Raw genomic sequence first — 142,400 nt, forward strand, 5'->3', positions numbered from 1 at the left:
AAGACAATTCTTCTTCTTCCAATGTGGCCCAGGGAAGTCAGTCGAAAGATTGGACACCCCTGTAAACAGAAGTGTGAACACAGCACAATCGGTAAGAATCATTTCTTTTATCTGTGATTATAAACACTTATTTAACTAAACCTACTACAAAAGACTGTATTATCTAAACTAATACGTGTTGGCATGCTATCTTCTTATATGCCTCTGTGCTGGATTCAGCCAATGTTTTGTTTTATAGTGAATATAATCAATTCATTAAAGAAGTCAGCACTATAATCATTAATACGAATAACAAGTCTTTTATAATGAAGGACGATGTTCACATATTCATAGCAGTTCACCTTTGAGTTTTGCAACCTGAATAATTTTTTAATCCCACAAGGAAGGGCTCGCTTCATGATAGTCTTTTGAGTCCCTGGATTGGGACTCAGTGTTTGAGTTGACTCTCAGATGTTTGAGAAGTGGATAGCAATATAGGGAGAAAACTTATGAAGCAATGAGAAAAAGCCATAGATAGCTAAGAACTTTTTTAAAAGTAAAAATAAAAGAAGCAAGAGACAAAATGGAAAGGAAGTGTGCAGTACCCAAGCTGTCTTCCAATAAAATGCACTTCTGTGATTACCCATAATCCTTATTGAGTATTTGATTTAATTTAATGTAATTTTTTTTTTTTTTTTTTTTGAGATGAAATCTCACTCTGTCGCCAGGCTTGAGGGCAGTGGCTCAATCTCGGCTCACCGCAGTTTAAGTGATTCTCCTGCCTCAGCCTCCCGAGTAGCTGGGATTACAGGCACACACCACCATGCCCAGCTAATTTTTGTATTTTTAGTAGAGACAGAGTTTCACCGTGTTGGCCAGGATGGTCTCAATCCCTTGACCTCGTGATCTGCCTGCCTCAGCCTCCTGAAGTGCTGGGATTACAGGTGTGAGTCACCTCACCCGGCGAATATTTAATTTTTTTAAAAAAAGTTACGTCCAAATGCTGCAGTGCACAGGAATCTTTTCATTTCTTCCACTCACTTTGGGGACAGACATTCCCTTTGAAGGCTCCTGGTTACCAGGACCATGGGAGCACTGGGGTTTCCTCCCTCATTGCCACTTGTGCAGTTGATGTGCTCTTAGTTACAAAGCACCAGACTGCTGCTGCCTCAGTCAATCTGTTTAGCCAAAGGCCTCTGATTTGTTCACATTTACTACAACACATACAGAGGGCTGGAGAATTTTTTTTTTTTTTTTTTACTATTGATCTGGTGCTTTAAGAGGGGAAAAAATCTCCTTGGCTGTCTAAACACTATCGATCCCTGCTTGGGAGTCGCAGCAGAAGTGTAGAAAGGGCGTGGATGAATTGAAATTTCATTTCCGACAACTTGTTCCTGTTATTTTTACCCTTTTGGACGGGGAGAAACACGTTGCTGCAGCTTCAGTCAATGTGGTCGATAGCTCCACTGAGAAACTCAACACGGCTTCTGCCAGAGGTTTGGCAATGAGACATGATGTTGGATTTAGAGCGTATGAAACTGAAGGATGCTTGTGAAAAGTATGAGGTCTTAACACCAGTGGAGGCAGAACAAGTAGCTCTGGGCTCACTACAATCTACAAGGGCTATGGCTTTGCAGAAAAGCAGGATTGTGGAGACTAACACCAGTCCCATGTAGGGAGGGCCCAGAGTATGCACCAGAAGCTTCCCTGGCCTCTAAGTCCATGCTTCTTAGCTGGCTTTCTGCAGCAACCATGGGAGAGGTACCCTCTAGCAAAGCTACATTTCAGCCCTCAGAGAAGACCATGATGTTGAGCCCTTACAGGAGGTTGCTCATGTACTGTGCAGGAAAGGACCCATGTAGAAACTGGAGCTGCAGGCCTGCGGGGAACTAGTGGACAGACTGGGCATGCAAGGGTAGGTATCTGCAGCCAATGGCTTTGGGAAGCTCCCTCACCCCTTGAACACACCAAGTAGGAGATGTGGTTTGGTGCCAGCAACACCAGCTTTGTTCTTTTATTAGATGTTCAAAGAATACAGGAGAGAAGCAGGCTCCTTCTTCCTAATGGCAACATCTGGCATTTATGTAGCCAGGCACCTTTGATCCTTAAGGATCCCAAAGCACTTTACAAACTGCTGTAGTGCTAATGGCCATAGCAACGATAGTACAGTAAACATGGCCAGATATTCCCCGTAATGGTTTCCTTCTCTCGATTCCGCAGTGTACACACAGTTTTTCCTTCTGGAAGGAAAGATTCCAATTTGGATCTGAAATATCTCTTTTGTTTGTCATTTTTTGCTAAGTTTGTTCAGGACTGCCTCTTTTTTTTTTTTTTTTAACAAAAATACTTCACAATCATTTCTTAATAAACAGTACTTCATTTACATTTTCAATTATCTTATAAGCCCATTTCTGCCCCTCATCCTCATCCCTCCCACTCTAGAGAAAGATGGAAATGTTCTTCTCTCTTGGGAGTCAAGAATCTGCATTGCGGATGAGGTTGCAAATTCAGACACAATAAACAGAATTAAGAAAAACCGAGCTGGCGTTTGACAGAAATTGTAAAATGACACTCAGAAATGTTGCTCTTGTGGAAATTACTGATATTAAAATATAAATCAGTGTCTTGTGTTTCCCATAGCACCAGGGGCTCTATTAGGTTATGCAGTTTGATTGCTGAGCTGAACCTAAGAGACTTGGCAGTTCAGAGCTGAAGTTACCACCAAGCATTTAACCCTTCTCCTGCTGGAGAGCAGGCACCTCTGAGAATGCCAGTTGATAATATCGCCCCCAAAAGGCCTTGACTTTTTTGTTGAGCCCTTTGAAACCTGGGAGAAGATGGAGGAGGGCTGGGTTGGTGAGAGCAGATAAAGGAATTTGGAAAATCTTTTCTTAAGCGTCTTGTTTCATAGTACCAGCCCAGAGTAACTCGAGAAGCAGAGTCTATGTTGGAGTTTATGTTGGAGAGGGCAAAGAAAAAATGCCCATTAAAAACGTCTAAATATTACCCCATTACATTATTTATTTAATCCCCATATCAACCCTGTAAGGTAGGTATTATTGTTCCAGTTGTTTCCGAATGAGGAAACTGAGACTCAGAGAAGTTAACTTGAGTCAAAATGTGAGCCCTGACTCCATGAAGAAGTGGCTGAGGCAGGGAAAGTATGAGATGAACCTGGAGCATCTTGTACCCAAAAGGAAGGATGCGCTTAAGAATGGGTATTTTTGAAAGGGCCCAGGAACCAACCTGAAAGAGCTCCCATTGGCCAAAGCTGGAATGTTTGAGCAAAAAAATAAATAACAGTATTAGATTATAGCCCATATAATAGATATCCATGAGTTCATAGTGATGTAAACAAAACATTATTTAAATGGGTGAAAAAGAGCAGCTCTTTCTTACAGAAGAATTCCAGTGAATAAATGTAAAAGAAATAAAGTAAAAAGAAGACCCCCATTAAAATACTACTGTAATAATTATTGCAAGTGAGATCCACCTTACTAAAGATAGCAGGTGACAGTTTAAAGAACAACAGGATACTTGTATACTCTCAAAGTATCTCCCTCAAGATATTTATTAATTATAATGGGGAAAAATAGTAACTTTATAGTAGATAAACCCAGTAGACACCAAGGCCAACGTCATCAGGGATAAGGCCAAGTGACCAAGGCCAACGTCATCAGGGATAAGATGGATATCATGTATCCCCCGACATGATACACTAAGAAGGTGTGTGATACACTTGCCCAAAATGCATAGCCTCAATCTCAGCACAGAGAAACACTGGGTGCTTTGGGAAGCCGAAGCAGCCAGATCACTTGAGCTCAGGAGTTTGAGACCAGCCTTGGCAAAACCCTGTCTCTACAAAAAATTACAAAAATTAGCCAGGCATGGTGGTGAGTGCCTGTAGCCCCAGCTACTTAGGAGGCTGAAGTGGGAGTATTGCTTGAGCCTGGGAAGTCCAGGTTGTGGTGAGCTGTGATTACACCACTGCACTCCAGCCTGGGCAACAAAGTAAGACCCTATCTCAAAAAGAAAAAGAAAAAAAATCAGGCAAATTCAATTAAGGGGCATTCTATGAAATAACTTTCCAGTACTCTCAAGTGTCCAAGTCATGGAGGACAAGGAAAGACTGAGGAACTATCATAGATTAGTGGAGTCTAAAGACCTAAGGCAACTAAATGCAATATGGAATACTGGATCAGATCCTAGAACAGAAAAAGGACATTAGTGAAAAAACTAGTGACATACTAACAAAGTACATAGTTTTGTTCATAGTTTTGGACCCATGTTAATTTCTTAGTTTTGATCATTGTGTCATCACGTAAGATGTTAATACTGGGGAAACTAGGGAAAGGGTATACAGGAACTCTCTGTACTATTTTTGCAACTTTTCTGGAAATCTAAAATTATTTCAAAAAGGTCTGTGTGTTCCTGTTCTTTCACCAGAATACATCACTGCTACCTTTGGGGAGAGACAAGGCAAATCACAAACAACCATAATAAAGGCAGATCATTGTGTTAAAAGAGGTATAGCAAAAGGGCTGTAAGAGGGGAAGAGTACACACCTGGCAAGGCTGCTCTGAGAATTACCTCTGTTATTTTATGTTCGGAACACTGCCTGGCATATAGTAGCTGCCATACAAGAGTTAATATGACATGTAGTTTAGGGAAGGTGAAAGAAATGGCAATTGGGTTGGGTCTTGAAGATGTGTGACTTTTGACAGGCAGAAAGAATATATCTCATAAAGAAAGAAAGAGCAACCAAATGAGAGAATTTGCTCCATGTCAGTCAATGATAATGGCAACAAAGATTAGGTGACTGTGTACTTCAAAATGGTAAATTTTCCAAAATGGCATGGGAGTAATGGTAGTGGCAGTGGGAGGGCTGAGATGTTCCTCTCTCCCTGACTCTGGCTCTTTCTACTCCATATAGCAAGTGGAGAAGGAGAAAGTGAAAAGAAAGAACTGATGTCTCGAGAGAAAACCAAGGCAAGTCAAGGAAGGAAAGGGGCATTTGAGAAACCTATCTGTGGAATCACCGAAGAGCTGGTCCACGACGAAAAAAGGGTTCCAAAATGTAGAGTAAAAGCAACTAGTGGAGGTGCTAGAAATGGTGAGTGAGTTGTAGAGAGACATCTCTGAGAGTAACTTCAATAAGGGTGTTTTGTCAGTGTCAGCTTGCATTAGATTCAGGTGTATGAAACAGAAAAATTAAAAACAAAATCATGACTTAAGCAAGATAGATATTCCTCTTTCTATCCAGGGCTGACAATGGTGGTTTCATAGCATTAGGGCATCATGTTCCAGATGGCTTCTGGAACACCAGGCACTAAATCAGCATTGCAAGCCATTAAAAAGGCGGGAAGAACAAAGAGCTGTGCACTACTTCTCTTTAAGAAGATTTCATGGACGTCCCCACAATACTTCCTTGTATGTCTCATTGACCAAAACTTAGACACATAATCATACCTAGCTGCAAGAGAGGCTAGGAGATAGAGTCTTTTAGATGAGTGCCTGTGCATCCCAATAAAATGAGCATCTGTTACTAAGGAAAATAAAGAGTATAGATGAATATGGATGTTGGGACAGACAACAAACAGCCTCTGTGAAAGGTAGTAAAGGAGAGAGCCGGGGGAGAGGTTTTCATCTAGGACAGTGCGTCTCATAAATCCTGGATTCCTTCTCCTGCTCCTCCTGGCCCCTCATTTCTTCTGTCATCCAAAAGCCTCTTTCTGGGGGGACCCAATTAGCCCTACTTTCTCTCCAGAAGAACTTCAGTCCTGGAATTGGACTATGGCTCAGTCAGTGACATTGGTGTCAGGTTCCTATTCACTATTACTCTGCAGAACCCCAAACCCTGGCAAAACCATCTCCAACATCATCTCCTCATACCTTCTCCCACTACCGGTTATGCCCTACACTACCAGGGATTTTCTCCTTTAGAACCGGGTTTGGATTCAAAAGGCAAACTCTCTTCATGCCAAAAAGCCTCTGCACATTGGCTCCAATCATACATTCTGGATAGAAATAATTTAGTATCCAATAAGCATCCCTGTCTGTTCATGGGGCTCACATATTTTTTAAAATACAGAAAATGTTGAGCACCCTCTCATCATTTCAATAATGAAGAGCTCTAAGATTCATCACACTTTTTTCATTGGTAAGACGTAGAACATTGGAGAAAAATCTAAAGCCCAACATAAGTAAAGGAAAGACTTATGGCTTAGTATAGGTAAGCCTAAGTTAGTTTGTATTATCCCACAAAGATAGCTTTAATTTTAAACCAAAAAAGCATCTTTCCTTGAAAACCCAGAAACATGTTTTAGATTAGGAAAAACAGACCCTTGATATTCTTCCATCCCGGCCATGAAGGAAAAGGAATAGTCGGTGTTCCTTAGAGCAACAATGTCGCCGTAAGGCCAGGAGTCAACCATATACCCAGGCAGTTACCAGTTCCTTGGGGAGGGAGTCAAAATTAGCAATCTGTGATTATGGCATTTGTGTAACCTAATGTGGACAGGTGGTATGTGAAGCACTAACTGATGTGTTTCACATCCTGGCCTGCTCAGACTGCACTTCAAAGAACTTGTTCACCTGTACCCCTTTTCGATCCTCTCTCCAAAACTAAACAAACACCCTCTGAGTTAGGAAAGAGGAGGAATAGGATTATTAGAATGTAAGCAGAATTAGACCCTGGTGAGATCTATGAAATGGGGCAGAAGGGAGGGAAAACAATAGATTCCCAGATAGGTTTAGCAATTCAAGGGCAGAGGGACTTTTGATCAAAACCAGGAAAGTGAATATCATGTCCCCTTTCTCTCAATACCTTTCAAGGTATAATATAGAATGCTGATAGGACAGATCTAAAAGACAGTCTGAAACCACTCACATGGGGGGTGTGTGTGTATGTATGTGTGGTGTGTGTGTGCATGTGTTTGTGTCTTCATGGGGAACAGGGAGGAACATCTTCAAAGGATGAGGAAGGGCCAGGCGACCCAAAAGCCCTTAGGATGAGGAAGACACAGGATATAAGGTGATATGGTTTGGCTTTGTCATCTTGAATTATAATCCCACAATCCCCTTGTGTTGTGACAGGGAGCTGGTGGGAGGTGACTGAATCATGGGGTGTTTTCCCCCATGCTGTTCTTGTGATAGTGAATGAGTTCTCATGAGATCTGATGGTTTTATAAGTGTCTGGCATTTCCCCTGCTGGCACTCATTCTCTCTCCTGCTGCGCCTTGTGAAGAAGTGCTGTCTGCCATGATTGTAAGTTTCCTGAGGCCTCCCCAGCCATGCAGAACTGTGAGTCAATTAAACTTCTTTCCAGTTTTGGGTATTTCCATATAGCAATGTGAGAACAGACTAATATTAATACATGTGGCCTACTGACCAGGACAATGACACCTCAGCATACTCTAGCTGGGAGAGATGCCCATGACCATGGACCAGAAGCTTCCCCTGGTGCCAGGATCCAAACTGGGACCTCAAAATCTTAGGCGGACTCTGGAGAGGCCTTAAAGAGGTTGAGGGAATCATGAACTGTGAGGGAATCATGAACTGATTCATTTTTAACCTGAAAGTCATGGTGCTTTCTCAGAAATAACTAAGATTATGTTTTCTGCCATTTGGTGAAAATGGGGCTTAACAAAAACACTGAGTAATAGAAATATGTATTTTCTCTTTTTGCACACCTAACTTGATGCTTGCTGCCTTAGTCACCCATTTGAGGTGTGGTGTTAGGTATTTCTTTGGAATCTGCAAGGTGCTCTGAGAGTGGACTGAGGGGAGGCACAAAACATCACTAGAAGCTCTGACCAAGTTTTTGTTTTCACTACAATCACTTTTTTTAGGCACAGCTGTCACCAAGAGAAGGCCTACTTTGAAAAGCAGATGGCAGGAGTTTTGAATACAAGAAAGGAGTTCCCGGGGCAGATGGCAGCAGACAAGGCATGAAGAAATGAAGGTCTCAACAGAGAGGCAAGAGGCGTCTTTGTAAGAACAAAGGTTTGAGAGGAGAGAGACATGAGCAAAGTCCTGGCTTCAGAGAGTCAGTAGCTAGGGATCTGGTAGAGAGTCCCTCCTTCTGGGATGAGCCCTTCCTCCACAAAGTATCTGTCCAGCCACACTCCTCAGTCAGACAGTACTGTGAAGGTTCCCATGAGCATTTCGTAAAGCCTGTGGGGCTCCCCAAAAGCACTCTTCCCTATCCATCTGGCAAACATTACTGTCAAATGCATCAAAAACTTATCATATAACACTTCCAGTTTTTTCATCATAAGCCTTCCAAACTGCCCGCTGCTATTGTTAATGACTCAAGATTCTGACGTCTCCGTCATGCAACAAACTCCAGCTCTCTTTTTTTCTTCTTACCTTACTTAGTAAATTCAGTATATTTTCATGCAAATATTAGAACCTATGCCTTCTACTTTTTCTTCAAAATGCTCTTGGGTCTTGCAACTACAGCTGTGTAACTCCATAGTGGATGAAACCATCACAATCTAGAAAATAAGTTTTCTGTCTTTTGGACAAGATTTCATTTGATTTCAGAATCATCTCCTGACTATCCAGTGGGCTTGCCTGCAAAGAAGTATGATTCTCAAGGATACATTTGTTCCGTTACAACTTTTTGTATGATCCTTGGGCTGAGTTCATAGTTCCTCCTACAGAAAGATGTTCATCATGGTAGAGCACTGAATCAGTGAACTTGAAAGCTAGGAAAGACTTCTAAAGGCCATTTATTACAGCTTCCTAGTTTACAGAAGCAGAAATGAAGGTGCAGAGATATGAAGGCCTTTCCAAAGGCCACTCCTCCAGTGAGGTGCTGAACCAGGTTTAGAAGCTTGGTGGCCTAGAACCCTGTTTAGTGTTCTTTTATGCCATGCTATTTTTAATCTTCTTGCTTGACTAGTGTGAAAGTCATTTGTGATGTTTGCCAATACAGGCATACCTTGTTTTTTGTTTTTTGTTTTTTGTTTGTTTTTTGTTTTTCGTTTTTTTAATTTATTTATTATTATTATACTTTAAGTTGTAGGGTACATGTGCATAACGTGCAGGTTTGTTACATATGTATACTTGTGCCATGTTGGTCTGCTGCACCCATCAACTCGTCATTTACATCGGGTATAACTCCCAGTGCAATCCCTCCCCCCTCCCCCCTCCCCATGATAGGCCCCGGTGTGTGATGTTCCCCTTCCTGAGTCCAAGTGATCTCATTGTTCAGTTCCCACCTATGAGTGAGAACATGCGGTGTTTGGTTTTCTGTTCTTGTGATAGTTTGCTAAGAATGATGGTTTCCAGCTGCATCCATGTCCCTACAAAGGACGCAAACTCATCCTTTTTTATGGCTGCATAGTATTCCATGGTGTATATGTGCCACATTTTCTTAATCCAATCTGTCACTGATGGACATTTGGGTTGATTCCAAGTCTTTGCTATTGTGAATAGTGCTGCAATAAACATACGTGTGCATGTGTCTTTATAGCAGCATAATTTATAATCCTTTGGGTATATCCCCAGTAATGGGATGGCTGGGTCATATGGTACATCTAGTTCTAGATCCTTGAGGAATCACCATACTGTTTTCCATAATGGTTGAACTAGTTTACAATCCCACCAACAGTGTAAAAGTGTTCCTATTTCTCCACATCCTCTCCAGCACCTGTTGTTTCCTGACTTTTTAATGATCGCCATTCTAACTGGTGTGAGATGGTATCTCATTGTGGTTTTGATTTGCATTTCTCTGATGGCCAGTGATGATGAGCATTTTTTCATATGTCTGTTGGCTGTATGAATGTCTTCTTTTGAGAAATGTCTGTTCATATCCTTTGCCCACTCTTTGATGGGGTTGTTTGTTTTTTTCTTGTAAATTTGTTTGAGTTCTTTGTAGGTTCTGGATATTAGCCGTTTGTCAGATGAGTAGATTGCAAAAATTTTCTCCCATTCTGTAGGTTGCCTGTTCACTCTGATGGTAGTTTCTTTTGCTGTGCAGAAGCTCTTTAGTTTAATGAGATCCCATTTGTCAATTTTAGCTTTTGCTGCCGTTGCTTTTGGTGTTTTAGACATGAAGTCTTTGCCCATGCCTATGTCCTGAATGGTACTACCTAGGTTTTCCTCTAGGATTTTTATGGTATTAGGTCTAACATTTAAGTCTCTAATCCATCTTGAATTAATTTTCGTATAAGGAGTAAGGAAAGGATCCAGTTTCAGCTTTCTACTTATGGCTAGCCAATTTTCCCAGCACCATTTATTAAATAGGGAATCCTTTCCCCATTTCTTGTTTTTCTCAGGTTTGTCAAAGATCAGATGGCTGTAGATGTGTGGTATTATTTCTGAGGACTCTGTTCTGTTCCATTGGTCTATATCTCTGTTTTGGTACCAGTACCATGCTGTTTTGGTTACTGTAGCCTTGTAGTATAGTTTGAAGTCAGGTAGCGTGATGCCTCCAGCTTTGTTCTTTTGACTTAGGATTGTCTTGGAGATGCGGGCTCTTTTTTGGTTCCATATGAACTTTAAAGCAGTTTTTTCCAATTCTGTGAAGAAACTCATTGGTAGCTTGATGGGGATGGCATTGAATCTATAAATTACCTTGGGCAGTATGGCCATTTTCACGATATTGATTCTTCCTATCCATGAGCATGGAATGTTCTTCCATTTGTTTGTGTCCTCTTTTATTTCATTGAGCAGTGGTTTGTAGTTCTCCTTGAAGAGGTCCTTTACATCCCTTGTAAGTTGGATTCCTAGGTATTTTATTCTCTTTGAAGCAATTGTGAATGGAAGTTCATTCATGATTTGGCTCTCTGTTTGTCTGTTATTGGTGTATAAGAATGCTTGTGATTTTTGCACATTAATTTTGTATCCTGAGACTTTGCTGAAGTTGCTTATCAGCTTAAGGAGATTTTGGGCTGAGACAATGGGGTTTTCTAAATATACAATCATGTCATCTGCAAACAGGGACAATTTGACTTCTTCTTTTCCTAACTGAATACCCTTGATTTCTTTCTCTTGCCTAATTGCCCTAGCCAGAACTTCCAACACTATGTTGAATAGGAGTGGTGAGAGAGGGCATCCCTGTCTTGTGCCAGTTTTCAAAGGGAATTTTTCCAGTTTTTGCCCATTCAGTATGATATTGGCTGTGGGTTTGTCATAAATAGCTCTTATTATTTTGAGGTACATTCCATCAATACCGAATTTATTGAGCGTTTTTAGCATGAAGGGCTGTTGAATTTTGTCAAAAGCCTTTTCTGCATCTATTGAGATAATCATGTGGTTCTTGTCTTTGGTTCTGTTTATATGCTGGATTATGTTTATTGATTTGCGAATGTTGAACCAGCCTTGCATCCCAGGGATGAAGCCCACTTGATCATGGTGGATAAGCTTTTTGATGTGTTGTTGAATCCGGTTTGCCAGTATTTTATTGAGGATTTTTGCATCGATGTTCATCAGGGATATTGGTCTAAAATTCTCTTTTTTTGTTGTGTCTCTGCCAGGCTTTGGTATCAGGATGATGTTGGCCTCATAAAATGAGTTAGGGAGGATTCCCTCTTTTTCTATTGATTGGAATAGTTTCAGAAGGAATGGTACCAACTCCTCCTTATACCTCTGGTAGAATTCAGCTGTGAATCCATCTGGTCCTGGACTTTTTTTGGTTGGTAGGCTATTAATTATTGCCTCAATTTCAGAGCCTACTATTGGTCTATTCAGGGATTCAACTTCTTCCTGGTTTAGTCTTGGAAGAGTGTAAGTGTCCAGGAAATTATCCATTTCTTCTAGGTTTTCCAGTTTATTTGCGTAGAGGTGTTTATAGTATTCTCTGATGGTAGTTTGTATTTCTGTGGGGTCGGTGGTGATATCCCCTTTATCATTTTTAATTGCGTCGATTTGATTCTTCTCTCTTTTCTTCTTTATTAGTCTTGCTAGTGGTCTGTCAATTTTGTTGATCTTTTCAAAAAACCAACTCCTGGATTCATTGATTTTTTGGAGGGTTTTTTGTGTCTCTATCTCCTTCAGTTCTGCTCTGATCTTAGTTATTTCTTGCCTTCTGCTAGCTTTGGAATGTGTTTGCTCTTGCTTCTCTAGTTCTTTTAATTGCGATGTTAGAGTGTCAATTTTTGATCTTTCCTGCTTTCTCTTGTGGGCATTTAGTGCTATAAATTTCCCTCTACACACTGCTTTAAATGTGTCCCAGAGATTCTGGTATGTTGTATCTTTGTTCTCATTGGTTTCAAAGAACATCTTTATTTCTGCCTTCATTTCGTTATGTACCCAGTAGTCATTCAGGAGCAGGTTGTTCAGTTTCCATGTAGTTGAGCGGTTTTGATTGAGTTTCTTAGTCCTGAGTTCTAGTTTGATTGCACTGTGGTCTGAGAGACAGTTTGTTATAATTTCTGTTCTTGTACATTTGCTGAGGAGTGCTTTACTTCCAATTATATGGTCAATTTTGGAGTAAGTACGATGTGGTGCTGAGAAGAATGTATAATCTGTTGATTTGGGGTGGAGAGTTCTATAGATGTCTATTAGGTCTGCTTGCTGCAGAGATGAGTTCAATTCCTGGATATCCTTGTTAACTTTCTGTCTTGTTGATCTGTCTAATGTTGACAGTGGAGTGTTGAAGTCTCCCATTATTATTGTATGGGAGTCTAAGTCTCTTTGTAAGTCTCTAAGGACTTGCTTTATGAATCTGGGTGCTCCTGTATTGGGTGCATATATATTTAGGATAGTTAGCTCTTCCTGTTGAATTGATCCCTTTACCATTATGTAATGGCCTTCTTTGTCTCTTTTGATCTTTGATGGTTTAAAGTCTGTTTTATCAGAGACTAGGATTGCAACCCCTGCTTTTTTTTGTTCTCCATTTGCTTGGTAAATCTTCCTCCATCCCTTTATTTTGAGCCTATGTATGTCTCTGCGTGTGAGATGGGTCTCCTGAATACAGCAGACTGATGGGTCTTGACTCTTTATCCAGTTTGCCAGTCTGTGTCTTTTCATTGGAGCATTTAGTCCATTTACATTTAAGGTTAATATTGTTATGTGTGAACTTGATCCTGCCATTATGATATTAACTGGTTATTTTGCTCGTTAGTTGATGCAGTTTCTTCCTAGCCTCGATGGTCTTTACATTTTGGCATGTTTTTGCAATGGCTGGTACCGGTTGTTCCTTTCCATGTTGAGTGCTTCCTTCAGGGTCTCTTGTAAGGCAGGCCTAGTGGTGACAAAATCTCTAAGCATTTGCTTATCTGTAAAGGATTTTATTTCTCCTTCACTTATGAAACTTAGTTTGGCTGGATATGAAATTCTGGGTTTAAAATTCTTTTCTTTAAGAATGTTGAATATTGGCCCCCACTCTCTTCTGGCTTGTAGAATTTCTGCCGAGAGATCTGCTGTGAGTCTGATGGGCTTCCCTTTGTGGGTAACCCGACCTTTCTCTCTGGCTGCCCTTAAGATTTTTTCCTTCATTTCAACTTTGGTGAATCTGGCAATTATGTGTCTTGGAGTTGCTCTTCTCGAGGAGTATCTTTGTGGCGTTCTCTGTATTTCCTGGATTTGAATGTTGGCCTGCCCTACTAGGTTGGGGAAGTTCTCCTGGATGATATCCTGAAGAGTGTTTTCCAACTTGGTTCCATTTTCCCCCTCACTTTCAGGCACCCCAATCAGACGTAGATTTGGTCTTTTTACATAATCCCATACTTCTTGCAGGCTTTGTTCATTTCTTTTTCTTCTTTTTTCTTTTGGTTTCTCTTCTCGCTTCATTTCATTCATTTGATCCTCAATCGCTGATACTCTTTCTTCCAGTTGATCGAGTCGGTTACTGAAGCTTGTGCATTTGTCACGTATTTCTCGTGTCATGGTTTTCATCTCTTTCATTTCGTTTATGACCTTCTCTGCATTAATTACTCTAGCCATCAATTCTTCCACTTTTTTTCCAAGATTTTTAGTTTCTTTGCGCTGGGTACGTAATTCCTCCTTTAGCTCTGAGAAATTTGATGGACTGAAGCCTTCTTCTCTCATCTCGTCAAAGTCATTCTCCGTCCAGCTTTGATCCGTTGCTGGCGATGAGCTGCGCTCCTTTGCCGGGGGAGATGCACTCTTATTTTTTGAATTTCCAGCTTTTCTGCCCTGCTTTTTCCCCATCTTTGTGGTTTTATCTGCCTCTGGTCTTTGATGATGGTGATGTACTGATGGGGTTTTGGTGTAGGTGTCCTTCCTGTTTGATAGTTTTCCTTCTAACAGTCAGGACCCTCAGCTGTAGGTCTGTTGGAGATTGCTTGAGGTCCACTCCAGACCCTGTTTGCCTGGGTATCAGCAGCAGAGGCTGCAGAAGATAGAATATTTCTGAACAGCGAGTGTACCTGTCTGATTCTTGCTTTGGAAGCTTCCTCTCAGGGGTGTACTCCACCCTGTGAGGTGTGGGGTGTCAGACTGCCCCTAGTGGGGGATGTCTCCCAGTTAGGCTACTCAGGGGTCAGGGACCCACTTGAGCAGGCAGTCTGTCCCTTCTCAGATCTCAACCTCCGTGTTGGGAGATCCACTGCTCTCTTCAAAGCTGTCAGACAGAGTCGTTTGCGTCTGCAGAGGTTTCTGCTGCTTTTTTGTTGTTGTTGTTGTTGTGTAGCTGTGCCCTGTCCCCAGAGGTGGAGTCTACAGAGACAGGCAGGTTTCCTTGAGCTGCTGTGAGCTCCACCCAGTTGGAGCTTCCCAGCAGCTTTGTTTACCTACTTAAGCCTCAGCAATGGCGGGCGCCCCTCCCCCAGCCTCGCTGCTGCCTTGCCAGTAGATCACAGACTGCTGTGCTAGCAATGAGGGAGGCTCCGTGGGCGTGGGACCCTCCCGGCCAGGTGTGGGATATGATCTCCTGGTGTGCCTGTGTGCTTAAAGCGCAATATTGGGGTGGGAGTTACCCGATTTTCCAGGTGTTGTGTGTCTCAGTTCCCCTGGCTAGGAAAAGGGATTCCCTTCCCCCTTGCGCTTCCCAGGTGAGGCGATGCCTCGCCCTGCTTCAGCTCTCGCTGGTCGGGCTGCAGCAGCTGACCAGCACCGATCGTCTGGCACTCCCCAGTGAGATGAACCCAGTACCTCAGTTGAAAATGCAGAAATCACCGGTCTTCTGCGTCGCTCGCGCTGGGAGTTGGAGACTGGAGCTGTTCCTATTCGGCCATCTTGCTCCGCCCCCCCCCCCCCCCCCGCATACCTTGTATTATTGCTCTTCACTTTACCGTGCTTCACAAATACTGCATTTTTAACGAATAGAAAGTTTGTAGCAATCCTGCATCAAGCAAGTCTATTGGCGCCATGTTTCCAACAGCATGTGCTCCCTTGTGTCCACATCAGCATTTTTTAGCAATGAAGTATTTTTAATTAAGTTATGCACCTTGTTTTCTTAGACATAATACTATTGCACACTTAGTAGACCACAATATAGTGTAAACATAAGTTTTCTATGTGCCGAGAAACCAAGACGTTTGTGTGTCTTGCCTCATTGTGATATTTGCTTCATTTTGGTGGTCAGAAACCGAACCCACAATGTCTCTGACATATGCCTATATTTCTTTGGGGAAATACAGGAAGAAGTTAGGCATGGCCATGTGACTTGTTTTGGCTAATGAAATGTGAGCAGAAGCAAAGTGTTTCACTTCCACTTTAAGAACCAGCAGGTGATTCACCAAGTTCCCTTTCTGCTACCATGGCAACAGGCAACATACTGGATAATAGAAGTTCCACCAGCTGAGGACTACGAGGAGACTGAGGACGATGTGGAGCAGAGCCCCAGCTGACTCGTAAAGGACATGTAGCAAGAGTAAAAAATAAACCTTCACGGTTGTAAGCCACTGAGACTTGGGGGTTGTTTGTTGCTACACCATCACCTAGCCTGTCCCCACCAGGTGAGCCTGAGCCACACCTCCATTCCCACGACACACCTCTGTGCATGAAGACTTCAGAGGGTACACAATGCAGGAAATCAGAATTCAGCTCCATAAAACATTCCACATTCCACATATCACCAACATTCTTTCTTCCTCTTGGCTTATATTAGGGATAGGGGATGTGGTTTATTACAAAGGATGAGTATTTTAATAGCTTCTTATTCCTTGAGCTATTCTGCAGGTAAGTTCCTGGTGGAAATTCCTCTATTCTTAGGGTTAAAAACAGAATGAATGAGATAATTTTAATAAGCTCAGTGCATTATGACCTCAAATGCATCATCCTGTACTTACACACACATACATGTGCAAAGACCTTTGGTTTCCTTGGAGGCTTTCTAGCTAGATAAGTCTCAGCACTTCACACGTTTCCTAACTTTATGAGCATCAACATTATAACAAGCTGATGCTTAAAAAACATCACATCATCAGATATTTCATATGAATAGTTACAAAATTAATGGAAGCTCCTCATAGAGTAGTAAGAGAGCCTCTGTGACCTTGGGTAAGTCACTTAGCCTCTCTGGGCCTCAGTTTCCTTGTCTATAAATGAGGATAGTAGTAGTCCCTGCCTCCCAGGGTTCATGTGAGAATGAAGTTGGGTCATGCACATCATGTCTGGTTCATAGTAAGTACATAATGTTAACTATATCTGAGCCATAGAGTACATAGAAATCCAAAAAGTAAACTCGATTCAGACTTTTTGCTTTCCAAGAAGGGTGAATTCAGAAACCGTTTGGTTCACCAAGTAGTGGTTTTCTGGAAAAGATGTAAAACCATGGTCCTACCATCTGGAGGTTTTAACACACTTTTGAAAACACAAACAGATGGGTAGGCAAGTGGGTATTGCTAACAGTTCGAGAAAATTTTCCAAACCTCTTGCTGAGGGCCTAGATCCAGCTGGGAAAATCTTTAAAGGGCAGGCTCATTTATACTTTTTCCATCTTAAATACTTGGACTTTTTCAGGTTTATAACAAAGCTCAGAAAATACTAAAGGTTAAAGGAGAACTGAGAGCTGCCAAGGAAATGAAAGATGAGGTAAGGCTCCTAACTCCTCTTCATACGTGGAGTTGAATATTCATTACAAGGGACTTTTTTTCATGTTTTATTATTCAAAATTCCAGTAATAAGCATCGCAAAATATCATGGACAGAGGTGGGCAGCAGAGCATCGTGTTTAAGAGCCCAGACTCGAGCTTGGTGGGTCTGGGTCCATATCTATCAGCAGTATGATACTGAGTTTTTTGCCTACTTTAAGTTTCCTTTGCTTTATCTAGAAAATATGAATGATGATCACCTATTCCAAAGACTTGGTATGAGGATTAGCAAAGTTAGTGCATGTAGAAAGCACTTAATTGATATTAACTATTGTTGCTAACATTCTATCTTTATCTGGAATGATATGAAAATGGAGTGTCTGATTAGTTTAATCTTTTGGTCAAACTGTGTTTATGGGGTCAGGCGCAGTGACTCAAACCTGTAATCCCAGCACTTTGGGAAGCCAAGGCAGGAGGATCACTTGAGCCCCAGAGTTTAAGACCAGCCTGGGCAACACGGTAAAACCCCTGTCTCTACAAAAAAAAAAGATTAGCCAGGTGTGGTGGCATGCCCTTTTGGTCCCAGCCACTCAGGAGGCTGAGGCAAGTGGATCACTTGAGCCTGGGAGGTTGAAGCTGCAGTGAGCCGTGATCACACCAGTGCATTCCAGCTGGGGCGACAAAGACCCTGTCTCAAAAACAACAACAACAGCAACAAACTATGTTTATGTATGCCCTACCTTGTTTCAGAAAGGACTTAAGGGGACTGTTTTGATGAGTAAAGGATTGTCCCACGTACCATATGCTTTTTAACAGACCTCCTACCAGGTGAGCAGATTCTGAAACAGGCAGTCCACTCCTTTCCTGCCGCATTACTGGAGCCATACAGAACTTGATACCAGTTCTGTGGGGAACAAGGATCTGTATGGATTTTCTAGAAGGCTGTTTCTTCATTTAACTTATATCTTTGGATCTCCTTCAATGTGCCAGGCATTCATTGTTCTAGGAGCTGGGAATAAAGCAGTGAACAAAATAGACAAAGATCCCTACTCTCATGGAGCTTACCTTCTTGGTAGAATAATTTCTCAAATGATATGATAGTGAAAAGTCTGTGAAAATTGCCCGGGTGCCAATAAAAATAAGCCCACGTTCCATAGGTGGCTGATCTCCACCATATGTCATGTGTATCCTACACTGTATACTTACGGGGTGTGCCAATTTTTGTTTTTATGGCAAACACTAATCTAGCCTTCCATGATATGTGTCAGACAGTGTTCTAAGTACATTGTATTTACCAATGCATTTAATCATCACAACAACCTTAAGGAAACTATAATTATCTCTATTTTATACATAGGGAAATGTAGCCACAGAAGTTAAATAACTTGTTAATGAATACACAGCTGATAAGGGAATCTCTAAGATATCTTTTTTAATTTGTTAATCTAAGTGTGTGTGTGTGTGTGTGTGTGTGTATGTGTGTTTAGCCTTCTTACATTTCATAATGTTTTCTTTTTTTAATCTTTTTTATTATACTTTAAGTTCTGGGATACATGTGCAGAATGTGCAGATTTGTTACATAGGTATACACCAATTTTTAAAGAATTTAGAACACCATAAAATACAGTCACTCTTCAGTATATGAACATAATTGGTTCTAAATGTTTGTTCACAGGCAAAACCTTGTATAAGTACCCATTCATTTCCATCATAAGTAATGCAAAAACTGTAATATTTCTATAAATGGAAAAGTCAACTGGTAATCAAGTCAGTAATATCAGTAATAGTGTTTAAAATTACTGCAGATAACTGTAAACTCTACTATTATAGAAGTAAAATGTAAAAATTCCTGAATCAATGTTATTTTTTAAGGTTTCGTGATTCTTAAGGCATGACTCTCACCATAAATTGAATGGTTGTGATATTAGTGGTGGTTAAAAGTGGTTTCCCATTGATTATTGAAGATTTGTCCTTATCCTCAGACAAATAAGATAATATCCCAAAGATGATGACCTTTATCGTGTTATTGGTTGAATCCTAAATTACTGTGGATTTTCATGTTGAAATGCCAAATCCCTGGGAATGCTGCCATTTTGAATCTTTGCAATGCTCTTGGCCTCTGAAAATGCTACTGAATCACGAGCTTCAATTTAACATTAGCTTCACCCAAGAAAAAGCTTGAGACTGTCAATACTTGGAAACCTAGAGCAAAATGTCTTCACCTGTTTTGAAATATGTGTTTGAGATACCATGCTTTTTGACAAAAGACCTATTTAATCAATACAGAAAATTTGCTTCAGTAAATAACCTATTTTCCAATAGTTATCATGAATATGGTAGCCACTGCAGTATCAGCACTCATCATTTTGCCTGTGGGTTGATAGCTGCTGCTGCTGTCATATGTTTCAAAGCAGAGTGACCAGGTTCCAACCTTATATAAGAGAAACCAGGTAACTAAGTACATGACTTATGTAAATGAAAACTCACCTGGCAGCGGAGACTGGCAGTGGAGACTTGTGATTTCAGCCATTGTTAATGACTTCAGATCCAGGACAGGATCAGATGGTGCCTGAGGGTCAACATTATGACTCTCGGTTCATCTCATGCCCCAGTAATGGTTACAGAGCTATGATTGATGAAATGTCAGATTAAATCTATCCCTATTGCATGTTGATACTCAAAAGGCATCTGCCTGGGATTTAGCCTTCATAAAGTAGATAGGATTATAAATAGTTTACAGCTAATATCTGTGTGAGATACTAGCAAGAAATTAGGTTCACTGAGACCCAAGAAACATTGGCTTTTCTGGGGTTCTGAGGTGAGCACAGCCTTTTCTAATAGCTCCCTATAATTAAAAATTGAACATGGTTCTGGAAATCACCTGATCACTCTCCCAGCATTTTTACTCCTTTTCTGATGCATCAAAACCTCTTTATAATTTGGTTTCCAGGAGTGAATGGTTAAGTTTTGTTTTCGAAAGTAAATTTCGCTTGACATCCATCAAAACATATTTGTTATTCAACTGGTTTAAGGAATGTTCAAAGAAAGATGATTTATTCCAAACCTTGTTTCATGAATGAAGACATTTTCTCAGAGACTCTGAGCCAATGCTAAATGTACAAATTAGATGAGATCATCTACATTGAAGATCCAATTCTGAACTTCTGGTGGTGCAAAAGAATTGGGCTATCAGGCCTTCTACTCAGAGGACATCCAAAACTGGAGGGAGAAAGGATATTTTTATTGGCCTGAGAGAGAGCACTTAACTTTTAATTTAGAGAAACTCAAGTGTGTATCATTGGTATTTTGTTAGTGAGCCTTCAGTGTGCTAATCTCCATGGGGAACAGTATGCTGTCAGGGTTCCTGCCTTAAGACACATATATTCAACACCAAGGCAAGAATATAGGGTATTTGGCTCTCCTGTGGAGCAGGCATCTTGTTGTCACCTAAACTGCTCATAGATGCCAAAGAAAGACAGTCCTGTGGCCAGAGTGAAGAGGTTCCTTAGGGTCCCACTTCCTGGAGAGGCTCCATACTCTATTCCCAGTGTGGTAACCACAGGAAAGGGATCCAAAGCACCAGAATCAAACTACCACTCTTTATCGAGTTAAGCATTTTGTTTCCAAGTTAGAAAACAGTGTCTGTACACCATTTTTTAAGGCCACTCTACACATATTCTCTTAAGAGAGTCGCTGGTAATTGTCTTAATGGTAATTACATGCTTGGGGCAGTTGACATCCACTGTTATTTTTCTGGAAGTGAGGAACGAAGGATGGGAGCAAGAGAGGAGGAGGGGGAGTTTTGAGATAATGAAATCCTTTTAATGACAGAGCCATGCCGTTAACCTAATTAAACTGTAAAGTGGTTAAAAAAAAATCCAGGTACTAAATGGAAATGAAGAAATAAATCAACGGAGACAGCAGCAGTTCTGGGAAACCTTCTGAATTCCGAATACTCTGACATTGCAATGTCCGATTCTTGCCGTTGTCCTCCGGCCCCCCTCGGCTTTGTGTAGGGGTCCTTTAAACTGACCTGTCCAGTAAGGCTTGATTTACGATGCCCATATCAGGTCTCCAGTTCCTCTGGGAATGTGTGTTATGCAGCTCATATATTTCAAAAGACAAACCAGTCAGTCGGATGTGATGGCAGAGCACCAGCTACAGGGTCAGGAAGAACGTGCTCTCCTGGCCCTACTGCTAACCAGATGTGAGACCTTGGGCACTGTGGCTTAGTTCCCTTCACTATTTCCATGCACCTATCCCCTGCCTACTGCGCACTTTTGCAGCTATAACTCTCTTAGAAGAATTGTCTTTAGACTACTGAAGTCACTGCCTACAGGGGCAGAGAGCTGGAAGTTCTTAGTTGCTTGTAACCCATGGGATGGCCATTGGCCATTGACTGACTGATGCTGTTTGACAGCCCAGCTTTCACTGACACCAATCGGGACAGACTCTAAGGTGTAGCTCATATTCCAGAGTTTCCTGTATGAGCAGGCTAAAATTACTGCCCACAGGATTCTCTGAAAATGTACCTGTACTTGGTTTTTACCCCTTCCCTATCCTGCTTCCCCTTCTTCCATGCTGGTTTTTCTTGGGAGTGTTTCTTTAATAGATGCCATGAATCCTCACTTAAGAACCCTCTCGGTAATCTAACCTAAGAGATAGGTACTGTATTAGTCCATTTGCACACTGCTATAAAGAACTACTGGAGGCTGAGTAATTTATCAGGAAAAGAGGTTTAACTGATTCACAGTTCCACATAGCTGGGGAGGCCTCAGGAAACTTACAATCATAGCGGAAGGCAAAAGGCAAGCAAGGCACATCTTACATGGCAGCAGGAGAGAGACAGTGAGGGGAAGCGCCACACTTTTAAACTATCAGATCTTGTAAGAACTCACTCACTATTATAAGAACAGCATGGGAGAAACCACCCCCATGACCCAATCACCTCCCACCAGGTCGCTCCCTCAACACGTGAGGATTACAGTTTGAGATGAGATGTGGGTGGGGACACAGAGCCAAACCATGTACTTACCATGAAGGAACCAGCCTCAGTTCCTAGATTTAAAACTCAGCAGCAGTAACACCTGTGCTCATGAGCGTTGTAGAAAACCAGCACAGTGACAGACTGAAGCACTACACAGGTTCACACAGGACTTCTTCCTCATTCCTTTTCACACCATTACCACCCACAACTCTGGGAGTGGAGGTGGCATCCTGGTGTGATAAAGCCCCACCCTCCTACAACAGCTCTGCACCTGCACCCCCACCCAAGTTACTATGCCCCACACACTCTATTTATATCTCAATCACTACTTTCCATCCCCATCTAGCAACAATTAGCTAATTCTTTTCACTCATAATCAAAGACAGAACTTACGCCACCAGCCCAGGGATCTCACTTTGTTCCCATTGTGAATGCCTCTAAAGAAAAGCACTTTTGGGAGGCCGAGGTGGGCAGATCACGAGGTCAGGAGATCGTGACCATCCTGGCTAACACGGTGAAACCCCATCTCTACTGAAAATATTAAAAAAATTAGCCGGGAGTGGTGGCAGGTGCCTATAGTCCCAGATACTCGGGAGGCTGAGGCAGGAGAATGGCGTGAACCCGGGAGGCAGAGCTTCCAGTGAGCAAAGACTGTGCCACTGCACTCCAGCCTGGGTGACAAAGCGAGACTCTGTCTCAAAAAAAAAGAAAAGCACTGGGTTTATAGGTGAAGGAGATCTTTTGGTAGTCTAGTGGGTAGAAGAGAAAGGTAAGAGACTTCAGAATCCTGTATCAAGCCCATCATGGATTCACTATACTTGTCTTGACAAGTTCATTTGACATCTCAATATGTTCATCAGTGGCAGAGCCATTAATATTTATAGACAGTCCACTAGGTGCCTAGAATTATTCTAGGCACTGACTTCCTCTTGAAAAACAGGGGAATTGTCTGTGGTGCACCCTCAGCAGTGTGGTGAAGATTAATTAATATAAATCAGTAATTGTCTGAATAATGCAGAGCGCTCAGACACCTGGCAATTGCAAACTGTGTAAACGTTACACAGAATGAGTAATAACAGCTAACGGTTGATGGACAAATTTCCAGCAAATTTCAAGTCTCTGTCAACCTGTTAAGTGAACGAAAGCAAGCACTTTCTTGATAGCTTATAATTGATGCTTTTGTTTTTCTGGCTGCCTAGGCGGGGGAGAGAGACAGAGAAGTGAGCAGCCTGAACAGCAAGCTGTTAAGCCTGCAAGTTGACATCAAGAATCTGCACGATGTCTGCAAGAGACAGAGGAAGACCTTGCAGGACAATCAGCTCTGCATGGAGGAGGCAATGAACAGCAGCCACGTAAGGGACTTGGCAGCGGCCGCTCACCCCTGCTCCCTCAACTTCTGCCTCTCTTCCCTTGGGCGGGGATAATAGAAAGTTCTAGCCGGGCGCGGTGGCTCAAGCCTGTAATCCCAGCACTTTGGGAGGCCGAGACGGGCGGATCACGAGGTCAGGAGATCGAGACCATCCTGGCTGACATGGTGAAACCCCGTCTCTACTAAAAAATACAAAAACCTAGCCGGGCGAGGTGGCGGGCGCCTGTAGTCCCAGCTACTCCGGAGGCTGAGGCAGGAGAATGGCGTAAACCCGGGAGGTGGAGCTTGCAGTGAGCTGAGATCCGGCCACTGCACTCCAGCCTGGGCGACAGAGCGAGACTCCGTCTCAAAAAAAAAAAAAAAAAAAAATAGAAAGTTCTTCCACTGCTCATTCAAGAGTACTTATTGAGCAAGCAATGAGAGAGAATTAAGAGAATTAAACACGCACACCCCAACACACATACGCACGGAAAATGCCATTCCTGCATTTTTCCATCTATCTCCAAGGTCATGTACATCCTAGGCACAATGTTTTCCTTATCGGGCCTTTCACACCTGTATTTACAACCCGTTGCCCTGAAAATATCAGATCATAGTGATACATGGGGAGCAGCATCTGCTATGGATCTCAGACAAACTTCTAAGTCAACCATGAAAATAAAAACCATCGCACCTGCTCCAAGGTATCAGTGTGCATCGGGGTAGCAGGGGATCTTTATTGCTGCACCTGTGTCTTACTGCCTGTAAGCTTTTCTTCTGGATGCAGGAACCTGATAATAGGACAAGCTCAGTTTCTCAAGAGTTAATGCCTCTAGAAGCAACCTTCAAGCAATGTCAGATGAGGAGGTGGTAGATTCCATCTCCCACCTTCCTTTCTCCCTCGTCAGAGGTAACCCAAGGCATGCTGTCTCACAGCCTTCCTCAATGCACCTGAGCCCAGTTGCTCACAGTGATACCTGACTTGATGACACACCTTTTTTTTTTTAACCCAATGTTGTTGTTGTTGTTGTTGTTACATTAGTAAGTTCTTTAGCGGTGATTTGTGAGATTTTGGTGCACCCATCACCCAAGCAGTATACACTGAATCCAATTTGTAGTCTTTTATCCCTCACCACCCCCAACCTTTCCCCAGAGTCCCCAAAGTTCATTGTTTCACTCTTATGCTTTTGCATCCTCATAGCTTAGCTCCCACTTACAAGTGAGAACATATGATGTTTGGTTTCCCATTCCTGAGTTACTTCACTTAGAATAATAGTCTCCAATTCCATCCAGGTCGCTGCAAATGCCATTAATTCATTCCTTTTTATGGCTGAGTCGTATTCCATTGTATATATATACCACATGCAAAAATATGGAACCAGCCAAATGCCCATCAATCAATGAGTGGACACACCTTTTATCTGCTTCCTTCCCTTCCTTCAGTCTCCCACTCCCCAGCCAGAGTTTACTAAGACCACCTCCCACATCAACTACTACTTGACCCTCAGTTCCTTGTCACAGAGCCTGCTTTCAGGGGTGCCCAAGCCAAGACACTCAGTAGCGCTGATCCTACGCATGTGTGAACATGCAGACCTCCTGGCATGAGCATCTTTCTTGAGACTGTGATTTTGGACTAATACTTATCTAGAGTCTAGGCTGTTCATCAGCTGAGGTAATTTCATTTCAGCCTGAGGTTTGCATTCTTTGGAAGCTCTAAATCTAAGGTCTTTAAGTCAGTCTCTAAATTTATCCACACAAGCTGGGGAGCCAGCTGGGAGATATTTTCCCACAGCTCTCTAAACACTGGGTTTCCAAGAATTCTTTACTTGTGGTCTTCATTTCCATTTAGTGACTTGAGTTCTTGGTAAACAGAAAGCAGGTCCTGGCTGCACAGACCTGTTGCTGGACACCCAAAGTTAGCCTCTGGGAGGCTGTGAAGCCGCCACCGTGTTTTTCACTGTTGGTGGTCAAGGATCTGGCCTCTTTTCATTGCGTCTGTAAGAGTTCTCCCAGGACTTACCGCCTCACTATTGAAACCACAAACTGTTCCTCTGCAATGCCCTAGAAATACTACCAACAAAGCATTTCTACTTCATCTTCTAAGCATTGCTTTCCTCAGGAAGCCACAAATAGAGAAAAATCCACTGGTTTCCTAAATGGATCTCAGGAAGAAGATTATCATAATTTACTTCTTTCTAAATATTAACATTTTAGGATATTTTCACCATTGCTGTCATGAGTTTACTTATTCCCCCAGTCAGGAAAAGCCATGTGGCTTATAAATGTACCTGGCAACTTGGAAGGAGAAAGGTATTAAATTGCATTTTATTATTCTAATTGCCCAGAAGAAGGTCTAACAGCTTGAAACAAGCTTTAAAGCGGGCTCTTTTTTCCCCTAGCACTTAGTGCAGAATTTAAATAGCAGACTACGCATACAGATACACAATTAGATGTAGACTTACACTCATCCGCCCAGAAAATCCCTTTAAGATCTGCCTTCCACATGGAAATGTAATATGGGAACAAAAGGGAAACCAGGACTTTCTGAAATTCTGACTACCCTCTAACAAGGAGCTGGGGAAATAAGCAGGAGGTCAGAGTTTACGACCACAATTATGCAAAAAGATTAAAATATTACATTAGATGTTATGTATAACAAAAGGAGTGGCAGGGAAGGGGTGAGTGATATGACCTTGCAAATCAAAACTACGTTATGCTCCCAATCCCAGGAACAGAGCAGGAAATAGGGCGAAGCAAATGGGATGGCTAAGGTGCAAAATTCATGGGCACAAGTTCTTCAGGTGCCAACCTGCATGTGCTCCACCCTGAGACTGAGTGCCTCCTTAAAATTTGCAACTCACTTGCCTCACCGTAGTCCTGGGCCTGCCCAGGAATCAAAAGAGAATCTCAATTAATGTGAAAGGAGAAAAGAACAACAGAGATATCATAATAAAATGATCAAACCAGAAAAGAAAGGGCCTTTTGAGCAATTTTCCCAGGCTCCATTCTCTGATGGTGGCATAGGGTGCATGCCCTGATATTCAGTAGAGCTCAGATTGCCAAACTCGTCTTTGAAGTGTACAGAGGACACTATTTTTAGCATAAAACTATATAAGGCGAGTTTGATTCCTGCGGATAAAAGTAATTTGTTGAAGATGTAAAGTTAGTAGAATCTTGATGGGCATTATTACACAGTATCATTTTGAATCATTGGGAATGGAAAAAAAATATTTCACTGAATCTTCTAAATGCAATGTGAAATCCTGGATTGGATATTGGAACAGAGAAAACACATTAGTGGAAAAACTGGTGAAATCCAATAAAGTATAGTTCACAGTAATCTTCCAACATTAATTTCTTAGTTTAGACAAATGTACCCAGTTATTTAAGAAGTTTGCCTTAGGGAAAGCTGTATGAAGAATATATGGGAACTCTCTGGGCTACTTTTGCAATTTTTCTGTAAATCAAAAATTATTCTAAAATACTTTTTTTCAAGTGAATCTCAGGCAAGCAGAAGTCACTAGTGAGAAGAATGTCTACATCAGAAAGATGCATCTAAAATTCATGTCACTTAAACATACAGTTCTCTGCTCTACTAGTACAAGGAAGTACAAGAAATGCAATTTGTAGAAGACATTAAAAGTAACAGATAAGTCCGGGCGCGGTGGCTCACGCCTGTAATCCCAGCACTTTGGGAGGCTGAGGCGGGTGGATCACCTAAGGTCAGGAGCTCGAGACCAGCCTGGCCAACATGACGAAACCCCATCTCTACTAAAAATGCAAAACTTAGCCAGGAATGGTAGCAGGCGCCTATAGTCCCAGCCACTTGGGAGGCTGAGGCAGGAGAATCGCTTGAATCCGGGGCACAGAGGTTGCAGTGAGCTGACAGCATGCCACTTCACTCCAGCCTCAGCAACAGAGTGAGACTCCATCTCAAAAAAAAAAAAAAAAAAAAAGCAGATAAACCTCTCCAGTGATATAAGGCTAAACCAGAGTTCAAAGGAAATATCTCACTTACCTCAAAGTTAGGAAAAGAAGTTCATGACAATGACTGAAAAAGTAAGTTAGTCCTCATCTGTGCTAATGGTTGCTGCTGCTACGTCGTGAACAAGGAGAAACTGATTCAAAAGCCAAATAATTCCTCATGCAATTCAGCTGAAAGTTTGCAGACTTCCTATATTGTTCTATGGACCTCAACACCAAGAATACCTATCACAAATTTAGTAGATCATGCTGTATCAAAAGGTCAAATATGAAGCACTTAGAATTTTTCAGCTATACAAATGTATTCTCTGGTTCTGCTGTGGCCCAGACAGTGTTAACTTCTTTTTTCTATTGTGGATTTTAGTCCCCTCCCCAGGAAATTAATTCAGTTTGATGTGCAAGTCTTAAGTTTCTCAATAAAGAAAAAAATCTCCATTAAAAAAAGATAGTGAGACTTTTTGGTTCTTAAATGAAAAAAAAAATCATTAGGGATTCGGTTATCAGAACAATGCCAACCTAGTCAGCGCAAACTAGAACAGGGAACAAAATGGTTAAAAAGTATTTTGAAAAGCCAGCTTTAGGCAAATCAGCAGGGCCTGATGACATACTTCGAAGAGTACTTAAGGAATTGGCAGGTGTTATTACATAGCTGCTAGTGATTATTTTTGAGAACTCAAAAGGATAAAGAAAGTCCCTGTAGACTGAAAAAGGGTAAATGAAGTGCTCATCTTTTTAAAAAGGGAAAAAGGACAATCCTGGTAATTATAGACCTGTCAGCTTAACTTCAGTACAAGGAAAATACAGAACTTAACATCAATCAATTAGCATCAACTTGAAAAGCACAAAGTATTGGGTGGAAATCAACGTGACTTTTCAAAAGGCAAATCATGCCAGGCCAATTAATTTCCTTCTGTGATCAAGTGGCCACATAGGCAAGGAAGGAGCAATAGCTATAATCTCTTTGACCATAAGTAGGGCTGAAAGGTTGACTAAATATGGGAACAGGTTCCTATGGACAGCCAGCAGTCCCCATCTTTTCAAGCAGCTGAGACCTGGATAGAAATCCAGCTGAGAAACCTGGTAGACCAGATGGCCTCCAGAATCGCATCTCATTCCAGATGGTCATTTTAAGAACTAGTCTCACCTCTGTAAGAACTAGTCTTTCAACATGCTTATTTTCTTCAGATCTCAGTTTAAAAGTCAAAGAAGACTCTAATAAAATATCTGCATCTTCATTAGAAAGAATGTTTAAAAAAAAAAAAAGACAAAGAAGCAATAAGAAATAAGTTGGTGCCTTTGTGATACTGCTCTTCAGCACATTTGTAAGTGAAGTGTAGGCTTAATCCATAGTGTGTCATTTTCTATTCCTTTAGAGTTTAGAAAAATAAACTTTTGAATGCATAAGGATAAATAAGTAGAAATGTAATAGGTCTCAAATAAGTCTAGGCATTTCTCCAAGTCTTTGAAATTTGATTCCTCTAAACCCATTGATATCTATAGTGTGCAAATGTTTAAAATTCCTATCCAAAGAACTCTAGTTTCTCTGCAGATAGAAGCAGTCCTTGGATCTTTATAACCAGGCAAATTAGGCTGGGTGCTATATTTGTCCTGTGCTGGAAGAGTTGCGTGAACTTTCATCATCTGGCTAGCCCATCATGTTGCCTCAGACCAAAATTAAACCCAGAAGATTCAAGACGACCTCTCGGGAAAATAAAGCATTGACATCTCACCAGTATCCATGCCAGACTGCTAAGCTTTATACACAACATTTAGGAAAGATGTTTATTTCCCACAGGAAGCTTTAAGGCCAGAGAGCAATTCTAAACACACCTAAGTATAGATGGGTGTACCAGGTACCAGAGGGGAAGCCCTAAAGAGAGAGAGAGTTTGACTTCTTTTAAAAGAAGAGCATTTCTCTCATTCTTCTGGGCAGTGAAGAAAAAATAGGGACATGGAAGGAAAGAGAAGCAAAGAATGAATATACAACGGGAGACCACGGTTAGTTTTCAGCAGGGTTATACACACTCAGCAGTGGACAGATGCTTAATAAAAAGCAAAATAAAAAGGATTTTGGCAAAATCTGATAAAGATTTTTTTGGAGACAGTATCTTGCTCTGTTGCCCAGGCTGGAGTGCAGTGGTGTGATCGTAGCTCACTGAAGCCTCGAACTCCAGAGCTCAAGTGATTCTCTCGCCTCAGCCTCTCAAGTAGCTGGGACTACAGGCACGTGCCAACATGCATGGCTAATTTTTTTATTTTTTATTTTTTGTAGTAATGGGGGTCTCGCTATGTTGCCCAGGCTGGTCTTGAACTCCTCATCTCAAGCCATCCACCCACTTTGGCCTCCCAAAGTGCTGGGATTATAGGGGTGAGCCACCATGCCTGGCCTGATAAGAATTTTATTGGATATATACTAAAATAAGCCCTTCTGAATTAACCTTACCCCAGATGTTCACTCCTTTGCATTAATTCTGTCCATGTTAAGTACTTATTTGTGATCATGTTTTTTCCAGGGAGCTCCCCACCCTGTTAACTTACTATATAAGCAGGAGGACTCAGGCTCTTCAGAAGCCCCTGTATCCATGCATGTGCACGTACACACAGACATGAGCACACCACACACGCTACTCCCAACTCTCTTCTCTCCACACCTCATTCACAGATGAGTTGTGAGACTAGCAGTGTTCTTATCTTGAAAAGAATGAAAGCCCTAAACAACAACATTTAATATAAATGCTGGCAATTATAGCTACACAAAGTAAATACAAAATTTAGCTTTGTTCAGCTTAGAAAAGAGGTCTCATCAACTTTCCCCTAGTCACATACACTGGATTCAGGCCAAGCATTCAGCGTGTCTTTGCCTAGGATTTCTTTTGCCTGGTGACCACAGTGGGTCCATTTTCTCTGTCTGTCTTCTTAATTCTGAGGCACTTAGGATGAGACACTTCCACTAGAGCTTGGAAAGCATCATTCAGATTGTACTGACACAATCAGCTATCATCTTTCTGGTTCTGGACTGGGTTGAGCCTCCTTTACCTTCTCTGTGCTGCCACCACCACTCTCAGTAGAGGTTTTTTGTCTTTCAGGTTCCAGCTCTTACTGAATTAATCTCATTAAAATTCCATCTCCCCAGTTACTCAGACCAAAACCCTGGCATCATCTGTTATGGATGACCATCATGTCCCATCATCCAACCTGTAACCCAGCAGCAACTCCTGTGTCCTGTCATTTCAAGATACATCTAGAACGCAACCACTTCTCCCACCCTCCATTGCTACCGTCTTGGTCCACGCCATCATCCTTTGTCTGGATTATTGCAGTAGCCTCGTACCTGGTCTTTCTGCTTCTGTCTTTGCCTGCCTAGAGTTGATTTCCGATAAACAGCCATTGTGTCCTTCATAAAAGCTCAGGGAGATCATGCTGCTCCTCTGCTCAGTACCCTCCAAAGGTCTTTCATCTCCCTGAAAGAAGGTAAAGTCTCGAGAATGGCTATACAGTCCTAAAGACCTCACTTTCTTTTCCTATCTCACTCCATCAGGTACAACTTTCCCCCTTACTGTCTCTGCTCCAGCAGAAAAAAAAGTGGCTGCAACCTCTGGGGCTCCTCAAATATCACCAGGCATGCGTCCACCTCCAGGGCCATCTCTCCCTAGAGCATTCCAGATGCCGTCTTTTGCCTCCTTCAAGTTTTGGGTTAAATGTAGCTTCTCAGTTTGGTCCTCCATGCAAACATTTAATTCAAAAATACAACCTCCTCCATCCTGGCATTCCTCATCCTCCTCCCCTGTTTCACTCTTCCCGATTGCGTTTTGTCCTTCTAATACACTACGTATATACTTGCTTAGTTTTCTCTCTCCCCATATTAGATGCAAACTCCACAAAGTTGGGATTTGCCTGTTTTATATAATGCTATATCCCCATTAGCTAGTGTAGTTCTTGATATAGTAGGTGTACCACATTATTTGCTGAGCACATTAATTAAATGAAAGTATCATACCCACACAAAGGCTAGTATGGTTAATGTTCATAGGAGCAGTATTCATAATTGCCAAAAACTTAAATAACCCAAATATCCATCAACTGGTGAACAGATAAACCAAATGAGACAGAGTCTCACTCTGTCACCCAGGCTGGAGTGCAGTGGCGTGATCTCAGCTCACTGCAAGCTCTGCCTCCCGGGTTCACGCCATTCTCCTGCCTCAGCCTCCTGAGTAGCTGGAACTACAGGCGCCCACCACCACGCCCGGCTAATTATTTTGTATTTTTAGCAGAGACGGGGTTTCACTGTGTTAGCCAGGATGTTCTCAATCTCCTGACCTCGTGATCCATCTGCCTCGGCCTCCCAAAGTGCTGGGATTACAGGCATGAGCCACCGCACCCGGCCTCAAATACTGATTCTTGCTGCAACCTGGACAAACCTCAAAAATATTACGCAGCCAGGCACAGTGACTCACACCTGTAATCCCAGCACTTTGGGAGGTCAAGGCGGGCACATCACATGAGCTTAGGAGTTTGAGACCATCCTGGCCAGCATGGCAAAACCCCATCTCTACTAAAAATACAAAAATTAGCTGGGTGTGGTGGTGCATGCCTGTAATTCCAGCTACTCGGGAGACTGAGGCATGAGAATCGCTTGAACCAGGGAGGTGGAGGTTGCAGCGAGCCAAGATCACACCACTACACTCCAGCCCAGGTGACAGAGACTCTGTCTCAAAATAAAAAATAAAATATATATATATATATATATATGCTAAATTAAAGAAGCCAAAAAATGACATATTATACAATTCCATGTGTGAAACATCTAGAAAAGGCGGAAAATCCATAGAGGCAGAAAGCAGATTTGTGGTTGCCTGGAGCTGGAGGAAGGAGCAAGAGTGACTGAAAATGGGCATGAGGAAATTTGGGGGGTTGATAGAAATGTTCTAAAACTGGATTGTAATGATGGTCACACAGTTCTATAAGTTTATTACAAGTCATTGAATTGCACACTTAACAATGGTTGCATTTCATGATATGCAAAGTATACCTCAATAAATCTGTTTTCAAAAAGTTAATTTAAAAATTGGAAAGCCACTGTATTAGAAGTACTCTGTTAATGAGGCCAATGCCACAGGCTCAAACACTTGGAAGCCAATGAGATTGCTTGGACTCTATTTTCATTTCTTTCGTTCAATACATAGGTGTGTATGAATCTATAATCTAGGCCCCATAAGAGCGGACATGGCCCTGCCCTCCAGGAGTTTATAATCTAATTAGAAGTTAAAATGCACAGAAATAATTACAGACAGAATACAGAATACCGCATTAAGGACATGCTAGCAAAGTCTGTGGTACTGGTGCAAAGACAACTTTGCAGGGAAAAAACAGGAAGGAGAGCAGGATTTAAACAGAATCTTAAAGAATGAGTAGGAAGAAAATAAGCAGGGTTGGATGCTAAGGACTGCCCACAGGCTACCCTCTTTATCCACCTTTTCCTCACATGTCATTGTCATAAGGGATGCTGGAAAGTATAGGAAATATAGAAGCATCAGCAACACAGGGATGTGTCCTACCAGCAGAATACCTGGTACAACCTAGGTGCTTAGCCTGTGTCTATTGAGTGAATTAATGGATGAAGAATGAATGAATGAAAATGTAGGATAAGACTAGCAGCATTTCAGGTAGATTGTGGATTAGCAAGAAGAGATCACACATACACACACACACACACACACACACACACACAGAGTCAGCATCTACAAGGTCACATCTTCCTTCAGGAGAAGGAGACAGAGTCAGTGCCCAGATGTACCTGAACAATATCTCTGGCTCTCATTTTTCAGCATTTCAAAATCCCCAAGAACTCACCATTGACTCATTGCAATGCTCCTTTACCCAGGTGTTTTTAATACCAAGTTTAGTCCAAGAACCATGGCCAGAAATCCATTTCCTTCCAAGTCACTAGTGTTATCTTTATATGGGAAGGCAACACCTGAGCATATTATTACACATATCTCTCTAGGTCCTTTATGTGTATATTTTTTTCTTCTGACCTAAATAATACGATTTTGGTGGATAAGAACCATTTTTTTTCTTCTATTGAATTCGTCTTACTGAGTGGGAATACTAAGTGATACGTTTCCTTGTGAATAGAGTGAAATGTTAATAAGTTCTCTGTAGATGAAGAGATAAAAAGATGGATAGATGGATGTGAATGACTGAACAAATGAAAACAATCCTGGAATGAATATACATCCTGAGTGATGACCTTTTAAAGCCTTTTGTGTATTTCCTGTCTCTATTGTAGAACAAGAAGCAAGCACAGGCATTAGCATTCGAGGAGTCAGAGATGGAATTTGGGTCCAGTAAACAGTGTCATCTGAGGCAACTCCAGCAACTGAAGAAAAAATTGCTGGCCCTTCAACAAGAACTGGAGTTTCGCACAGAGGAGTTGCAGACTTCTTACTGTTCTCTCCGCCAGTATCAGTCCATCCTAGAAAAGCAGACTTCTGACCTGGTTCTTCTGCACCATCACTGCAAACTGAAAGAAGATGAGGTATAGAAAGATTAACCATGGAAATACCCCACATTCTTAGCTACCTGCAGAAATCAGACCAAGCCCACTAGAAAGCAGATGTTGGACTTAGGAGAGCTTTGCAACATCTCAAGCAGGTTTTATAAACTTTCCCCTTTAATTCTTGATCTTTTTGAAGCTGAGCAGAAGGAAACTAAACTGAATGGTGTAACTGGGTGAGATCTCCAGTATTCATGCATGTGGAATATGTGGAATGTGTGTGCAGGCGTGTGTGTGTGTATGTGTGTGTGTGTGTGTGTGTGTGTATAAGCCCATCTTCTGCATTCTATTACCATTGCAATTTAAATGCAAAAGACTGTGGGTCTCTGAGGGTTATAAAAGAGGTATAAGGTCCATTAAATCCACCATTTTTAGAAAAATAAGGTCTTGATAATATATAAATTCCTGGCACCTGCACACTAGATAAGATAACCAGACGTTGACGTTGACTGGGAGTCAATCATTGAGAGTACCAAATAATTGTTTCAGACTGGAGTTTTAGATCATATAGAGTTCACTTAAGTATATTCAGGGCATTAATTCCCATTCATGTTCTAGGGTGGTATTTTCTAAGCCAAAGAGTAGCATCCTTGCAGAATCCCAGGTAAATTGCAAGGACCCAAAGCTGCAGCACTAAAACCACTTGAGCAGTGACAGCACTAGCTGCAGTAAACCATGGGTTCTACGTGATGGGACAGACATACTCCTCCATCCTGGGGTTTCCCCTGGCATTTTCTTTCTTTAGATTTAAAGATAAAATTTCAAGGAGTTAGGTTCTATTTGAAGGACAGAGAAGAAAAAAAATTTCAAAGAGTGTTTTGGAGGGTGCTCTTGCTTAAGGACTAACTTTAAAGACTTTAGGAGCAACCTTAAAGACCATAAACTTTTTTAAAAGGGAATATTGTCACCTAGTGAAAATTTGCTGAAAAGAATTGAGAGTGGGAGGAACAGAGAAAGGTTATTCTAACCCTACAAATATAATCTGTGACTAAGCCTGTGCACACACACATACTTTTAAAAAGACAGTGCAAGGCTGTGTTAAAACTTACTGGTTCAGTACAACTTAAAGAAAAGGGTCCAGCCTGGATCAAGCGACCCTGAATGAGTTAGGATTCTATTTAGCAGCATATAACAGAAAATGAATAAGCTAGTTTACTTCTGTGTCATATTTAAAAAGGTCAGAGACAGGTGGTCTGTTGCTGTTATGCCAACTGCATGTGTCATCAGGTCTAAGGGTCTATCCTTGGGTTCCATCATCATCAGCTCAGGGCTTCCATTCTCTAAGTCACCTGAGGTGCCTCCTGGAGCTCCAACCGTCACATCCTTTTTTTTTTTTTTTGAGACAAAGTCTCACTCTGTCGCCCAGGCTGAGGTGCATTGGCCCAATCTCGGCTCACTGCAACCTCTGCCTCCCGAGTTCAAGTGACTCTCCTGCCTCAGCCTCCTGAGTAGCTGGGATTACAGGCACATGCCACCACGCCGGGCTAATTTTTGTATTTTTAGTAAAGATGGGGTTTCACCATGTTGGCCAGGCTGGTCTTGAACTCTTGACCTCGGGTGATCCACCCATCTTGGCCTCCCAAAGTGCTGGGATTACAGGCGTGAGCCACCATACTCAGCCACATCCTTGTTCCAAATAATCCAGATAAATGGGCAGGGGACCAGGTGACAAGGGTGGAAAGGAAAGGCACACTCCCCTCCTTTTAAGGACACTTTCCGGAAGCCACAACACCTTCACTTAAATATCACTGGCCAGAATTAGTCACGCGGCAACAGCTACTTTCTAGGAAGCCTAGGAAATGTGGTGTTTTGGGAGGTGCGTTGCTGCCCCCAGTAGAGTCAAGGCTCAATTACTAAGGAAGAGCGGGAGAATAGATATGGGACCCAGCAAACAACAGTCACTGTCAAAGATCCCAAACCGAGAAAGCACTGAGAAAATGATTTTAGACATTCTGCCAAGTTCCCCCAATGTCTTGTTGCACAGCCTCATCAAACTTCTGTCTAAGGTTGGGTTCACTCAACAGCAGACCCTAAAACAAGGATATAAATACAAGTAACTAATTCCGGAGGTGATTCCTGCAAGCACACGAGCAAGTGAGTCAAAGAAGGACCGGACGCCCATAAAGAACATTGGTATTGAACAGACTGCTTGCTTGGTCCCTCAGGGGAACTCTGGCAGATAGTGTAGGACATGCCTCAGAGTGAACCCAACACACTCCAGTCACTGGTTGAGGGCTGCTCCTGAGGGTGTTAACTCCCCAGCGCTTCTAACCTACCCCGTCTTCCCTCTCTGGTTGAATGGGCTCCTGGTATCAGAGAAGCCCTCAGGCAGAGCTGAATATGCTTGCAATGGGAATGGGGTTAGCTTGCAAAGAAATAGCAAGTGCCTAGGGGATATGGGCTGGCCACTGATAGCTTCGGTTACAAATATTTGGATATAAAATATTCCTCTCTTCTTCTCCTTACATAGTAGATACCTTACACAAAGTTATCCTTTCCTGAGAAGAATCTCAAATGACAGGCAGCAAGTAGAATGAGCTTCAACTAATGGAACATGTTCTATCAGCATTCTGCATTGGATTATTTAAACTAATATAAAGTCATCCTTGATGACTCTTCTGCTGTTAACTCCTTCAACACATCAGATTCAAGTCATATGATTTAGCACACTCAACTACCTACAGCTGTTTATTCATTTTAACTCTTATCTCCCCAAGATTGTGAAAGTTTTAAACTCTTTGAGGAGTGAGCATATGTCTAATATGTATATATCCCCTCTGCCCTTAACACAATGCTCATGAGCTTTCAATAAATATCTGTCCGTTGGTTGACTAATTACTTGATGAGGAAGAAAATAAATCTAAATAAGGATTGTGCAAATCCCAGAGGAACTTTGGGTCATGTTCCCCACCTATCTCTTGGGAACTTTGTTGACATCGTCCTGTGTGCAGGAGGAAGTCTACATTTTCTAAGTTCAACTTCTAGAGAATGCCTGGAAAGGAAAAACTACCAGCATTTCAAGCCCTTAAAAAAACAGAGCTATAAAAATCCATTCCTCTTAGTCAACTAGCAAGTATTTACTGAGTTCCTACCACATGCTGGGCAGAATAGGAAATGGATATGGTCCCTGCCTTGAAGGAGCTTACCTCTAACTAGGCCATCTTTGTTTATTTCCAATCATTAACATCTTGACATTACATACTGTAGCTTTTAGATCTGTGCAGCCTCTCTTCTGTTCATCTGGTCTTCTGGTTTAGATACAAGACTTCTCTGCAGGGAGTCTTACAACTGCATCCCTTCCTCATTACATGCTTCCATGGGCTCAATGTGGATTTATTCCTATATCTACAGGTGATTCTCTATGAGGAGGAAATGGGAAATCACAACGAGAACACAGGGGAGAAGCTCCATTTGGCACAGGAGCAACTCGCCTTGGCCGGGGACAAGATCGCCTCCCTAGAGAGGAGCTTAAGCCTCTACAGGGATAAATACCAGTCTTCCCTGAGCAACATCGAGTTACTAGAATACCAAGTGAAGATGTTGCAGGGGGAGCTCGGCGGGATCATGGGTCAGGTAGGACTTAAGCCAGGCCATTCAATCCAGGCAAGTGGACGTGCTCCCAGGTGGTCCCCTCAGACAGTCCCAGCCTCCTCCACTGGAAACCCAAACCTTAACCCAAATGTCATTTCCTGCCCTTGATTTTGTAGCCCTCAGGTTTTGAACCTCCAGCTTTCACATATGCTGTAAGATCACTTCTTCACAATTTTGAGGCTCTTTAATTAATATAAAGAGCCACCACTTCAAATAACGCCAAAAGAGAATTACCAAATAAGCTCCAGCCCCGCTGTTCCCTGTGGGGTTGGCTGAGCCTTTGTTGAGATTGCATCACAGCTCATCACCCTCTGCCCAACCCTGCTTCCTTCCTCTTCCTTTCACAGGTGTTAATACCAACAGCTCTCCCTAACAATATCCAATCTTTTGTTAGTTCTCATGGGGGTCCGGCAGGGGGCTCTGCTAGGCCACAGGACTCATGCAAACCACAACTTCAGGATCAAATAGGAGGAAAAAGCTATGAAACATGGGAAAGAAGAGTCAAAACACCTGGTTTGTTTCTTTTTTCTTTTAACTGCTGTTTTTAATTACACAAGTAATACAATTATTATAGGCTTTCTAGACAGAAGTACAGAGATTAAATATGAAAGTCTGCCTTCAACCTCTTCCCCATCATTCTCCTCCTCTTCTTAGGTAATTACTTGAATCATATGTTGAGAATCCTCTTGGGGCTTGTGCTATATACAGTTACATATATAAATGGGCGGGAGGTTATTTTTACCTAAGTGGTTATCAAAGTGGTTTTAAAACTTACTTTCAAAATGCATTTTTTTTTTTAAGACAGTGGTGCAGTCTTGCCTCACTGAGGCCTCCGTCTCCCAGGTTCAAGTGATTCTCCTGACTCAGCCTCCAGAGTATCTGGGACTACAGTCACATGCCACTATGCGCAGCTAATTTTTGCATTTTTAGTAGAGACAGGGTTTTGCCATGTTAGCCAGGCTGGTCTCAAACTCCTGACCTCATGTGATCCACCCGCCTCAGCCTGCCAAAGTGCTAGGATTACAGGCATGAGCTACTGCACCCAGCCTAAAATGCACATCTTAACAATTTATTTTACTTACTACCTTGTATTTTGTAGTAGGGATGTACTACTTATTGACTTGTTTTTTCCTCTCTTTACAAACAGGCTGTAATTAACTTCCTTATTTCTTTTGGACAATTCTTGAAGTGTGATTGCTGGGTCAAAGGATATGCTTAGTTTTATTGTTTAAAGATACTTCTAAATTGTATACCAAAAAGGTTCTACCAGTTTACACTTTTACCAACAATAATTAAGAGAGTGTATTTCCCCACTCCCATCCACACTGTGTTTTCATTCTTTTAAAGTTGTGCTAAACCCTGATGGGTATGGGGAAAACGTTAACTGGTTACAATTTTCATTTCCTTAGTTCTAATAGTTGCAGTTTGGGTTACCCAGGAAGCCAACTCGAAGACAGAGTAGTGTGCAGGACATTTTTAGGGAGAGCTCTTGGTATTAACACCAGTGAAAGGAAGGAGAGGAAAGCAAGGTTGGGCAAAGAAAGAAGTTGACCTGTGATGCAGTCTCAACAAAGGCCTCAGCCAACCCCGCAGAGCTAGATGAACCTCAGAGCCTTGCTAAATTGAAGGGAAGGGAGCTGGCCTTTAAGCCTCCATGTCATCAACAGTTATGGGATGTGGGCCCCCCAGGGAGAGATGTGTGGCCTTGGGCAAAGCAGTTTTCTTCAGCCTACACAATCCCCATAAAGGGCAATAAGTCCTTCATTGCCAAAGGGGATCTGGAAAGCCTATCACAGTCTCCACCACACTTATGAAGTATTGAGCACTATTCATAAGCGTATTGGTCATATGGATTTCTGTTTCATGAATTACTTGTTAACTCATTTTTTACTGGGTTGTTAGTCTTTTTTTGCATTGGTTTATAGGAACTTCTTAATATATTACAGATAATAATGCTTCATTACGTATGTGGCAAATACTTTCTCCCAGTCTGTAACTTTTCATTTTACTTTATTAGTGGTATTTTTCACCATACAGAAGATTTTAATTTTTATTATTATTATACTTTAAGTTCTGGGGTACATGTGCACAACGTGCAGGTTTGTTACACAGGTAAACATGTGCCAGGCTGGCTTGCTGCACCATCAACTTGTCATTTACATTAGGTATTTCTCCTAATGCTATCCCTCCTCCAGCCCCCCACCCACCGACAGGCCCTGGTGTGTGATGTTCCCCACCCTGTATCCATGTGTTCTCATTGTTCAACTCCCACTTATGAGTGAGAACATGCAGTATGTGGTTTTCTCCTCTTGTGATACTTTGCTGAGAATGATGGTTTCCAGTTTCATCCGTGTCCCTGCAAAGGACATGAACTCATCCTTTTTTATGGCTGCATAGTATTCCATGGTGTATATGAGCCACATTTTCTTTATCCAGTCTACATTGATGGGCATTTGAGTTGGTTCCAAGACTTTGCTATTGTGAACAGTGTGGCAATAAACATATGAGTGCATGTGTCTTTATAGTAGAATTATTTATAATCCTTTGGATATATACCCAGTAATGGGATTGCTGGGTCAAATGGTATTTCTAGTTCTAGTTCCTTGAGGAATCGCCACACTGTCTTCCACAATGGTTGAACTAATTTACACTCCCACCAACAGTGTAAAAGCATTCCTATTACTCTACATCCTCTCCAGCATCTGTTGTTTCCTGACTTTTTAATGATCACCATTCTAACTGGCATGAGATGGTATCTCATGGTGGTTTTGATTTGCATTTCTCTAATGACTGGTGATAATGAGCTCTTTTTCCTAAGTTTGTTGGCTGTATAAATGTCTTCTTTTGAGAAGTGTCTGTTCATATCCTTTGCCCATTTTTTGATGGGGTTGTTTTTTTTCTTGAAAATCTGCTTAAGTTCTTTGTAGATTCTGGATATTAGCCCTTTGTCAGATGGATAGCTTGCAAACATTTTCTCCCAATCTGTAGGTTGCCTGTACACTCTGCTGATAGTTTCTTTTGCTGTGCAGAAGCACTTTAGTTTAATTAGATCCCGTTTGTCTATTTTGGCTTTACTTGCCATTGCTTTTGGTGTTTTAGTCATGAAGTCTTTACCCATGCCTATGTCCTGAATGGTATTGCCTAGGATTTCTTCTAGGGTTTATATGGTTTTAGGTCTTACATTTAAGTCTTTAATTCATCCTGAGAGAGTTAATTTTTGTATAAGGTGTAAGGAAGGGATCCAGTTCCAGCTCTCTGCATGTGGCTAGCCAGTTTTCCCAGCACCATTTATTAAATAGGGAATCCTTTCCCCATTGCTTGTTTTTGTCAGGTTTGTCAAAGATTAGAGGATTGTATATGTGTGGTGTTATTTCTGAGGCCTCTGTTCTGTTCCATTGGTCTATATATCTGTTTTGGTACCAGTACCATGCTGTTTTGGTTGCTGTAGCTTTGTAGTATAGTTTGAAGTCAGGTACCATGATGCCTCCAGCTTTGTTCTTTTTGCTTAGGATTGTCTTCGCTATGCAGGCTCTTTTTTGGTTCCATATAAAATTTAAAGTAGTTTTTTCCAATTCTGTGAATAAACTCAGTGGTAGCTTGATGGGGATAGCATTGAATCTATAAATTTCTTTGGGCAGTATGGCCATTTTCACGATATTGATTCTTCCCATCCATGAGCATGGAATGTTCTTCCATTTGTTTGTGTCCGCTTTTATTTCCTTAACAGTGGTTTGTAGTTCTCCTTGAAGAGGTCCTTCACATTCCTTGTAAGTTGGATTCCTAGGTATTTTATTCTCTTTGTAGCAATTGTGAGTGGGAGTTCACTCATTATTTGGCTCTCTGTTTGTCTGTTATTGGTGTATAGGAATGCTTGTGATTTTTGCACACTGATTTTGTATCCTGAGATTTTGCTGAAGTTGCTTATCAGCTTAAGGAGATTTTGGGCTAAGACACTGAGGTTTTCTAAATATACCACCATGTCATCTGCAAACAGAGACAATTTGACTTCCTCTTTTCCTAATTGAATATCCTTTATTTCTTTCTCTTGCCTGATTGCCCTGGCCAGAACTTCCAATACTATACTGAATAGGAGTGGTGAGAGAGGGCATCCTTGTCTTGTGCCGAATTTCAAAGGGAATGCTTCCAGTTTTTGCCCATTCAGTATGATATTGGCTGTGGGTTTGTCATAAATAGCTCTTATTATTTTTAGATATGTTCCATCAATACCTAGTTTATTGAGAGTTTTTAGCTTGAAGGGCTGTTAAATTTTGTCGAAGGCCTTTTCTGCATCTATTGAGGTAATCGTGGTTTTTGTCGTTGGTTCTGTTTATGTGATGGATTACATTTATTGATTTGCGTGTGTTGAACCACCGTTGCATCCCAGGGATGAAGCCGACTTGATCATGGTGGATAAGCTTTTTGATGTGCTACTGGATTCGGTTTGCCAGTATTTTATTGAGGATTTTCTCATCGATGTTCATCCGGGATATTGGTCTAAAATTCTGTTTTTTTGTTGTCTCTGCCAGGTTTTGGTATGAGGATGATGCTGGCCTCATAAAATGAGTTAGGGAGGATTCCCTCTTTTACTATTGATTGGAATAGTTTCAGAAGGAATGGTACCAGCTCCTCTTTGTACCTCTGGTAAAATTCAGCTGTGAATCCATCTGGTCCTGAACTTATTTTTGTTGGCAGGCTATTAATTATTGCCTCAATTTTAGAATCTGTTATTGGTCTATTCAGAGATTCAACTTCTTCCTGATTTAGTCTTGGGAGGGTGTATGTGTCCAGGAATTTATCCATTTCTTCTAGATTTTCTACTTTATTTGTATAGAGGTGTTTATAGTATTACCTGATGGTAGTTTGTATTTCTGTGGGATCGGTGGTGATATCCCCTTTATCATTTTTTATTGCATCTGTTTAATTCTTCTCTCTTTTCTTCTTTATTAGTCTGGCTAGCGGTCTATGTATTTTGTTGATCTTTTCAAAAATCCAGCTCCTGGATTCATTGATTTTTTTGAAGGGTTTTTTTGTGTCTCTTACCTCCTTCGGTTCTGCTCTGATCTTAGTTATTTCTTGTCTTCTGCTAACTTTTGAATTTGTTTGCTCTTACTTCTCTAGTTCTTTTAATTGTGATGTTAGGGCGTCGATTTTAGATCTTTCTTGCTTTCTCTTGTGGGATTTAGTGCTATAAATTTCCTTCTACACACTGCTTTAAATGTGTCCCAGAGATTCTGGTATGTTGTGTTTTTGTTCTCATTGGTTTTAAAGAACATCTTTATTTCTGCCTTCATTTCGTTACTTACCCAGTAGTCATTCAGGAGCAAGTTGTTCAGTTTCCATGTAGTTGTGCAGTTTAGAGTGAGTTTCTTAATCCTGAGTTCTAATTTGATTGCACTGTGGTCTAAGAAACAGTTTCTTGTGATTTCTGTTCTTTTACATTTGCTGAGGAGTGTTTTACTTCCAATTATGTGGTCAATTTTAGAATAAGTGCGATGTGCTGAGAAGAAAGTATATTCTGTTGATTTGGGGTGGAGAGTTCTGTAGATGTCTATTAGGTCCACTTGGTGCAGAGTTGAGTTCAAGTCCTGGGTATCCTTGTTAATTTTCTGTCTCATTGATCTGTCTGATATTGACAGTGGGGGTATTAAAGTCTCCCAGTATTATTGTATGGGAGTCTAAGTCTCTCTTTGTAGGTCTCTAAGAACTTGCTTTATGAATCTGGGTGCTTCTCTCTTGGGTGCATATATATTTAGGATAGTTAGCTCTTCTTGTTGCATCGATCCCTTTACTATTATGTAATGCCAGAATATTTTAATTTTTATGGAGTTGAATCTGTCAGTCCTTTATAAATTCTAGGTTTTATGTCTTGCTTAGAAAGGCCTTCACTGCCTTCAGGATTATAAAGGTTTATTGTGTATTTTCTTTAGCACTTTTATAATTTTGCATTTTTATGTTTTTATCTTTAGTCCATCTGGAATATATATTATATATGTATAATGACATAAGGCTCTAATTTTATTGTTTAAATGGATATCCAGTAGTCCCAAAACCATTTATTGAACATCCCAGGCCTTCCACACTGGTTCAGGTACCAGCTCACAAACCGATTCTTCTGTACACAGGACCTTCTCTGGATTGTGTATTCTTTTTATCTTTCTGCCAGTTCCTGTGCCAGTGTCAGAGTTTTTTAGTGACTTTAACTGGTAGCTTGTTTTAATAGATCCTGTTAGGACAGGTCCTCCTTCACTTTTCTACACTTTCCATTTTTTCTTGGCCATTTGTTTATTTCTTCTCTTAATGAAATTTAGATTCATGTTGACTGACTTTCAAATTATGTATGAATTTGGGGGAAATTAGCATGCCCTATGGAATATAACATATTTCTACTTTTATGCAAGTTTTCTTGTGTATCCTTCAGTAAGGTTTTGTACTTTTCTCTGTAGATCTCACATATTTCTTGCTATGTTTATTCCTAGACATATTTCAGTTGTTATTGGTTTTATAAATGGGATCTTTTATACATTTAATTTTATTAAATTTTTTTTTTGAGATGGAGTTTCACTCTTGTTGCCCAGGCTGGAGTCCAATGGGACAATCTCAGCTCACTGCAACCTCTGCCTCCCACGTTCAAGCAATTCTCCTGCCTCAGACTCCCAAGTAGCTGGGATTACAAGCATGTGCCACCAGGCCCAGCTAATTTTGTATTTTTAGTAGAGACGGGTGTTTCTCCATGTTGGTCAGGCTGACCTCGAACTCCTGACCTCAGGTGATCCGCCTACCTTGGCCTCCCAAAATGCTGGGATTACAGGCGTAAGCCACCAGGCCCAGCCAATTTTTTTTTGTTTCTGAGATGGAGTCTCACTCTGTCACCCAGTCTTGAGTGCAGTGAGGCAGTCTCTGCTCACTGCAACCTCCGCCTCCTGGGTTCAAGCAATTCTTCTGCTTCAGCCTTCTGACTAGCTGGGACTACAGGTACATGCCACCACGGACAGATAACTTTTGTTATTTTTGCAGAGACAGAGTTTCACCATGTTGGCCAGGCAGGTCTTGAACTCCTGACCTCAAGTGATCTGCCCACCTCAGCCTCCCAAGGTACTGGGATTACAGGTGTGAGCCACCATGCCTGGCCTAATTGTATTATTACTGATATATAGGAAAACTTCTCTCTTATCCTGCTACCTTACTGAGCTCTCTTACCAGATTTTCACTTGACTGTCTTGGATTTTCCTAAATTGCTTTCCCTTTCAAAATTTACACAACTTGTTTTCCACCTTATCATATTGACCAGCACCTCTAGAGCAATGTGGAATCGTGTAGCCTCTTTGTCTTGCTCCTCAATTTAAAGGAAGTAATTCTTGTATTTCACTATTAAGTATAATGCCTGGTTTTGGCTTCTTTTCAATCTCTTTTCTCAAATTGCAAATATGACTCTGTATATTTAGCTTATCAAGAATTGTTATGAGGAATAAAGGATGAATTTTATCAGATATTTTTATTAGCATCTATCCTTCAAGGAAGCAGATTACATGAATAGATTATCATATATAGTAACAATCTTTATGTTCCTGGAATAAACTCTACTTTATCATAACGTATTATTAATAATTTTAATGAACTTTACTAAATTTATTAAAAGTTTATTTTTTTCATCCATTTTCAGAAATGAGATTAGTTTGATGGCTTAAATGTTTGTGCTTTCCTCACATATTGGTGTCTGGATTATGCCATCCTAATATAATGAGCTGGAAAGCTTTTTACCTCCTTTTAAATCTCTGGAACTGTTTATATAACATAGGAAATATCTATTTCTTTAGTATTACAAATAAACCCAACTGTTTCTCATTACTGTGCTCAGCAGTCCCTTCACCTCTTCTACATTCTTGCAGTTTTCCTTGTGCTGTAAATAATTCCTTCTTAATTCTTTCAGAAACAATTGTGGGTGGCACAATTTCTCAATATTTCCATGTCTGAGCAAGGTTTATTTTGTCATCATCCTTGAATGCTAGTTTGGCTGTATATACAAACTTTCAAAAGCATCTTCCCTTAAGTCTTCGAAGATACTGCTGCATTTCCTTGTACCACCCAGTATTAGAGACGCATTGTTAGATGTCAATGTGTTTCTCATTTTTCGTAGATTACCTGTTTTATCTCTTTGAACACTGGAGGTTTTTAGGCTCAGGGGGTTAAGCCACTCAACACTTCACTAACCCTTTTAGTCTGAAGATCTACATTTTTCTTCACATCAGAGAATATTTCTCCTATTCCTTCTAAATTAATTTCCATTTTTCATCTCATAGTATTAAGAAGATATTGGGAGCTGTAGATATCTTCTTCCTTGTTAGCTTTTCTGTTATGTTTTCCAGTCATTTGCCCCTATAGACTCTGTATTACCTACATGAACATTATTTACAGTCAGTTTTAGATTTCTGCCTGGCCTTTCTGCAGCTTGCTCACGGGGGGCTTTCATGCTCAGTGAACATGAAGTATTCCTAACTTTGCCTGAAAAAGCCCGGTTAGGGAGACAAGTTTAATGGGGAAAGGATCTACCATCCAAACTAGAATTTTTTTTTTTTCACCGTGTATATCAATTTACCCCCTTATAAATGCGAACCAATAAGAGGGCAGTAACCTTCATGCATGATTTCAAACGATCTAGGGAAAGACATTTTAAAAAAAACAAACAAACATGGTTCAAGGAAAATAGCCATACTCATGTTGATGACAGTGTTAAGTGTTAATTTCTTTGAAGCACAATAGTACAAGATCCAATTTTAAACATGATCTGGGAGTCCTACTTCTATGAATTTAATGTACACAATTATCAGAATAAATACTCAAAGATTTATGTGCAAAAGTATTCATTTCAGCTTTGTTTCAGAAAAAACAATGTGGAAACAACCTATATTCTCATCAGTAGGAAACCAGATTCACACATTTAAAAGCAATTTAAAAGAACAAGATAGAAGCACATGTACTAGCATTGATAAATCTCTAACACATCTTGCTGAGTAAAAAAACATATTTTTTATGTTTTAAAAGCCAACGTAATTTATATTGTAGAGATTCATTTATATTATGTAAATATAGTATAAAGTTCTAGAATATGCACAGACTGTCATCTCTGGAAAGTAAAGAGATAATGAAATTAGAAGTAATGGTCGAAGAAAAATTCAGATCTGCCTGTACTGTTACAATGTTTTAGAGAGACAATATAAATATAATTACCTTTGTAATTTGAAATTAATTTTAAAAGAGGAGTAAGGTAGATCAATAAGTAACAATATGAAAACTATCTTAAATTAATTGTCAAGTGAAAACACAATGTTTAAATACTGTATAGAAGACTCATTTGTCGGCCGGGTGTGGTAGCTCAGGCCTGTAATCCCAGCACTTTGGGAGACTGAGACGGGTGAATCACCTGAGGTTAGCAGTTTGAGACCTGCCTGGCCAACATGGCGAAACCCCGTCTCTACTAAAAAATACCAAAAAAATTAGCCTGGCGTCGTGGCGCATCCCTGTAATTCCCACTACTTGGGAGGCTGAGGCAGGAGAATCGCTTGAACCCGGAAGGCTGAGGTTGCAGTGAGCCAGGATAGTGCCACTGAGCTCCAGCCTGGATGACAGAGTGAGACTCCGTCTCAAAAAAAAAAAAAAAAAAAAAAAAAGACTCATTTGTGTAAGAAAAAAAGTGAGAGTTATATGTGTATACGTATATGCATATACAAATATGCATAAAATATTCCTGAATGATATCCAAAAAGCTGGTAACATGGATTGTCATCAAGAAGGGGACCTGAGTCATAGTTAGGATGGAGGAAGACTTATCTTTCAGTGTCTTCTTTTGTGAACCATTTGGGCTTTTTACCATGTATATGCACTAGTTAATATTTTTTCTTTTGTTAAAGAAACCATGATTTCCATATATGAACATACACCTTTAGAATATAGGTCTAGAGATTTTCTGTGCTCGTGGAATTCTGAAGTAACTCACAAACTATAAACAAAACCAACCCATTATTTTTAAATCTCTCAGGAGCCTGAGAACAAGGGTGATCATTCAAAGGTACGAATATACACTGCTCCTTGCATGATTCAAGAGCATCAGGAGACCCTGAAACGACTGTCTGAGGTCTGGCAAAAGGTCTCTGAACAGGATGATCTCATTCAAGAACTTCGAAATAAGCTGGCCTGCAGTAACGCTTTGGTAAGTGCCTTCTTCTAGAAATGTCTCTGGGAGACCCTCAATCAAGACATGGGGAGAGAAAGGAGGGAAAAAGAGTCACCTAAATTAATCTTTTTCACCAAGAATCCTCAAATGTCTGATATATACTTGCCTTCCCACTTTGTTCATATTCTCCATGATAATGCCTCTCCCCATCCACGTAGTTTGAAATTCTAAAGAATCTTAAAATCTCTCACACAACAACCTAAATGCCCATCAGTCGGGAAATGGTTAAAGAGATTAAGAGAAATAATTAAAGAGATATCCCTATTGTGGAATAATATGCAGCCAGTAAAAACAACTAAGAACATCTGTAAGAGCGGCACGGAAGGAGCTTTGTGACTTATTGCCGAGAATAAGTTGCAGAATTCCATGTATAGTTCAGTCCTACTTTTGTTTTATCTCTGATGATAATACTAATCTGTAAGTACAAACTGAATTTTCAATACTGTCCTCTCCCTTAGTGGAAGTGAGAGAGGGGGGAATAAGTGAAGAGGGGGTTTCACTTTTCCATGCTTGGGTTTTATTTGAATTATTTTCAACAAATTCAAAAAAGCATAAAATTAAAACCAAAATTTCGTGTTTTTTTAATTTTTAAAAAAAGAAATTACACACACAGTCACACACTCCATAAGGAACTTCCTTCCTTAATTCTCAAACTTTGTATCCTGTCCTCTGATAGATTAGGTACATCTCTCCATCACAGCCCCTGAAGAACCTTCTTCTGCCTCATCAAATGGACCAAACAGAGGTTTAGGAGAGAGTGCAAGTGTGGGCACTGATGAACTTGAGACAGATCACATATGCCTTAGAAAACCTTGATGTCAGATGGGGAGCTTAACTCCTTCTCCCTACCTACCCCACAGGGAATGCCTGATGAATTGTATAATTCTGCAACAAACTTATGCCACAGAAAGGAACACTCTGAAATAATAATCATGGTAACAAGCATGTTTCATTGATCATCCGGCATAACCGATCTAAGCTTATTTGCAGGTTCTGGAGCGTGAAGAGGCTTTGATAAAACTACAAGCCGACTTTGCTTCCTATACAGCTACCCACAGATACCCTCCCAGCTCCTCAGAAGAGTGTGAAGACATCAAAAAGGTGGGAGAAATTTGCTGATCTGTGCCTACCGGGATCGGGCTGAGCTGGGTTTGATTCTGGGCTTTCCTACTTATTTTTTATTTTTATATGACAGTTTATATTTTATTTTATATCTGTATGACCTTGGTTGGCCCTGCCACAAGGATACTGTGTATAATGTATACCAAAATCCAAAGACAGGCTGCATTCAGTTTTGGAATTGCACCTGTCTCTTAACCCACTTCTAACAGTACACCTAAACAAGAGAATACTTCTGTTGCCTTGCTAGATTCAAAAGGACCATCCAGCCTCCTAGTGTCTGGCTGGAGTTGAAAAGTAGCTAATTTAGGAAAGATTATTAATCCAAATTTATTCCCCCTGCTTTTTTTTTTTTTTTGAGAACTCTGTGTTTACAAAATTCAAAACAGTATCGAAAGTTGATTCTAATAATAAATAAGCAGTTAAACCATGTAAACAAATAGCAAGAATTTATTGGCCAGGTGTGGTGGCTCATGCCAGTAACCCCAAAACTTTGGGATGCCAAGGCGAGCAGATCACTTGAGGTCAGGAGTTTGAGACCCACCTGTCCAACTTCGTGAAACCCCATCTCTACTAAAAATACAAAAATTAGCCAGGTGTGGTGGCGCATGCCTGTAGTCCCAGCTACTAGGGAGGCTAAGGCAGGAGAATCACTTGAACCCAGGAGGTCGAGGTTGCAGTGATCTGAGATCACACCACTGCACTCCAGTCTAGGCCACAGAATGAGACTCCATCTCAAAAAAAAAAAAGATGAACCAGGAGTTAAAACATGGCCAGGTGTCCTCTTAGGTGAGGTCCTGTTAAGTCAGCTGTGACTGAACTTGGTACCTGGCAAAGCCAGCCACAGGAGGCCACGCTGGGCAGGTGCTGGCATGCCTGCATGCCTCAAGACTGATGCCAAAATAGGGGTGAAGTGGGGTGGCAGAGGGAATAAACAACACGTCAGCTCCCCAAGGGGTTCTCTAGTGGGGGAGGAGGAGACTCTCCTCTTTCCAGGACTTTCCAATCCCAGAAACTTGGTTGAACAAGGGATCAATATTGAACTTTGTAATTCTTCCTTGGACATCTGTCAATATTTATTTTAAAGATCAGTTACATGTTATTCACATCCTGACCTAGAGCAAAAATCTCATAAGACTCCATTTTTTTAATGATACAAACTTCCCCAAGAAGCAGAGTACATCTTCCCCCATCGTGCTGTGTTTCCTTTCCAAAGCCTTCATGCTTAGCAACGAGAGACCCACGCCAGCTTTTTCCAGCAGGCCTCTCCTCCCATCGGCCAGTGTGGCACAGTGTGGGGCTTTGAGTCCCTGTAGTGCCCACTCCTGGGTCCTCTCCCCAATATCCCTGATGCCCAGGCAACGAATTGCTCCTCCCCAGCCACATGCTCCTGCCTTCTTTTGGTGAGGAAGACAATCCCCTCTCCTTCAAGGTAGAAGCCAAAGGCCTTGCAGAAGGGCCCCAAGCCCCATGTGATGTGACCACCAGCTCCTCACCCCTCCTCCAGCTCTCCCCATCGCCTGCTCCGTGACAGCCGCACTTGCCTCCTACATGTTCCCTCCACAGGCCTTGTCTCTGGCTAGTCTCCCCGCCTGAAAGCTCACCTCCAGCAAGTCTCAGCTGAGAGGCCATCTTTGCAGGGAGGCCAGCCTATTGTCCTACTTAAAATTACAACATGCACCTCACCCACCCATGCCCTTCCATTCCCCTTCACTCTTCTGTTTCCCCCATAGCACTTATCAACTGTTAGCATTTTCTATAAGTCACTACTTATTATGCTCTTCATCTCACCCACTAAGGCAGCTCTGCGGGGACAAGGATTTGTCTGTGTCTTTTGCTCCACATTATTTGCTTTGAAAACATTAACAGAGTCATGCCCAGCACCCAGGACAGTGCCGGGCACACAGTAGATTCTCCATAAACAACTGTCTGTCTCAGCGAGGAAGGAATACAGGGATGGCTGCTTTTATGTGTATTCCGTGTGAGCCTGAGAAGTCTGCAGTATCCTTTTGTTTTATTCTGTTTAAAAAAAAATGTAATTGAGATACAGTGGACAAATTCACCATTGGTTTTTAGTATATTCACAACATTGGGCAATCATCACCACTACCTAATTCCAGAACATTTGTGTCACCCCAGAAGAAACCCTGTACCAGCAGTCACTCCACGTACCCATCCCCTGGCCCCCAGCAACCGTTACTCTACTACTCTGTCCCTACCGACTGTTGTGTGTGGCCGCTGGGCATTTTAGAAAGCATTCTCCATTGTCTCTCATCTCCTCATCCTGCCCTATTCTTCCATCTGCCAGATACTGAAGCACTTGCAGGAGCAGAAAGACAGCCAGTGCCTGCATGTGGAGGAGTACCAGAACCTGGTGAAGGATCTGCGCATGGAACTAGAGGTCATGTCGGAACAGAAGAAAAACATCATGAAGGGTAAACCAGGGTGGCAGGCTGTGGCAGGGGAGCCAGATGGAAGCCTAGCTCTCCCCTGAGCATAGACTCTGTCCCGCCCCATGGTAGACATGATGAAGCTGGAGCTGGACCTGCACCGACTGCGGGAGGAGACATCTGCCCACATTGAGAGGAAGGATAAGGACATCGCCATCCTGCAGTGCCGGCTGCAGGAGCTGCAGCTGGAGTTCACCGAGACCCAAAAGCTTGCTTTGAAGAAAGACAAGGTAAAATGAGGAACACTGGTTGGATTCCCAATGGGGCAGGTGTGAGGCCATGCCCTGGCAGGAACCGGTTCTGCCTTCACCCACCGTGATTGCTTTGGGAGCCTCAACATAAGCACAATGAGATGGTGGCTCTTCAGGCCCAGGTGCAATTCTAAGCACTTCTTTGGTATTTCTCATCATACATAATAAATGAATCTGATCATGCAGGGACCAAAACAGAGGCACTGATTTTCCCAAGCCCCGCAAGGTAGCAAGAGCATTTGGGACACACTTACTTGCATGATTCCCTTATACTCTTTTTATGCTTGATAGTGGAAGGAAATGATATAAAATAATAGGTAGCCTTACTAAGAATTTCAAGTGAATTTCACTTTTAAAATTACAAATATCTGGCTGGGCATGGTAGCTCATGCCTGTAATCCCAGCACTTTAAGAGGCCGAGGTGGGGAGATCCCTTGAGCCCAGTTTGAGACCAGCCTGAGTAACATGATGAAACCCTGTCTCTACAAAAAAATGCAAAAATTATCTGGGCACGGTGGTGTGCACCTGTAGTCCCAGTTACTTGGGAGGCTCAAGTCACAGGATCATGTGAGCCCCTTGAGCCCAGGAGGTGGAGGCTGCAGTGAGTCGTGATCATGCCATGCACTCCAGCCTGGACCTAGAATGAGACCCTATCTCAAAACAAACAAACAAATTACAAATAGTTTATGAATATGTAAATAGGCAGTTTGAAAATATTAATGGAGCTGTGCCCTAAAAGAACTGTTACTGCCAACATAAATCAAGTTCTTAGAAAAACGTAGAAATGGAACCAAGAACAGAAAAGTTGTGAAACCAATGCAAGCTTTTGTAAGCAGTACTATTCCAACTCTGAACTTCCGTCAGAGCTATTAAAAATAATCCAGCTGAGGGCTGGGTGCAGTGACCCACACTTGGAATCCCAGCACTTTGGGAGGCCGAGGCAGGTGGATCACTTGAGGTCAGGAGTTCAAGACCAGCCTGACCAACATGGTGAAAGCCCGTCTCTACTAAAACGAACAAACAAACCACAAAATTAGCTGGACATGGTGGTGCATGGCTGTAATCCCAGTTACTTGGGAGGCTGAGGCAGGAGAATGACTTGAAGCCGGGAGGGGAGGCTACAGTGAGCCAAGATTGCACCACTGCACTCCAGCCTGGGCAACAAGAGTGAACTCTGTCTCAAATAATAATAATCACCATCATCATCATCCAGTTGATAGGCTGGCTGGTCAGGAAAACCTCCTGTTTCAAGGCACAGAGGAGATATGCCCATCAAAACAGAGGCATTTGGAGAGATGATGACAAGGCACAGAGTCTGGGTAAACAGCTTTGAGTCATTTGTATATTCACTCCACAAATATTTTTGAGCCCTGAGATATGCCAAGCACTGTCCTAGACACTAAGAATATAATAAAACCTGCAACATGCCGCCTCTCATGGAGCTTGCACTCCTGTGTGGGGAGACAGCCAGTAAACAAAATTAATATATAATACTGATATACCCACGTCAGACACTGATAAATCCCTCCGACAGCTTGGTGGCGGTTTTACACAGAGTGATCAGGGAAGTCCTCTCTGATAAGGTGACATTGGGGCAGAGATTTGAACGAAGTGAGGGAGCCACCCAGGCAGAGGTCTGGTGGACGAATATTCCAGGCAGAGGGAATAGCAAGTGCAAAGGCCCTGAGGTGGGGTCTGCTTGGAGTGTTCCAGGAGCTCAGCGGAAGCAGAGAGGGGTGGGGGTGGCAAGAGGTGAGGTCAGACAGGTAGCCTCGGACCAGACCATAGGGTGATTGTAAGGACTCTCTCCTTTTTCTAAGAGATGGAAGCCAGTGGAGGGTTTTGAGCTGAGGCAAAAGATCTGACTTGCACTTTTAAGATCCCCGCCTCTAGCTGGGCGCAGTGGCTCATGCCTGTGATCTCAGAACTTTGGGAGGCCAAGGTAGGAGGATCACTTGAGCCCAGGAGTCTGAAACCAGCCTGGGCAACATGGTGAGACCCCATCTCTGCAAAAAGAATGTTTAAACTAGCTGAGTGTGATGGCCACCCCTGTAGTCCCAGCTACTCAGGATGTTAGCGGTGGTAGTTATCCGTATGGGTCTATAGCAACCTCAGATCTTGCCTCCTTAGAAGAAAGAATTTGACTGAGGGACAGAAGGCAGAAGGAGAGACTGAGGCAAGTTTTAGAGCAGGCAGGTGTGAACATTTTTTAAAAGCCTTAGAGCATTAATGAAAGGAAGGAAAATACACTTGGAAGAGGGCCAAGCAGGTGACTTGAGAGACCGAATGCCGTTTGACCTCTTGACTTGGGGTTTTCTTACTGCAACCTGCCAGGTTCAAGCGATTCTCCTGCCTCAGCCTCCCAAGTAGTTGGGATTACAAGTACCCACCACCATGCCTGGCTGATATTTGTATTTTTATTATGAGATGGGGTTTCACCGTGTTGGCCAGGCTGGTCTCTTACTCCTGACTTCAAGTGATCCACCTGCCTCGGCCTGCATATACTCCTGGGGTCCTGCATTACTTCTCACCATTCTCCTAACTCCTGAGACCTTACCCAGGAATCTGCTGCTCACCAGTTTCAGGTGTTTTCTATCTATTAGAAGCCTGCCTTTCCCTGGCACCAGCTGTGACCAATTATTACTTTAGAGTGACAATTAACAACCTCCTGACTATCACCTGATGGTCGCCCGACAACCCTGGTGTATGTGGCAGGGGAGCCCTCTCCTGCCCTGCTCACACCTGACTAGCTACCTGCTGTAAAGGGAGGCTGAGATGGGAGGATCGCTTGAGCCTAGGAGGTTATAGCTGCATTGAGCTATGGTCGTGCCACTGCACTCCAGCCTGAGCAACAGAATGAGACTGCCTCAAAAACTAAAACTAAACTAAGATAATAAAAGACCAGGCATGGTGGCTCAGACCTGTAATCCCAACACTTCGGGAGGCTGAGGCAGGTGGATCATTTGAAGTCAGGAGTTTGAGACCAGCCTGGCCAACATGGTGAAACCCCATCTCTACTAAAAACACAAATATTAGCCAGGCGTGGTGGCGCATGCCTCTAATCCCAACTGCTTGGGACGCTGAGGCAGAAAAATGGCTTGAACACGGGAGGCTGCAGTGAGCCAAGATCATGCCATTGCACTCCAGCCTGGGTGACAGAGAGAGACTATGTTTCAAAAACAATAAGAATAAGAATAAAGACTCCCTCTCTTGACGGTGTGGAGAATAGCCTGAGGGGAACAGGAGTGGAGGCAGGGAGGTTCGCCCAATGTCCAGACAGGGGATGCCAGTGACTTGGATGAGGGCTTGAGACAACCTCTCATTGCCTTCATCCACCGCCGCTCAGAGCTTTCCCAGCATTTGCATTTTGCTTTCTTCAGTTCCTCCAAGAGAAAGATGAGATGCTGCATGAGCTGCAGAAGAAACTGACACAGGTTCAGAACAGCTTCCTGAAAAAGGAGAAGGAGCTGGAGAAGCAGCAGTGCATGGCCACAGAACTCGAAATGACGGTCAAGGAGGCTAAGCAGGACAAGTCCAAGGAGGTGGAGTGCGAGGCCCTACAGGCTGAGGTCCAGAAGCTGAAGAACAGTCTCGAAGAAGCCAAGCAGCAGCAGAGGCTGGCTGGTGAGGCCCCCGCAGGTGCTGTCCCCACCACACTTTTCTGTGGGGCTAGAGCAGCCCTAGAGCAGCCACCTTCTCTCTCCCAGAGGCCACTTCCCTCGCCCCCTCCAGTGTCTCACTGCAGACCTTCTCAGGGCCTCATCCTACACCTCACAGCAGTGGCCACCACCCTCTTGTATTCCTTCACCCACTCCCAAGCTCACCTGCCCTCTGGAGTCACCCACCCACCATTCTCCCAGCAGTCTTGCCTGAAGACCCTGGGCCTTCCTGGTCACAGGGAGGCAGGGCTCTGTCCTTTGCACCACATTCCTCTCCATCTTCTCCAGGCCCTCATCACACAATTTGCTTCTCCCTTCCCTGGCTTTTTATTCCCTTTCTCCTTTTTGCCCCCAAATACATTCTGTTCTGTGCAGCTTGTACTGTGGATGATGTCCTTGTCCCTCCACAGAGCCTGCTTTCTCAGAGGTCACCAATAACTTCTTGCCTTAGGTACAGGGTTTCTCTGGGGGTGATGAAAATGTTCTGGAATTAGATATTGATGATGGTTGCATGACTTTGTGAGTATCCAAGAAAACCACTGAATTGTATACTTTTAAAGGGTAAATTTGCCAGGCACGGTGGCTCATGCCTAGAATCCCAGCACTTTTGGAGGCCTAAGTGCGTAGATCACTTGAGCACAGGAGTTCAAGATCAGTCTGGGCAATGTGGCAAAACTTTATCTCTACAAAACACAGAAATTAGCCAGGCGTGGTGGTGGGCACCTGTAGTTCCAGCTACTTGGGAGGCTGAGGTGGGAGGATCACTTGAGCCTGAGAGGTCAAGGTTGCAGTGAGCTGAGATTATGCCAGTGCACTCCAGACTGGGCAACGGAGTGAGACTCTGTCTCATAAAAAGTGGAGGGGGGGTGCTAAATTTATATTACATGAATTACTTATCAATTTATAAGATAAGATCCAAGCTTGGCTTCCTTCTTTACCCTCCTTTAATGCTGTGTTCCTTGATGCTATTGGCTACTTATGCCTCAAATCTTGTTTCTCAGCTTTGGAGATATCACAGGTCCATCCTTCTACTACAAACCTCCCCATCGTTCTCTTTTCTCTCCTGCTTTGACTGTAGTCATCTAGAGACTCTCCCCTTCTTATTCATTCTTCAGTGAGCTCCCTCCTCTGTGTAGCTCCCCTTCTCTATAGGTAACTCCAAAACTTCAAGCCCCAGCTCTAACTTTGTAACTGCCTTCCCCTCATACCCGGTGGAAGCAAAGGCATGGGCTAGAAGAATATTGCTGGAAGTTTTTCTCTATTCTAATGTGTTCCAATTTTCCTGAAGCAGTTTTTCTTTTATGTCAGATTCCTGCTCAAGAACCCGCTAAATCACATCTAAGCATTTCTCTTAGGCTTCCAAAGTCCTCCAAAGCCCCCGCTCATCCATCCACTTATTCAACTCTATCACCCACCGTTCCTCCACCATTTCCCTTTCCAGTCAAACTGATGTCTTCTACCCTCCTCCCACACACCTTCCCCATTCTCCTCACCAGGCATCTGCTCTAACAATCCCCGCCCCTGGAATTCCCTTCCTCCCACTTCTTTTTCTACATCTCAGCTTCTGTTTCTCCACTCATCCATCTCCAAGCACTCTGGCCCATGTGGATCTCTCTTCCTGAACCCGGTCAGTGTGAGTTTAACATGACAATGTTCTCTAGGACGGTGGGCCGGTAACCCTCCCTCAGGAGCCTCTAAACTCCAGGAGAGTCAGGATTTGTCCCCAGTGACAGAATGAGTTGCACATGAGTTACTGAGAAATTTCTACCAATGTGTTTAATTTTAGTCGAGAAGGTGTCCACAGCTGAGGGGTAGACAAAGACAGATAATTTAATAGGGCTCTTTAGGACTGATTGTGAAATGGAGAGAAATGAGGACAGACTGGGAATTGAAGTAGAGCACAAAATGAAAGGAGAAACTCTTCAGCCAGGCTGATAACAGTGTGATCTTCATACACCCTCCCTTCTCACATGGCCGTCTCCCCACTTCCGCAGCTCAGCAAGCAGCCCAGAGCAAAGAAGAGGCTGTGCTGGCAGGCTGTCACCTGGAGGACACCCAGAGGAAACTGCAGAACGGCCTCCTCCTGGACAAGCAGAAGGCAGACACCATCCAGGAACTACAGCGAGAACTTCAGAAGCTGCAGAAGGAGTCTTCGATGGCTGAGAAGGAACAAACCTGCAACAGGTGCCCAGGCTCACCTCCAGAGAGAGGTTCTGTCCCTCTTGAGCCAGCCGGGCCCTGTGTGGGCAGCTGCCCAGGCATGGGAAAGCAAGGACTTTCCATGGGGTCAGCTCTGCAATCTGCCCACATGGGCACTGAAGTCTGTCCTCCTGTGGCTGTTATTTTGCTTTAGAAAACGGGCGGAGGAGCTGTCATCAGAACTCTCTGAAGCCCTGAGGAAGCTTGAAAATTCAGACAAGGAAAAGAGGCAGCTTCAGAAGACAGTGGCTGAACAGGATATGAAAATGAATGACATGCTCGATCGTATCAAGCTCATTCAGCACCAGGTGTGACGGGCAGGCAGACAGCCCATTCAAGTGCTTGCTCTGCTTAAGATAAAACACAGGCCAGGAGCAGTGGCTCACACCTGTAATCCCAGCTCTTTGGGAGGCCAAGGCAGGCAGATCACTTGAGCCCAGGTGTTCCAGACCAGCCTGGGCAACATAGCAAGACCCCACCTTACAAAAAAAAAAAAAATACAAACATTATCAGGGCATAATGGCACATGCCTGTAGTCCCAGCTACTTGGGAGGATAAGGTGAGAGGATCCCTTAAGCCTGGTAGATTGAGGCTTCAATGAGCTATGATCTCACCGCTGCACTACAGTCTAGGTGACAGAGTGAGACCCTGTCTCAAAAAAAAAGGAAAAAGATTAAATATATCAGACATTATTTGGGAAGATGTCACTACCAATCCATGCAAATTAATTGACCAGAATTGTGTTAGTATGCTAAGCCAGCCTCTCAGCACCAGCTCCCATTACCAGTGAGAAGCATTTTCAATGGTTAACCTTAAAATTAATCAAACAACAATGTTGTTTTTTCTAGGATTCAAAAGCTATTCTTATCAGTCAATTTATTTATTTTTTAAACAGTGCCCAGCAGCAGGAGATAATTGTCAGTCAATTTAAAGTCTTTGATCTCTGAATTACTCTTTTTATGCTCCTCTAAGATTTTTTAAACTTCATTCAAAAAGGTTTTTGATAAAGATTTGGAATCTTCCAAATCTTTGGGAAGAATTGATGAGAAAGTAGGAGAGAAAGCCGGTGCTTAGGAATTGGATCAATAAATAAAATAAATTGCTATATCTGACTGAACAAACAAAAAATGTTACAGACATTAGAGGAAACCTTTTATTTTACGTATGCTATATAACTAAGGAATTGTCTTCTTATTCATTCCAGCCATGCCCTATGTGCAATTGTCTGTATTTTTCCCCCAAATATAATATAGTCTAAGACAGTCTTTCAGCTCAGTCTTTATTTTTTCAGCACAGGGAGCAAGAATCCACCAAATGCAAGTTAGAAGATGATCTTCAGGAGGCCACAAAGCTACTGGAGGACAAACGGGAGCAGCTGAAGAAGAGCAAAGACCGTGAGAAGCTGATGGAGGAAGAACTTGAAGCTCTGCGGCAGGAATTTAAAAAGAAAGACAAGACGGTGAGTGGGAGAATCCCAGGAGAGCTGGGTCAGGAATCCAGAGTGGGACATGACCCCAGCCGGACCTTGGGGGATGCAGAGGCAATGGATGCTCAGACCTTAGGAAAGACAGGAAGGACAGTGGGAAAGGCCAGCGAGGAGGGGAGTGAGAAGGCCTGAGCTCCCGCAGGGTGGAGATAGAGCTGGGGGAGAGGGAGGATGGAGTGGGGCTTTTATAGTTATCTGAGATTAACACCTCTTTACTGTGCTTTATTCTTTAATGAGCGAACAGTTGAAAGAGAATTCCAGAAAGTTGGAGGAAGAAAATGAGAATCTCCGAGCAGAGTTACAGTGTTGTTCTACACAACTGGAATCCTCTGTCAACAAATACAACACCAGCCAACAGGTCATCCAAGACTTGAATAAAGAGGTGAGTAGATAGGAACCCCAAGGGAGTGAGGAACTTGAACCCGGTGACCCTTGACCTGAAATCTGTACCCACCTCTCCTCCACACAGAAATGCAGCTAACTGCTCAGCCAACTGTGGATCCTGGGCCACCTGCAGCTCCACTTCCCTCCTGGTTGGCACCTGGTTGCTGAGCCAGAGAAATGTTTCTTCCATATGTGGAAGATCTCATCTCATATCTGGTGGAGCCCCCAAGCTATTTGGGCTTTGGCATCAAGTCTTCCAATGTTCTGTTTTAGACCAGAGTTGAATGAATCCATTTTGGGGGGCAATTTGCTAGGGAACACTTCCAAAACTTGTCACGAAGCACAAAAAGGAGATGAAAGGGGGGACAGTTATTTTTCATTACACAAGTAAAAATGACAGAAAGGAGTAAATAGCATCTGACATACGCTAAGCACTGTGCTTGAATTCAGTCATGATTTATTTATCATCCACTTAAGCTCTTTACATGGCTTCCATCTGCTCTACTGCCAACAAGAGAGACATGATAGAGGAAAGAAAGATGGAGGGCCAAAGTCACTGACCAGCAAGTGATGGGATGAACCACTATTTGAACCTGAATTATCCAGTTCTTTTTTTTTTTTTTTTTTTTTGTTTTGTTTTGTTTGAGACAGAGTCTCGCTCTGTTGCCCAGGCTGGAGTGCAGTGGCCGGATCTCAGCTCACTGCAAGCTCCGCCTCCCGGGTTCACGCCATTCTCCTGCCTCAGCCTCCCGAGTAGCTGGGACTACAGGCACCCGCCACCTCGCCCGGCTAGTTTTTTGTATTTTTTAGTAGAGACGGGGTTTCACCGTGTTAACCAGGATGGTCTCGAACTCCTGACCTCATGATCCGCCCGTCTCGGCCTCCCAAAGTGCTGGGATTACAGGCTTGAGCCACCGCGCCCGGCCTTTATCCAGTTCTAATACCTCTTCCCTTTCTCCCTCATGATAAGCAGCCATCCTTTCTCCAGCTAAATCCTTTCCACCTTTCTGGGCAAGAGAAAAATATAACACCTTGGTAGATGGTCTCTTGGGCTACAAATGAAAGGCCAAGCAGCCCTTTCCTATTATTGACAGTAATTAATTTATAAAATACTGTGGAAATATTCTAGAATCAAAGAACCCCAGTATAACTGAGGAACTGAATTTGTAATTGTAATTAATGTTAAGCTTATTTAAATGTAAATAGCCTCATGTGGCTAGTGGCTACTATATTATACAGCACAGGCCTAAGGCACTGACTGTTCTCAGCGTTGTCCTCCAGAGATAATAATCTCTCCTTGAGTGTGATCCAGAGTTGAAGTCTGAGTCACTGAGATCCCTAAGGAACCTCCATGAATATATGGGATACTCAGATTCCTACGTGTTTAGTATGAACCTAGTGTCATATTTGCCAAAAGAAAGATAACCAAGTAAATGTGAAAGTAAAAACAATAATTTCAGATTACCTTTAATGAGAATCAGGAAGTTAAGGGATTTGTGTGTGTGTGTGTGTGTGTGTGTGTGTGTGTGTAAGCATCTTCAACTTTTAAAAACATCCCTCACATAGGAAAACTTAATTAATTGAAATGGTCATTAGAAAGAAGCTTTGATTATTTTTCTAGAATGCACTTCCTTTCATTAATATTCCATATTTTAATTTGAAAATTTTCCATTTGAAGCCAAGGCAATATACCTTGATATCTTTTTCATCTCTTTGATTCTAGAATATTTCTACAGTATTTTATAAATTAATTACTGTCAATAATAGGAAAGCTCATTTATTTTTTACATATTCAGTCTGTATTTGGACATTTTATTGAACTCACTTATAAGTTGTAATTGTTTTTTAGTTACTTCTCATGGATTTAAGTAGATGATTATATTATTTGCAAGCAACAACAGTTTTCTAATATCTCTTTGCAATATTTATATTTACTTAATTTTTCTTGCCTTATTGCATTGGACAGTACCTACAGTTGAATGTTCAACAGCAGCAGTGTTGGCAGACATTTTTTTCTGGATCTTAAAGGAATGCCTCTGTTTTAGTATGATGTTCCCTGTAGCCTTCTTGTTGCTGCCTTTAGTAGTTTTTTTTCAGTTTCACATTACTAAGAGTTTTATTAATATGGATGCTGAATTTTATCAAATGCTTTTTAAAAAAAAATTATTGAGATGATTATATCAACCTTCTTAACCCACTTCCCATTTAGAAAGAAAAAAATTGCAGCTCACTGCTAGTGCAGTATTCTTGGGGCAAATGGGAAATGAGTTAAATAAATAATGTGGTGAATAAAATTAAGTAATTGATCCCAATTTTGGCCTACCCTTGCATTCCTAGTATGAGTCCTGATTGTGCATCATGTCTCATTCTTTTAATATAACATTTGGCACATTCTAAGAAGTGAAATAAGATCAGTATGATTGGAATGCATTGATCAAGGGAGACGTTGGTATATAATGAGATTAGAAAGGAAGCAGGAACAGACATTATGGCCTCTGTTAAGAAATTTGGGGTTTTATTCTAAAAGCAACAGAAAGCCATTGATGGATTTCCTCAAAGGGACAGGGGAGGTGATTTGATCTAAGTATGCAAAATATAACTTTGACTACTGTGTGGAAATGGATTGCAGGGAGTGGTAGGTATGGAAGTGAAGAGACCATTTAGGAAGCTATTTCTGTCCAGGCTAGAATTTCTGGCCAGTGAAGAAGGAAGGGAGCAAATTCAGGATGTGTTTTGGAGGTCTAACTAGAATTCACCAGTCTAGCTGATGGAATGGATATGAGAGAAAGTGAGGAATCAGTGATGACTTCATGAAATTCACCTATAAAACCATCTAGACCTAATACCATTGACAGCAGAGAGAGTAGGTCTTTTATTAGAACTTTTACTAGAACTTCTTGATTCTATAATTCACATATTTCTATATGTAGATTTTTAGAATCTTTCTCCAAGCTAAACCACTCATGTTAGCAAAACTTTTTAAAGCTTCCATTTTAGCTTCTAGCTTCACTGTCATTTTTTTTCACCATCCTCAGTTTTAGTGTCTTACCTCTATACTGACATTTCTCATTCAGCCATCACTTATCAAGCACTGACAGTGAATTATAGTTTCTCCAGTGATTCCTCTGGTTTACTGGGCAGACCCTGCTGACTCCATGTTTTTCAGAAGTCCCCAGAAAAGATGCACTTCTGTTTTCAGAAGACCAAATTATTTCATCTTTAGGAATAGTTTCACCACCAGGGCATGTAAAATACAGTGTCAGAAGTCCAATCTACCACTTTTCATCTCACTAATTCCCAGGGCCAAAGGTACTCAAAATTCTATCTGAAAAAGTAATAAACTTGAAACAGTGAACAGTTACTGGAGATAAAACAAGAAAACCCAAAAGAATGTGTTTCTGTGTGCATGGCCACTTTCAGATGCAGGTGTGCTAGAATACCAAAGAATACAAGTCAGGCATATGAATTTCTGCGGTCTCCCTCCAGCTTCCAGACTCAGAAGCAGATATCTGTCCTGTATTTAAAGTATATAAGGTGGCTAGTTTCTCTATGTGTCTATGACAATAACTCATAGTCGTATAGTAAAAGAAAGCCCTTTGTACATGTATCACCTCATTTGATCATCATAAAAACTCCATGAAACAAAATGATTTCAATTTGTGGAAGCAGAAACTGATGCTGGAGAAATAAGTAAATGATAGAACCTGGACCTCAACCCAGATTTTTCTGACTCCAGACTTCAACTTCCTTTTAACTATACCATGAATACTCATTACGAAGTTGAAAACAGACTTCAGTTTTTAAACACACTTCTACCAGAACTACATGTTCCCTAACATGTTGATCAATTGATCCCTAACTCCAAAAATGCAATATTTCACGTGACAGAACAATGACCATTTCTGAGCATTTCCTGAACCTCTGTCATGTGCCATGCCTGAGTTACAGCAATGGGGAAACAGCAGGAAACAAAACACAGGCACAGTCCTGCTTTCATGGTACATCAAGTCTAGTGAATTACATCAGGAACTGAGTGAGTCATAAAACACAAAGGAAACGTTGTTATCATGTTCACTAACCTCAAATCGGATTCCAGGTCTTTATCAAAGACTGCAGAGTATGTGAAATGGACTTTTTTGTGTACTTGGTATATCATGCCCCAGCACAGCTGGTACTCCTGGTGTTTGAGGGAAATGCTAACTAGAAAGGGAAATGTGGCCGGGGGTTGCAAAAGAGCCTGGAAAGACAGCTCTACCTTTTACAACAGTGAAGTGAAGATGTGGGTGTTAACACGGACTCTGCAGGTTGTTGCAGACAGGAGAGAGCCTAGCTCTTGTTCATTTCCTATAGGCACAGAGAATGCCTCTATGACCCTGAGCTGGCACCTTGACAGTTCTGTTCTCCCTCCCTAAAGATAGCCCTTCAGAAGGAGTCCTTAATGAGCCTGCAGGCCCAGCTGGACAAAGCTCTACAGAAGGAGAAGCACTATCTCCAGACCACCATCACCAAAGAAGCCTATGATGCATTATCCCGGAAGTCAGCCGCCTGCCAGGACGACCTGACCCAAGCCCTCGAGAAGGTGAGGCCACACCCTCTAGTCTCCAGGGCTGTTTTCAGGCAAGGAAATGTCAAGGTAGTGGGAGAGGCACAGGAGCCAATTTCCTGCCTATTGACTGTCACTGGGGCCATCTCAAACCCTTGTGTGGGCTGGGATGTCTGTGCAGAGAAGGCCTGCTTCCTCTTTGTGAGGCTTGGAGCTGGGTGGAGGGCGGAGGAAGAGGCCAAAGATCAAGGCCAAATCTGGCAAGCCTTTCTGCCCATGGGTGACTCGGGGGCAAGGTTGTCCCAAAGTCTGGATTGTCAGGGAAATTCACGCCCCATCCTGTGCTGATCATGGCCGGCCCATCAATTCATGGGATTGGAAAGGGAAGAAATGGAGGGAGTGGGTAGGGAGGAGAAAGCAGGGTACAGAAAACCAACCACTGTCATTTCCCACCCCGCTCTGGGAGACTAAGCAATGTGACCATCTGTTTCACCCTGGGCAGAGGACAGGAAGGGACTGGAACCCTCCTCCATTCAGGACTCAGCAGAGAGGGCCAAAGGCTCTGATAGCCATTCGTCCTCTTTGTCTTTTCCGGAAGCTCAATCATGTGACCTCGGAGACAAAGAGCCTGCAGCGAAGCTTGACACAGACCCAAGAGAAGAAAGCTCAGCTGGAAGAGGAAATCATTGCTTATGAGGAAAGGATGAAAAAGCTCAATATGGAATTAAAAAAACTGCGGGGCTTCCACCAGGAGAGTGAGCTGGAGGTGAGGAGCTGCCCGGGGCTTGGGCTGCCTTCCTCGTAGGGGTCCACAAGGTCACCTCTTGCATCCAGAATTATTTAGCACGAAGCCGTTCCCTTGGGCTGATAGGTTCCTTCCACTTTCTTGGCTCCCTGAACTTCAGGCACAGGCGGCAAAGATCAGAGCATGGGTGCCCTCTGCTGGCTGCTGGGAAGAAAATACCCCCAACACATCTCCCAAGGCCGAGGAAGCACCCTCCGGCCTTGTTGTGGGTCCTGGGGTCAGGGAGGCCAGCTGGAGTCCCCCTCCTCACTTTGCTCTCCTGAGTAGGTGCACGCCTTCGACAAGAAGCTAGAGGAGATGAGCTGTCAGGTGCTGCAGTGGCAGAAGCAACACCAGAATGACCTCAAGATGCTGGCAGCCAAAGAGGAGCAGCTCAGGGAGTTCCAGGAGGAGATGGCCGCCCTGAAAGAGAACCTCCTTGAGGACGATAAGGAGGTGGGCATGCCTCAGCTTCTGCGTGCCTCCTCTCCACGCCTTCAGGCACATCCTGTGGCCACCCAAATGCCAGACAGCCCTTGGTGGGGGTGGGGGAGCCTGGGAGCAAAGGAAAGGTCACCCCCTCCATTTAGCACAAAGCAAGGGCCACAGCTGCTGGTTCAACCCACCCATGTTCTTATGGCTTTGTTGATAGATACTGAGCAGAATGAAGCCCCATTCTAGAGAAGAGACTGTCGGGTACACCAGCTACCCCTGACCTAGTCCACTGGGTACATCCTGACACTTTTGGCAGCCCTGGGCCCTACAGTAGAATGGGCTAAGTGACCTTCTGGGCTTGTCCCAGGCCCACCTCCCTGAGCAGTGAAGTTCATGGCAGGAGGCCACAGGACAGCTCAGGTGGTCACTGGGCCTTTGCTCGAATTACAAAGAAGGCATCTTAGGCCAGGCACAGTGGTTCACACCTGCAATCCCTATGTTTTGGGAGGCCAAGGCAGGAGGATTGCTTGAGTCCACGAGTTTGAGCCCAGCCTGGGCAACATAGCAAGACCTCATCTCTACAATAAGTTTAAATGTTAGCTGGGCATAGTGGCCTATGCCTGTGGTCCCAGCTACTCGGCAGGCTGAGTGGGAGGATAGCTTGAGCCGGGGGGAAGTTAAGTTGCCATGAGCTGTGATCACACCACTGCACTCCAGGCTGAATGACAGGGCAAGACTGTCAAAAAAAAAAAAAGAGAGAAAGAGAGAGAAAGAAGGCATCTCTTCCTCTTCCTCCAGATGTTTTTCTTCCATCTGTTAGAAAATTGGCTTAGCATACTTCTTTTTTAGGAGTCACTTTAATGCCTTCACACTGGAAACCAGGATTATAAATGTACGAATCTACTGTGTCTCTGCTATAAATGGTGCCTTCTCAGAAATGTCACCTTTGTGTGAGATGCCACCCACACAGCCAGAGGGGGAGGCCTGGTGGCAACTCCACAACTCTGGCCTCGGGTTGGACAGCAGAGTCGAGTTTTCTTTTCCCAGGAAGACAGAAGAGGCCTGACTCGGAAGGAGGGATGATAGGCCTGTGCTCCCACCTCTGACTGCCTCGTTTTCTTCTTCTACCCAAGCCCTGCTGCCTGCCCCAGCGGTCTGTACCCAAAGACACCTGTAGCCTCTACCGAGAGAACGATCAGATTATGACCAGCTTGGAGCAATGGGCGAAACAGCAGAAGTGAGTATGGGAGGAAAAAGGAAGGCAGGGTCCAAGGCCTGGACTGAGCCGAGGAGCCACACGGGTGCTAAAGATTAGTCACACACACACCTGCACTCCTGGAAAACAGATCCAGTCTCAGTCCACACCCAAGGGACGGGAATAAGATGGAGAGGAGGGCTCAACCCTTCAGGCAGGTCTGGAAAGCCCTGCTGACCTGGAAACAGCAGCGGCAAGGAGGAAGGAGTGCTTTGCTGTGGCTCCGATGTCCTCCTCCTGTCCCGGGATCCAGCTTCACTGCCTGGCCCTCTTGAACTCATTCCCTTGAACTCACCTGGGCTGACAGGGATTTTGCATAGGAGTTGAGTTCGGAGAGTCCACTGAATGCCTAGGTGCTAGGAAGGCCCCAACTCTGGGGACAGGGTGATGCACGGGGGGCCTGGGATGCAGCTGCCGTCTTGCTGAGAACCCAGCGTCCCATTCAGCCCGCTGCACCCTTGCTCACAGGAGGCTGGCAACTGGCCACTCTTTTCTCCTGTGATTTTATTACAGGGTCGCCAATGAGAAACTGGGAAACAAGCTCCGAGAGCAGGTGAAATACATCGCCAAGCTGAGTGGTGAAAAGGAGTAAGTCATCTTACACTACCCCAGCAGCTTCCTGGGAGCTGACTGGAAGGGTCAGCAGGGAGCCAGGGCTGGCTTTAGCCCTTGATAGGGGGATCAGCCCAGGAAAGTACTTCAGAAAGACCTCCAGGTCCCGAATCTGCATCTATGTTACCTTGGGCATATCACTTGACCTCTCAGAGCCTTAGTTCTCTCACCAAAAATCCAAAGGGAGTTTAGTAGTCTTTTTGTTCCTTCCTGCTCTCATGGTTCTCAGAGGTCAAGGGTGCTAAGCAGGGAACAGGCAGTGAAAGGCAGACTGGATTAGTTAGGGCAGGAGCTGAGCTGCTCTAACAGATCCCAAGTGAAGGAACAAACAAGGAACATCTCTTCGTGAAATTATCAGGTGAGCAGGCCAGGTTGGAGGAGCCCTTCTGTTCCACCTGTTCATCTGGGGGCCTCTGGTCTTGCTTCCCCTCATGGTCAAAGCTGGGTCCGTTAAGAGGGAGGTATGCGAGGAGTGTTACCAGTTTGAGAATGGAGGTGAAGGTATGAAGATCTAAAACCGAGATTTTGGAGGTGGCAAAGTAACAACTAACAACAAGCTTTAGGACAGCGCTTCCCATCCTTTTCTCAGGGAACACTTAGAAAACGACAATACCTTACATAACACCATGGATACTGTGCAGCTATCAAAAAGAATGAGATCATGTCTTTGTGGAAACATGGATGGAGCTAGAGGCTATTATCCTTAGCAAACTGACACAGGAATAGAAAACCAAATACCACATGTTCTCACTTGTAAGTGAGAGCTAAATGATGAGAATTTATGAACACAAAGAAGGAAACAACAGACACTGGGGTCTATCTGACGGGGGAGGGTAGAAGGAGGGAGAGGAGCAGAAAAGATAACTATTGGGTACTGGGCTTAATTCCTGGGTGAGGAAATAATCTGTACAACAAACTCCTGTGACATGAGCTTGCTGATGTAACATGTACCCTGAACCTAATAAAAGTGAAAATAAAATAAAAGTGAAAAAGAAAATGACCACAGTTTAGGATCACTTGAGGCCAGGAGTTTGAGACTATCCTGGGTGACAGCAAGGCCCTGCCTCTACAAAAAAAAATTAAGAATTAGCCTAGCCAGGCGTGGTGGTGCACACCTACAGTCCCAGCTAATTGGGAGGCTGGGGCTTGAGGATTACTTGAGCCCAAGAGATTGAGGCTGCAGTGACCTATGTTCACACCACTGCACTCTGGCATGGGTGACAGAATGAGACCCCATCTGTAAAAAAGAAGGATAAAAATAACCACATCTGTTTGGCATACTTGTGACAAAGCTGACCAAGCAGTGGCTGCCCCAGAGCCTTGCCCCTAGGGCTGTGGGCATCTCCAAACACCTGGAATCCATTCATGGCACCCCAGGTGGAAAGCCCTATTTAGGCTTTGGCCTTGGGTACATGGCAGAGTTGAAGAGAAGGCTGAGACCTTTGGAATAAGGAGGCCAAGGAATTGAGAAACCAGGACGTGGATGAACTGTATGGGATATTGAAGGCTTTCGAGATGCTGACAGGAGGGGGCCAGAGAGCCAGGGAAGGAGGGCACTGCTGAGACCCCCTCTCCAGACCCAGGGGCACTGGGAGTGAGGGGCTACTGGGCAGGGGAAGAGGCGTCCTCAAGGTTGGCTAGCTTTGTAGAGAGGAAAAGGGTAGAGCATATGCCCAGAGAAGAGGTTGAGGATGAATTCTCTACTTGATTTCCTCTAGGAAAGACCATGAAACTTTTTACTGGGGTGTAACTAAAAGAAAAGTTGTCAGACTCTGAAGGTAACAGATAACGTCAGTCTTTTTCTTCTGTTGTGCCAAGTCCAGGAAGTTCTTTTTTACAAAGAACTCACTCTTGAGTTTTCCTGTTCTTATTTGAAAGAAAAGCATCTTTTAATGATAATAGTAGCTCAACTAATACATATTTTTGCTGTGTGTGAGGTACTGTCTTAAGTGTTAACACGTATGAGCTCATTTCATCTTCATAAGACCTCCTGCGTTCAGTATAGTCATGATCCCCATTTATGGATGAGGAAAGAGAGGACCTGGGAAACTAAGTAACTTGCCCCTGGTCTCAAAACTAGTAAGTGGCAGAGTCACAATTCCAATGTGGGAAGTCTGGTTTCAGAGCCCACTTTCACCCACTGCCCTCAACATTCGTTTGGAGACACACAACAGTGATAATAAAAGTTGCCGTTTATTGAGGCATGGGGAATGTGCTAAATTATCTTTCCCCTCCTCTGCATGGCAGCCTCCATTTCCTCATCTGTAAAATGGAGATAAGTAACTTGCACAAGTTCTTGACAGAGCTGGGATCTCCTGTGCTCCCGACTCTTCAGCAAAGGGAAGCAGAGAGAATGCGGGCTTTGGCATTGGTGCTGGGTGAGAATGTTTCCAAGGCATGGCCATGAGAACCCGAGGACACATGATCACAGTTGTCCCTAACAGCCTTCTGGTTCTTCAAGTCAAATTTCTATCATTTATCAAACCAGATCCTCATATGAACCCCAGCAGTCAGGCCAGGCCTGACTGTCCCCGTCTGACAGATAAGAAAACAGGCCCAGAACTGGCAGAGTTGGGCAGGAGTACCAGCTCCTGGTCTACTCGGACCCCAGGCCTGGGCTTCTTCCACAGTACACATGTAGGCCTCCATTTCTACAGAGCACGTGTAACAGCCCAGCTCTGAACAGACATGGGCATCTGTGCTGTCTTCCCTGTGACACCTTTATCTGTCCTTTCTAGCAGGGAACCAAGCAGAGCCAGCAGCCCCAACACAACCCATCCTTCCTCTCCTTCCCACAGCCACCTCCACAATGTAATGGTCCACCTGCAGCAAGAAAACAAGAAGCTGAAGAAGGAAATAGAAGATAAGAAGACGAAAGCTGAGAACACAAGGCTATGCACCAAAGCCCTAGGCCCGAGCAAAACAGAGTCCACACAGAGAGGGAAAGTGTGCGGTGCCTTGGGCTGGAAGGGGTTGCCCCAGGACAGGGGTCAAAGAATGGACCTCACCAAGTACATCGGGATGCCCCATTGCCCGGGTACGTCTGCCATTTGTCAATAAAATAAGTGTGTTTTTTTCTTTAAATCACTGGATTGAGAATTCAAGTAGGAAGAAGAAAATAGGCCTTTTGTGACCTCAAGTCATTTTCTTAGCTACTTGGGACCAAAGATTGTTGTTTTCACATCTGTAAAGGGAGGAGGCAAATTAAGACCCCTTCTGATCTAAGAACATCTGAAGCATACCCAAGTGCCTCACATCTCAGACCTGTCCCTTCCCCTGACCCAGACCCGTTTTAGGGAACAGGAAGTAGAGGCATCTTCCTTCTACATCTGGAAACCCCGTAAGAGCACCCCAGCCACCTACCTAGCCTGGGTCCACAGCCACCTTTCCTGCCACCTGGAAACTCCATGTTACCCCAGAGGCAAGAGGTCACCTGCGGCAGTCACCAGGCAGAGCTGCCTGGCCATGCGGCCAGTCCTTGAGGAGTCACCTCAATCACAATTAACGAGGTGATTCCTCAAGGAATCTCCTCAAATCAAAACTCTCATTTCCTCCCTGTTCCCTCAGGTTCCTCGTATTGCTAGAATCCACATCTAGCCATGAGCAGCATTTCCACGCGTGTTTCTTCCGAGGACAGTGAGTTCCCAGCCCTCCCTCTCTCTTGACCTGGATCAGCTCTTACGGGAATATATCACAGTCCCAGCCTATTTTGCAAGACACTAACGTTCGTTGAGTTTTGCCCACTTCCTGCCATGGAGTGAGCTTTAGAAGCATACGTCCATCTCCAGGCCCAAATATTAAATAAAGACATGAGCATGAGCACAGCGGTTGTGGTAAGCTCTTGGTGTCTTGCAGACATTTCTGCCCTGCAATCCCCCAGCAACATGTTCATCCTGTTTTCTCTGGATTTTAACAGATACTGGTCTCTTCCATATACGGGGAAGCCATAATCCCCAATGCAAGCTTCTGGATTCGTTTTTAAACGAACAAAAGTGATAAGTAGCACCTTTTTTATTTTCTTTCCATTAATATCTGAAACTTAAAAAGAAAAAGTCTAAGAACTCCAAAAAGGAAGTAATCCTGAGACCCCAAAGAAAGGAAGAGCAATAAGGGCTGTATTTTTCAAATGGGGGAGCAAGAGCACACCACCTGCCCCCGGCCCCTGGGCTCCACATTCCATTCCTTCTTCTAACAATTGTATTTTCCTCCCCAGCCACCTCAATACAAGTGAAATTCCATTCTGACAAACTCCAAGGACAGCTAATATTTTATTCTGGTAGGATTTTGTTAAACTGAGTACATGTCTAGAATTTATATTTCTAGTCTATAGGAAGTGGAGACAACTCACTACTAGTGTAATATTAATATAAGAGAAAGAAATGAAAGATCTTACATTTCTGAGGGGGGGCAGTAAAAGTGAAGGAAGAAACCCACTGGTTAGCAATGATTCTTCAATATTCTTCCTGGGCCTAATAAAGGCCAAGAAAATTCACTGCTAATAGGAACACTAACAAGTTATATAGGATGCCCCCGATAGAACTTGGGAAGGGCAGTTCCAGAAATGCAGTGTGAGCTAGGAGTGACAGGCATCTCTGGTAGTTTCTGTTACGATAGTTGTTGTCTGTTTAAGCTCTTTGAACTATGTTCCCTCATGTGGTTTAGAATATGGGTTTATTTTCTAGAGAAAACAAAGATTGAAAAATCTAGTACTAATCTAGCCTGTGGCTTACTTTATTCAAACAAAAGTTCAATGCCATTAAAATCCCCAGCCTCATCTACTAAAAAGGGATTTTATCTCTATAATTTACCAAAATATTTCATATATTTTGGCCAAAATTACAATCTCTGGTTTCTTTTAATGTGGTACATCTTTCCCAAGTTATCTTTCACTTCCTGTGGAGTGATTACACCAGAGCAAAGCAGGTAGTCAGTTATGGAGAGCTAATTGGTGGCAGAGCCAGAAAAACATCAACATATTACCCAGCCATCTGACTTTGACAGCCCAGCCAGGCAGAAGACCTAGCTGAGTACAGGGGATGGACTTAGAGAAGTGCAGTTTCTCTAAAGATAGGAGGAAGGACAGGGAAACTGAGTGTTGCTTGCCTATAATTTGTTAAGAAATAACCAAGGAATTGAGTTCCTAAAAAAGTAGTTCGAACAGCTGATAATAAAAAGAAATGGTTACAACAACACTCTTTTATGAATTTTTTTTAGAAAGCACTCAACAAATGAGGATTAGAAGGAAACTACCTCAGCATAATAAAACCACATATGAAAAACCCAGAACAAACATCATACTCAATGATGAAAGACTAAAAGCTTTTCCTCTAAGAGCAGGAATAAGGCAAGAACACCTACTTTGCCACTTCTGTTCAGCATTGTACTGGCAGTTCTAGCCAGAGCAATTAGGCAAGAAAAAGAAATAAAAGGGATTCAAATTGGAAAGGAAGAAGTAAAATTATCTCTATTCACAGATCTTATATGTAAAAAACCGTAAAGACTCTACAGACCACCTCCCCTCCCAAAAAAAGCCTGGTAGAACTAATAATGAATTCAGCAAAGTAACAGGATACAAAGTCAACACACAAAAATGAACTGCAGGTTTATATAACAATTAATAATCTGAAAAGGAAATTATAAAAATAATTTCACTTCATTTATAATAGCATCAAAAATAAACAAATACTTGGGAATTAACCAAGGCAGTAAAAGACTTGTACAATGAAAACTGTAAAACATTACTGAGAGAAATTAAAGAAGACATAAACAGAAACACATCCCATGTGCATGGATTGAAAGACTTAATATTAAGATGTCAATATACATAAGGTGATCTACAGTTTCAATGTAATCTCTGTCAAAATCCCCATTATTATTATTATTTTTTTTTTTTGCAGAAATAGGAAAACTCAACCTAAAACTCACATGGAATCTTAAGGGATCCCAATAGCCAAAACAGTCTCAAAAAAGAAGAACAAAGCTGAAGAACTTACTGATTTCAAAACTTACTACAAACCTGCAGTAATCAAAATAGTGTGGTACTGCCACATAAATCAAAAGACAGACATACAAACCAGTGGAATAGACTAGGAAGAATCCCAGAAATAAACCCTCACATATATGGTCAAATAATTTTGACAAGGATGCTGAGACTATGAAATGGGGAAAGGATAGTTGTTTATTTTGTTTTCCAACAAATGGTGCTGGGAAAACAGAATATTTGCATGCAAAAGAATAAGGCTGTGCCCTTACCTAATACCATATACAAAAATTAACTCAAAATGAATCACAGACCTAAATGTAGCCACTGAAACTATAAAACTCATAGAAGAAAATATAGAACAAACCCTTCATGACATTGGATTTGGCAGTGATTTCCTGGGTATAACACCAAAGGCACAGGCACCAAAAGAAATAATAGACAAATTAGACATCATGAAACTTTAAAAATTTTGTGCATCAAAAGCAATACCAACAGAGTAAAAAGGCAACCCACAGAATAAGAGAAAATATTTCCAAATCATATCTCTGATGCTAATATCCAGAATATATAGAGAACTCCTAAAACTCAAGAAAACAAACGACCCAGTTTGAAAATTGGCGGAGCATATGCCGAAGAATGAAACTGGACCCCTATCTTCCACCATATACAAAAATCAACTCCAGATGGATTAAAGATTTAAATGCAAGACCTCAAACTATAGAAATCGTTGCTGCCTAATCCCAGCACTTTGGGAGGCCGAGGCGGGCAGATCACGAGGTCAGGAGATCAAGACCATCCTGGCTAACATGGTGAAACCCCGTCTCTACTAAAAAAATGAAAAAAAAATAGCCGGGCATGGTGGCGGGTGCCTGTAGTCCCAGCTACTAGGGAGGCTGAGGCAGGAGAATGGCGTGAACCTGGGAGGCGGAGCTTTCATTGAGCCGAGATCGCGCCACTGCACTCCAGCCTGGTGACAGAGCAAGACTCCTACTCAAAAAGAAAAAAAGAAAAAAAGAAAAAGAAATCGTTATCAGGTCAGGTGTGGTGGCTCACACCTGTAATCCCAGCACTTTGGGAGGCCGAGGCAGGCGGATCACGAGGTCAACAGATCGAGACCATCCTGGCCAACATAGTGAAACCCTGTCTCTACTAAAAATACAAAAGTTAGCTGGGCATGGTGGCGCTCATCTGTAGTCCCAGCTACTTGGGAGGCTGAGGCAGGAGAATCGCTTAAACTCAGGAGGCAGAGGTTGCAGCGAGCCGAGATCAAGCCACTGCACTCCAGCCTGGCAACAGACCAAGACTCCATCTCAAAAAAAAAAGAAATCGTTCTCGACATCCGCCTTGGCCAAGAATTTTTGGCTAAGTCAGCAAAAACAATTGCAACAAAAACAAAAATTGGTAGGAGGGACGTAATAAACTAAAGAGCTTCTACACAGCAGAAGAAACTATCAGCAGAATAAACAACCTACAGAGTGGGAGAAAATAGTCACAAACTACACAGCTGACAAAGGCCTAATATCTAGAATCTATAAGGAACTTAAACAAATCAAGCAAAAAACAAATAACCCCATTAAAAATGGGCAAAGGACATGAACAGACACTTCTCAAAAGAAGACATACAACCAGCCAACGAAAATATGAGAAAATGCTCATCATCACTAATCATCAGAGAAATGCAAATCAAAACCACAATGAAATACTATTTCACACCAGTCAGAATGGCTATTACTAAAATGTCAAAAAATAACAGATGCTGGCAAGGCTGGTGAGAAAAGGCAATGCTTATATACTGCTGGTGAGAATGTAAATTAGTTCAGCCACTGTGAAAAAAGGTTTCAAGGTTTCTCAAATAACTTAAAACCGACCTACCATTTGACCCAGCAATCCCATGAGTAGGTGTATACCCAAAGGAAAATAAATCATTCTACCAAAAAGACACATGCACTCACATGTTCATTGCTGCACTATTCACAATAGCAAACACATGGAATCAACCTAGGTGCCCAGCAGTGGTGGACTGGATAAAGGAAATGTGGTACATACACACCATGGGGTACTACGCAGCCATGGAAAAGAATGAAATCATGTCCCTTGCAACAACATGGATGCAGCTGGAGGCCATAATCCTAAGCTAATTCATGCAGGAACAGAAAATCAAATACCACCTCTTCTCACTTATAAGTGGGAGCTAAACATTGAGCACACAGGGACATAAATATAGAAACAATAAACACTGTGGACTACTTGGTTTGGGGGAGTAGAGAGAGGGAAATGGGTTGAAAAAATACCTGTTGGGAACTATGCTCACTACCTGAGTGATGGGATCCATACCCGAAACCTCCACATCACACAATATACCCATATAACGAACCTGCACATGTACCCTCTGTATCTAAAATAAAAGTTGAAATTTAAAATTTAAAAAAAAGTTACCAATGCAAAAAAAAAAAAATGGGAAGAGGACTTGAGACATTTCTCCAAAGAAGATAAACAAATGGCCAATAATAAGCACATGAAAAGATGCTCAATACCACTAATTATTAGGGAAATGCAAATCAAAACTGCAGTGAGATAGCAGCCATTAGGATGGCTACACTAAAAAAATACAGAAAATAGCAAGTGTCGGCCAGACTCAGGAGTCCACTATGGGGCCATGGTGCTAGTTAGAGACCATGCTGTTGTCATAGGTATGCTTTTGTACCTCTAAAAAAACAATCAGTTGCCATCTGAAGAAAAGACAGAATCAGAATATTAAAGCTGGAAGGAACTTTAAGGAAGATCTGAATGGAGAGGGTCAGTAATTTTAAAAACTACTGGAAACACAAGAAAAGACAGAGCCTCGAGCAGAAGCTCCAGTACCGCGGCAGATTCAAGGGGAGCTGCTGCGGGCAGGGGACCCCTCCATTCCTCTTGTAGCGCCCACATGTACCAAGTATCCTTCACCAGGTGTCCCTTGCTTTTTTTTTTTTTTTTTTTTTTTTTTGAGACGGAGTCTCGCTTTGTCGCCCAGGCTGGAGTGCAGTGGCCGGATCTCAGCTCACTGCAAGCTCCGCCTCCCGGGTTCACGCCATTCTCCGGCCTCAGCCTCCCGAGTAGCTGGGACTACAGGCGCCCGCCACCTCGCCCGGCTAGTTTTTTGTATTTCTTAATAGAGACGGGGTTTCACCCTGTTAGCCAGGATGGTCTCGATCTCCTGACCTCGTGATCCGCCCGTCTCGGCCTCCCAAAGTGCTGGGATTACAGGCTTGAGCCACCGCGCCCGGCCTGTTCCTTGCTTTTAAATAAGAAGGTTGAGTTGGACCCAATGTTTTAATAGCCTCTCTGACCTTTTTATCTAAGGGACTTAGTGAGTTTGTGACCAAGGTCACAGCTTATTAATAACTGTTAACTGGAACATCAATGTTTTTCCTACTCCATTGCCTGAGTCTGTAAATAGGTCACACATCAGCCAACTTCTCCTAGTCCTCCAACCTAGGGCCTAGATTAGAAGGCTTCCTAGGCAAAGTGCTGGCAGCCCTCTTTTCACTACGGAGCCCTGAAAAGCCCATTTCCACCTGCATTCCCCCAAGGGGGCTAGAGGTAAGAAGAATGGAGGCAGAAGTGGTAGCTGGTGCTGGCTGGCAAAGCTAGGCCTCTGAGCTCACCCACAAAATTGACTTACATTTTAACATTTATTGAGTTATAACATGGAAATGCAAATCCCAGGAACAGAGGGAGAAAGGGGTCAGAACAGCACGGCAGGCCACGCACCACAGGACTCACGCCGGCACTGGCCTGGTATCAAGGTGCTTCTGAGCCCCAATCCTGTCTGTGACTCAACCCCAACACAGAACCTGCCAACCAGCACACCTGGCAGAAGCCCGGCCCAGAGGAATCACAGCATACAGACCATGGTTAGTGCAAAGGGCCAAACCCCCAAAAAGCCACCTCAGACTTAAGAGACTGCATAAAAAGAGAAAAGACTAGTGATTCTGGTGTAAGGGTCACCTTTTACATGAAAATGAATAAGCTACATTTTGCACTGTTTTTCAGTCAATGGACAACCCTTACCCTCTGCCATCCAGAGCAATCACATGGACCTCTTTCAAGCAGCCAAACCACGCCGGGGAAGGCTGGGGCAGACTCCTGCGCATCTCCCTCCCACGACCTGGCCATCAAGGCGGACCTGCCATTGCCCCCCAGTCTCAGGAGCAGCTGGGCACCCTCAGAGCTCGGCCTGCCTTGTGCATTAATAAGGGTGGATCCAGGACGACCCATGCAAGGGAAGTCAGGGCAGGCTTCTGCCCCCCTCCCCCACCTTTACTACATGATTTAAGGGGGTGAAGGAAAAAGTCAGACATGCAGTCATGTTTTACAAATAATAAATTTATTTCCAAATCCTGAATTATAACCAAATTACAATTCCCTTTAGGTCTTTTTTGCTGCTTTACACAAGGATTAAAAAAGACACAGCCACAACCAAGTCACACATACGCCAAGCGTCCTGGGTCAGTTTATTTGGATGCAATGGGTCCAGCCACCTCCCGGCAGCATCTCGGATGCTCTGCAGCCCGGCTCCTGCCATACCACACTCCTGCATGGAAGAACTCCACCTCCTCTGCCAGAGTCTAGTCCAGCAGGAACTGCCCTAGGGGGCCGTGATGTGCACAGATGAAAGTCCTCAGATGAAAGGGCTTTGTCCACAGCCTCAGGGCTCCCGCCAGAGGGCTCAGGACCCAATACCTGCTGCCATCCTCTCTGGGGACAGCCTCAGCTCACAGACCAAAGCGGGCTGGCGTGCGGCGAGGGGTCATAGGCTCCCCTTGCTCTTTCCGGCCTGGAGTGTAGATCTTCGTAGACCTGGAGACACAGCAGGAGGGATCAGGAAACACCGTGCCCTGACCCCCAGCAGGGAGGGCAGGAGGATGCAGAGCCCCAGGACTTACTGTTCCTAACCCGTGGTGGGAAGCTCTGGGGCCGAGGGATCTCCTCCCGGGCACATTCCCACTCCCCTGCCGCCCCCATGTTCGACTGGTGATGTAATCAAGGAAGCTCACTCATTCCGAAATGCTTTAGATCAGATTTTAACAACTCCTCCCACAGCCCCTAGGGGAGCTACAAAGGCAGCTTCCCTCCACCTCACTGCCACCACTCCAACTGCACAGCAGCCTGCCTTTGTCCCCAATGCCTGGGAGGCAACTCTAAACCCTTGGAATTTCCCAAGTGACTGGAGTGTCTGCTATTCATGGGGCCCCTCAGCCCTCTTCTGAGAGATTATGCTAATGAGGTGACTCTTGGTGAGCCCCTTGAGTTTATCCAACAAGATGACTCAAGGCGGGCTGGCCTCTCGGCATGGGGTAGCACGGGTGCTCTGAGCCACGTGCTATCAGCCTCGTGACAATGATTCAGTCATTCGTGCCTAAGTACCGGAACCGAACCCCGATGATAAGAACTCCGGACACTGAAGTTCAGGTGAGCTTCCTGGCTGGCGATAACCTGTCATACTGTCATGCATCAGTGTGCCATGTGGGGACATGTTCCTGAGGACAAACGAGGCTTCACATTTGAGACCCTCCCAGACCTTGCTCTATACATCTCTCCCTTTGGCTGCTTTAATTTGTACCTTTTTGGTATAATAAATCTATAATGGTAAGTACAGCACTCTCCGGAGTTCTGGAAGTCATTCTAGCAAATACTGAACCTGCAGGGGTCCACAGGGATCCCCAGATTTGTCGAGGGTTGGCTGGAAGTGAGGATGGTGTCCACACCTGCAGCTGGTATCTGAAGTGAGGGTGGTCTCACGGAGGACTGTGCCTGCGACCTGTCAAGTCTGGCCTAACTCCGGGGACCAGCACAGACACAGAAGCCCAAGGCGCACTTCTCCCCACTGCACTGTGGTTTCCAACCCTCTTGCTTGTGAGTAAAGCTGTGAGACCCACTCTGCTACTCCAGGCCACCTCAGGCCCTGAATCCCTGCCGATGACTGGGAGTTGCAGGCGTACAGTCGCCACTTTAAAACTGTTGGGAACTCCTCCCACCTGTCCATGTGACCACCCAATGCACAAGCAACTTCTGTCACCAGTTCGCCTTCACACATGTACCTTCCCATAAATCCTGACCCTGCATCAGGGCCTGGTCTCTGGCAGCCTCCTGGGATGGGTGCCATCCCAGCCAGAGTCCCAAGGCTGGAGCTCACCTGACACTGCCCAGGGGGCTGCGCTTCTCCTGCTCCTGCCGCCGTGCTCGCAGCTGTTCCTCGGCCAGCGCCATCTCCTCCTCCATGGCAGAGGCTTCCTCTTTGGCCCGACGACGGTTCTCCTATTGAAGAGGGACAGACCTGGCTGAGCCTACTGGGGACCACTAAGGAAGGAGGCTTCGTCAGCACCCAAATCTCTGCAACAAACCAGGCGCTGCATCCACCAGCCCAGCGCTCCACATGGCTGCCTGCCCCAGTACCAAAGCTACCTTCTCTTCTACAGCTGAGGCCTGCTTTTTTCATTGACTCAAGATTGACTCAAAACACGGAACAATCAGTCCTAACTCAGTCATCCCTCAGTCCAGGAAGTACTTACATTTCCTTCTTTTTTGAAAAATCAAGTTCACAACTATGCCAGGAAGTACAGAAAAACAGGGAAGATGTTACCTGCTGGCTGGAACTGACAGGCATAAGATGCAGGAGAGCCTGGTGTCGGGAGAATGATGCTACGAAAGGGGTAAGCCGAAGCCCAGCACCATTTTGCAACCCTAAATATGGATCTAGGTGATGGCTATCGACAGACACTAAAACCTCAAGGAGATGGAGGAGCAGTGGAAACCTATCAGGGAAGGGGCAGGCTGCCACCACTGTGGCCCCTCATCCATCCTCCCAACAGCAAAGGTGGGGCCACCAGACCTCACACACCTCCTGAAGGCATCCAAGAGGAGGTTCAGAGCGCCACAGGCAGGCATCCCTGCCACACACAGCTGAGCCAGGATGTAATAGAGTGACTGGACTCATCACCAGCTTACAGCAAGTGCACGAAACACAGGCACAGGTTGACACCACTGTGAGCAAGCGATGAGGCAAATATATCATACGGACTATCTGACAGGACAAACGACCTGGCGGCTCCAATACATCAATGTCATGGAAAAAGCGTGGGGTGGAGCCTGTTCTAGAATGAAACAGTTAACACACATAAGCAGTTGCAATGTCTGGATCCTAATTCAAGCCAATCGATCATAAGAAGTTATCTTTGAGACAAATGGAGAAATCCAAATGCAGACTGAAGACTTAGGTGACATTCAGTATTCATTTCTTTATGAGTGATAATGGCGCAGATGCTATATTTAAAATTTTAAGTCCTTTTAGTCAGAGACACATACTCAAGTATTTATGGATGAATAATATGATATATGAGATAAGCTTTAAAAAAATGGGTGTGTGTGGATGGGGGTAGGAATAGTGAAACTGAACGAATGTTGACAATTATAGAGGCACGGCACTGAATTCATGGTGGCCTGTTGTACTGTTTTTCCCACTTTTATGAATATTTGGACTTTTCAATAATGAGTTTTTTGGTTTTTGGAGTGGGTGGTGGGGAATCACAGACCAGCCTGCTAGATCGCAGCCTTTATGTCTGCAGAGAGAAGTAAGTGGGTTGGATGATCACAATTCTGCAACACCCAGTGGAAGGAACATTGACCCCACAAGCAAACAGCACCCTCGCAGAGCACAGAACCTCACCTGCCGTGACTTGCCCGCCTGTTTCACGCTGTAGAACATGGGGCCCAGCTCCGCCAGCCACTCCCCGTCCACAGCGGTCACGCACTGCATGTACTCCTGTGGGCAGAAGGGCAGGGAGGCAAGGGTCACAGGAGGGCCAATGTCCCTCCCAGAGTGGTTCCATAATTAGGAGCCACATGGGAAGGGGCCAATCCCTGACCCTGCAAGGCTGAAACAAGGAAGGGAAAAACCCCAGATACTGCCATCCAAACTCCTCCACACCTGAGAAAATGCCCCCTAGTGTCTAAGAGAAAATGCCCAACCTCTCTGAAAATCCTACTGATGACACCAAGAGGAGTTGCTCATCCCAAGCAGCAAGTGGGGAATGATCCTGCCCGCACAGCTGAGGTCACTGCAGTCTAGAGGTCAACCCTGTGCAGAGCCTCCCCAAGTCCCCAAATGAAAACTAAGCTCACACACCCTGCAAAGCAACGCATGTGGCCTTAAGGTTCCCAGGCTAAAAGCTCATGCCAGAAGGCAGTGAAGGGTTTCAAAGCCTGGCCAGACAGGGGCCCTGCGTTATGCAAGTGCCTCTGAAAAGACTCACCTTGGTGGTCATGACCAACTCGTGATACACTATGTAATCCGGGGTGTAGCCCATTCCAAAAAGGGAGCTGGTGGGGTGCAAGTGGCAGGGCATCCCTGTGCGGATGTTCACGTACTCCCCGATTCCCTAGGGAGGAGACACAACAGGTAGCCATGTCAGGAAAACACCACCCATTTGGGCAGCTACCCCATCCCTTAACACTGTCTTGACACGGCCTCTGGGGGAAGCCCAGCTCTGCAGAACCGCACCAGGAGAAAGGATGACTTTGCCCTCATACAGGTATCAGGCCAGGAGGGGCCCACTGGGCTCCTGGGCTCACCTTGAGCTTGGCTGCTTGGTGGAAATAGGCAGCACAGATGCACTTCCTGACGATGTCCCAGTCAGTGCCACACGAAGCCAGGCTCATCCGCTGCTGCACCATGATGTCTTTGAGTTGAGCTCGCACCTCCCGGACCTAGGGCAGGACACCGAGATGGCAGGAGGGACCTCCTTCCCTCATCCCAATATCCTGCTCATCCACCACCCCTACCTTCCGCATGGCCTTAGCATGGATGAAATGATCGTTACACCAGATGGTGGAGTAATTATTGTTCTTCCACTGCAGGTAGACATTCAGGTAGGTCAAATGATCACTCTCAGGGACAGCGAACTTCTCCCGGATTTGATCACTCTCCTCCTCTCGACCCTAGGAAGGGAAAAAGAACCTTCACTCTAAGTACAGGGGGGTCCAGGCCCACTGAGCACATCCCAGAGGTTCTAACACTACCAACTACCCACACATAGAACTTCAAACATGTCAACAGGTTGCCCTGACAATTTGAGAAAAACAATTTTTAAAAAGGTCTATTCTAAAACATGAGGGCGCAAGAGCAACCATACCAGAAGATAAAAAATGCTCTTGCAAATTTCCAAAGCATTTCCTGAGAACCACTGGCCCAGCCCTTCCTTTCCCCTACCCCAACCTGCTTAACCGAGAACAGCAAAATCATTCTTCAGAAACTTTGATTCCGCCCTCTGTTCCATTTCAGTTATACGGAGAGAAGCCATTCCCCTTTCCGACACTTGCTCGAGCCCTCTGGGGAGAGAGGAGAGCCAGCCGCTGCCCCACCTTGGGCCTGTAGAAGATGGCCGGGACGGAGAGCATGGAGACGATGAGCAAGATCTCGGAACTGCAGCCCATGTCACAGGACACGATGAGCATCTTGGACAGGGCAGGGTCCAGCGGGAACTCCACCATCAGCCGCCCGGTAGAGGTCAGACCACCTAGGAGAGATGAGCAAACCCAGATATTTGATGGGACAGTAGAGAGAAGAGGGAAGTCAAGCGCCAGCACCCATGAGGCTCCCGGGGCCACTTCACCTGTGTTGTCCAGGGCCCCGAGGATCCAGAGCTGATACATGGAGTTGAGCATGTTGTCCTCCGGGGGCGGGTCCATGAAGTGGAACTGCAGCAGGTCCTGCACCCCAAGGGACTTGAGCAGCAGCACCACGTTGGCCAGGTTGGTCCTCTGGATCTCGGGCACTGTGGTGGTCAGGAGCTCATTCTTGTAGGCGCTCTGGGTGTAGAGCCTGCCGGGGAGAAGACCCCATCTTCTCACCACAAGGAAACCCCACGGCAAGCCAGTACAGATGGAATCCCACAGGGAGGGAGGACATTCTCATTTCTTCTCCCCACCCCCTACCTCAGTGAATCACTGACTTCCACCCATTCAAAACTCCAGCCTGCCAATTCAGCCCTTCTGGGGCCTCTTACCTGTTTCATTTCTCCTTTTTTTTCAGACGAAGTCTGGCTCTATCGCCCAACCTCTGCCTCCCAGGTTCAGGCGATTCTCCTGCCTCTGCCTCCCGAGTAGCTGGGACTACAGGCACCCACCACCATGCCCAGTTGATTTTTGTATTTTTAGTAGAGATGGGGTTTCACCATATTGGCCAGGCTGGTCTTGAACTCCTGACCTTGTGATCTGCCCGCCTCGGCCTCCCAAAGTGCTAGGATTACAGGCATGAGCCACCGCGCCCAGCCATCTGTTTCATTTCTGGAACCAATGGACCTGGGACTAGAATCATGGCTGGGTTTTATTTTCTTTATATTTTTCTATAGTCACTAATGCTCTATAGTGAATACATTTTTTTTTTAATTGGAACAAAAAAGGGGCAGAGAGCCAGGCACAGTGGTTCATGCTTCTAATGCCAACACTTTGGGAGGCCAAGACAGGAGAATTGCTTTAAGCCAGAAGTTCACAATACCAGCCTGGGCAATATAGCAAGACCCCATCTCTACAAAATATGAAAAAAATTAGCCAGGTGTGGTGGTGCCTGCCTGCAATCTCAGCCACTTGGGAGGCTGAGGTGGGAGGCTCACTTGAGTGCAAGAGATCAAGGCTGCAGTGAGCCGTGATTGTACCACCACACTTCAGCCTGGGTGACAGAGCAAGACACTGTCTCTAATTGGAAAAAAAAAAAAAAAAGAAAGAAAACGGGGAAAGAGAACAATAGAAATAAAGAACCAACGGCATCATTTGTCCAGACCTACCCTCTGAAGGGAGGCAGGCTGTAATTACCTGCAAGTCTACCTACATCCATGTAAGTTGGCCTCAGACCTCAGAGCTCCCTGGAAAGCCACTCCTTCCTTCCTCAGTAGCATAGGATGAAAAGACTAACAAGCGGCAGCCCTGCCAGCAGCTTCCAGCCTTGGGGACCAACTCTAGGGCCAGCATCCTGCCCGCCCCCGCCCAGGTTCCATGCTCAGCAACCCCGGCGCTGCCCCGGAAAGCAGGCTAGCACAGGGCTCCTACCTGAAACACTGACCTGGGCCCGTCCTGCCGGCTCGCCCTGACCGCTGGTTGGCATTGGCCTGGCTAATGGGATAGATCTGCAGAGCATCCATGCCAATCCTGGGGTTGAAGACCTAGGAGGGGATGGCAAAGAGCTGACAAAGGACAGAGTGAAGGGAAAGTGGAGGTAGGCCTGAGACAAAGGCAAGCCCTGGTTGCTACACATGGCAGAGGAAGAGCTAGGAGCCTCTAGAAATGTTCTCATGAACACCTGAAGAAGTCTTCCCCACAAACACCAGCTCTGTGAGCTCTACTGTTAAATTATCTACCTCATCGAGGTAGACGAGTTAAATGAACCAAGCACAGTGAGTCAATGTGAGCCTCCTACCACCACCACCACTTCCACGCGCTCCCCGCATCCCAGGGCCAGAGCAAGGCCCTGGCTTCCCATCCCGCAGCTCAGTTAGCTTCTGGTGAAGACCCAGGCCCTGCCTCCCATGTCTTCTCTTACCTTTAATTTGCAATAACCAGAATCGATAACAAACATGATGCCATCAACAGTCAGAGACGTCTCGGCAATGTTGGTGGCAACAATGCACTTCCGAACGCCATCTGGAGCCTAGAGCAGGACATACAGGGAGGGAAAAATGAGTCCCTTGAGACAGGAAAGGCTCCACGAGGGGGAAAAGCCCACCTCCTAGCCCACCCCTTGCCAGGACAGTCACATCCCCTCTCGCTTCCTTTAGAGAACTCCAGAAGCCATTCCTGGACATTCCTGCTGTCACACCTTCTGGAAGATTTTGGCCTGGAGGTCAGAAGGCAGCTGAGAGTAGATGGGCAGCACGGCCAGGGCAGGTGCATTCTCCAGTTCCTCCAGATGCTCCACAATTTGGTCTGAGGTCACCTGAGAGCCCAGGGAGAAGCTGTGAGACACTGGAACCCTAACCTTTCATATGCAGGACACACCCACTCATCACAGTCGTGACCAAGGCACGCACCTCAATGTCCTCCTGGCCAGGCATGAAGATAAGGATGTCCCCAGGGGCCCCCGACAGGTGTACCTGCAAGGACTGCTTCACTGCAGCCTCCACGTAATCCTCCTGTGGGGTCTGCAACAGCAGTGGGGACACAGTCAGAGGGAGGTACTAGAAGCGCAGGCCAGGCATCCCTTGGGAGCCCTGTGGCCCAGGCACTGCTCTGGGCTGCAGCCATGGACTTCAAGGCTCACCTCCAAATGGGCCTGACTGCGAGGCCTCCACAAGAAGGCACAGTGCCTCCCTGGGCCCTGTACTTCAGCCCCAAAGAAACAATGAAACGAAACCTCACCCAGAGCAGTCCTTGGTCCCCCTGAGCCCCAGAGCTGCAGGCTGCCCCATTTGCCCCATGGTCCCCAAGAAATCTTCTCCAACCCAGTCCCCTACCCCTCTAGCCGGCTTCTCATCAAAGAGTGCATGGCACGGAAGGGTCAGTTCGTAACATGGTGGCTTCAATACCTTGCTGAAGAGAATGTCAACAGGGAAGGTACGGCCAGGGATGTGGAAGATGGGGACATTCCCAAAAAAGGCAGCAAACTTCTCTGCATCCATCGTGGCTGATGTGACGATGAGCTTCAGGTCTGAGCGCCGAGCCACCACCTGAGAGAAGAGGCGGCTGAGAGGCCTCCATGGTGGGGACCCTTGGCTCCTGCCCCAGTCCCATTAGCACCACCCCCGAGGAAACAGAAGCCAAAGCTGACGAACAGGCCTATTCGATTCTTACCAATCCTGAAGACTGAAGCAATGGAGCCACTGCCCAGAAAACCCCCGAGTCACCCTCAGCAGGGCAAGAACAGCATAAACTACAACCCGAAAGTGAACTCTGCAACCAGAGGCCTCAGGAAACTCTGGCCTGCCGGAGAACCCCTCAGCCCACCTGGAGCACCCCACTAGCTACTGGTGGTGCACTGGTCAACACCCCATGTGCAGAGAGACCAAACCACATAGCCCTCACCTCCCGGAGCAGCCCGAAGAGCACGTCAGTATTGAGGGAGCGCTCGTGGGCCTCGTCCATGATGATGGCGCTGTAGTGATCCAGGTCGGCTTCCCGGAGGGACTCTCGGAGCAGGATCCCGTCAGTCATGTATTTGATCAAGGTGTTCTCTGAAGTGCAGTCTTCAAAGCGGATGGCATAGCCCACCTGGAGGTCAGAGAGATGGCTCAGACGCCCTGGCCACTGGCTCACCACCAGCACACCCCGTACTGGGGTCCGGGTCTTAGCAGATCACACCCTTTGGCACAAATGGGTGGAGGCTACCAGGGAATAACAACATGACTCAGCCCCCACGCCCACTCACCTCCTCACCAAGGTTTCCCCCCATCTCTTCACTGACTCTCTTGGCCACTGACATGGCAGCTACACGCCGGGGCTGGGTACACCCAATCATCCCGTAGTCCGTGTAACCATCTTCATGCAGGTACTGTGTCAGCTGAGTGGTCTTACCACTCCCTGTCTCCCCAACCACGATCACGATGCTGTTGTCTCTACAAGGACAAGGAGGCAAAGGACTTATCAGCCAAAGTGGAAGGCCAACGCCCAGCCTTCGAGAAGCCTCCGCTACCTCCTATCCCCGTGACTAGCTATCCAGGGAGCATGCCAGTTTAGAAGGGAGAATTTCACTGGGAAAACAGCCTCTTACTGGGATACCACCGGAAACGTCTGGAATATAGTGAGGTTTAAACAGGTGAGCTAAAACAAAATGGTGCCATCCCGTTACTTTGTGCAGTGTACCCCAGGCATGAGGTCAGAGGAAAAAATTATTTCCCTTCTCCATTGGGTGCAATGCACAAAAGAAAAAGAGCTCCTGGGTAAACATGGGAGACCAAGGGCACCCCTGATTTGACACTAGATTCTTGGGCCCCGGGTGAAGTTACCTGATAATAGTGAGCAGCTCCTGCTGCACTGCAAAGATGGGCAGGTACTGCCTCTGCTCCAGGATGGACTTCTTCTTTGCAAATTCACTGCTGGCTTCGCTCTTTTTCTTCATGTGATCTGCAAACTTCTGCTCTGTCCTAGGAACACACAGCAGCCTAAAGACCCTGTATGGTGTCCCATGCTGTCCTTCCTGATTGGGTTACTGCCCTTCTTCCTACGCTCAGGAATGAGGACTTCGGCAAGAGTCTGAGACACCAAAGCAGCCAGGGAATCTGAGACAGTTCTCATCGGCCTCAGGACTGAAGCTGCTATGTGAGAATCCATCATCCACAACACACTCAACACCACAGGGTCCAACAGAGCTGAACACGGATCGGAGGAGTTACAGATTACCACGCTCGCAAACCCTCTAACCAAAACAGAGTGAGCAGAAGAGGAGTGGAGATCAATCCCCAGGTCACAAACTTTTAGAAAATACCCTCAGGCAATTTCAGCACAGCACCTAAAGGGCTAAAATAGCCACACAGGCCTTGGGAGGAGGTAAGGGTGCAGAGCACACGACATGGGTCAAACTTCCTCCCTCCTCTTGGCAGGACAGCAGGAAAGCATAGTCTGTACGGCTTTGTTTTCAAACAATTGTGAAAACAGCCCCACTCAACAGTAACCCGCAACCTCTACCGAAAGCTCTCAACGTCTGATGTGTGAACACACCCAAGACGCAGAGCACTGTCACTTTCTCAAAGCTGCCTGGCAAAAAGACACCAGTTCGGTGCTCCAAACTGTCCACAGACTCCTCCCCAACCCCTTCCCCAGAGACTTCCTGTCTGATCTGCCGCCCCATGCTCTGTTGAGCTTCCTATTTCTAATTTCACCCAGTCCCTCCTGGTCACCCAATAACTAATACCTAAGGAATTAAGTTAACTAGAGATGAATAAAAGCTGATCAATAGTATCAACTTCTCATCTGGATATTTCACACAGGAGTAGAGACAATTATTAACTCAGATGACTGCTCAGTAGAACATGATGGCATTCGAAGGATGAGGATCTTGAGGGGCAGATGAGTCCAGCCACCTACCTGCCCAACGCAGGAATCCCAACTCAGCATCTGCTTAGATGCCTCTATGAACAGAGAAGTCACTGGCCAATAAGATAACCCTTTCTATTTTGGAACCTCTTTTAAAAGCAGTTCTTATAGTGAACTGAAATCTAAGGGACTAAAACCCAGCGGCCCACAATGAACTCCTGGGAGGCATTTCAGCAGAGTGGCTCTGATATGGGACGGCCTGGGTCTGATCATGACTCCCTCACTGATGAGCTGGGCGACCTCAGACAAGTTACTTAACCTCCCTGGGCCTCCTTTCTCTCACAACACCAGTACCAGAGGAAGCAGTGGGGCAGCAGGAATCACATCTAGGAAAAGTGGAAGACAGTGAAGAGACCAGGATGGAGGGACCGGAGAGAGTGGAAGATGCAGACAGGCATCCTAAGAGTCTCCCACTCAGGAGCCACAAAGTCAATGAGTTCTGCCGCGACTGCTTGCACGGGACCCCCATCTTTGGAACAAGGCTGCTCCGCTGCTGGCACAGGCTGCCCACCTGTAGTCCACCTTCCCGTCCTCCGTCACAGCTTTATCTGGTTCTTCCTCCTTCTTGACACCCATTATATCTCCCAGTTTGGTCCCAGCCAGTTCCCAGTGTTTGTGCTGAGCCTGAAAAGGAAAAAGGTCAGTCTGTTCCATCCTGCCACATGACTGTGGGCAATGGAAAATCAATCCCAGGGGACAGCAGGCTTCACCCTGCAGGTGGTAAACTCCTCCAGGGCGCTGGTGGCACTAACTACGCATTCCGAGCCTCAAGCCTCCAGCTCTCCCAACACCAGGCCCCGCAGCTGTCATGACTAAGGACTTGATAGAGGGGACTCCTACCTTCTATCTGTGGGCCTAATAAGACTTTTGAAAAGAAGAAAAAAGAAAAAAATACACATAGACTTCCCAGCCCCGGTGACAAGAAACCAACCTTCTTGCGCTCCTTCTGCTCCCTGTGCTTCCGCACTGTTTGGCTGCCTTTCCGAGCAATGATGGCCAGGTCAGAAGTGGCGTCCTTCACTGGAATCACCGGCTCCGGCTGCAGCGGTGGGTAGAAAGAGCAATGCCCATTAAAATCAGCAGGAGTCCTGCCTGTGAAAGGGACTGCCATACTCTCATGGTACAGGGACTATTTTTCCCCTTCTCTTTTTCCTGTCTCCACATCAGGCCTTTTTTTTTTTCATTTTGAGACAGAGTCTCGCTGTCACCCAGGCTGGAGTGCAGTGGTGTGATCTCTGCTCACTGCAGCTTCTGCCTCCCAGGTTCAAGCAATTCTCCGGCCTCAGCCTCCCAAGTAGCTGAAACTACAGGTGCCTGCCACCACGCCCAGCTAATTTTGTACTTTTGAGACGGGTTTCACTATATTGCCCAGGCTGGTCTTGAACTCCTGGTCACCAATGATCCACCCACCTCAGCCTCCCAAAGTGCGAGGATGACAGGCATGAGTCACTGCACCTGGCCCACATCAGGTCTCTCTGAGCTATCTTGTCCCTGGCCACAGAGGAGCCTCACCTGCTTGGTGAAGACAATGCGCCCATCCAGAAAGGGAGGCACCAGATTGTGCACCATCAGATGCACCTTGGCTGCATTGTCCTCTTCAAAATCCTCGTCCACCTCCAGCCGATGGACCACCCCACTGGTGAGCATGCGGTTTGTCTCCCAGCGCTCGTTATCCTGTGAGGACACAATGGGAGCCATACTCAAATTTCCACCCCAAAGGTCGTCCTGAAAGGTTACGAGGTGTCCACATATCAAGTCCTGACAGAAGGCCACTGGTGGCTGCAAAGATGTCACAGGCCTCTACCCACAGCTCCAAAGACAGAAGAGGAACTGATCCCAAATCACCTGCAGGACTTTGTTCTAAGAAGCAGCACCTTTCATCTAAATCAGAACCTCTAGATGGACATATGAATGGTAAGCACCCCTAGCCCACATCAGAGACACAAAGAACACAGACCACAGAGGCAGGTCCCAATGCACCTGCTCCCATCAACAGTACCTTCCCTCAAGGAAGTACTGCAAAAGAGAGAAGTATGAGCCAGGGCTTCCCTTAAGCTACTAAAAGGCTCATCACCCATTTCTCTTCCACCTCCAGAGGATCTGGTCCTCTCGGCAATCAGGGCACAAGCTGTGCTGCCCTCACTTGGGCATAACCTGCTGCTTCCCCACGTGCTCTACCGCCAGCTCTGAATCTGCTCCAACTTCTGCAGGCTGCCTCACCTCATTGATCTGTCTCCGCTGAGCTGAAATGCGCTTCTGCTTCTGTTTATGCAGGTGCTGCTCCCGCCTCCTCACATAGTCCTCAGAGGAGTAGGCCAGTGGGTTGTGGAACTCATCATAGCCCTCGTCCATCATGTACCAATCCCGATCGGCTTGCTGCAGGGCAGGAGGTGAAGCAAGGGAGTGAGGGACAGATCAAGTTTATGCACGAGACATGGCCAACAGAGGAGGGGACGTGTGGTAGGAAGTCACTACTACAGTGGAGCTACCCTTGTGAGGGGTGTTGGAGAGGCCACCCTGCAGCCACGTGCTGTCTGGAGGAGAACCACAGTGGGAGACTACACAGGACTGGAGGGCAGCCCATCACAACAGCACTTCTTAGAGTTACCACATGGTGGCACCAACACATAACAGAAAAGTTAGGTCAGCCTACTGCAGTGAGTGACAGGGTTCACCCTGCCGCCTATGCCTCTGCAAAGAGACTCCAGGGCATCGGGGCTGAACAGGGCTCAGGTGCACCCTCATCAAAGCCCAGTCCTGCTAGAGGGTCACCCATTTACAGACGGCCACCAGCCTTGATCAGCCCCTCAGAGATATAAAGTTTTACCCTCTGGTCATCCTCCCACTGCTGCCGTTCCTCCTCCGTGTCAAATGAAATTCCTTCTTCGCCTTCCTCGCGTCTTCCTGGAGGAGCACAGGGAGCAGGTCAGTCCACGCCCTGGCCTATCCCCAGCGGCCCCGGACAGATCTGCAGGGCCACGCAGCTCCAGAAGGGCAGCCCCTGCTCATCCTCGCTAGGGCGAGCAAGCCTGCTCTTCTGCCTCCTGCCCCCCAGGCCTCACCTCGACCCCTGGACAGACGTGGGGTGGACCCCAAGTGTCTTCTGTCATCGGCCCACTCATTGTATTTGTAGGAGGGCGTTGGCAGAGGCGTGTCATCCGAGTACTTGCCCCTCACAGACCTGGGAACAGCAGCACCAGCATCACAAAACTGTCACTGAGCTAAGCCACGTCCTACTGGCCGCCATCTGCTCTCCCTGCCGAGGCTCCTTACCGCCACCCAGCGAAACTGGGCTGCTCTGCCCGGAACATCACCTGTCTCGATCTCGAGTGGACAGCCGATGGCTCCGCTCAGAATCCCGATAGGAAGGCGTCGGGGAGGGCGATTCCCACTGGGAGCGCCTTGAGGAGCCATAGCCACTGTCCTCTTCCTCCCAGGTAGACCTCGAAGGGGTGGCTGCATCTGGGGCCACAGAAGACACATCCACAGGAAACATCTCACTTAACCATGACATGGCTCTAGAACCAGTTGCCAAAAGTAAATTCCCCAAATTTACTTCTTTTACTATTTCTAAACCTTGCATGTATCTATAATGGGTAAGATCGGTTTTGACAGTTTTTTAAGATATCTCAATTTTTAGTGGTCCAGGATATATTTTTCTTTTTGTTTTTTTTGTTTTTTTGTTTTTTTTGAGAGGAAGTCTCGCTCTGTCACCCACGCTGGAGTACAGTGGTGTGATCTTGGTTCACTGCAACGTCAGCCTCCCGGTTCAAGTGATTCTCCTGCCTGAGCCTCCCAAATAGCTGGGATTATAGGTGCCCGCCACCACCCCAGGCTAATTTTTGTACTTTTACTAGGAACGGAGTTTCACCATGTTGGCCAGGCTGGTCTCGAACTCCTGACCTCAAGTGATCTGCCTGCCTCGGCCTCCCAAAGTGCTGGGATTATAGGTATGAGCCGCTGCACCTGGCCAATGGTCCAGTTTTCATTCTGTGTTTATGACAACATTTTAAGGGACATTTACTTTATCTCTACAAACACACCCCTCTGGGATATAAATAGTTCTTTTTAATAAACCCTTCTACCTCCAACTCCCTATTCTTTCCTGCCATTTGGAAAACTGGCCATTCAGCAAACCAGCCTCTCACCTTACAGGAACCATATCCACCCCAAGTGCAGAGCCGTGCCCACCTGACTCAGAACCAACTATCCCCAGATGTTCATGGTGGAATGGGGAATTCTGACTCAATGCCTCAGCAATCTCCCTGAAGACAAGAGTCACTCACTCTGCCTTTTATACACTGGAATCCTCACAAGCCACCAAAACAGTGAGTCTACCTTTAGGTCGATGTCGTGGGCTCTCAGGCTCATTTCTTCTGCTGCTACGCTCTGACCCTCCATCTCGCTCCGATCTGCTGCTGTGCCTACTTCTATCCCGGTCATCTATGAAGAGTCACACAAAGCTTAAAAACATGCACCCCATCCTAAGGTACACCCATCTTCACCCTAGAGAAAGGACATAGGCTGCCCACTCACTCACAGGTGCAACCTGCACTGCTCGAATGTGATCCGTAGACTCCTGAAACTCACCTATGCCCATTCTCCCAAGGGGGAAAAATAGTTACTGCCTAGAAAGTTTCAAACCCACAGTAACAGTTATTTTCTAGCAAAAATTCAAAAAATAATAGTACAAGTTTACAGTAAATCTTTTTTTTTAATAGTTATAATTCTATCAGCTATAAAACTTAATACTGAGCAAACACAGCATTGGATTTTTTTTGTCTAGCTTTGTTCCATAGCACTGTCCTTTCTCTATCACCAATACTATTAGAAACGCTGGTCTCTTGTACATATTTACCCATTATCTCCTTTATCGTAATAAAACAAAGACCACACACTCAAGGAGAGCACCTATGTTACAGGCAACAGTTCTTTTCTTCAACTACTATTCCCAATCCCAACAGGGTCAAAACCACTCAGGCGGATATCACGCAAACAGGACTCCCTAACTAATGGGTGTTGCAAAGACTCCTGCAACAAGAAAAAGGCTGACACATTTATTCAAATGCTAATGGACAACAGGAAATGTGCTGGACAGTTTACCTCTGTCCCTCTTGCGGTCATAGTCTCGATCCCGCGATTTCTCCTTCTTCCAATCCTTTTCTTCTTTGGATGAGGCATAGACACCATGTTCGCGCCGCTCCCGCTCTCTCTGCCGACTGCGTTCCCAAAACTCTTCACTCACACCACCTGGATGGGATGGAGTTTCTACCCGGGCAGATCGATAATGTCTGAAACAGGGAGAGCAACTGGTAAGGGCCCCTCTATAGGAGAAAAACTCTGCCCTAAAACCTTTGGCTGTCCAAACAAGTGATCTTTCCTTTTCCACTTTCTCTCCCTGGGACAGCAGGCTCATATATGGCAACAACCCAAGGCATTTCTAACCTCTACCATCTAGTCTTTAGTCACCTTTGTTTTTCCCCACAAACTCCTACCTACCTTCAATATTACAGAATCAAAATAAAATCATAAAGCTCTAAATCTCCAACAGGAAAACTGAGAGATAAACATGAGATGTTATTTTCCAGCCTCCATTTGCTTCCCTATGGGCTAACCCCTCCTAAGGCCTTTACCTGTCTTTCCGGATATTTCGGCCAGCCTGGTCACCGCCCTCTTCCTCGGCATCCTTCTGGTCATCCTTGCTCTCTTCCCAGTCCTTGTAGGAAGAGATTTTGGACTTCTTCTTGTCCTCCCCATCATCCTTCTCTTCTCGCTCCCTCCGTTTCAGGGAAGCCAGCAAGTCCAGTCCCAGTAATGAAGGGCGGGGAGCAGGGGCCTTGAAGACATGCTGCTCGCTGGCCGCACTTTTGGTCTTGCAAATAAGACCGCCAACCTGAGAGTCCAGATCAGTGCCTTCCAATCGATGGATGGAGGCATCCTCACTGGTGTCCCCCATCATAGGATCTGGAATTTCTCTGGAAGGAAGGCAAACCATTTGGTACTGGAAAAGGCTCAGCTCTACCATATCCCAGAATAAATGCAGTTATGGTTATATTTAGGTGATTAACCTTTCCCATCTCCCCCTAAGACCAGGACTACTTTTGCTGCCTCTCTCCAAGACCTTTCCATCAAGTCACTGACAATCTCCAAAGATCCTCCTATTCTAACCCCCAGCAAACACCAAAATAGGTACACACACACCCCATATATTCCTCCCCACCCCCCACAAGGATCCAAGAGGCAATAAAAGGCCTCACTAAGGGATACTTTCTAGAGCCTGATGTCATCTGTAACAGGGGTATAGGGAAAATACCACTAAATTTGAGTCAGAAACCTCAATTAGAAACCAGGCTCTTGATACTTTCTACCTGTATGATGGTAAGTAAATAACTTAATCTTTGTTTAACCATAATTTCATATCTATTAAATGGAAATAATTTTTACTTTATCTAATTCATGAAGCTATTGTGAGAATCAAACAAAAAGTGTATGTGAAACCATAAAGAGTAGCTCTTTATGTAACCATAAGAGTTAACATAAATGTAACTGCTACATTATATTATTTGCTATCCTCCTATATACTGTTGGTCCCTCACCCATTCTTTACATGAGTTCTACCTCCTCCTCTCTTTAAACAACAGGTACAGCAGCACGGAGATGGGGCAGAAGGCTACCATCCATGTTCTCCATACTTTAGTGGCTTTTCTTAGCCTAGCTGCGTTTTACAGAAAACAATTTACTCACAGCAGCCAAAATCAGTTTTATAACAATCCAGGTTTACCAAAAATATTTATGAGAAATACTAGGTTAGGAAAAGGTGTTACTGAGAAGTATTTAAGTGGCTACAAGACTTCTGTTCCTACAAGTTGGAACAAGCTTCTCTTTACCTCTCACTACACATCTGCCACTCATGAACATATACCAGTTCTGGGTGCTTGGATAATTCTTCTCATTCCAACAAGTTAGCAAAGCAAAGGAGGTGCCACCAGAATCCAGAATTTTTTACCAAACTCTAATTAAATGCACAGCTCTATAGAGTACTGTCAAACAGACTGGACACATAATATTAATGCAGAAACAAGAGTTACATTTTGAAAATGCCATCAGGCAGAACAGAAAAAAGAAAGCTGCATATTGGTGACATCTGTACGTATGCGAGGAAATCCACACAAGAAAATAAAGATATACAGGCTCTGCTCAATAGTTGTCTAAACTAGGAAATGTACCCTGGACTGCCATTCTACACAGGTGAGAGAACACTGGATGTGTCGTTGACTGCTGTAGCTCAATGTCTAGCAAAATAAGCGTTTGATAAACTTAAAAATGAATTAATTTAAACTTATTAAAGGAGAACAGAAACCCAAACATTTCTGGAGACAGCAAAGGAAGATTCCAGCAACACAGGACAAGGAGGCAGCCAGACAGGACTTAACTAGCTGCTGAGAAGAACAAATAAGAGCTAAAGAGCAAGATTCTTGAGAAGAATTAATGGCAAAGAAACTACAAGGGGTACGAGAAAGCCAGGGAAGAAAGAACCTAGATTCACGCATTCAACAATTATTCACTGAGGGCGTCCCTGAGCCAATTGCTGTTCTCGGAGACAGCAACAGAGAAGAGAACAAGACAAAAATCCCCGCCCACCTGAAGCTGACATTCTAGTAGAAGAGATCGCCCACCAGATTGCCTGGTATAAACAACACTGTGAGAGAGCAGAGGAAGACACAAGGAGTCCTACTCGGGCTCGGAGACAGTCTGGGGCGGGTTACAGCGGAGGCCTAGGAGAGGGAGCAAGGCCACTCCAGGCAGCATTCCTGGATCTCGGCGAGGCCGCTCCAGGCAGCAGGATTTGACCAGAGCAAGGAGGAAGGCCAAGGCGGGCAGGACGGGTGCAGCATCCCTGAGGTGAGTAAGGCAAGTTGGGTGACAGGGACGACAGAGGAACTCCCCAAACTGGGGCCCGGACCTAGGCAGGGAACCAATATCCGCCGCCTGGAGCCGCCATGATTATAGAAGAGCAGGCCAGGAAGGAAGAAGGGACTCTCACCTCACCAAGCGCGACTCTTGGGACCCTTCTGTCCCGGATTCTGGGGCGCCGGCCCTGCCACCCCTCGCTTAGACAGGCTCAAGGAGCCAAAATCCACACCTTGAAAGCGGCCATTATTGTCCCTTAATACCTTGCGCGGTCCCCTCTATCCGCCCAAAGCTACCATAGAGAGCAGTCTGGAACACGCCGATTCCTGGATCCAAGTGTGGAACGGAACGCCAACAGGCGCTCAAGGCCTCCTCTGGGGCTCTGATCAGAGACACTTCCGAGTCTCCTTGTGACCAATCACAATCTAAAAGACGACATCCCGCCTCTAGTCTGGGGGCAGGAAAAGGAGGGGAAAAAAGGTCGACCATCTTTAACACTGGCGGAGGTGACGCCTAGCTTCCGGTCAGAGCCGAGTAAGGTGGGCGGTGACTAGAAGCTCTTCTGTTTATTGGGCTGTTGAGCTGGGGCCGACAGACGACCGGGAGTTTCTTTTCTGTGCTTGTGCGTTTTCTATTCGGCTTCCTTCCCGTTAGCGGGGCCACAAGGGTTGCTAGGCAACAGGTCCTGGGTGACTTGGCCTTAGGGTTCTGCCCGGCTTGGGGCTGATGAAAGGAGCCGTCCGCGCCCGGGCTCTTCCGAGAAGGGGTTGCCGACAGTCACAAAGTGGAAGGGAGGGAGGCGGCGTGGACGAGTAAGGTAAGTGCTACGGTCCCTAGCGCGTGTGGGCCAGGAGCAGCGTAACACAGGTGACTTTAAATACACACATCGGATATTTTGGAAAATGAGAGATGCGCGCCCCGCTGTAAATAAAAATCACCCGTGCCTTCATACGCAGAGGTGACCAATGATGGTGTTTGGGGATATTTATTTCCAGTTGTTTTTGTGGAATACACTGTAATAATGTTTTGTACAAAAGTGAGTTCAAAGTTTTTTTCTTTTTTTGGTGTTTCTGCAGTTGTGGCGCGCGGCTCAGATTCCAGCTACTCGGGAGGCTGAGGCGAGAGGATTGCTTGAGCCTGGGAAGTTGAGACCAACTTGGGCAACATAGCGAGACACCTTCTCAGGAAAAGAGAGGGAGAGAGGAAAGCAGTGGAGTTATTGGTCAAAGAGTATGTTCCCTTTCTTTCCAGAAAGATTTTGTGCCTGCATTCCTGTAGGGACTCCCTGTGTCTGCCCCTACATTCATACTCTTGCCATTATTGTGTGCCACTGTCTTGTTTAATTTTCGCCAATTCAGTGACTTTGTAAACATATCTTTTAATTTACTAGTAAAGCTTAACTTTTCAAATGTATTTACTGTCCATTTGTACCTCTTCTTTTGGACTAGAAAGTTGGTGGCCTGTATTCTAGTCCTTGTCGTTGTAACAGGAAGTGCAACTGTAAGCAAGCTAGTTTGTAAAATGACGGAGTTGGATTAAGCCCCTTGTACCTCAGCATTTTATTATTTGTTTATGGAATTGTAGTTTTCACACACACTCTTAACTGATCTGTTTGCCATGTAATGAGGTGCACCTAGAATCTTTAAGCCAGGTTTTGTAATAATATAATGTACACAATAAACGACTGTTTAAAATGTGTAACAACACATGCAAGAAATAATATGCTGCCATGACAAAGAATATGGATGTTTTCTATATAGAGGTATGGGGCAATTTTCATAGGTTAGGTTTGAAATAATGAAAAGTGCAGAAGAGTAGATAAAGTGTGTGCGCTGAACATCTGCCATTGGTCCCTCCACAGCCATTCTTCATCCTCCTCTAGACTGCTCTGGGATGGGGAGGTTTGCCTGCCTCAACAGGCCCCTGCCCTCTGGTTCCAGTTGAAGTCAGCCAGTGGTTTCACGAGCAGAGGTCGGAGGGAGGGAGGAGAGTGGCCGCAACACTTAACAGCAGGCCACCCTCCTATACACTGTCCTCTCCACTCACCTCTTTTTGCCACACAATTCTTATAACTGCTTCCTCCCATGGCTCCTTCCTCCCATGGCCTAAGGATGGGTATAGCATCCCGGTGTTACTAGCCCCAAAGTAGTACACTTTACCCTGTTGTTTTTCTACAACTGCCTTAATTAAACTGCTTTCAAATTACCAAAGTTCAGAGTGTCATCGCTTTCTTGCTGAAACATTGATAGACTAGGCTATCTTTGGGGGGGAGAGAGAGGGAGAGAAAAAATGTAGGAACACATATTTGTATTTTTTTGTGAATGCATAACAAAACTCTGAAAAATACATGAGAAACTAATGAAAGCACTTATCTGGCCCGGGGGAGGGAGCAATGAAAACAGGGCACAAGGAGCAGGGACAAGGAGAGGGAAACTCCACAATATTACCTTTCTATGATGTTTCTTTTATACCATGTGAATGCATTAGCTACTCTGTGGATTAGTTTTTTTTAATGAGGGCTCACACACTTAATCTAAACTATCTTTAAACTTTGCACCTTTATTTCAGGAGTGACAGGATTCACATTTGGGTTATCTCAGGATGAGCTTCCTGCTGCCCAAGCTGACTAGCAAAAAGGAAGTAGACCAGGCGATAAAAAGTACTGCTGAGAAGGTGTTGGTGCTCAGGTTTGGAAGAGATGAAGATCCTGTCTGTCTGCAGCTAGATGATATTGTAAGTGACTGTCTAAGTGGTTTTTATTAATAATCTATATTCTTACTTCAGCATCTGAATAGTACATGAGAGGGAGTAGTCAGGGTTGGGTATATGGCTGCTCATTTAGTTCACTAAGAGCTGATTGTGTGCCTGTTCTGAGCCAAACCCCCAAATCTGTGTGTGCTGAATCTGTCTTGGATGTCCTTACCCACTAGAAGCTGTCAATGCTGTTTCACCAACAAGGCAATGGAAGAGCAAAAAACTATTAACAAGCATCTGTGAACACTATCTTTTCAGTGCTTACAATAGTAAGATAATAGTAGCCCCATTTGCCAGTGGGAGAGAAAATGCCAGAGAGGTCAAGTAACTTCCCACAGGCACAGATCCACTATATTGCAGAGCTGAGATTTGAACTCAGTTTTCTGTAGCTGCAAATAATCTTGTCTCGTGTGCTGCCTCCAGTATGTGCCTGATGCAGAGAGACCTAACCCAAAACTAAGACCTCTTAACACCATTTCTACTGCTGCCATCCTGTGTAAGAGCTGAGCGTACAAATCCACATTTCCGTGGTTACAATGAGGGTGTGATGTGTTAGCCCTGGGGAAAAAAGGACCAGAGGATTCTACCCTCAGCCGTAGGGAGGAGGAAATACCACAGAAGTCGGTAATGTAGACACTGAAGCCACACTGCCAAAGTTCAATCCCTGCCCTACTCCTTAGGAGCTGTATGACCTGGGGCAAATTACCTCCCTGTGCCTCAGTTTCCCTATCTATAAATTGAGGACTCTAGTAGCATATACCTTTTAAGAATGTTGTAAGGATTAAATGGGTTAACAAATGTTAAGCACTTAGGACAGTTACCACATAGTAATGTCATATAAGTGTCTGTTACTAATAATTGTGATTTTCATTTCTGGGAGGATTGGGAGGAAGGAGACATTAGGGAATTTCAGTATCCATATTACATATTTCTAAGTTGTGTTGTTTTAAATGAGCATGGGTTACTTTTATAAAAACATTCAAAGAAGGAAATTAAAGGAAGAAATAGATTCACAGTTTTCCCCAAGGATTTCTACGCTTAGTTCTTACACAGGATGGCAGCAGTAGAAATGGCCAGAAGAGGTCTTAGTTCTGGGTTAGGTCTCTTTCTGCAATGAATAAACAAGAATACTCCCATGCTGTCACCCTCCTAACCTCATGCAGTTTCCCAAGGTTCCTTCCTCACCCCGTCTGCAGGGAATGAGACTCTGGAGGATGGGGTTACCTTGTGTCTAATGTGGGAGCCACAAGGGCTGCATTGTTGGCCCAGGAGTTTTTTTCAAACAAAATACTCTGTTGTAGTAACAAGTTTCACAGAAGAAACATTAGCTGCCTCTCATATTGTAACTTTCGTCTCTCTCATTTGCAGCTTTCTAAGACCTATTCTGACTTAAGTAAAATGGCTGCTATATACCTGGTAGATGTAGACCAAACTCCAGTTTATACACAGTATTTTGACATCAGTTATATTCCGTCTACTGTCTTTTTCTTCAATGGGCAGCATATGAAAGTGGATTATGGGTAAGTGCAGTTGATCTGAAGTTATTGCAACCTTGTAAGTTTCCTTTGGTAAGCAGTTTCAGTGGCTTGCCTATTTGCATGTGATGTTGACTCTGTGAGTCTTGTATCAGCACTGTTTCCTCAACTGATGCACTCTCTAATTTTTTATGCAAAGCCTTGCTACAAAATGACAGTGTTTCAGGTATGATTGTCAAATTTTATTTATTTTTTTAATTAAAAATATGGTGCATACACATGGTTTGTCAAATTTTAATTTCCAACTTAAGTATGAAGAAATAGTACAGTTTGCGAAGCATTACCATCCATAAGTCTATAAAATATAAAATAGCTATGTTAACTAAATCAAGAACTCTTAAAATTTTCCCAGAAATTTCATTTGAAACAAAATACGTAATTGTTCTTAAACTTTTGGACTGGTTGGCCGGGCGCGGTGGCTCAAGCCTGTAATCCCAGCACTTTGGGAGGCCGAGACGGATGGATCACGAGGTCAGGAGATCGAGACCATCCTGGCGAACACGGTGAAACCCCATCTCTACTAAAAAATACAAAAAACTAGCCGGGTGAGGTGGCGGGCGCCTGTAGTCCCAGCTACTCGGGAGGCTGAGGCAGGAGAATGGTGTGAACCCGGGAGGCGGAGCTTGCAGTGAGCTGAGATCCGGCCACTGCACTCCAGCCTGGGCAACAGAGCAAGACTCCATCTCAAAAAAAAAAAAAAAAACACTTTTGGACTGGTGAGTGGCATTTATAAAAGAAGCATTCCTTCCAGCAAACTAAGATGTGCTTCTCTCTTGCAAAGTTTCCTGCTTTTCGCCATTCAGAGAATTTTAAGTCATTCTTCAGCAAAGCCTGTCAAGAATAAGTAACATGAAGTCTTATTTAATGCCTTCCACTCCATCCAGTTACCATCTCAATACTTAATATTGATGATTGGATGCATCCATGATTCTGACCATTTCTACTGTGGTTGAGGTGTCCACTTATCTAGATCTGTGTACCCTTTTTGTCTTTATTTGAAACTGTGTGGAATATCTGTTTTAAAGTGCTTTAGGCTGGGCACAGTGGTTCACGCCTGTAATCCCAGCACTTTGGGAGGCTGAGGCAGGCGGATCATTTGAGGTCAGGAGTTCAAAACCAACCTGGCCAACATGGTGAAACCCCATCTCTACTAAAAATACAAAAATTAGCCGGGTGTGGCCAAGCGTGATTGGGCACGGTGGCTTACACGTGTAATCCCAGTACTTTGGGAGACCGAGGCAGGCGGATCACGAGGTCAGGAGATCGAGACCATCCTGGCTAACACAGTGAAACCCTGTCTCTACTAAATATACAAAAAATTTAGCTGGGTGTGGTGGCAGGTGCCTGTAGTTCCAGCTACTCTGGAGATTGAGGCAGGAGAATGGCGTGAACCCAGGAGGTGGAGCTTGCAGTGAGCCAAGATTGCACCACTGCACTGCAGCCTGGGCAACAGAGTGAGACTCCGTCTCAAAAGAAGAAAAAAAGTTAGCCAGGCATGATAGTGGGCGCCTGTAATCCCACCTACTCAGGAGGCTGAGGCAGGAGATTCTCTTGAGCCTGGGAGGTGGAAATTGCAGTGAGCAGAGATCACACCACTACACTCCAGCCTGGTGACAGCAAGACTCCATCTCAAAACAACAACAATAACAACAACAAAAAACACAAAATATTTTAAAGCTGTTTATTCTACTGGAACACAGTTGATGTAAGTATTAACTTGGGACAACATTTTATGGGGGCCAGTTCAACATTATGTATCAAATACTTTAAAGTGTTTACACTTTTTAACCCAGTAATTACACTTCCAGGACTTTAATATGATGTTGTAGATGCAGATTTAACAACTGAAAGAAATACATGTTAGCTAGAAAAAAACATATTACTGAATAATTTGTATGACATAATTTCCAGTGTTGGGAAAAAAGTATGTATCTGCATACACACACACACACACACACACACAATTGGAAGGATATACACTGAAAAGTGACCTCTGGCCTCATCGGTGATTTTGTTTCTTTCTTTAAAATTTTTATAGTAACGTACCTGATGTTTGAGATACTTTTCTTAAAAAAATAATTTTTTAATACCTAGTACTCAAAAGTATAAGCGACTAGAACTTAAAGGCCGTGAGTATTGAATGGGCTTTGCACGGTGCCCAGGCAAAAACAACAGCAAACACAGAAACAGTGTACATTCCAACACTTGGTGATATGAGAAGTGATAAAAATAGATTTTGTGATTACGATAGATTTGAAGCTGAAGCTTTTCACGTGACAGAGCTTCCATGCTAGTGACCCACAGCATTGGGTTTAGTCATTTACTAAATGGAAAAAAATGATTGAAAAAAATGTTGGGCTTTATATCTGAAGTCTCATTGACAAGAAGAAAATAACAAAGCTGTTGTTCATTTTGTTTATCCTGAAAGTCTTCCACAAGTGATTATTCAAAGTTCTTAGAGCAGTTGTTTCTCTTCTATGGTGTCTAGATCTCCAGATCACACTAAGTTTGTGGGAAGCTTCAAAACCAAACAAGACTTCATAGATTTGATTGAAGTAATCTATCGAGGAGCAATGAGGGGGAAGCTTATTGTCCAAAGTCCTATTGATCCCAAGAATATTCCCAAATATGACCTTCTCTATCAAGACATTTAGTACATTAACTGCTGTCAAAGATGAAGAAAAAGGCACATCTTGACAAGTACCTGAATCCAGGTGTGCTGTTTCTGAAGTCCTTTGGAAACGTGTCCCAGACGAGAAGAGGTTATACTTGCATGTAGAAAACCTGGCCCCTGAGGAGAAGACCCCGCTGGTTCTCTGATGACCTGGGATGCCTGTCTACTCCCTGCAAGCCTAGAGCAGCCAAGTCATTGGTGTTCATTTTCCCCACGGTGATTTTTGTAACTTCTCTTTCTAATGTTTTTCTTTATTCCTTTAATACAGAGTCCTCCAAAACATTGGCTAGTACAATTTGATTTAATCATGTTCATTTGATACACAAGTGAACTGGAAAGTCACTTCCCATAGAAGCAAAAGTACTTATTTTCTACCCTAGCTGGCTGCATGCCTGCACACACACATGCACACACTCTCACACTCTCACACACACACACCCCTTTGCCCATTTCTCCGCTCATACATCCCTCATGCTTTCCCATCTCCAGTCTGTATTACTGTAGTTTCTCTTCAAATAAATAATTGAGCAGACAAGTTTGTTTTATTTTGGAGCCTTTTGGGTCTGACTTTTAAACATTGTCCTGGTTGGCTCTTTTTTTTTTTTTGAGATGCAGTTGCCCAGGCTGGAGTGCAGTGGTGCGATCTTGGCTCACTGCAAGCTCTGCCTCCTGGGTTCACACCATTCTCCTGCCTCAGCCTCCCGAGTAGCTGGGAATACAGGCACCTGCCACCGCGCCTGGCTAATTTTTTGTATATTTAGTAGAAATGGGGTTTCACTGTGTTAGCCAGGATGGTCATGATCTCCTGACCTCGTGATCTGCCCGCCTTAGCCTCCCAAGTGCTGGGATTACAGGCGTGAGCCACTGTGCCTGGCCCATTTAATTATTTTTTATATTATAAAATTGAATATGAAAAGTGAGAATTTGAACCTTCACTCTCCACCACTCTATTCAGGTAAAACAATGCATGAGCCACCCTTAGCAGGAGCAGGTTTTTCCCAGAAGCTGCTGCCTCTTCCTGAGGCAGAAAATTGTATTACTAAAGCTCAAAACTAAAAGAGATGTCAGCATTGTTAGAAAGAAATGTCACCCTTAATGAGATTTGCCTGTTTTAATAACTTTGTGAGGAATTCTTACTCTTCCGGGGCGCCTGGTGCAACCGTGGGCAAATTACTGTCCCTCTTTATGGTTATTGAAACATTTATTAGAAGGAGAGGGCAGGCGCAGAGCTGGAGAACCATGGTCGAGGCAGCTTGTGATCTGCCTAGCAGCCGCTGACCTCCTCGCCAGCAGAAGCCCAGTCCTGTTCAGAGCAGCACTGTCACTGCAAGTCCATCCCCCTTTGCCAGGGGTTCCATTCCACCCCTTTTCTGCAGGGAGAGGTGCCATGAGGCTTGCTTCTGGCTTATACAGGACAGAGGGAAGGCTGCTGGGCACTGCTTGTGTTCCTGCTGATAAAAGGAGGGAGTCACTCCAGGAATAAGACAAAACGAGAGGAGGAGGCCGTCACCTCTGTCCTCTTCCATCGTACACTTCCTGCCTCTGGTTTAAGCATGATGCATGGAGCTACAACAGCCATCTTAGGCCCATGAGGTAAAACATTGACATGCTAAGAAGAACAAAAAGAGCCCGATCCCTGATGTTATTGAACTCCTGCGTGAACTCAGCCTGCCTCCCTCAGATTTCTGTGAAAGAATAAAATTTCTTTTTGCCTAAGTCACTGTTAGTCGGGTTTTCTATTCTTCATCCCAGTTCACACAGTATTTGAGGTATGGTGAGCACTCAACCCACCAGCCAAAACTCAGAACCTGCTTGCGCAAAATTCTCGTGTCGTCTTCCTCCTGTTAGAAATAAGTTCTCGGTGCCGCAGAGGAAGAGCAGCACTCAGAAGAAAAGTTTCTCAAAGTTTACTTTGCCGAAGGGTGCTGCCTGCGCCTATAGCAGTCACAAGAGCACACCTAACAAAGGAGAACAGAGGTGTTTAACCCTAACACAGTTCCTGGTTCTCTGTCTTTCCCCCATTGGCTGGGGTTGGACCGCACAGTCTAGGCTGACCCCAATTGGCTATGTGCTTGAATCTTTCTCAAAAGGCACAGGGTAAAGGTTACAGGTTAAGATTTGGAGCAAGGCAGTTTACAGCCTATGACAAGAAAGTTGGATCTTTGAAGAGGAACCTTTCTTTTATTCTGACAATTTCCCCCTTTTTGTTTTTATAATTCTTCCTCTTCAAATTATTTTAGTAAGATTTGGCTTTGTTGCTCTTCTTGATTGTCTAGGTAAAAGTTTATCTGAATATGGAGCGGGAGAGACAGAGGAGGTTTTAGTGAGAGCCGTTTCTACGAGTCTTTGAACTAACCCACGAACACAGTGTGTGATGCAACAGCCTACAAGGATGAGTGCACTTGTAACAATTGCAAGGGAAGTGAGGATAGAGGCCATAAGTCCTTTCCATTTACCAAACCATCTTTCCAGTAAACCTGTGAAGGGGTCATCTGTTCCAGAATTTTCAGCCAGCTCATTTGCTAGGGTGTTGAGGCCTTGTAGAGCCTTGGTAATGGTTCCGTCGGGAACTGTGTTATTTGGGATCAAAGTACAACATTGGGGTCTGATGATGACACAAACTCTGCCTTTTTCTGCTAATATCATGTCAAGAGCTATCCTGTTTTCCCAGGCCGTTTGGCTGGTGGGACCAAATTGCTCCGCTATCCCATTAATGGCATCTCTGGTATAAATAACAAATCCTTGTTGATTGTCACATGTATAATTTATCCAATCTACGTTTTTGTTTATAGTAGACCACCAAAGTAAGACTGACTAAAACCCAGCAGCTAGTTGATTTCAAGCTTTAAATTCATTGGCTACTCCTCGTGGTACTCCAATTGCCTCTATATAGACGTGGGGGTCGAAAGACCCTTGAGCTTCTCTTTTTTCCCGAGAGGGTGACTTTTTGCCGGACTGATGAAATGCCAGGGTGATAGAGATGGCCAATTGGATTAGAGCACAAGTGACACTCCAATTATTTGGCAGCGTACCCAGTAGAGGTCCTTCACAATACCACCGAACATCTGCTCGTGGATAGATGAGGGCAGTCTGATTGGTGAGCTATCGAAAAGGCTTGGATTCACTGCATCCTGTTAGATTCCCGAAAGATGCCAAGTTTTCCCCCTGTTGCGAGAAACATGAGGTAAAATTGGCATGAGAGGCCAGGTACCGGATGGCCCTTGGGGGCTGACCCACAGAGCAGTCTTTGACTTTCAGGAAAAGCAGTGAGAGAGTGGTGCATGACTTACTACCCCAGGCTGGGGGATGCTGGAAGAGAGCTACCATACAGTCCATGCTCAGTTGGTTAGACCATCCAAACAGGAAAAGAACTATTTGGATTTCTGGCCTGCCTATTGCACAGGTGTAATAGTCACTTTTATTTAAAGTGCACACTGAGTATTTGATCGATTTCAGCCAGGCATTTGTTTCTTGGTATCTGGTCTCAATAACCAGGGTGTGTTTTAGGTCTTTGACTTCCACTATGGCCTCTTTAGTTTTGTCATTAGGTAGTGGCAAGATAGTTGTTTGATTTGGAGGAGATCTTGGGGAAGGAAGGGGTGCTGGAGGGGTGACAAAACCAATCTCCAAGGACCCTATGGGGTCTTTCCCAGTAACATCTGCCCCTGTACCATAAAAGCGACTTAGGGTGGGAATAGGGTTAGTGGAGATTGAAGTAGTAATAGAAATATGCACCGGGTTATGTCAGGTGTTGGCAGTTAAAGGAGTTATTTCGTTTAGTAAAATGGATATAAGGTTTTAGGGAGGTATAGCCTGCTGGGGAAGTCCAGCCTTGGGACTGAGTAGTCTAGGGAATATCGTACCAGGAATGGTAGGGTAGCCAATTATAGGGAATCTTACAAGGATCAGATTGAGGGTGGGGTGAGTACCAAAGGCAAAGATACTTTTCCGAAGAGGCTAGTTGCCTTTAACTTGGTAGGTCTCCGCAAGGTATGGCTAGGCAAGCATCAAACTCAACAGCTTGAGGGGAGGCTGATTTGGTTACATTAATAATGAAATGCCCCTGGGCAATTAGGAGGAAGAAGAGACAAATTAGACCTTTTGAATGTTAATTTTGAGGGAGTTGGTCCTGGAGTGGTGGTCCATGATTCCATAAGGGGTGGGGTCCTTTTTACCCGAGTGTGATGAGTCCACCCCTGTTCAGCTGTTGGGACTGCTGTTTCAGGTGTTAGGAGTATTAGATAGTGTCCCTCCCACGATGGTTCCAGTTTTTCTTTCTCCAACTTTTGATGAGCACATAACCCCCAGGCTGATGTGGGTGTACTGGAAACTCTAGAGGTGGCGTTTGTGCTAAGAGGCCTTGGATCCTGAGGGAAGACAGGGTGGAAGACAGACGACATATATAGTTTTTAAGAAATTGATCTTTTGTTTCCAATGTGGGGATGTCAGTGGTGGAATTTAAGTCTGGCAATCTGTAGAGCATTTCATAAGGGGACAGGCTGATATCTTTTCAAGGGGTGGTATGAATTCTTAGTACGGCGATAGGGAGGCAGTTCGTCCATGGCAGTCGGGTTTTGAAGATTAGTTTAGTTAGGTGATTTTTTTAGAGTTTGTTTCGTGCTTTCTACTTTTCATAATGAGGGTGGGTGCCAGGGAGTATGGTATTCCCATTTTTTTTCTAGTGTCTGGGTTAATCCTTTAATGACCTGTGCAGTAAAATGGGTTCCATTGTCTGAGTCAATGTTCTCTATTAATCTGAATCTGGGTATGATGTCGTCTCTTGTGATACCTTACCCTGTTTTAATATGAATTGACTGTCCCTTAGCTGAGAAAGCCGGACAGACTCCATTTGGCTCCTTCATTTGCAAGACATCAAGGGCTCCTTACCCACCCCCTTCCTCAAGGATTTAACTTGTGCAAGCTAACTCCCAGCACATCAAAGAGTGCAATTAACTGATAAGGTTTTGTGGCAAACTATATCCGCAGTTCCCAGGAATTTGCCCAGTTGATAGTACCTATAGCCCCCGCGTTTGTGTCCGATAGATGGCATCCAGGGCCCTCGCACCTATCACCTTGTGATGGATTTAAAGCCCCTGCACCTGGAACTGTTTATTTTCCTGTAACCATTTGTCTTTTTGCTTGTTTTACTTCTGTGAGATTGCTTCAGCTTGATTCCTGCTCCCCTTTCTAAACCAAAGTATAAAAAAAAATCTAGCCCCTTTTTCAGGGCCGAGAGAATTTTGAGCACTATCCGTCTCTCGGTCACCAGCTAATAAAGGACTCCTGAATTCATGTTGAAGTGTGGCGTTTCTCTATAACTCGCTCAGTTACAACACTATTGGTACTTTAACTACATTATTGTCAGTTGCACTTGGCAGGTGAATGGCTTCCACCCAGTGAGTGAGATGGTCCATTATAACTAACAAATATTTGAGGCAGCCTATTTGGGGCATTTCAGTATAGTCTCTTTGGACACTTTGGAATGGCCTTAGCCCAGGATTTCTTCCCCCAAAGGGTGGTTTTTTTAAAGTTTGTTTATTGGTTTTTCTGCATACCATACAACTGTCTGTGACTTGCCTGGTAAGGGTATAAATCCCTATACACCTGTACGTTCTAAGGACTGCGTCACACATGGCTTGGGACCCCAATGAATTCCTTGGTGAAGTTGTGCTAAGATTTCTCTCATTAGGGGCTTAGACAACATTTCTTTGTTACCTGGCAGTATCCATTTCACTTCTGAGTTTTCATTAGCCCCTATTTTCTTTAATTTTTCTTTATGTGGTTGGGAGAAGATGGGGGTTGCGGATGGGGAAGGGAGACAAGGGGTTAAATGGAAAATGGGTGCTTCTTGGGAAGCGACTCTCGAAAGAGGGACCTTTTTGGTGTCCTGGGACATAAACAATGACTGTATACTCTGTTAGCTGAAGGTTTTCTAATACTTGCTTGATTAACTCTTTATGGACAAGGTTTTGGCCCTTGCTAGTAATAAGACCTCGTTCAGTCCAAATCTTCCCAAAGGTATGGGCCACTCCAAAAGCATATTTGGAATTGGTGTAAATATCCCTTCTCGATTCTGCAGATATTTTAAGGCTTGATTTAGTGCGAACAACTCACATGTTTAGTTAGACCAGTTACTGGGCAGTCTCCCTGATTCAACTTCGGTGAGAGTTTCTCCATCAACCACTGAGTAGCCATTATGTTTTTTCTCTTCAGTTACCCAGGAGGAGGCGTCTACAGAGAAATGGTGCCCTGTTTTTAAAGGGGTCTCACTTAGATCAGGCCTTACTTTAGTCTGATGATTGATGAAGTCTAAGCTTTTGTGCTCAGGGTCTCCGGCATTTGGATTTCCTGTCAGGAAGGTGGTGGGGTTGGCCAGGTGCAGTGGCTCATGCCTGTAATCCCAGCATTTTGGGAGGCCGAGGTGGGTGGATCACCTGAGGTCAGGAGTTCAAGACCAGCCTGACCAACATGGAGAAACCCCATCTCTACTAAAAATACAAAAAAATTAGCCAGGTGTGGTGGCACATGCCTGTAATCCCAGCTACTCGGTAGGCTGAGACAGGAGAATTCGCTTGAACCCGGGAGGCAGAGGTCGTGGTGAGCCAAGTTGTGCCATTGCACTCTAGCCTGGGCAATAAGAGTGAAACCGTCTCAAAAAAAAAAAAAAAAAAAAGGCCGGGCGCGGGGGCTCAAGCCTGTAATCCCAGCACTTTGGGAGGCCAAGACGGGCGGATCACGAGGTCAGGAGATCAAGACCATCCTGGCTAACACAGTGAAACCCCATCTCTACTAAAAAATACAAAAAACTAGCTGGGCGAGGTGGCGGGCGCCTGTAATCCCAGCTACTCAGGAGGCTGAGGCAGGAGAAGGGCGTAAACCCAGGAGGCGGAGCTTGCAGTGAGCTGAGATCCAGCCACTGCACCCCAGCCTGGGCGACAGAGCGAGACTCTGTCTCAAAAAAAAAAAAAAAAATGGAAGGTGGCAGGGTTGAGCTCATTGTCAGTGGTTAGGGTTAAATCACCTTTTTCTAATAGGATAGCTACATATTTTAGGATTCTTGAATCCGTAAGCTATCTCCCTGCTTTTTGGCCAAGAATGGTTTTAACCTGATGGGGTGTGCTTACAATGAGACTTCCCCCAAAGGGTATTTTTCTACTTTCTTTTGTCAATAAAGCAGTTGCTGCTATAGATTAGATACATTCAGGTCACCCATGGGTTACTAGGTCAAGAATACTTGACAGAAAGGCTGCGGGCTGGCGATGGCCCCCATGCTTTTGAGTGAGTACTCCTATAGCTGCCCCCTTGCTTATATTAGCAGAAAGGTGAAATGGCTGTTCTAAGGATGGCAGAGCTAAGACAGGGGCAGTTATAAGTAGATGTTTTAGTTTCTCAACTTGCTGGACTTCTTGTGGAGTCCAAAGAAAGGGGTCGGGCCCTTCTTGGGTGAGTTTTAGATATAGAGGCTTTGTCTTTAAGGCATAAGAGTCAATCCACAGGCAACAATTTCCAACTAGCCCCAAGAATTTTCTAAGTTTTTGTTTTGTCTCAGGCAATGGCAAGGATATAATCCCTTCAATTTGTTCGGGCCGTATCTTCCGCTTCCCTTTGCTTGTTAAGTGCCCCGTGTATTTTACCTCGGGTTCTACGAGCTGGAGTTTACTTTTTGGACCCATAACCGTTGTTTCCTTAGGAAATTTAGAATTGTGTTTACTTGGTCTTTGGTGCCTCCGGAAATGAGCAGGTTGTCCACATATTGGAGTAGACATAAAGATGATGAAAGAGTGAAATTCTCTAGGACTTGTTCCAAAATTTGACTGAATAGGTTTGGAGAGTCTGTAAACCCTTGGGGTAGAACTGTCCATCGGTACTGTTGCTTCCAACTGGAGTGAGGGTCCTCCCATTCGAAAGCAAATACGTCCCAGCTATCCTCAGCTAAGGGGCAAGCCCAGAAGTCATCCTTGAGGTCTATTACTGTGAACCACTGGCGGTCATGAGGGATCTGGCTGATAATGGTGTAAGGGTTAGGAATGACAGGGTGGGTGGTCTGGACTGTTTGGTTAATGGCTCAAAGGTCTTGTAGTAGTCGATATGACCCATCTCACTTTTTTACAGGCAGTATTGGAGTGTTGTAAGAGGACATACAGGGTTTAAGAAGTTCTTCCTGAAGGAGACCTTCGATTATAGGTTATAAACCTATTCTGCCTTTCAAGGGAATAGGGTACTGTTTTCTCTTTACAACTTCCCCAGGATTTCTTAATTTTACATGGATTGGAGAAACTTGTAATTTCCCCCAATTTCCTTCCTCTGACTATACATCAGAATGGATTTGGCTCTCCTCTAGGATTTAAAGTAAGTTTAAGGAAGTAGAGAATTTTCCTTGATTAACATATAGACCTATACCTAATTTTATCATTAAGTCCCTCCCGAACAGGTTTGTCCCTGCTTCTGGAATTAACAGGAATTTGATGCTAGCTAATTAGTCCTGATACATGACTTTGCAGAAGCCCACAGGCTGAGGCCAGGAGGTGGTGCTGGGGAGGAAGGTAGAGAAAATGAGCGATCAAGAGAATGCCACAGCTTTTCTCTTACTGTTATTTTACCAGAAGCCACTTAATACAATCAAACAATTCTTTAAGAAAACTGGAGACTGCCTTCTTCTTCCAAGAAACTTGGTGCTGAAGAGAACTACAAGAGGAAAAGGTGTAAGTGACTGTGTTCTGAGAGGCATTTTTTTTTTTTTTTTTTTTTTTTGAGACTGAGTCTGGCTCTGTCGCCCAGGCTGGAGTGCGGTGGCCGGATCTCAGCTCACTGCAAGCTCCGCCTCCCGGGTTTACGCCATTCTCCTGCCTCAGCCTCCCGAGTAGCTGGGACCACAGGCGCCCGCCACCTCGCCCGGCTAGTTTTTTGTATTTTTTAGTAGAGACGGGGTTTCACGTGTTAGCCAGGATGGTCTGGATCTCCTGACCTCGTGATCCACCCGTCTCGGCCTCCCAAAGTGCTGGGATTACAGGCTTGAGCCACCGCGCCCGGCCTGAGAGGCATTTTTTAAGCGTTTAGTGTTTCCCGGTTTCTGGCTACTATCTCACAGGTTCTAGAATACAGGTCTTATTGGCCTACTAGCGCTAACCTGTTGAAGTTTATTGATGAATCTGCAGGGCGCCTGTGAGGAGAGCTTCAGAGAGATGGCCAGACCCTGGTGAGAGAGAGTGACATCAGTGTCGTTTTACACCCTGCAAAGGAGGGGCCGTATTTTGGCATAAGAAGAAGGCGCATTCGTGATTGGTGGTATTGAAGGCTTATAGCAAGAGAAAATTCCGTTAGAAGAACTTCTGTTTATTAGAGCTCCAGAACCTTTCTTCTGGGAGACCCTTGATAGCGTGACCTGCCATCAGGAGAGGAGGCTCAGCCAGCTTGCATTTGATTCCTGGCGAAGGGTGGGTTTGTTCCAAGTAGGAAAAGCAGCTTGTACTGAGGCAGGGACTCTACCTCCCACTCTTTACAGAGTCCCGGAAGGTTATTGCTGATAGGGACATTACTCTGGCTCAAGTCCTTCATGGAAGAGACCAGGAACTGATGGCCAGGAAGCCTAAATTACCTAGCAAATGTTTGGGCCAAGCTGTGATTTGGACCCAGCACATCCAGAGATCCTGCCTTTACATCATCGTCTTTTGTTTTCTGGAGTGCTGGTAGGTTAGATCCCAAACTTTGAAGTACTGACTGTGTCAAAACACTTTTTCCCCATCCCACTTTGAACTAGCCTCTTCCTCACCAGGCCACCCCTTTTCTCCTAATTCACTTTGAAGAGGCAACAGCATGCAGTGAAAAGAGCTCTGAGTTTGTATCAAACAGGGCTGGGTTCAAAGTTCTGCTTCATTGTTTCATGGCTATGTAACCTTAAGCAACTCACTTACCATCTCTGAGTCTCTGTTTCCTTCTCTGTAAAACAAGGACAACAGTTGCCTTTCTGGGGCCTAGCATTCAGTAGGCACTCAGTCAGTGAGCATGATTCCCTAAGGTGGAAGAGTTTGTATCACCTTCGGGATTTCCAGTGGGTTTGGGGTGTTCTCTTCCATAATCCCAGTAGACTCTATACCTTCTGGCTACCCTGGACCATAAAGGAGTGAATAAAGAAGTCTCAAGATTGTCAAAAGAAAGCTCTTTATTGATTGACTCAGCAACGCAGGGCTGGCACCCATCAGCTCCAAACCACATCTTATCCCGTCCACTCCCATCCACTTTGCCCTCTTCCAGGCTGGAATCTTGCTTTCAGGCAAGGGCTTCTGGCCAGCTTTGCATTAGTTGTCGGCTATGGTTTTCTGAACCCAGTCCTGGATGGAAGTCGCCTTCACATACACACCATACTCAGCCACACCACAGCTCTTATCAAAGCTTAGGATCCCAGCCGCGTACCAGGTGTCCTTCTCCAGGTCATGAACGGCAAAGGCACTGCCCGCATCGCCATAGCAGGTGTCTTCCTGGTACTTAGACATGCCGGCACAGAAGGTGTGTTCATTCAGTATGGGCTGCACCCCTACAGGGCTCTTTGGTGTCTTCTTTTCGGGGACTGTGCTGCCTTCATAGTGCTTTATGCAATTGTATTGGTCAGCCACAGGCAGCATGACATACTTCAGATGGTCAGTAAAGTTAAAATTGGTATTTCGCCCCCAGCCAGACACGTAACCCACACGCCCTACTTCTGCATAATCCTTTGAAGGTAGGCAGATGGGCATCACTCTCTCATTAACAGGCACCTTCTGTTTGAGTTTGATGAGCCCAATATCTACCTGGGAGTAGTTAGGGTGTAGAACCACCTTCTCAATCTCTACAAGCTGCTTTTTCCCCACATAGAGTGTTAAAGTAGGGGCAATGTCTTTCGCTGTTGCATTTTCTGAATGGTTCAGGAAGAGATTTTTAGCCGTGGTCAGCAGCCATTGTTCATTGATCAGCGTGGCCCCTGTGGTGAGATTATGGCGGGAAACCATCTTAGCCTGCCAGGGAAAGCTGCCTTTGGCATCCAGGTGTCCACCCAGGATCCGCTGCACTGCGTCTGCCGGATTCTTGGGCTTCCCACACACTGTCAAGGAGAGCAAGACACTCGTGAGTGGAAATGTGCAAGGGCCTTTCCATCTGAGAAAGAGGGGTAAAAGCATGGGCGGCTGTCACTGCTGCGTAAACTACAAAGATTTAAATGCTTTGCCCTTATCACCTGCTCATCTCATTCCCAATAGTTGCAGTTCTAAAATAATTTTTTAAATTGTTTACATTACAAAAAACTCTATTTCTAACTAAGGAAATTAGAAATACTGAGTTTTTTGAGCCCTGGCTGGTGAATTATATTTAAGCGGTTATCCCAACAAAGGAATTTTCACAATTCCCTGAAATTCATTGAAAGGTCTAGGGGCCAGACATGGTGGCTTACGCCTGTAATCCCAGCACTTTGGAAGGCTGAAGCAGTTGGATCACCTGAGATCAGGAATCAGCACCATTGCACTCCAGCCTCGGCAACAAAAGCAAAACTCTGTCTCAAAAAATAAAAAACAAAGAAAAAGAAGAAGAAAGGGCTAGGAACTATAATAATTCATTATCTCTGAAGAAAGAGGAATCTAGAGCAATATTGGCTGGAGCTCATATTTTGTAGATGTTGCAGTTAATACGAGGCAGGTTGGGAGTTCTGCACCACTCACAGCAGAAGAGGCTGGGCCTTTGCCTCTGGTTCTTAGAGGGAAGCAGAGAGCAACAACTCTTACTAATAACGAGAAGCAGCAGTCCCAGCCCACATCCATTTTTAGGCTTCCGTGGATTAAGATTGTATGTTATCCCTTGACTTGTTCTCCCTGGAGCTTGCTTCTCTTTAGACCCAGGGCTCTCCAGCAGGTTCTCTGTATGCACAGGCTCTCCTGATCTGTGGGCCGTGTAGACAGTGGATTCAGCCAGTGCCCTTCAGGCCCCAATAAACAAGACCCTTGGTGACCTTTAGGGAGTCATCACCTAACTGCTTAAGTCTCTCCCTGGCCAGCTGCGGTTCTCCCACATCCCTCCTCTTGGCTCTTGTGTGCTCAGAGGAAGCCGTGCTGGAAGGCTGTGCCTCTAGGACGTTCCCACCCGGAAGTCTGCCTGCACTGGTAAGTGCTCAGCACCCACCTGCTTCACATTCAGGAAGTTTATCTCCAACAGCCTTATTTGTCCACTGCTTCTCATTGTTTAAGGTGTACACTCCTGAAACAAAAGGCAAGAAATGAGCCAAAGGCTAAGTCAAGTCTGCACCCAGAGCAGAATGAGAAGGCATGCATTTAAGGAGAAGAGTTAAAAAGAAGAAGAAGAAAGGGGGCAGATAGGAAGGGAGAAAGGAGAGAGAATATGAGGAGGAGGGAAAGAGTGCTGTGCTGGAAACTTAAGTGCGTGGACTCCAGTTACGCCCAGCAGAACACACTGTGGTCATGTTGGTCACAGCCAGGCAGTACACGGAGGGCTCGGGGTTCAAATCCTGACTGCGTCTTACAGGCTGCCTGAATTTGGGCAAGAGACTCAACCTGTCTGTGACTCTGTTTGCTTATCAGCAAAGAAAGAATGACAACCTCTATTCTGAGGGGTACTGTGAGGACTAAGTGAGCAAATAAATATGAAGCACTTAGAGCAGTGCCAGGACAGCAGGACTCACTAGGTGGGGGTGACCTGTCGTCATCAGTGTTCCTTCTTTTCCCACATCTCCCGCTGGAGATGGAAATCTGACTCTGAGATAGGTAGGCTGCATGGCATGGCCTCCCCTTAACAAAACAGAAAACTTGAGGCTGACAAAAGTTCGTCTGCCCAAAGGGCCACAGCTACTGACAACAAAATGCTTATTAGAATCTAAATCTCCTGGCTCCAAGGAGAGCAATGAACTTTCTGGTGAATCACCCCAGCACCGCCCATCATGGAAATGTCAGAGCAGGGGTTGTATGTAGGGCACAGAGAGACAGTTGTCCACGTCTTACCATCTCCTTCTGTGCGCAGCCTGTAGTAGTTCTTACACTGGTAGCGAACCAAGTGCTCCACGTAGCCATTTGCGATCATAGGGGGCTTCAGGAAGCTGTCATCTGCAAAGAGAGAGAAGCAAGAGAGTTTACTATTTGGAAATTGTTCCCAGAGACCTATGAAAAATCAGATGAGGCCGGGCGCGGTGGCTCAAGCCTGTAATCCCAGCACTTTGGGAGGCCGAGGTGGGTGGATCACGAGGTCAGGAGGTCGAGACCATCCTGGCTAACACAGTGAAACCACATCTCTATTAAAAATACAAAAAAATTAGCCGGGCGTGGTGGCAGGTGCCTGTAGTCCCAGCTACTCGGGAGGCTGAGGCAGGAGAATGTCATGAACCCGGAGGTGGAGCTTGCAGTGAGCCAAGATCGTGCCACTGTACTCCAGCCTGGGCAACAGAGCGAGACTCCGTCTCAAAAAAAAAAAAAAAGAAAAGAAAAATCAGATGAGAGGAAGCTGCTCTGCACATCAATCTCCTTCTGCCCCAAATAGAAGCCAACAGAAGTGCACGCTCCCCTCATTTCTGGCAGGAACCCTAATGTTCCTGGCAGTCCTGAAAGCTCAGAGGTCAGGATAAGAAGGGGAAACTTTCTTCTCTCAAAGAAAGAATGCAGACCTGAGAGGGTAAGAGTGGGATGCGGCAGTGCCAGGGATGCATGCTCCTACCCAACCAAAGACTGACCTGGGATATCCGTGACATCATTGCCTGAGTACAATGCAAAAAGCTGTCGTCCCCAGAGCAGGAGGGAAATGACAGCTCCCAGGTCACTGCAGAGAGAAAACAAGAAGGAGTGGAAAGCTGGTCTCCCTGCTTCACAGCACATGCATGCATCCACACACACATGCATGTACCCACACACGCGCGCGCGCGCACACACACACACACACACACGCATACACACACACTCCTCCCACTAATCAGCCAGAAAAGAAAATCGATATATGGAAGTGCCAGGACCAAGAAGTTTGCCCCCGCCCCCTCACACACATGCTTTATTTAGCAGCAGCTTCTGAGCATACCATGCTTCCAGCAAGCTCTGTCATGCTGGGAATTCTGCAGAAGCTTCAGAGAGGGATAGAAGGGTACATAGGTAGGAGGGGGCCTCGGTTTCTGACCACAGTCAGGAAAATACATTGGCAATAATACAGGAGCCCTCCAGGAAAGAGAAACCTCCCTCAGGCACCCCAAAGATACTGGTAATGAAATGTAGATAACTCAAAGATGGGAACACAGGGCTTAGTATGCTATTCCCTCTACTTCTTGAAATTTTCCATAATCAAAGGTTCCTTAAATATATAATTGTTGAAAACAAATGCTTGGTGCCGCAAAGAAGAACTAGCACTGAGACGAAGGACAAAGGGTCTCTCAGCAAGGCAAATTTAATTTTGCAGAAGGTTGCTCCTCATAGGTTCGGTCGCCACAAGAGCACCACGAACAAAGGAAAGCAGAGGTTTTTATCTCTAACGCCGCTTGTCCCTGCTACTGTGTCCTGACTTCATTGGCTAGAGTTGGACTGCACAATCCCTAAGTTGAACCTGGTTGGCTAACTTGAAAAGTGCAGGAATGTGACTACATCAGTGGGAAGGTGGGAAGATCAACTTTGCCAGGAGAAGCCGTTGTGATGGGCGGGGTAACTCACAGAGTGTGTAGCAGATGTGGAATGTGGGCTCTATAGATAATGACTGGTGGGAAGGTTGTTTACCAGGGCAGGGGAACACAGAGAGTAAGGAAGTCTGGCCTTGAAAGCAGGGAGCAAAGGACAAGGAAACTTCAGCAAGCTAAACCTTTGAAGAAGAATTTCTTACTGTATTTAACAATCCCCCCTTTAAATATTTTATAGTATTTTTTCTTTAAACCCTTTTAACATAGTTTGGCTCTGTTATTCTACTTGGTCTTCTAAAAAAGCTCACTGGAATAAGGAGGAGGATGATTGAGGGAAGTTTTGGGGAGAGCTGTTTCAATAAGCTTTTGTATTAATCCTCAGGCACAGGGTATGACACAGCATCCTACAAGAATAAGCAACCCTATTCTAATGGCAAGAGACATGAGGATTGAGAACATTAGTCCCTTCCATTTGCCGAACCAATTTCCCATTAAATTTGTGAAGGGGTCGTTTAGTCCAGAATTTTTAGCTAGCTCATTTGATAAGGCAGTAAGACCTTGTAGTGCTTTTGTTATGGTCCCTCTCAGAGCAGTATTATTAGGGATAAAAGTATAGCATTGGGTTCCGATAATGACACAAACTCCACCCTCTTCCGCTAGTATCATGTCTAATGCTATCTTATTTTCCCAGGCCATTTGACTGGTGGGTCCTAATTGTTCAGCTGTCCCTTTAAGAGCATCTCTAGTATAATTAACAAATCGTAGGCCAGGCGCAGTGGCTCACGCCTGTAATTCCAGCACTTCGGGAGGCCGAGGCAGGCAGATCACCTGAGGTTGGGAGTTTGAGACCAGCCTGACCAACGTGGAGAAACCCCGTCTCTACTAAAAATACAAAATCAGCCAGGTGTGGCGACGCATGCTTGTAATCCCAGCTACTCAGGAGGGTGAGGCAGGAGAATTGCTTGAACCCAGGAGGCAGAAGTTGTGGTGAGCCTAGATCACGCCATTGCATTCCGGCCTGGGCAACAAGAGCAAAACTCCATCTAAAAAAAAAAAAATCGTCGTTGGTTGTAATAAATGTAGTTTATCTAATTCACATTTTTATTTATAGTTAACCACCAGAAGAACGTGGATTCAAATCCTGCAGTTGTCTGATTTGGGGTCTTAAATTCATCTGGCACTCCTCGTGGGACTCCAGTGGAATCTTTATAAATATGGGAGTCAACAGACCCATGAGGGGCCTCTCTTATTTTACAGTGTTTGGTTTCTATCTTTTCTGGTTGATGGAACGCCGGGGTGAAAGGGATGGCCAGTGGAATTAGAGCACAAGTTCTGCTCCAGTTACTCAGCAGAGTGTCCAATAATGGTCCACCACAATACCACCATACATCTGCTCAAGGATGACTAAGGGCAGACTGATGGGTAAGCTCTTGGAAGGACTGAAGCTCACTCCATCCCGTTAAGGCTCCAAGGAGCACCAGTTTTTCTCCCTGTTGTGTGAGAGACGCGAGGTAAAGTTGGCATTGAGAGACGGAAGCTGATGGCCCTCAGGGGCTGACCCTCAGGGTGTTGAGCTTCAGGGAACAGCAGAGAAAGAGCTTGACATGATTTGTTGCCCCAGGTTGTGTGGTCTTAGAAGAGAACTACCGTACAGCTTATGCCTGGTCAGTTAGAAGACCATCTGAGTGGAAAACGGACAATCTGGGCCTCTGGTCTACCGTTCGCACAACCATAACAATCGCATTTGTTTAAAGTGCAGATGGAATATTTAATCCATTTTAGCCAAGCATTTGCATCTTGATATCCTGTCTCTAGAGCTATAGTCTGCTTTAAATTTTTTACCTTTACAATCGTTACTTTGGTTGGGTTGTTTTGGAGATGGCAGGAGGACGCTGGGCATTGGGGAAGGCATTGGATTCCAGTTGTTTCCCGCACTCTGGATATGGATTTATTATTATTATTATTGTTAACCAGTGGTTTAGCTAACCTTAGAGATTTTTATGGGATTTTGTTTTGTAACATTTGCTCCTAATCCATACCGTTTGAATATAAAGGGTTCTTGGGCCATTGTTTGGGGATTATCTATAATTAGCAATGAGGGGTTACACTGCAGTGCCTTACAATTTGGTGGGGTGGGACCATGAATTAGTTGGAGTTTCTGTTTTAGTCCCCATAACTTATTTGAAAAAGGGGGCCTGGCTGTCCACCCTCCATACTGAGTGGTTTACACAACATCTGCCCAGTCACCACAGGGACTTTTTAAGGCTCTTTACTTATGCTTGGTTGACTCTTTATGGTATGGACATAGGTATTTATCTACATGAGACAGCTTCCTTTGAGCTTGCTTGTCTCCACACGGGATGACTGAACAAGCATCAGACTGAAGGGTTAAAGGATGGTTAGCCCAAGTTACATTGATGACAAGATGACCTTCTGTTGAAAAGAGAAAATAAACAAGTGATTATTAAGCCCTTTTTAGAGTTAATTTGGTTGGGGTGAGCCCTGGAGTGACGGTTTATGATTCTGGAGGTGGCAGTGCCTTTTTGACTTGGGTGTGATGAGTTCATCCTCTTTCTGCTGTTCAGACTGCAGTCTTAGTATTTAGGAGCACCAGGTAGGGTCCTTCCCAAGCTGGTTTGAGTTTCCTTTCCTTCCAACCTTTTAAGAGGATGTGATCTCCAGGCTGACGCTGATGTGCTGGAAACTCCAGGGGTGGCACCTGTGCTAGGAGACCTTTAGTCTTAAGGGAAGAGAAAGTAGAGTATAGACCAAGTATATAATTTTTGAGGAACTGATCTTTTATTTTGAATGTAGGAATGTCAGCAGTGGAGTATAAATAGGGCAATCCATAGAGCTTCTCATAAGGGGAAAGGCCAATATCTCTCCGAGGAGGAGTTCGGATTCTTAACGAGGCAATAGGAAGAGGTTTAGTCCATGGCAATTGAGTGTCTAGAACTAATTTAGTTAAATGACTTTTTAGAGTCTGATTCATCCTTTCTACTCTTCCTGAGGACGAGGGATCCCAAGGGATATGGTATTTCCATTTTATGTCTAGTACCTGGGCTAACTTTTTAATGACATGTGCAGTGAAATGGGTTCCATTATCTGAATCAGTGTTTTCTATTAGTCCAAATCTGGATACAGTGTTTTCAATTAATGCCTTAACTACATTACTGGTGGTTGCATTTGAGGGTGGGATAGTCTTTACCCAGTGGGTAAAGTGGTCTATTATTACTAATAAGTATTTTAAATGACCAATTGGGGGCATTTCAGTATAATTAATTGAACACTTTGAAATGCTCTTAGACCTGGATCTCTTTCTCCAAGGGGTCGTTTTCTTAGAATCTGCTTATTAGTCTTTTTACATATTAAGCAACTGTCTGTAACTTGTTTGGCTAGAGTGTAAATTCTTATACATCCATAGACCCTGAGAACTGCATCGCACATGGCTTGGGGTCCCCAGTGTGTCCTCAGATGTAGTTGAGACTAGATCTCCCCTAAGGGGCTTGGATAACATTTCTTTTTGGTCTGGTAACAGCCGTTTTCCTTCTGGTCTTCTCCGGCTCCTATCTTTATTAATTTTTCTTTTTCAATGGAAGAGAAAATGGGGATTGCAGTAGGGGAAGGAAAACAAGGAGTTAAGTGAAACATAGGCATTTCGGAGGAAACAGCAGCTTGTTTGGCTATCTGGTCTGTTAGGTTATTTCCTCGACTTTCAAAAGAAAGGCTTTTCTGGTGTCCGGGGACATGGACAGTAGCTATTTCTTCTGGAAACTGAAGGTTATCCAGTACTTGGATGATTAACTCCTTATGAACAAGGTCATGACCTTTATAATTAGTGAGGCCTCATTCAGTCCAAATTTTTCCAAATGTATGAGCCACTCCAAAGGCATACTTAGAATCAGTATAGATGGTTCCTTCCTGGTTTTGCAAGTACTTTAAGGCTTGGCTGAGTGCAAACAGTTCACAAGTTTGGGCAGACCAATTATTAGGCAATTTTCTTGACTCTATTCTTATACATAGAGAGGTTCTCCATTGATTACTGAATACCCATTATGTCTTTTTCCCTCAATCACCTGGGAGGAACCATCTATAAATAAGTGACATCCTGTTTTGAAAGGGGTCTTTCCTAGATCTGGCCTGACTTTTGTTTGGTAGTCAGTTAAATCTAGACATAGGTGTTCTCTTTTTAGGTTTGGGTTTTCCGTCAAGAAACCTGCTGGGTTGAGTGAATTATCAGTAGTTGAGGTTAAATCATCTTTTTTTAGTAGAATGGCCACATATTTTAAGATTCTGGAGTCAGTTAGCCACCTTCCTGCTTTTTTATTTAAAATAGGTCTAACTTGGTGGGGTGTGCTTATTGTTCATCTCTCCCCAAAGGTTAATTTTCTACTCTCTTCAACTAATACTGCTGTAGCTGCAACAGATTTGATGCACTGAGGCCATCCACAGGTCACTGGGTCCAACATTTTTGACAGGAAGTCCACGGGCTGCCAGCAGCCTCTGTGCTCTTGGGTAAGCATCCCTAAAGCTACCCCATTATTCACGCTGACAAACAGGTGAAATGGTTTTTCTAGGGAAAGTAAGGCTAGGGCAGGGATAGTTATAAGCCTTTCTTTTAGCTCTTTGACCTGATTGACCTCTTTAGAAGTCCACAGGAGATGGTCAGGTTTTCCCTGGGCAAGTTTTTGGTATAAAAGTTTACTGTTTTGTGCATATGAGTTAATCCATAAGTGTCAGTATCCAACCAACCCTAAAAATTTCCTGAGTTCCTCTTTAGTCTGAGGCAAGGGTAAGGACACAATTCCTTCAACCCGTTCAGGCCCTATCCTTCACTTGCCTGCACTTATTAAGTGGCCTAAATATTTAACTTCAGGCTCCATATACTGAAGCTTTCCCTTTGAGACCCGTAACCCCTCAAACTGCAGATGGTTAAAAATACATGTAGAGAAGCCAGCTACTTTCTCTATATCCTCACCAGATATGAGAATATCATCGACATATTGAAGCAGGCATAATTGTTTTGGAACAGAAACTTTTTCTAGTACTTGTTCTAAAATTTGACCAAAAAGGTTGGGTGAATCCATGAACCCTTGAGGCAAGACTGTCCATTGATACCATTGTTTTCACCCTGATGGGATCTTCCCACTCAAAGGCAAATATGTCTCGACTATCTTCAGCCAAGGGACATGCCCAAAAGGCATCCTTTAAATCTATTGCAGTAAACCATTAATGATTATATGGAATTTTGCTGAGAATGGTGTAAGGATTGGGACAACGGGATGAGTGGTCTGGACTATTTGATTAATGGCCCTGAGATCTTGCACCAGCCGGTATGACCCATCTGATTTCTTGACAGGCAGTATTGGGGTGTTATAAGGAGACACACAGGGTTCAAGAAACCCATCATTAATGAGACTTTCAGTTACAGGTTTTAGCCCTAGCATGCCCTCTAAGGGAATGGGGAATTGCTTCCTCCTCACTACTTCCTGGGAGCTAGAGGGAGGCGGTTTAGCTTGATGTGGATTGGGAGAATTGGAAGCTTTCTTTGGTTTTCTTCCCTTGACCAGCCATCAGGATGAATGTATTTCTCATCCGCAGTGGTGAGTAAGTTTAATGAGGTAAGGAATCCCTTTGGGCTAACTTGTAGGCTTATGCCTAACTTTAACATTAAGTCTCTTCCTAACAAACTAGTTCCCGCTTCAGGTATTAACAAGAATTGAACCTGGGTTGTTCAGTCTTGGTACTTGACTTCTGTATTTTCTAAGATTCTCGCCTTAAATCCTTCCCCTTTTATCCCAGAGACTGTAAGTTCTTCTGAAGAGCAGGCGGTATTAGATGAGGGGAAACAAACAGAGGAATGGGCCGCCCTGAATCGACCAAAAATGTGATAAGCTCATGTATAGGTCCCACCTCCAAATGTATCAAGGGCTCCTAGTGGGACTCAGGATAAAATAGACAGAGCCCCTGACTTCCCTATTCCTCTTCAAAGGTCATGAGTGGAAGGGCTTTTCTCTCCTTTTCTTATTCGGGACATTCTCTTTTGAAGTGGCCCATCCTTCCACATTTGTAACACCTATCTTGTCCTTCCCCTCTCTCAGTTTTGGGATTTTTTTGGTGTTGCTTTTCTACGCTCTTTAGGGGGCCTGGGAAATGTAGACTTGGGTCCTCTACCTGAAGGTTTGGATTCTCTAAACTGGGTTTCGGAGGCTTAGGACCTTTTACAGTTTCTGGCTCCCTGGAAGCCTCATTTGGTAGTATATGGGTTTGGAGCCACCTGCTGGAAAGTAGATAACATCAGTTTTGCCTTCTATTTTTGTTTTTCCCTGTCCCTCCTCACGTACACCTTTTGAGCTTCTCTGAGAAGTTCGCTTAGAGGTTGGTTTTCCCAGTCCTCCAATTTTTATAACTTTTTTGAAATGTCTGGCCAGCTTTTAGTGACAAAATAGATCTTTAACATCTTTTGCCCAAGGGGATCTTCTAAATTCAGACCTGTATATTGCTTCATTTGTTCCTTTAGTCTGTCTAGGAATCTTTTAGGCCCCTTATCTTTCTCCCGTTGTATATCAAATGCTTTAGAGAGCTTTTGAGTTCAGGGTATGGATTCCCTGATTCCTTTTATTATTATTTTCCTTAGGTCCTGCATGTTTTCTCGGTGGGCTGCATTGTTATTGTCCCACCAGGAGTCTTGGGCAGGAAATTTTGGGTCCGCAGTAGGAAGGTTTTGACCGGGAGGGTGTTCACATTCCCAAATTGCCACAGCAGCCCTACAGATCGTGCTTCTTTCCTCCCCTGAAAAGAGGATGCCTAGGATAGACATTTGCTCGACCCAGGTGTTTAACTGCGGTCCTAAGAATTGATCAACTTGATCTGCCACATCATAGGGGTCATTGAGCAGTGGCTTAAGTTCTTTATTCAGACCTCAGACTTCTGAACTAGTCAAGGGAGCATTTACAAAACCAGTGACTTCCCCTCCTTGTGGTACCCCTTTTAAAGGGAGGAAAGTTATAGCTGACTCCTTAGGTGTGGAAAGAAAAGGGAAGTTCTGAATGTTCTTTTTACACTGCTTTATTTCATGTTGGAGCCTTTTTAAGGAAGGATATTTACGTTGGCAGTGAACAGGCTTTTGGGACGACTGCCCCTGAGAGTCAGGGTTGTAAGCCAGGGGAACATCATGAGTTGGAGAAGAATCTGGGACGGGATCTGGGGCAGTGGCAGCTGCCTGAGGAGTGGGGGTGGTTAGGATTAGGGGCAATAAGTGGAGGAAGACAGTCTAAGGGATCCCATGTGCTGACTTTAGGTGTGGGAGTCGGCTTGTCTGACTTCTCAATTTGAGATGCCGTATTGGGTTCCTCCCTAGTTGTCTTTAAGGGAAAGAGGAAGACAGGTCCCTGCCTCCAACAATGAGCATAGTCTAGTTCTTCTTGAGAAACCGGACTTTTATCATTAACATATTGGATTAGGAGTTGACACATTACATCCTCATTTGACCCATACACTGGCCAGAAGATTGAGGGTTTGAGGATGGAACCTTGGGTCCAAATGAAGCAGCAATATTTTATAATTTGCTGCTGCTTCTTAGGCTTAGTCCTCTCATTATCTTTCCAATATTTTAACATGAAACCTAGGGGACTATGAGGGGGTATATCCTTGTTACTATTTTTATCCTTCTTACTCTCCGTCTTTCTTGGGGTATTTCCTATATTGGGTCTTAGCTAGGCTCAATCCCTCATATTAGGGATTTCTTGCCTACTAGAGACTTGCTGTGGCTCCGTCCCTCATATTAGGGATTTTTTTTTTTTTTTTTTCTATCTGGAGCTTTCTGTGGCTCAATCCCTCGTATTAGGGATTTCTTGCCTATCTTTTAGCCCCACCTCGTGGAGGCTCTTCACACTCTTCTCCTTTCACTTCATCCACTCTGCCCGCTTTCCTCCTGGGAATATTTCAAGGCCCGCTTAGCACTGGCAGGACTATAACCCCAACCTCAGGATCCTTCCGAGAAGGCTAAGCCATATGAGGCAACCGCGGATCCGAAGATTGGATTCATTCACTCCGCACAGCAGTAGCGCTTGTTACCATTCATGGACTTTCAACCACCAGAATGTAATGACCACCAAGGAAGTACTTTGTCACTCCTGTGACATTTGTTACCTTGGTCTGCGCACAGAGTTACCTGGTCGCCATGGTGTTGCAAGCCTTTTTCTCCCCGCGTTGTTGAGAGTCAGGTTATTCATCACACAGGGTGGGTCTCAATTCCTTACTCGTGAGGCCACTGCAACAAGGCAGCAGGACACGTCTCCTCAGGAGAGGTGATCAAAGACCCTTTCCCAGAGGAGAATGTTTTCACCATATGGACCACCAAATTTGTTGGAAACAAATGCTCGGTGCTGCCAAGAAGAACTAGCACTGAGACAAAGGACAAAAGGTCTCTCAGCAAGGCAAATTTACTTTTGCAGAAGAGTTCCTGATGAGTCCAGTTGCCACAAGAGCACCCCGAACAAAGGAAAGCAGAGGTCTTTATCTCTAACGCAGCTTGTCCCTGCTACTGTGTCCTGCCTCCATTGACTGGAGTTGTACCGCACGATCTAAGCTGAACCCGGTTGGCTAACTTGAAAAGTGCGGGAATGCGGTTACACTGTTGGGAAGGCAGGAAGATCAGTTTTGGTGGGAGAAGCCGTTCCCATGAGAGGGGTAATTCACAGAGTGGGTAGCAGATGTGGAATGTGGGCTATCTAGATAAGGATTGGCAGGAAGGTTGTTTACCAGGGCAGGGGGAACACAGAGAGTAAGGAAGTCTGGCCCTGAAAGCAGGGAACAAAGGACAAGGAAACTTAAGCAGGCTAAACTTTTGAAGAAGAATTTCTTACTGTACTTAACAATAATTTTAAACACTTATGTGGTTATTTCTAGTATTTTATGATAATTCACCTTTAGGAAATGGTATCTCAAACCCCAAAATGCCAGAAGGTTACCTGGAAGAGAACTGGTGTCTGAAAGCAGGACTGTAGCCGTGGGCATTGACGCACAGGCGCCGTCTGCCAGTTCATCTCTTACTAACAGATGCCAATTGTTCAGGCACTATTTGCTTCTATTAAAATAGTGTCTAGGCAGGGCGCGGTGGCTCACGCCTGTAATCGCAGTACTTTGGAAGCCCAAGACAGGCGGATCATGAGATCAAGAGATTGAGATCATCTTGGCCAACATGGTGGAACCTCATCTCTACTAAAAATACAAAAATTAGCTGGGCATGGCCGGGCACAGTAGCTTACGCCTGTAATCCCAGCACTTTGGGAGGCTGAGGCAGGCAGATCACAAGCTCAGGAGATCGAGACCATACTGGTTAACACAGTGAAACCCCATCTCTACTAAAAATACAAAAAATTAGCCGGGAGTGGTGGTGGGCACCTGTAGTCCCAGCTACTTGGGAGGCTGAGGCAGGAGAATGGCGTAAACCCAGGAGGCGGAGCGTGCAGTGAGCTGAGATCACGCCACTGCACTCCAGCCTGGGTGACTGAATAAATGAATAAATAAATAAAATAAAAATTAGCTGGGCATGGTGGCACACGCCTGTAGTCCTAGCTACTCGGGAGGCTGAAGCAGGAGAATTGCTTGAACCGCGGAGGTGGAGGTTGCAATGAGCTGAGATCGCGCCACTGCACTCCATCCGGGTAACAGAGCGAGAATCCTTCTTTAAAAAAAAAAGTTTCTAGTCTTATTATTTCAACATTTCAAAAAGTCTTTGTATTGTTTAAGATCTAAGTGTCTTAATTAGATGTATCCCAGGTACTAGCGTATATCCCAGGTACTAGTCAATTAATTGTGTCATTCAAATGTGTTGCCACTAGTGTTTCTTATTATACATTTTTAAAGAGAAAAATGTCTGCTAATAAATATATTCAGAATGCCAGGAAGCCTACCACAGGAGCTGATGACATCCCCTACAAAGACAAAAATGTAACCTCAAGGAAAAAGACACTCCTGAGAGTAAATCTCATCTCCTGGGAAAGACAGCGCTGTCTTCTATGGATGCAGAAAAGGAGAAGATTTAACACACTAAGCCCTTTAGTTCACTATAATTTAGCCCATTTCCCCTGTTTCTTTATTCTATTTCTGCTTCTCTACCGATGTACGCAAAGAAGACTGAAATAAAGAACCAGAGGAAAGCTTTGCAGGAGAGAACGCTGTGGACCCACCTCATCTTGGTTGGTCTTGCCTCTGGAAGAGCAGTGCTGTGGGCATCTGCTGGTCTTTTTATGCTGCCACCAGCTCACCTCTCCCCCTTCTCCATTTCGTAATTCCTGTGTCTACATAACTTTGGCCCTGACAAGGTCACTATCTTTTCCAGTAACAAAACCACAAACATTACCCCTATTAAGAGTTGAGCTCTTGATTCACACTTGATTTTCCTGTGGTGTTCTTTTTTTTGTTGTTTTTTTCTTTTTTCTTTTTTTTTTTTTTTTTGAGACACAGTTTCGCTCTTGTTGCCCAGGCTGGAGTACAACAGCATGCTCTCAGCTCACCACAACTTCCACCTCTGAGGTTCAAGCAATTCTCCTGCCTCAGCCTCCCGAGTAGCTTGGATTACAGGCATATGCCACCATGTCTGGCTAATTTTTTGTATTTTTAGTAAAGACGAGGTTTCTTCACGTTGCTCTGACTGGTCTCAAAGTCCCAACCTGAAGTGATCCGCCTGCCTCAGCCTACCAAAGTGTTGGGATTACAGGCGTGAGACACCGAGCCCAGAACCCTCCTGAGAGCTTTTGATCATCTTTCTCTCAAGTCCTGATTTGTATTTTTGATCCTATCTTAGTTGCTTTCCATTCCACAAGTATTTATTAAGTGCCTGCTGTATGCCGTATCCTATGCTCACAGCTACATAAGTACAGATGGCTCCTTAGAGGAGGCAGTGTCTGCATGTTGAAGGAGAGTAGGAGGTGTTTATACAGCAAGGGGAAGGGAATTTCAGCAGAGGGGCCCCAAGAAAATAAAACCCAGGGGCTGGAGACGGCCAGATGTATCAGAGAACAACATGGAGTTTAGTGTTGCAGAAGCCCACAGGCTGAGGCCAGGAGGTGGTGCTGGGGAGGAAGGCAGAGAAGATGAGCGATCAAGAGAATGCCACAGCTTTTCTCTTACTGTTATTTTACCAGAGCCACTTACTTAATACGATCAGACAATTCTTTAAGAAAACTGGGGAACAGCTTGTTCTTCCAAGAAACTTGGTGCTGAAGAGAACTACAAGAGGAAACGGTGTAAGTGACTGTGTTCTGAGAGGCTTTTTTTTAAGAGGTATATTATTTTCCAGTTTGTGGCTATTATGTCTTTCACAGGTTCTAGAATATAGGTGTGTGTCTTATTGGCCTACTAGCGCTAACCTGTTGAAGTTTATTGATGAATCTGCAGGGTGCCTGTGAGGAGAGCTTCAGAAAGATGGCCAGACCCTGGTGAGAGAGAGTGACATCAGTGTCGTTTTACACCCTGCAAAGGAGGGGCCGTATTTTGGCATAAGAAGAAGGCGCATTCGTGATTGGTGGTATTGAAGGCTTATAGCAAGAAAAAATTCACTAGAACAGCTTCTGTTTATCAGAGCTCCAGAACCTTTCTTCTGGGAGACCCTTGATAGCGTGACCTGCCATCAGGAGAGGAGGCTCAGCCAGCTTGCATTTGATTCCTGGCGAAGGGTGGGTTTGTTCCAAGTAGGAAAAGCAGCTTGTACTGAGGCAGGGACTCTACCTCCCACTCTTTACAGAGTCCCGGAAGGTTATTGCTGATAGGGACATTAGCCATTGCCTGGCTCAAGTCCTTCATGGAAGAGACCAGGAACTGATGGCCAGGAAGCCTAAATTACCTAGCAAATGTATGGACCAATCTGTGACTTGCACTCAGCAAGTCCAGAGATCCTGCCTTTACATCATCGTCTTTTGTTTTCTGGAGTGCTGGTAGGTTAGATCCCAAACTCTGAAGTACTGTCTGTGTCAAAACACTTTTTCCCCATCCCATTTTGAGCTAGGCTCTTCCTCACCAGGCCCATGCCCTTTCTCCTAATTCACTTTGAAGAGGCAACAGCATGCAGTGAAAAGAGCTCTGAGTTTGTATCAAACAGGGCTGGGTTCAAAGTTCTGCTTCATTGTTTCATGGCTATGTAACCTTAAGCAACTCACTTACCATCTCTGAGTCTCTGTTTCCTTCTCTGTAAAACAAGGACAACAGTTGCCTTTCTGGGGCCTAGCATTCAGTAGGCACTCAGTCAGTGAGCATGATTCCCTAAGGTGGAAGAGTTTGTATCACCTTCGGGATTTCCAGTGGGTTTGGGGTGTTCTCTTCCATAATCCCAGTAGACTCTATACCTTCTGGCTACCCTGGACCATAAAGGAGCAAATAAAAAAGACTCAAGATTGTCAAAAGAAAGCTCTTTATTGATTGACTCAGCAACGCAGGGCTGGCACCCATCAGCTCCAAACCACATCTTATCCCGTCCACTCCCATCCACTTTGTCCTCTTCCAGGCTGGAATCTTGCTTTCAGGCAAGGGCTTCCGGCCAGGCTTGCATTAGTTGTCGGCTATGGTTTTCTGAACCCAGTCCTGGATGGAAGTCACCTTCACATACACACCATACTTAGCCACACCACAGCTCTTATCAAAGCTTAGGATCCCAGCTGCATACCAGGCGTCCTCCTCCATGTCGTGAACGGCAAAGGCAGTGCCTGCATCGCCCATCGCAGGTGTCTTCCTGGTACTTAGACATGCCGGCACAGAAGGTGTGTTCATTCAGTATGGGCTGCACCCCTACAGGGTTCTTCGGTGCCTTCCTTTTGGGGCATTTGCTGCCTTCATAGTGCTTTATGCAATCGTATTGGTCAGCCACAGGCAGCATGACATACTTCAGATGGTCAGTAAAGTTAAAATTGGTATTTCGCCCCCAGCCAGACACGTAACCCACACGCCCTACTTCTGCATAATCCTTTGAAGGTAGGCAGATGGGCATCACTCTCTCATTAACAGGCACCTTCTGTTTGAGTTTGATGAGCCCAATATCTACCTGGGAGTAGTTAGGGTGTAGAACCACCTTCTCAATCTCTACAAGCTGCTTTTTCCCCACATAGAGTGTTAAAGTACGGGCAATGTCTTTCACTGTTGCATTTTCTGAATGGTTCAGGAAGAGATTTTTAGCCGTGGTCAGCAGCCATTGTTCATTGATCAGCGTGGCCCCTGTGGTGAGATTATGGCGGGAAACCATCTTAGCCTGCCAGGGAAAGCTGCCTTTGGCATCCAGGTGTCCACCCAGGATCCGCTGCACTGCGTCTGCCGGATTCTTGGGCTTCCCACACACTGTCAAGGAGAGCAAGACACTCGTGAGTGGAAATGTGCAAGAGCCTTTCCATCTGAGAAAGAGGGGTAAAAGCATGGGCGGCTGTCACTGCTGCGTAAACTAGAAAGAATTAAATGCTTTGCCCTTACTGCCTGCTCATCTCATTCCCAATAGTTGCAGTTTTTAAATAATTCTGTTTTTTTAATTGTTTACATTACAAAAAGCTCTATTTCCTACTTTTCTAACAAAGGAAATGGGAAATACTGAGATTTTTGAGCCCTGGCTGGTGAACTGTATTATATTTAAACAATTATCCCAACAAAGGAATTTCCACAATTCCCTGAAATTCATTGAAAGGGCTAGGAGCTACAATAATTCATTCTCTCTGAAGAAAGAGGAATCTAGAGCATCATTGACTGGAGCTCAGATTTTGTAGATAGTGCAGTTATTATGAGGCAGGTTGGTAGTTCCACACCAGTAAGAGCCGAAGAGGCTGAGCCTTTGCCTCTGGTTCCGAGAAGGAAAGGAGAGAACAACAGCTCCTGCTAATAACGAGAAGCAGCAGTCCCAGCCCACGTCCAGCCTCCTTCTAGGCTTCCGTGGATTAAGATTGTATGTTATCCCTTGACTTGTTCTCCCTGGAGCTTTCTTCTCTTTACACCCAGGGCTCTCTAGCAGGTTCTCTGTATGCACAGGCTCTCCTGATCTGTGGGCAGTGTAGACAGTGGATTCAGCCAGTGCCCTTCAGGCCCCAATAAACAAGACCCTTTGACCCTTAGTGACCCTTAGGGAGTTACCACCTAACTGCTTAAGTCTCTCCCTGGCCAGCTGCGGTTCTCCCACATCCCTCCTCTTGGCTCTTGTGTGCTCAGAGGAAGCCGTGCTGGAAGGCTGTGCCTCTAGGACGTTCCCACCTGGAAGTCTGCCTGCACTGGTAAGTGCTCAGCACCCACCTGCTTCACATTCAGGAAGTTTATCTCCAACAGCCTTATTTGTCCACTGCTTCTCATTGTTTAAGGTGTACACTCCTGAAACAAAAGGCAAGAAATGAGCCAAAGGCTAAGTCAAGTCTGCATCCCGAGCAGAGTGAGAAGGCATTTAAAGAGAAGAATTAAAAGGAAGAGGAAAAGGGGACAAGTAGGAAGGGGAAAAGGAGAGAGAATATGAGGAGGAGGGAAAGAGTGCTGTGCTGGAAACCAAGTGCCTGGACTCCAGTTACGCCCAGCAGAACACACTGTGGTCATGTTGGTCACAGCCAGGCAGTACACGGAGGGCTCAGGGTTCAAATCCTGACTGCGTCTTACAGGCTGCCTGAATTTGGGCAAGAGACTCAACCTGTCTGTGCCTCTGTTTCCTTATCAGCAAAGTGAGAACAATGACCTCTATTCAGAGGGATATTGTGAGGACTAAGTGAGCAAATAAATATGAAGCACTTAGAGCAGTGCCAGGACAGCAGGACTCACTAGGTGGGGGTGACCTGTCGTCATCAGCGTTCCTCCTTTTCCCACATCTCCCGCTGGAGATGGAAATCTGACTCTGAGATAGGTAGGCTGCATGGCATGGCCTCCCCTTAACAAAACAGAAAACTTGAGGCTGACAAAAGTTCGTCTGCCCAAAGGGCCACAGCTACTGACAACAAAATGCCTATTAGAATCTAAATCTCCTGGCTCCAAGGAGAGCAATGACCTTTCTGGCAAATCACCCCAGCACCGCCCATAGGGCATAGAGACAGTTGTCCACGTCTTACCATCTCCTTCTGTGCGCAGCCTGTAGTAGTTCTTACACTGGTAGCGAACCAAGTGCTCCACGTAGCCATTTGCGATCATGGGGGGCTTTGGGCAGCCGTCATCTGCAAAGAGAGAGAAGCAAGAGAGTTTACTATTTGGAAATTGTTCCCAGTGAACCATGAAAAGTCAGATGAGTGGAAGCTGCTCTGCACATCAATCTCCTTCCACCCTGAATAGAAGCCAATGGAAGCACAAGCTCCCCTCATTTCTGGCAGGAACCCCAATGTTCTTCATGGTCCTGAAAGCCCAGAGGTCAAGATAAGAAGGGGCAGCTGGGTGTTCTCAGAGAGAGAGTGCAGACCCGAGAGGGTCAGAGGGGGATGCGGCGGCGCCCGGGATGCACGCTCCTACCCAACCAAAGACTGACCTGCGATATCCGTGACATCGTTGCCTGAGTCCACTGCAAAAAGCTGTCCCCAGAGCAGGAGGGCAACGACAGCTCCCAGAGCACTGCAGAGAGAAGACAGGAAGGAGTGGAAAGCTGGTCTCCCTGCTTCACAGCACATGCATGCATCCACACACACATGCGTGTACCCACACACGCACACATGCCTACACACACACTCCTCCCACTTAGCAGCCAGAAAGAAAATCGATATATGGATGTGCTAGGACCAAGAAGTTACCCCCACCCCCGCAGACACATGCTTTAGCAGCTTCTGAGCGTGCCAAGCTTCCAGCAAGCTCTGTCCTGCTGGGATTTCTGCGGAAGCTTCAGAGAGGGATAGGAAGGCACGTGGGTGTGGGGTGAGTAGGGGCTCAGTTTCTGGCTGCATTCAGGAAAGTACATTGGCAATAATAGAGGAGCCCTCCAGGAAAGAGAAACCTCCCTCAGGCACACCAAAGATACTGGTAATAAAATGTAGATAACTCAGAGATGGGAACTTAGGACTTTTTATGCTATTCCTCTACTTCTTGATATTTTCCATAATAAATACACAATTTTTTTTTTTTTTTTTTTTTTTTTTGAGATGGAGTCTTGCTCTGTCACCCAGGCTGGAGTGCAGTGGCATGATCTTGTCTCACTGCAAGCTCCGCCTCCCGAGTTCACACCATTCTCCTGCCTCAGCCTCCTGGGTAGCTGGGACTACAGGCACCTGCCACCATGCCCGGCTAATTTTTTGTAATTTTAGTACAGATGCGGTTTCACTGTGTTAGCCAGGAGGGTCTGATCTCCTGACCTTGTGAGTCACTGCGCCCGGCCTCCTTATATATATACTTTTAAACATATGGTTATTTCTAGTACTTTATGGTAGTTCATCTTTAGGAAATGGTATCTCAAACCCCAAAATGCCAGAAGGTTACCTGGAAGAGAACTGGTGTCCAAAAGCAGGACTGTGGCCATGGGCATTGACGCACAGGTGCCATCTGCCAGTTCACCATCTCGCTAACAGATGCTGACCATTCAGGCACTAATGCTTCTATTAAAATAGTTTCTAGGCCAGATGTGGTGGCTCATGCCTGTAATCCCAAAACCTTGGGAGGCCGAGGCAGCCAAATCACGAGGTCAAGAAATCGAGATCATCCTGGCCAACATGGTGAAACCCCATCTCTACTAAAAATACAAAAATTAGGTGGACATAGTGGCGCACACCTGTAGTCCTAGCTACTCGGGAGGCTGAGGCAGGAGAATCACTTGAACCCAGGAGGCAGAGGTTGCAGTGAGCCGAGATCGCACCACTGCACTCCAGCCTGGTGACACAGCGAGAATCCTTATTAAAAAAAAAAAAAAAAAAATCTAGTCTTATTATTTCAACATTTCAAAAAGTCTTTATTTTTATAAGATCTAAGTGCCTTAATTAGTTGTATCCCAGGTACTAGTGTATATCCCAGGTACTAGTCAATTAATGTGTCATTCATATGTGTTACAATTAGTCTTTCTTATTATACATTTTTAAAGAGGAAAATATCTGCTAATTAATATACTCAGAATGCCAGGAAGCCTACCACAGGAGTTGATGACATCCCCTACAAAGACAAAAATGTAACCTCAAGGAAAAAGACACTCCTGAGAGTAAATCTCATCTCCTGGGAAAGATAGCACTGTCTTCTATGGATGCAGAAAAGGAGAAGATTTAACACACTAAGCCCTTTAGTTCACTATAGTTTAGCCCATTTGCCCGTTTCTTTGTTCTATTTCTGCATCTCTACCAATGTACGCAAAGAAGACTGAAATAAAGAACCAGAGGAAAGCTTTGCAGGAGAGAACGCTGTGGACCCACCTCATCTTGGTTGGTCTTGCCTCTGGAAGAGCAGTGCTGTGGGCATCTGCTGGTCTTTTTATGCTGCCACCAGCTCACCTCTCCCCCTTCTCCATTTCGTAATTCCTGTGTCTACATAACTTTGGCCCTGGTAAGGTCACTATCTTTTCCAGTAACAAAACCACAAACAATACCCCTGTTAAGAGCTGAGCTCTTGCTTCACACTTGATTTTCCTGTGGTGTTCTATTACAAACCCCGAAGAAACCTGGCACCTCTGTGACCCACGAACCTGCCAAAGTATTTCCCGAAATCAGCAACTGGGCACGACAGGGCAGCAGCAGGAGCCATCAGTCTCTTTATCTTAGAGGATTTTCACGCTGTAGAAGGCCTTACTTTGAGTTGTTTTAAACCCATTGTAGACATTTCTGCAACCTAGCTTAGATAGGGCTCTAAAGAAAGAATTCCCTTTTCACAGTAATTTTCTCCACCTTGTGTGTGGACATCTCCCTATTGCTTAAAAGCTCTCCAGCGTGAAATCAGTAAATGTGTTTATTGTGTCTTCCCTGATTGTTCTTTGCAAGAAATCACACAACTAGTTAAAGCTATAGTGTAGACCGACACAGACCATACTCAATGGCAGTGGTTCTTATGGTTTTATAGTCTGTTGATTAGCCTAAATAGGCAGATGAGAAAAATCAGTATGTCTAAGTCAAATGTCTGCACCTGTGTGTATCCCAAGTACCAGTCAATTGAAATTTAGTAGCAACTCGATAAAAGGTTGATTTATTCGTTAAAAAGGGTTAGTGGTTCTTAAATTAGAGTGTACAAAAGAATTACTTTTGGATAATCATGGTGACACTGATGTAGTAGCAAAGTAACTAGAAACAAGACAAATGCCCATCAACAGGAGGAAGGGTCAATACTGCGTTGTATGTGGATATAATGGAATATCATACAGCATAAAATGAATAAACTCTGCAAGAACATGGATAATCTTATAAACATAATTTTTGAAAGAAAAGTGCAAGTTTCAGAAGATTACCTTCAGTATGATAGCAGTCTTCTAGACATCAAAACCAAGTAAAACTTGGCAATGGATTCTTAGATATGACACCAAAATCATAAGCAATCAAAGAAAAATTAGATAAATTGGGCTTCATTGGAATGAATGTTTGTGCATCAAAAGACATATTAAGAAAATGAAGACAGGTCAGGCGCAGTGGTTCACGCCTGTAATCCCAGCACTTTGGGAGGCTGAGGTGGGCGGATCACGAGGTCAGGAGTTTGAGACCAGTCTGACCAACATGATGAAACCCCATCTCTACTAAAAATACAAAAATTAGCTGGGCATGGTGACGCATGCCTGCCTGTAATCCCAGCTACTCAGGAGGCTGAGGCAGGAGAATTGCTTGAACCCAGGAGGCAGAGGTTGCAGTGAGCCTAGATCGCACCACTGCACCCCAGCCTGGGTGACAGAGCAAGACTCTGTCTCAAAAAAAAAAAAAAAAAAAAAAAAGTGAAGACAATCTACAGAATGGGAGAAAATATTTTCAAATTATATATCTGATAAAGGGTTATTATCCAGAGTGTTTCCTACTACAACAACAAAAAGACAAACAATTAAAGCATAGGGAAAGAATTTGAATAGACATTTCTCCAAAAAATATACATAAAGTGCCAAAAAGCACATAAAAAGATACTCAAGACTCAAGGCGGTGATTCACACCTATAATCCCAGCACCTTGGGAGACCGAGGCGGGTGGATCACCTGAGACCAGGAGTTCGAGACCAGTCTGATCAATATAAATACGGTGAAACCCCATCTCTACTAAAAATACAAAAATTAGCCAGGAGTGGTGGCATCCACCTGTAGTCCCGGCTACTACTTGGGAGGCTGAGACAGGAAAATTGCTTGAACCTGGGAGGCAGAGGTTGCAGTGAGCCGAGATTGCACCACTGCACTCCAGCCTGGGCAACAGAGCGAGACTCCATCTCAAAAACAAAAAAAAAAAAAAAAAAAGTCACTCAACACCATTGGAAAATGTCAATACGGAAATTTGCAAATCAAAACCACAATGAAACACCACTTCACAGCCTACTAGGATGGCTACAAATCGTGTGTGTGTGTGTGTGTGTGTGTGTGTGTGTGTGTGAGAAATGTTGGCAAGGATGTGGAAGAGTTAGAACCCTGGTACATTACCTTACTAGTAAGAATGTAAAATGGTGCAGCTACTGTAGAAAACAGTTTTGTGGTTCCTCAAAAAGCTAAGCATAGAATTGCTATCTGACCCAGCAATTCCACTTCAAGGTATAAACCCGAAGAATTAAAAGCAGAGACTCAGAGACTTGTACACCAATGTTCATAACAGCATTTTCACAAAAGGTAGAAGCAATCCAAGCATCCATCCACAGATAAATGGATAAACAAACCGTATTATATACATACAATGGAATATTATTCACGTATAAAAAGGAATAAAATTGATACATGCTACAACATGAATAAACCTTGAAAACATACTAAGAGAAAGAAGCCAGACACGAAGGGACAAATATTACTTGATTCCACTTATAATAAGGTATCTAGAATAAGCAAATGCATAGAAACAAAAGTAGATTCGACTTTACTAGGGCCTGGGAGAAGCAAGAAATGGGAAGTGATTGCTTAATGGGTACAGAGTTCCTGTTTGGGGTGATGAAAAAACTTTGGAAACTGATAGTGGTGATGGTTGCAGAACATTGCTAGTGTAATAAATGCTGCCGAATTGTACACTTCAAAATGGTTAAAATCAGAAATTTTGTGTTATAAATATTTTAGCACAAAAAACTCAAGAAGTAAATAAGTAAATAAACTTATCTTTATTGGAGTAAAAGAAAGAAAGAAAGAAACAAGCAAGACTCAGCACTATGTTGCTCAGGCGTAGATATCAAAGAGTCAAAACTGTGTTTTTAAATTTCTTGTTGGAATGGAAAACCCAAAATATAAAATGTTACATCTCATGGGGAGGTAAGAGGAAAGTATAAGAGAAAGACACTTAGGTAAATATAAATAAATTGTTAATGACCCAGCTTTTGGGCTGGGTAGTAGGTTCATTAACGTACATTATATTATTGTGCTTTATTTTTAATAAAACACATATATGCCCACACATATATGTCCCATATAATATTTTATAAGTATTAAATAAAATATTTTAAAATATGAAGGAGGGAGGGACTCATCCTAAGGACATAGTGAGAGGCCCCTTTTCCATGAATTGGATCCAGTAGGTCTGCATGGGGATGTGAAAATCTACATTTCAAGCGTCCATAACTTCCCACCCTTGCAGGTATGAGGCAATAGACGGCAACTCTTCAGTCATAAGCAGGAGCTCATTTCTCCACCCCTGGAATCTGGGGTTGGCTCTGTGACTATGTTGAAATAGTAGCAGACGTAACAAGGATAGTCTTGAAATGTGCTTGTGAATTGGAGTTTGCCTGCTTTTACAACACCTGGAATCTGGGAGCCACCCTGTGAATGAGCCCAAGTTATTCCTCCATTGCTGGAGAATGAAATGTCCCCATAGAGCAGAACCCAGGCATCCCACCTGACAGCCAGCCAGCCCCAAATTCCCAGAAGCCTTCCATAGGTGCATGAGTGAGCTCCTGCCAAGATCAGCTGAAACTGGTCCTGACCAAAACCACCTCCAGCTAAGCCCACATTGCTGACCCACAGAATCATAAGCTAAATAAAAGACAACTCTTCTAAGTTACAAAGCTTGGGGAAGACTCATTAGGTAGCAAATGTTAACCAGTAGAACCGGTGTATGGAATGATGGAAATAGCGGCTCTGACTGAATCTAGGGTGAAGGTATTAGAATTCTGCTCCCTAGGTCCCTGGGTTCCTGCTGTCCTCTGTCACAGCTTGTCTTTACCTGTGCTTTGCCACCCAGTTTTTCCTTCAATGGCCAGAAGGAGGGAGCTACACCCTACGTTTTCCAAAGAGAACCTGCGCTGTAGACTGTAAAGGATTCCACTAAAACTGGAACACTTCTGTCCTATGGCATCCTCATGCCCTCCTCCCCCTCCCAGCTCATCCAGTCCATCATTCCTCCCCACAGAAACTGTCAAACCTCAGCCTTTCACAGTCCTCTATCTAGAGTCTTGCAAATGTCACAGCCCCAGGCTTCTTTTTTCTTTTCTATCCAGTTGCTGCTACTTTTCCACAGAGGGAAGAGATGGCCTCTATTTCTGCAGCTCTGTGGGTCCCCAGGGAAGTGGGGAGAACGCCAGTCCTATGAAATGGAGGGAGAGACTTCCTCCTCGGACTGGTGCCCTCCTAGGGTGTCTAAAATGAACCATTTCTCACCACTGCTGTAGAACAATTGTTTACTCACTAGGTGCATGAAAATTCACATTCTTCCTCTGAACATACCCTGAACTCTATTACTCTGACCCCTTGTCTTGGGCAACAGGGGAGCATTCACACACAGCCTTCCTGCCCTGGGCGTCTTTCATTAACTTGAGAAACAGAATCCAGCCCCAAGGCTTCTCTCTTTCATTGGACAAGTCAAGATGAGAGATAGCAAGTCAGAAGACTCCACCAAGGAAAGCAGGAATGTATTTTGTTGGGAGAATAGAAAGAGCAGGAAAGCTTGAAATATTAATAGGCCAGGACAGCAGTTGACAGAGGAGCTTGAAGGGGAGAGTTTTGATTTTAGAAGGAAAAAATGATTTTTAAAAGTTCACTCTGCCAGCCAGGCACAGTGGCTCATGCCTATAATCCCAGTGCTTTGGGAGGCCAAGGCAGGTCGATTGCTCGAGCCCAGGAGTTGGAGACCACACGGAATAAAATGGGCAACATGGTAAAACTCCGTCTCTACAGAAAATACAAAAAATTATCCAAGCACAGTGGCACACACCTGTAGTCCCAGCTACTCTGGAGGCTGAGGGGGGAGGATTGCTTGCGCCTGGGAATTGACTGGAGGCTGAGGTGGGAGAATTGCTTCCGCCTGGGAATTGACTGGAGGCTGAGGGGGGAGGATTGCTTGCGCCTGGGAATTGACTGGAGGCTGAGGGGGGAGGATTGCTTGCATCTGGGAATTGAGGCTGTAGTGAGCTATGATCGTGACACTGCACTTTAGCCTGGGCGACAGTGAGACCCGGTGTCAAAAGAACAAAAAGTTCACTCTGCCATTACAAAAGTCTTGAAATTTTGTAAGCTACCAAAAAATAAAAATAAATAAAAAAAATAAGTCTCCGATAATTTCACCACCTCAAGACAACCCATAGCCACTATTAACACTTTAGTGTTACTTCCTTCCACATTTTCTCTGTGCATACTTTTACACAATTTTGATCATTCTTTTGATAGAATTTTTTGGTCTACCCTTTTCACCTGTTAGAAATGCAAAATGCTTGTTCCCCGGTGCCATAAAGAAATAGGACTTGAACATGAATTTAATTCTCTCAGCAAGGCAATTTATACTTTCTGTAGAAAGGGTGCCCATTGCACATGGAACAAAGGCAAGGAGGTAAAAAACATTTATATGTGACCCATCCGAACCCTGCTGCTGTGTCCTGATTCCGTTGGCTGGTACTGAACCTCACAGTCTAGGCAGCACCCGGTCGGCTAAAGGTTTAAAACTTTTTCTAAAGAGGTAATGGCAGAGGAGAACAAAGGAAAAGAGGAGGTTGCTTATGAAAAGACTTAGAAAAGTAATAACATTCTCAAATAAGGAAGGGGCGTAGGCTGCGAGCTGAGACATGCCTGTGAGCATCTTGGTTAAAGTACAAGGACATAGAATGTATTTATTTTCTTATATTTAACAGCTACATAGGATAGGGCTTAACAAAGAGTTATTAGCACACAGCAAGGAGGCTTGAAGGAAGTTAGTTTTTAAAAGAAACTATTATTTCTAACACTTGTGATTTATTCTTTAACAAGAAGGGAAATTTTGAAGAGAAACTTTTTACTTTTTACATCACCCAATGTTGTAGGCATTTTCCATGTTGCAGCAAACTCTTTAAAACATTTTAGGCTGGGTGCAGTGGCTCACACCTGTAATCCCAGCACTTTGGGAGGCCAGGGCGGGCAGATCACAAGGTCAGGAGTTTGGGACCAGGCTAACCAACATGGTGAAACCACATCTCTAATAAAAATACAAAAATTAGCCAGGTGTGATGGTGTGTGCCTGTAATCCCAGCTACTCAGGAGGCTGAGGCAGGAGAATCGCTTGAACCTGGGGGACGGAGGTTGCAGTGAGCCAAGATCACGTCACTGCACTCCAGCCTAGGTGACAGAGCGAGACTCTGTCTCAAAAAAAAAAAGTCTTAAATGCTGTGTTACACTCCTAACTTAAGGAGGTATCACATGTACTTTAATTTTGCTGTTATTAATAGCTTACATACACACAGGGAAGTGAGGTAGGGAGACCACACTCATTTTACTCCATATGGATGTACAGTTGATCCAGCATCATTTACTAAAAATACCAAATCTTAAGTGTCCATCTCAATGAATCTGTATAGTACGAAATATTTCTAGCACCACAGAAAACTACTTTGGGTTCCTCTCAGTCCGCACCCTTCCCCTACCAAAGTAACCACTGGCCTGACATCTGTCATGATGGAATACTTTTGCCTGGTCCTGAACTTCATATAAATAGAATCAAATAGTAGGCATTCTTGGTTCCTGGCTTGTTTTTTGCAACATAATGTCTGTGAGAATCATCCATGTTGTCACATTGGTTCCTTTTTTATTGCTGAGAAGTGTTCCATTGTGTGACTAAAGCACAATTGATTTATCCATTCTCCTGTAGATGGATATATGGATTAATTCCGTCTGGGGACTATTGTAAACCAAGCTGCTATCAACATTCTTGCATATATCGTTTGATGGTTACCTGCACTCATTTCTCTTGGATATGTACCTGGTTGTGTCATAGGATAGGCGTATGTCTCGCTTTAATAGATTCTGCCAGTTTTCCAATAAACTCTCCTATCTGCAGTATATCAAAGTTCCAGTTGCTCTGCATCCTTGCCAATGCTTTTTAAGTTTTGCCATTCTGCATATGTGTAGTAAAATATAATAATGGAGGCCGGGCACGGTGGCTCAGCCTGTAATCCTGGCACTTTGGGAGGGCAAGGCAGGTGGATCACCTGAGGTCAGGAGTTCAAGACCAGCCTGGTCAACATGGCGAAACCCCGTCTCTACTAAAAATACACAAATTAGCCGGGTTTGGTGGCACGGGGCTGTAGTCCCAGTTACTCAGGAGACTAAGGCAAGAGAATCACTTGAACCTAGGGGGTAGAGGTTGCAGTGAGCCGAGATCGCACCACTGCACTCCAGCCTGGGTGAAAGAGCAAAACTCCATCTCAAAAAATAAATAAAATAAACAAATAAGATTAATAATAATAATAATGGCTTTAATTGTGCATTTCCCCAATATCAAATGATGTAGAGCACGTTTTAGATTCGTGTTGGACCACATAGATATCGTCTTTACAGTATGTCTTCTCCTTGTAGATTTGTTGTCTTTTTCTAAAATATTCTGAATGCTAGTCTTTTTTTGGATAAATGTATTGTAAACATGTTCTCCCATTCCATGGTTTGTCTTTTAATTCTCTTAATCTCGTGTTTTGATGACCAGAAGTACAGAAGTTCTTAATCTTAAATAAGTCCTAATTTGTCCATTTTTTAAATTTCATAGTGATTTCTGTGTTTTGATTAAGAAATGTTTGCCTACACGGTTATGACAATATTCTCCCATATGTTTTTCTAAAAGTGTA

At 44.5% G+C, this 142,400-nt stretch overlaps 5 protein-coding genes across 12 annotated transcripts; 2 read left to right on the forward strand and 3 right to left on the reverse strand.

Moving 5' to 3' along the window:
- Positions 1-15,872: 15,872 nt before the first annotated feature.
- PMFBP1 (polyamine modulated factor 1 binding protein 1) lies at positions 15,873-70,622 on the forward strand. 2 transcript variants are annotated; one of them, XM_025370954.1, is made up of 21 exons: positions 15,873-16,074; positions 16,858-16,929; positions 23,114-23,266; positions 33,536-33,784; positions 37,154-37,375; positions 47,427-47,597; positions 48,612-48,722; positions 51,049-51,175; positions 51,263-51,420; positions 54,822-55,065; positions 57,095-57,284; positions 57,454-57,607; positions 58,591-58,758; positions 59,030-59,167; positions 63,584-63,748; positions 64,311-64,478; positions 64,785-64,952; positions 66,065-66,168; positions 66,700-66,774; positions 69,537-69,835; positions 70,366-70,617. In XM_025370954.1, the coding sequence occupies exons 2-21, from the start codon at positions 16,918-16,920 to the stop codon at positions 70,380-70,382; spliced, it is 3,093 nt and encodes a 1,030-aa protein (XP_025226739.1). In that variant the 5' UTR covers positions 15,873-16,074; positions 16,858-16,917; the 3' UTR covers positions 70,383-70,617. The 2 variants fall into 2 exon arrangements, with proteins under 2 accessions (XP_025226739.1, XP_025226740.1); XM_025370955.1 differs by having other exon boundaries at positions 15,963-16,074; positions 69,597-69,835; positions 70,366-70,622.
- Positions 70,623-77,128: 6,506 nt separating this feature from the next.
- On the reverse strand, positions 77,129-96,311 carry DHX38 (DEAH-box helicase 38). 2 transcript variants are annotated; one of them, XM_025370953.1, is made up of 28 exons: positions 95,886-96,311; positions 93,475-93,816; positions 92,945-93,132; positions 92,180-92,284; positions 91,156-91,303; positions 90,904-91,022; positions 90,669-90,745; positions 90,062-90,217; positions 89,354-89,515; positions 88,773-88,880; positions 88,353-88,465; positions 86,755-86,892; positions 86,178-86,364; positions 85,835-86,020; positions 85,339-85,479; positions 84,844-84,954; positions 84,633-84,749; positions 84,357-84,464; positions 83,867-83,979; positions 82,435-82,643; positions 82,184-82,338; positions 81,605-81,760; positions 81,395-81,529; positions 81,076-81,201; positions 80,490-80,585; positions 78,960-79,081; positions 77,507-77,623; positions 77,129-77,411 (listed from the first exon to the last, which is right to left on the reverse strand). In XM_025370953.1, the coding sequence occupies exons 2-27, from the start codon at positions 93,798-93,800 to the stop codon at positions 77,539-77,541; spliced, it is 3,687 nt and encodes a 1,228-aa protein (XP_025226738.1). In that variant the 5' UTR covers positions 93,801-93,816; positions 95,886-96,311; the 3' UTR covers positions 77,129-77,411; positions 77,507-77,538. The 2 variants fall into 2 exon arrangements, with proteins under 2 accessions (XP_025226738.1, XP_025226737.1); XM_025370952.1 differs by having other exon boundaries at positions 77,129-77,623.
- Positions 95,554-104,435, forward strand: TXNL4B (thioredoxin like 4B). Of its 5 annotated transcripts, none has more exons than XM_025370963.1 (4): positions 95,554-95,743; positions 98,321-98,485; positions 99,875-100,026; positions 102,530-104,431. In XM_025370963.1, exons 2-4 carry the CDS (start codon positions 98,354-98,356, stop codon positions 102,693-102,695), a joined length of 450 nt encoding a protein of 149 aa, XP_025226748.1. In that variant the 5' UTR covers positions 95,554-95,743; positions 98,321-98,353; the 3' UTR covers positions 102,696-104,431. The 5 variants fall into 5 exon arrangements, with proteins under 5 accessions (XP_025226748.1, XP_025226749.1, XP_025226750.1 ...); XM_025370964.1 differs by lacking the exon at positions 95,554-95,743 and adding an exon at positions 96,072-96,291; XM_025370965.1 differs by lacking the exon at positions 95,554-95,743 and adding an exon at positions 96,285-96,569 and having other exon boundaries at positions 104,129-104,435.
- An 8,423-nt stretch (positions 104,436-112,858) lies between these two features.
- Positions 112,859-127,584, reverse strand: LOC112614427 (haptoglobin). Of its 2 annotated transcripts, XM_025370959.1 has the most exons (5): positions 127,526-127,584; positions 116,412-116,497; positions 115,690-115,791; positions 114,857-114,931; positions 112,859-113,789 (listed from the first exon to the last, which is right to left on the reverse strand). In XM_025370959.1, the coding sequence occupies exons 1-5, from the start codon at positions 127,528-127,530 to the stop codon at positions 113,011-113,013; spliced, it is 1,047 nt and encodes a 348-aa protein (XP_025226744.1). In that variant the 5' UTR covers positions 127,531-127,584; the 3' UTR covers positions 112,859-113,010. The 2 variants fall into 2 exon arrangements, with proteins under 2 accessions (XP_025226744.1, XP_025226743.1); XM_025370958.1 differs by lacking the exon at positions 127,526-127,584 and having other exon boundaries at positions 116,412-116,625.
- Positions 127,585-129,729: 2,145 nt separating this feature from the next.
- On the reverse strand, positions 129,730-134,679 carry HP (haptoglobin). Its single transcript, XM_025370960.1, is given in 6 exon segments — positions 129,730-130,049; positions 130,051-130,661; positions 131,595-131,669; positions 132,389-132,490; positions 132,796-132,878; positions 134,651-134,679. Coding segments are annotated over 6 exon segments (1,044 nt in total). The 5' UTR covers positions 134,656-134,679; the 3' UTR covers positions 129,730-129,881.
- Between the last annotated feature and the right edge of the window lie 7,721 nt (positions 134,680-142,400).

The sequence above is a fragment of the Theropithecus gelada genome, chromosome 20 (genome assembly GCF_003255815.1).
Source record: "Theropithecus gelada isolate Dixy chromosome 20, Tgel_1.0, whole genome shotgun sequence".
NCBI lineage: Eukaryota > Metazoa > Chordata > Mammalia > Primates > Cercopithecidae > Theropithecus > Theropithecus gelada.

Coding starts and splice junctions, on each gene's coding strand:
- PMFBP1 (XM_025370954.1), top strand. Junction 47,598..48,611: donor TGGCCTGCAGTAACGCTTTG/GTAAGTGCCTTC, acceptor GCTTATTTGCAG/GTTCTGGAGCGTGAAGAGGC. Junction 51,176..51,262: donor GAAGAAAAACATCATGAAGG/GTAAACCAGGGT, acceptor GCCCCATGGTAG/ACATGATGAAGCTGGAGCTG.
- DHX38 (XM_025370953.1), bottom strand. CDS start 93,800: ATGATGGGGGACACCAGTGAGGATGCCTCCATCCATCGATTGGAAGGC. Junction 86,365..86,754: donor GAGCTGCTCACTATTATCAG/GTAACTTCACCC, acceptor TTGTCCTTGTAG/AGACAACAGCATCGTGATCG. Junction 86,021..86,177: donor GGGGAAACCTTGGTGAGGAG/GTGAGTGGGCGT, acceptor TCTGACCTCCAG/GTGGGCTATGCCATCCGCTT.
- TXNL4B (XM_025370963.1), top strand. CDS start 98,354: ATGAGCTTCCTGCTGCCCAAGCTGACTAGCAAAAAGGAAGTAGACCAG. Junction 98,486..99,874: donor GTCTGCAGCTAGATGATATT/GTAAGTGACTGT, acceptor TCTCATTTGCAG/CTTTCTAAGACCTATTCTGA. Junction 100,027..102,529: donor CATATGAAAGTGGATTATGG/GTAAGTGCAGTT, acceptor TATGGTGTCTAG/ATCTCCAGATCACACTAAGT.
- LOC112614427 (XM_025370958.1), bottom strand. CDS start 116,625: ATGCGTGTGTGTGTGTGTGTGTGTGCGCGCGCGCGCGTGTGTGGGTAC. Junction 114,932..115,689: donor GCTGCGCACAGAAGGAGATG/GTAAGACGTGGA, acceptor CTTTTGTTTCAG/GAGTGTACACCTTAAACAAT. Junction 113,790..114,856: donor ACTTCCTGAATGTGAAGCAG/GTGGGTGCTGAG, acceptor TCTCCTTGACAG/TGTGTGGGAAGCCCAAGAAT.